A 144,179-nucleotide genomic window follows, 5' to 3' on the forward strand; every position below is an offset into this window, starting at 1 on the left:
AGACCCCACTAGGATTCACAAAACACCCACAGACTTGCCCCTGAACCCTGTAGGTGCCTGAACTCACTCAGTGCCTACATTTTTTCAGTAAACGTTCCCTAAGCATGTTTCTGCTTCTACACATGTGCACTGCAGTCCCACACGAGGCCTCCAGGCACCCCCCAGAGCAATACACAAACTGTGGGAAGATAGGCATTCTTCCACCAACTCACCTGCAGAATCGGATCCAGTAGGCTTTATCAGATCTTGCCTACATCCGGCCCCTATAGCAAAGCTTACACAAAACTTAAGAGGTGGGAAAGGACCTGCCTCATAACTTTTAGCCCAGTGGTTATGGTACTCATATGGGATGCAGGAGGCCCCTAGTTCAGGTCTGCCCCTCCACCTGACGGGCAGAAAGAATTTAAACTGGGCACTGTTATTTCTCAGATGAATGCTCTAACAAAATAATTTAAAAAGGCATTGGAGTAGGGGAATTGGATCCCAGATCTCCCTTCCCTCCAGAAGACTGTTCTAACCACCAAGCTACAGAGAATCATTCTCATGCCTGGGTGCTCTCTTTCTGTATCATCCAATTATTTATCCACAAAGGAACATCTTTATCAGACGAGATTGAGGGCGTCACTACATCAGACTATCCTATAGCCCAGTGACTAGGGCACTTATCTGACAGGTTGCAGAGCCCAGTTCAAATCCCTTCTTCCCCCTCAGATGGGGGTGGCAGTCTCCCATGGCCCAGGTGAGTACTTTCCCCATGGGGCTGACAGTTATGGGATTGCTTCTCCCTGCCTTGGCTTCTTGCTAAAACAGCACAGGTGCCTAACACCAGGAAAGGGTTTGCAGCTATGGCTATATCTACTTGGAGCTAGGGGTGTGATTCCCAGTTCAGGTAGACAAACTCATACTAACTCTCATCAAACTAGTGAGCTAAGAATAGTCATGATGCTGCTTACTCATAGATTTTAAGGCCAGAAGGGACCATCATTATCATCCCAGTTGGACCCTGAGCATTACATCAAGAGCCAGCAGCCAGACAGCTGGGAAAGAATTCTCTGTAGTAACTCAGAGCCATCCTCATTTAGTGAATAAATCTGTCAGCTATCGCATCCAGGAAAATCTAGGCCCTACCATTATTAGTAGTACTTGTCCTCCAATCTATACCTGGGAAATTAAAGTCTCCCATAATCACACAATTCCCAGAAGTATTTTTTTCATTAAAAACATGAAAGAGGTCTCTACCCATATCCAAATTGGATCCTGGGGGTCTGTAGCATACCCCAAGCACTGTCTGAGGGGAGACTCTGGTAGCTTTCTTCCCCAAAGTGATATTGACCCAAACAGATTCTGTTTTATCCTTTCCATCACTTCTAATTTCTTTACAGTGTACCTTGTCATCAATATGTAAAGTTACTCCTCCATCTTTTGCTTTTATTTCTATCTTTCCTGAACAGCACATACCCTTCAATACCTGTACTCCAGTGATGACTACTATTCCATCAGGTTTCTGTTATTCCTAAAATACCTGGTTTCACTTCCTGCACCAGTAGTTCTATTTCCTCCATTTTGTTACTCAGACTCCTTGCATTGGTATACAAACATCCTAGTTGTTTCTGCTTGTCTTTGCTCAGATTCCCCACCCAACTGGGTGCAGTCATTCCACTGTCAATATTGCCTACCTGACCGTTAGCTTAACTGGTTTTGGTACTATCTTTCCTCTTAATGTCCATTTTCCTACCCACTGCTGTTCTTTTCTCCATTGCTGTATTCTCTGTTAGTTGATTTTCCTTCTGATCAGTATTAGAATCAGACGTGGAGATTATATGAGCATCTCCCAGCCATCTCCTCCAAATGCCTAGTTTAAAGCTCTTTTAATCAGTTGTGCAAACCTCCACCCCAGAAGTCTATTTCCCTTCCTACTCAGGTGGAGTCCATCCCAGGAGAACAGTCGTCTGCCCATGAATGCCTTCCAATGATCGAACATCCCCAAAGCACCACTGCCCATGTCATCCGTTGATCATCATAATCTTGTCTTGTCTTTGTTCTCCTCCTCTAAGGACAGGTAGAATCCCACTGAAAATCACCTGAGTTCCCATTTCTTTAAGCATCTTTTCCAGCCTGGCATTGTCTCCCTTGATGCATTCCAGTGACAATCTAGCAGTATACTTTATTCCCCTGTGAAGGTCAATCAGTGGATTCTTTCCTGCTCCCATTAGGATCCTCTTCAGCCTCAGTTCCACATCCCATATCTTAGCTCCCAGCAGACACCACATCCTTGTGTTTTCTGTATCAGCTGTGGTGACAGGCCTGTCCATTCTTCTTAGTTGCAAGTCACCAATCACGTAGACCTGCCTCTTCCTGATGCTGATGTGATTCTCTGGCCTTCTTGCTGTTGTTTCTGGCTTCAAGTCCTCTCATCTTTCTTGTCTTTGGTAATCTTCTGTGAGTCATCCTGTATCCTCCTGGGGTCTCCAAACTCTGGGTATCTCCATTGACTATCGATTCTTCGTCTTCCCTTCTTCTTGCAGGACGAGCTGCTCTTCTCTTCTTCCTTGCCCTCCACCTTCTGTTACTGCCTTCTGTGCCTCTTCTTCATTTTCCAATTCAACAAACCTGTTGTTGAGCTCTGTTTCTCCTTCACTAGTTGGTCTTTTCCTCTGCCTGGTTCTGGTAGTCTCATGCTTCCACTGGCCTCTCTACTCACCCAGGAGTCTATCCTCACAGTTCGGAAATCCAGCCTGACTCTGCACTTCTTGAGTTTCCCCTTCAGGCTCCTCTCACCTTCCCTCCCTTTTAGCACACTAGCTTAATGTGATGCTACTGCAAATTGGGAATCACAGCCCTAGCTCCAATTGTAGACGTAGTCTGAGAATCCTAAACAGAGGGAGGCGCCTGCCCGCAGCCTAGACTTAAGCCCCTATCTCCAAGAGAGGGAGTGGGGCTTAACACAAACCCCTCACCTTGGCATTTCCCATCAGCTAACTTGGGTGAGAAGTCATCTAGCATGCTGGATTTTGTGAATCACATTGTAAGGCACCTATCTCTCCTATACATTTTGTAGGGAGCCTATGCCCTGGTCTACACTAGGACTTTAGGTTGAATTTAGCAGTGTTAAATCGATGTAAACTTGCACCCGTCCACATGATGAAGCCCTTTTTTTCTACTTAAAGGGCTCTTAAAATCAATTTCCTTACTCCACCCCTGACAAGTGGATTAGCGCTTAAATCAGCCTTGCCAGGTCAAATTTGGGGTACTGTGGACACAATTTGACAGTATTGGCCTTCGGGAGCTATCCCAGAGTGCTCCATTGTGACCGCTCTGGACAGCACTCTCAACTCAGATGCACTGGCCAGGTAGACAGGAAAAGAACCGCGAACTTTTGAATCTCATTTCCTGTTTGGCCAGCGTGGCAAGCTGCAGGTGACCATGCAGAGCTCATCAGCAGAGGTGACCATGCAGAGCTCATCAGCAGAGGTGACCATGATGGAGTCCCAGAATCGCAAAAGAGCTCCAGCATGGACTGAACGGGAGGTACAGGATCTGATCGCTGTATGGGGAGAGGAATCCGTGCTACCAGAACTCCATTCTAGTTTTCGAAATGCCAAAACCTTTGTGAAAATCTCCCAGGGCATGAAGGACAGAGGCCATAACAGGGACCCGAAGCAGTGCCGCGTGAAACTTAAGGAGCTGAGGCAAGCCTACCAGAAAACCAGAGAGGCAAACAGCCGCTCCGGGTCAGAGCCCCAAACATGCTGCTTCTATGATTAGCTGCATGCCATTTGAGGGGGTTCAGCCACCACTACCCCAGCCGTGTTATTTGACTCCTTCAATGGAGATGGAGGCAACACAGAAGCAGGTTTTGGGGACAAAGAAGATGATGATGATGATGAGGTTGTAGATAGCTCACAGCAAGCAAGCGGAGAAACCAGTTTTCCCGACAGCCAGGAACTGTTTCTCACCCTGGACCTGGAGCCAGTACCCCCCGAACCCACCCAAGGCTGCCTCCTGGACCCGGCAGGCGGAGAAGGGACCTCCGGTGAGTGTACCTTTTAAAATACTATACATGGTTTAAAAGCAAGCATGTGAAAGGATTAATTTGCCCTGGCATTCACGGCTCTCCTGGATGTACTCCCAAAGCGTTTGCAAAAGGTTTCTGGGGAGGGCAGCCTTATTGCATCCTCCATGGTAAGACACTTTACCACTCCAGGCCAGTAGCACGTACTTGGGAATCATTGTACAACAAAGCATTGCAGTGTATGTTTGCTGGCGTTCAAACAACATCCATTCTTTATCTCTCTGTGTTATCCTCAGGAGAGTGAGATGTCATTCATGGTCACCTGGTTGAAATAGGGTGCTTTTCTTCAGGGGACACTCAGAGGTGCCGGTTCCTGCTGGGCTGTTTGCCTGTGGCTCAACAGAAATGTTCCCCGCTGTTAGCCATGGGGAGGAGGGAGGGTTGAGGGGGTAGCCACGCGGTGGGGGGAGGCAAAATGCGACCTTGTAATGAAAGCACATGTGCTATGTATGTAATGTTAACAGCAAGGTTTACCCTGAAAGAGTGTAGCCATTGTTTTATAAAATGTGTCTTTTTAAATACCGCTGTCCCTTTTTTTTCTCCACCAGCTGCATGTGTTTCAATGATCACAGGATCTTCTCCTTCCCAGAGGCTAGTGAAGATTAGAAAGAAAAAAAAATGCTCTCGTGATGAAATGTTCTCCGAGCTCATGCTGTCCTCCCGCACTGACAGAGCACAGACAAATGCATGGAGGCAAATAATGTCAGAGTGCAGGAAAGCACAAAATGACCAGGAGGAGAGGTGGTGGGCTGAAGAGAGTAAGTGGCGGGCTGAAGACAGGGCTGAAACTCAAATGTGGCGACAGCGTGATGAGAGGAGGCAGGATTCAATGCTGAGGCTGCTGCAGGACCAAACCAATATGCTCCAGTGTATGGCTGAGCTGCAGCAAAGGCAGCTGGAGCACAGACTGCCGCTACAGCCCCTGTGTAACCAACCGCCCTCCTCCCCAAGTTCCATAGCCTCCTCACCCAGACTCCCAAGAACGCGGTGGGGGGGCCTCCGGCCAACCAGCCACTCCACCACAGAGGATTGCCCAAAAAACAGAAGGCTGGCATTCAATAAATTTTAAAGTTGTAAACTTTTAAAGTGCTGTGTGGCATTTTCCTTCCCTCCTCCACCACCCCTCCTGGGCTATCTTGGCAGTTATCCCCCTATTTGTGTGATGAATGAATAAAGAATGCATGAATGTGAAGCAACAATGACTTTATTACCTCTGCAAGCGGTGATTGAAGGGAGGAGGGGAGGGTGGTTAGCTTACAGGGAAGTAGAGTGAACCAAGGGGCGGGGGGTTTCATCAAGGAGAAACAAACAGAACTTTCACACCGTAGCCTGGCCAGTCATGAAACTGGTTTTCAAAGCTTCTCTGATGCGTACCGTGCTCTCCTGTGCTCTTCTAACCGCCCTGGTGTCTGGCTGCGCGTAACCAGCAGCCAGGCGATTTGCCTCAACCTCCCACCCCACCATAAACGTCTCCCCCTTACTCTCACAGATATTGTGGAGCACACAGCAATCAGTAATAACAGTGGGAATATTGGTTTCGCTGAGGTCTAAGCAAGTCAGTAAACTAGGCCAGCGCGCTTTTAAACGTCCAAATGCACATTCTACCACCATTCTGCACTTGCTCAGCCTGTAGTTGAACAGCTCCTGACTACTGTCCAGGCTGTCTGTGTATGGCTTCATGAACCATGGCATTAAGGGGTAGGCTGGGTCCCCATGTAGGCATTTCAACATCCCCAACAGTTATTTTCTGGTCTGGGAATAAAGTCCCTTCCTGCAGCTTTTGAAACAGACCAGAGTTCCTGAAGATGCGAGTGTCATGTACCTTTCCCGGCCATCGAAACGTCCCATGTGATCCACCAGAGCTTGCAGCACTATTGAAAAGTACCCCTTGCGGTTCATGTACTCGCCGGCTTGGTGCTCCAGTGCCAAGATAGGGATATGGGTTCCGTCTATGGCCCCACCACAGTTAGGGAATCCCATTGCAGCAAATGACCTGCACATTTCCCAGGGTCACTACCCTTGATATCAGCAGATCTTTGTTTGCGTGGGCTACTTGCATCGCAGCAGTCCCCTCTGTAGATTTGCCCACTCCAAATTGATTCCCGACTGACCGGTAGCTGTCTGGCATTGCAAGCTTCCACTGGGCTATCGCCACTCGCTTCTCAACTGTGAGGGCTGCTCTCATCTTGGTATTCATGCGCTTCAGGGCAGGGGAAAGCAAGTCACAAAGTTCCATGAAAGTGCCCTTACGCATGCGAAAGTTTCGCAGCCACTGGGAATCATCCCAGCCAGACCTGCAACACTATGCGGTCCCACTAGTCTGTGCTTGTTTTCCGAGCCCAGAATCAGCGTTCCACCGCATGAACCTGCCCCATTAGCACCATGCTGCATGCATTGGCAGGGCCCATGCTTTCAGAGAAATCTGTGTCCATGTCCTGATCACTCACGTGACCACGCTGACGTCACCTCCTCGCCCGGTATCGCTCTGCCAGGTTCTGGTGCTGCATATACGGCTGGATAACGCATGTGGTGTTTAATGTGCTCCTAATTGCCAAAGTGAGCTGAGCAGCCTCCATGCTTGCCTTGGTATGGCGTCCGCACAGAAAAAAGGCGCAGAACGATTGTCTGCTGTTGCTCTGACGGAGGGAGGGGCGACTGACTACATGGCTTACAGGGCTGGCTTACAGGGAATTAAAATCAACAAAGGGGGTGGCTTTACATCAAGGAGTATTTCAGGCAGGACTTCATGGAGGGTTCCAATAAGAAATGGTGCACCTAAGTAATTGTTCTTATTGGAACAAGCAGGTTGGTCTGGCCTCTGATTGATACATGGCTAGATTTACCTCGCTGCACCTTCTCTGTGAGTGACTGCAGTGTGACCTAGAGGAATGAGTCCCCTAGACCGGGGAGGGGGGGAAGCAAATGAGTACAAAACAAATCTGGTCTATTTCTTGTTTTGATCCACTCCATCTATCTTTTACATCTTTGGCTGGCAGCAGACGATGCAGAAGGACTGCAAGCCATCCACATCTCATGGCTGCTCGGCAGAAGATGGTACAATAGGACTGCTAGCCATCCTCATCTCTTGCCTGCCCTGTAGAAGATGGTACAATAGGACTGCTAGCAATCAGTATCACCTGCCTGCTTACCATAAGACGGTTCAATAGGACTGACTGCAGGACTAAAGAGAATGACCTGGTCAAGTCACTTCTAATGTAGTCCCTGCACCCAGGTCTGCCCAGGCGCTCCTGGCCAACGTGGCCAGGAGCACCTCGGACATGACAATGACGGCTACCAGTCCTATTGTACTGTCTGCTGCCACAAGGCAATGGGTTGCTGCTGCTGTGTAGCAATGCAGTACCACGTCTGCCAGCACCCAGGAGACAGACGGTGACGGTTACCTGAGTGGGCTCCATGCTTGCCGTGGTATGGCGTCTGCACAGGTAACTCAAGGAAAAAGGCGCAAAACAATTGTCTGCTGCTGCTTTCACGGAGGGAGGGAGGGAACGGGGGCCTGACGATATGTACCCAGAACCACCCGCAACAATGTTTTAGCCCCATCAGGCATTGGGATCTCAACCCAGAATTCCAATGGGCAGCAGAGACCGCGGGAACTGTGGGATAGCTATCCACAGTGCAACGCTCCGGAAGTCGACTCTAGCCTCGGTACTGTGGAAGCACTCCGCTGAGTTAATGCACTTAATGCACTTAGAGCATTTTCTGTGGGGACACACACACTCGAATATATAAAACCGATATCTAAAAAAACGACTTCTATAAATTCGACCTAATTTCGTAGTGTAGACATACCCTGTGTGTCCAATTCAGGCTTCTTGAATCATTATCTAGTCATCTAAAAGTTAGGCGTGGTGACTCTCAGCCACGACTACATTTTTTTGTAAATCTAGCCCTCTGTATTTTTTTAATTGAAAAACAAGGTTGTTAGCCATTTTTAAACGTGACAAGTTATATGTAAAAATGCTACTGATGTTGGCAACTTCTAGACTGAGTTTTGAACACATGTAATGAGTTACTGTGTTCTTTTTACATACAGTCAGAAGAAACTACAGGATAGTTTGACACCAATATATATCTGGAAATATCCTTTTTTTGTCCAGAGATCACATGGCATAAATTATATGGATCCTTATTTCTGGGGTACACTCATGTTTGCTTACTCTGCACTCCTATCACAATATACTATGGATCTTCTTAACCTATCAGAGCTCACTACCTACAAAAATTTTTGCTGTGCATTTAAGAAAGCAGAATCAAAATGGTAGTAGAAAATTAAATTAAATCATGATTATTTAAAAAAAAAACACTGTATCAACCTTTTGTAATACTTATCTTAAAGGAAAGTAAGTAGTATTAATGACCAAACAAAATGCTTGATTTTTAAGTGTTCTGAACCAGAAGAAAAGATATATCTGATGTGACAGTTACCCTGGAAACTACTCAGTTTTCAGTGCATACCAGAGTGAATAGTTGTGTAAAAGCTGTTGATGCATGAGACCTTACTCTGACAGCCTTACACTGCACATTCATATATAGTTGTTTTATTTCTTTTTTAAATGCAAAGAAATTCCAAGACAGCGCTGATTCAGAACACTTAGTTTTCATGTAACTCCATCATCTTTTCTGAGTGGTGGTAGAATTTTCAATAGCACTGTAAAAAGAACAGCCCCACAGAAAACCAGCAAGAAAGTCAAACATTCACTTCACTATATTTTTAGAGCTCATACCAAGAGTTCCTCGAGATTTTTGTCTGTCCAGGAAAACCTGAGCTGTGAAATGGATGATTCACTCCTGGCTCACTGCTGCTTGCAGACTTGCATGTTACTCAGGCACACTTTTGATCTGTATTTTCCACTTTGAGTGTACATAATAGTCTACCAGTTCCTGAAAACTATGGGTGCAAAGATTACTGCAGATAACTGGAAAAATACCAGTAGTCTGCCCAAATTTTCATTTAGCATACAGACCCTAGGATGCCGCAGCTAGTCAGTGTAAAGTGTTTCCTCTAGAGTGTTTTGTGCTAGCTGACAAGTAATTTGACTGAGTAACAAATCTTTGACCCTAGACACTACAGGCACCATGTCTTTAAAACTATTCAAAGCCAATACCTTCAGCACCAAATTAAAGCCCCTACCACATGATCTAAACTAGCTACTCCACTAGCTGTGAATAAATAAGAGGCTCATCCTCTAAATGAAAGAAGCAACATCAGGACTAGTGCCAGGTGATTGTGAAAACCAGAAGGAAGCACGGGAGTCTCAAAAGATACCAAGGAAGCTGCAGAAATTCAGCCTGCAGGAAGGTAAGACATGAATTAGCTCTGTACACATTAATCTTTTGTTTTGGAAGGGACACCAGCCTCCAAAGATACAGTAGGTGGGACTAAGGGAGAAGTTTCAAAATAGGTGGTGAAATCCTGTTTTTATTGACATAGATGACAAAACTCTCATTGACTTCAATGAGGTCAGGATTTGGCTCAGGAACTATATCACTCACCATCCTGATAATTAAAGCTGAGAAGGCCAAACCAAAAAAAGGTCATTTGGGGTTGATTAAAAGTTTTTATTTTTAAAATTTCATTATGGGTCATTTTCAAATGTTTTTCACCCTTTTCATTTGTTTTGCTTTTTCTTTATTATTTAAAAGTTCAATTTCTAAATTAAATGCCATTTTGAAACAAAAACTTGAAGTGTTTCATTTCAAAACATTGCAAGTTTCTCTAAAAAAAAATCCATTTTTCTTCCAGACAAAACTATTAGCTGAATTCAACTTGAATTTGCTAATAGTCTTGGTGAGCCAAAAAACATATTTTCCAGCAAGTTTACAGTCAGCTGAATGTTTCTGATTCTTACCAGTATCATAGAATCATAGAATGGAATCATAGAATATTAGGGTTGGAAGAGACCTCAGGAGGTCATCTAGTCCAACCCCCTGCTCAAAGCAGGACCAACCCCAACTAAATCATCCCAGCCAGGGCTTTGTCAAGACGGGCCTTAAAAACCTCTAAGGATAGAGATTCCACCACCTCCCTAGGTAACCCATTCCAGTGCTTCACCACCCTCCTAGTGAAATAATGTTTCCTAATATCCAACCTAGACCTCCCCCACTGCAACTTGAGACCATTGCTTCTTGTTCTGTCATCTGCCACCACTGAGAACAGCCTAGCTCCATCCTCTTTGGAACCCCCCTTCAGGTAGTTGAAAGCTGCTGTCAAATCCCCCCTCACTCTTCTCTTCTGCAGACTAAATAACTCCAGTTCCCTCAGCCTCTCCTCATAAGTCATGTGCCCCAGCCCCCTAATCATTTTCATCTCTTTCCTTGGGGAGAGACACTTTTGTTAATCAAGTGGGTAATTTTGAATTAATAAAACTTTAGATAACACTTCCACTATACAAAATATAGTTATATCTGTATATTCCCACTGAAATCACGGGGCTGAATTCATTCCTGCTGTAACTCTTTTCAGCTTAAGTGAAGTCAAAGAGATTATATGGGTGGAAGTGGAGGCAGCGTTTCACACTGGTTTGGACCAATATCCAGTTTTAGACTTGGACTAGTACCATGTAATCCCCCTTCTGGAACGCCCGATCCTCAAGGGAGGTGCAGCACCTTATTCCTTTATTAATGATCTGGGTGATGGGATTAATTTCACCCTCAGCAACTTCGCAGATGACACTAAGCTGGGGGGAGAGGTAGATACAATGGAGGGTAGGGATAGGGTCCAGAGTGACCTAGACAAATTGGAGGATTGGGCCAAAAGAAATCTGATGAGGTTCAACAAGAACAGTGCAGAGTTCTGCACTTAGAAAGGAAGAATCCCATGCACTGCAACAGGCTGGGGACCAACTGGCTAAGCAGCAGTTCTGCAGAAAAGGACCTGGGGAATTACAGTGGAAGAGAAGCTGGATAAAAGTCAGCAGTGTGCCCTTGTTGCTAATAAGGCCAGTGGTATATTGGGCTGTATTAGTAGGAGAATTACCAGCAGATCAAAGGAAGTGATTATTCCCCTCTATCCGGCACTGGTGAGGCCACACCTGGTGTATTGCATCCAGTTTTGGTCCCCGCCACGACAGAAGGGATGTGGACAAATTGGAGAGAGTCTAGCAGAGGGTGACAAAAATGATTAGGGGGCTGGGGCACATGACTTATGAGGAGAGGCTGAGGGAACTGGGCTTATTTAGTCTGCAGAAGAGAAGAGTGAGGGGGATTTGATAGCAGCCTTCAACTACCTGAAGGGGGGTTCCAGAGAGGATGGAGCTAGGATGGAGCTAGGCTTCTCAGTGGTGGCAGATGACAGAACAAGAAGCAATGGTCTCAAGTTGCAGTGGGGGAGGTCTAGGTTGGATATTAGGAAACATTATTTCACTAGGAGGGTGGTGAAGCACTGGAATGGATTACCTAGGGAGGTGGTGGGATCTCTATCCTTAGAGGTTTTTAAGGCCCGTCTTGACAAAGCCTTGGCTGGGATGATTCAGTTGGTGTTGGTCCTGCTTTGAGCAGGGGATTGGACTAGGTGACCTCCTGAGGTCTCTTCCAACCCTAATATTCTATGATTCTATGACTCCTCTCTCTCTCCTCAGGGATGTTCCCCCCCCACACTTTGACTCAATGGGTCTTGGGTACTTAGTGCTCGGTGTCATCACCTAGTGGCTGGGTATATAAAGCAGCATAACCCTTGTGGAGCTTAGTGTAGTTCTTGTGTGTCTGTGCTAGGACCTCAGGGAGAGGCACACTGAGCCTGAAAAAAGGGCGGCCAAGGGCAGACTCAGTCCTAGTTGCTAGGAAACCAAGAGGGAGAGAGGAGAGACACTATTTTGAGCATCAGGGGTCCCGTTGCCTCATGGGTATATAACAGGGTGCCTGGACAGCCACCAGCATGAAGGATCAGTGGAGGAGCAGTGTCTGTGAGAAGAGCGGTTACAGGAAAAAGCCCAGGAAAGCAGAGCTAGCCTACCAATAGGATGGTCCTCAGTTAGATACCTGCCCCAGGCACACTGTGCGTGGAGGAAAGCCATTTTGGAGGGCTCTGAAAGGGACTGATGATGTGGGTGAGCTCATGAGTCCCAGCCTTATAGGCAGGGTCCCCCTGAGAACAGGCTTCTACCTGGTAGTCTCTGCATAACTGTAAACAATGTCCCTAAGCTTGCTCCTTTTTCTCTTCAAAGGAACACCCAGTTTATAAGATTGATTTGGGAAAACTGCCCATCCAGTCAGGCTGAGTTAGTTCTTCAGCCCCCTAGATAAACCATTTACCATGTGGCAAGTACTGCTCTGCCTGCTAGTTCAGGATTGCCTATCTGCTGAGCTCTCATCAGGAGACTAATGGCTTGTCTACACTATCACTTTAGTCAATGTAAGTTACATTGCTCAGGAATCTGAAAAAGCCACCCCCACCCCCCCGAGCAACATAAGTTACATCAATTTAAAGCGGTGTCCACACTGCACTACGTCGGTGGGAGATGCTCTTCCGCCAACGTAGCTTCTGCCTCCCTTTGAGGTAGGGTAATTATAGCAACAGGAGCTGCATGGATGTAGTGCAGTAGTGTAGATTAGACCTAACAGTCAGGATTTTTAGTTATTATAGTTATTATAATCAGCACCTGAGCCCTGTATCCCTTCATGGTGAGGGGAAATCTTGGGACCCAGAAGCAGCTTGATTCCTCTCTGAAGAGTGATTGTCAGCCCGTCTGCAGTTGCTGAGGAGACTGGATTCTGCTTTGAACCTGAGGATCATTCACATAATTGTGAGTGAACCATTTTTTAGTTGGGGAAATTGTTTGGGAGACCCCCTAGTCTCTGACCTGTGTCCTCAACCCATGGGGTAAGACTTGGGGATTTTACTACCTACTGTCTATTAAACCTGTTGGAGGGACTTACCATCTTATCCTACGTGTGAGTCTTTGGGGCTGTCCTGAACTAAGTCAATCAGATTGCTTAATGCTGTTACAGAAGGTAAAATTTTCATGGGTCATCAAGGGTCCCTACTGACCATGCCTATCAACAGGCCATTCAATTTTATTACTGCTATATCATGTCACATGACTGGGAGTTTGGGGAAATCTCATTGGTATTATTACTGTGTGGAGGGCACCAATGTCCCTGGGAGATTGATTTACTCTATGTCATGTCATATTAACTTCCTGTTTACTACCATTTCTCTTAATATATTGTGTGTGTTTGTGTTATGACTTGGGAATCTCCAATGATCTGACAAGTAATTCAGGGTTACCCTGTGACTGGAATTTTCCTTCCATGCTGCCCTGGTGATCTTGCCAAGAAGGAGAAGCGGGGATGGGGTAGAGGCATTGCTGTTGACTGGATTTTTAACTTGACCAGAGGACCAGTCTCAGGTATGTCTTCTCTGTCCCGCATCTATCAACAGGGCCTTTCTTCCCCAAGGAAAACTAACAGAAGGATAAGGTGCAAAGCAAGAACAGGTTTATTCTCAGACAACATTTAACAAGGTAAAGGTGAACTCAGGTAAGTATAACAAAGTAAAGTATTAAACAAAACACAAGGATTCCCAAAATACAACCAAACAGGGGACCAAATACAAAAGGGGCACGGGCTATAACCCAAGGCTACCCCCAGATTAGACTAGGTAGAAGAGCGGGTGTTGGTTCTATAACCATATACCATATCCTGCAGCTTCGTCCAATGGCACCGTCAAGACAGGACTAGCTCCGGTTCCAGGTCCTGATGACTCAGTAGGCAGGAAAACAGGACCCTCCAGGCACAGGCTGATGGATGCTCAGTTCTTGTTTGAATATTTGCTCTTCTTCCTTGCGTCATCATGAGTGGATGTGTGAGAAGGATCAGAGAGACAGATGACAGCTCGCTCTTGTATGCAGGTATGTACTCTCCTGACAACCCTTGAGTGTGGTCCTATGCATACCCTCCAAGGTGAGCAGCAGCACTCAGCAGCACTTGCTACCTCCCAGATAAATGCTACCTCCCAGATAAACTGCTCTCCAGTTGTCTGACTAGAAAGCAGGTCTTACATACAGTCCCAGTTGCTGGGCAGACTCCCAATTAGGTGACCTGCCGGTTTCCCACCTTTGGACAAAAAGGGCGCCAAAGATAACAGGGGATGGGAAAGAAGGGTGCCAAACATGGATTCCTGGTTGTTGTTAAGGGAATCTAAGATGGTGTAAGAGGAGATAGAGGTAAAAATAAAATTTCCCCCACATTGCTGGATAAATTCATGTAGGTGACTGGGTACCTACAGTTAAACATCTAAGTTTCTGCTTGGGGGACTTTTAGGGTGGAAGTGTACATGTAAAGGAATTTTGGGCACCTCCAGGGTCAGGCATCTGTTTAGCAGTAGTTTTGACGATCTCGGTGTGCCTTACTTTTGAATTTAGGTGGCTAAAGTGGGAACTAAAAACCTCAGTCCTCCTGTTGGTCTGGGCCTTGGATTTTTGTTTTTGTGCCTTGCTCTGCAGCATGGGACTGGTTCACTTACTAAGATGGGGGAGGGATAGCTCAGTGGTTTGAGCATTGGCCTGCTAAACCCAGGGTTGTGAAGTCAATCCTTGAGGGGGCTCTTTAGGGATCTGGGGCAAAAATTGGGGATTGGCCCTGCTTTGAGCAGGGGGTTGGACTAGATGACCTCCTGAGGTCCCTTTCAACCCTGATATTCTATGATTCTATGATCATCTAGCCATATCTCACCTAATATGTTCCATGCCATGGCTGGGGCCTCAGGCATTGGTGGCTGTGACAATCAAGGTCCAGGCACCCCAATGAGGTAACAGGATTTTTAAACCCTAAAAATCAGCTGTTAAACCAACTGATTGTATAATATATTGTACTATAAAAGAATATTGAGCAATGTTTTATGAAAGTTTGTAATGTTCTGAACTTCATTGCCCACAAAATTAATAGTTTCAAGTACCTTTTAATGAATAACAATTCAAATAGAAGTCATTACAGTATAACAGATACAATGCCCCCTACTAGGCTAACATAACTAGCTAGAGATTTGTTATTTTCCTTTAAAATGAAAAATGTACCACAGGACCCAAACCCTTATATATAATACTTTACAAAATAAATACAGTGTTTGGGAGATTTTCTGCTTTCATCCTGACTTACCCTTGGTATGATATTGACAATTAAATAAAACATTTAGTTCTACCACATACCTATGTTTTTTGTTTTTTGTTTTGTTTTTTTCCCCAAATTCACACTACTGAGCACATATACAACTTCCAGTGAGGGGAAAAAACTGACAATTACTATAGCTACTTGGATCAATGATGTTAGGAACATGGCCTCCAGTCTGTAATTCCTCCTGTATGGAATTTTTCCAGTTTCAATCCCACTGACTTCTGTAAATTTATAGGAAACTGCATTGAGATCCAATCCACAGATTTAGTTTGGGTTAACCTGACAGCTCTGTCTTGCCGTTGAAGGGTTGGGCTGGATCTGACTGGCGCTCAACATGACTGCCAGTTTTGTACCCCTGACAGAACTCACTACTGATTGTGCAGGAGCTTCCAGAGTCTAAGTAAGGGTGCGTGTGCACATGCAGGAAAGTCCACCCTCAATGAAGCCTTCCACACCTGCTTCAAAACAGCTACTGAGTATGGTTAACAACTTCTTGCACTGCCCCCTGGTGTTTGGAAATAGCAGCTATTTCTTTGCAGTAACTCACGGCTCTATACAGCCATCTTGTCTGAGAATGTTTCCATATCAACTCAGAGCAAGTAGAAACAACAGCGATAATTAGAGCAATAAATGTTTTGGAGAGGTTTTTTTTGGCGGAGGGGGTGGGCTGAATACCATGCAATAAAAAAGTAAAGGGGGTTACATTATCCATAATCATTGCTGTAAAAACAACTGTCTGTTGCAAAATTTTGATCCAGATATAACAGATCTAAGGAGTTTTCAGTGTTTCTCCATGTGCATACATTGACTTTACATCTAATTAGATAGTAGACTTTTTTTCAGTAAATGAACTTCCATGGAAATGGTTGAAAAAGAAACAGATATAATGAATGGATTCCAATCTGGTAAAATTCTGGATTGTTTAGAAGAATTTCCTGGAAATAAGAGGTGCCTTAGATGAGAAAACTTTAAAGAGAAATTTTAGCAGTCCATTCTCTTTGCGTATTCCATAAAGACAAACTTGAATATGTCTTAAGGCTGGTAAAGTGTGAGCTCTTCCAATCAACCTTAAAGAGACAAAAAAAGTGCTAAGCTATGCTTCTTAATTGTACCCTACTGCCCACACAATATTTCCACTGCCAGCAACAGGAGCTGCCTTGTCACAAAGAACTTCTGTTTGCCTCCTACTGATTAACAAACACACAACATATTAGTCTCCCTCACAGTATATAACACAAACTTCAATTAAATCTAAGCAATATTAGCAACTATTCAGGGTTGATATATTTGCACAAATTAATTGTGTGGTGTGGTGTGTTTGTGGGGGGGAGGCATGAGGTCATAATTAAGGCTTATCTTATTACAGAGCAAGACCTCACCCCCAGAGCAAGTACCATCCACACCATTTTGAAAATAAGTTTAATTTTATAGTTAAATTAGATCAAAGCTAGGACCTACGTCTCCAATATGGTAGATTAACCTATCATTTAGCTTGTCAGACAAAATCTGTCAAATCAACATGCTTGGCTTTGCTGGGGTGAGAGCCCATGAGGCCTGATTCCCAGTCCTCTTTCTCTTACAACTACACCACTCTCCTCTAAGAATCATGAAATAGAAACTAGGGTTCCTGACTCCTAATTGACCCACTAGACCACATTCCTTCTCACAGCTGGCAGTAGAACCCAGGAGTCCATTCTGTTGCTATCTACCTATAGTTGTGTAACCCAACAAAATGTGGATCACATATCATTCTACTTGCTGGCAACCAGGAAGCCAAACCAGTAGCTCAAGTGGTAGCATTCTAGACTATATCTTAGAAAGTTCACATTCTAGAATTCCGGTTTTCTTTTTAAACAAATCATTTTATGTTATTCACATAATGAGAAAATATCCTTTGAAGATAAAGTTTTGTAGTGAAAAAATCTGTTAATTATTGCCTGCTATACAAGAAAATATAGATGTTCCACATTTTGATCTCTTGTGCCATATGTTGACAGGTTTGAAGGGTCAGAGGTCTGATAGAAAATTTTACAATAATGGCAGCCATCTTCCCTTGGGGGAGCCTGTAGCTTTAGCGCTGTTGGAAAAAAATGGGTAATAATGGTCATCTTTACTACTGTGCCTCTAAATTCCTCATTCCCCCCCCCCGGCTTTTTTCATCTTTTTTCACTTCTTCGTGAATTTATAGAAAAACCAAAAAACCAACATGTAAAGTTGTATACCTGTTCTGGTGAGCTTTCACAATCATCATGTGGGTGTAAGATGTATGGCATCCAAGTTATTTTGACTTTTTGATGTTTTTTCAGTAGTAACGTACTGTATGCTTTCTCTTTTGTGTTTTGCACAGCAATGTGTGTGTATTTGAAAATCTTCATTACACGGATTATGATGGTACCGTTGTATTTGGCTTTTTGTCGGTTTCAGCAGAGAGGCCAAGGGTTGAACTGCCCTGCCTCTAGCCCTTGCTTCTTCTGGGTCAAGTATAAGACACATTATTAACACACTGGGAAAAAAAGACTCTCCTGTGACTCTACTTTCAGTATTAATTCTGTAACTAAACAGAGCACTTTAGTCTTCAGGATTATCTGTGTAATCCCTTTATTACAACTAAATTCAGTACAAACTAGAACTCTATGTACATATTTCCTACCCAATTCTTATGGGTCATTGTGATACCTTTGCTCATGTTGTGCAGTTCCTTATTAACTGCCTTTATTTCACTGATATTACTTGCAAAAAAGTACTACTTAGTATAAGTAAGGATGGCAGAATCTGGCCCAAAGTTTATAATCCAATATATTTTTATTTGAAGTGAAATTGAAGCATTTTCTTATATTAAAAATTAACTCTTTGAAAGTGTTGTTATTGTGAAAATAAAGTAAAAAAGACAACGTTTCAGTCAGGGTCCTTTTCAGAATTAAATGAATGGGAATTCTGTTTCTGATGGTTTGGAGAGCCTGAGGCTTATCCCAGGTGCTAGCAATATATAGTCACAGCCAAGCTAAGGCAAAGGTTCAAGAAAACACTTCTCTGGCTTTAAAAACCTGACGTGCCATCCATCCAGTTATTGTGTCTAATTAATTATTTACAGCAGTATTTCACAGGAATAGTTATGTCAAGAAGAAAAGGAGTACTTGTGGCACCTTAGAGACTAACCAATTTATTTGAGCATGAGCTTTCGTGAGCTACAGCTCACTTCATCGGATGCATACCGTGAAGTGAGCTGTAGCTCACGAAAGCTCATGCTCAAATAAATTGGTTAGTCTCTAAGGTGCCACAAGTACTCCTTTTCTTTTTGCGAATAAAGACTAACACGGCTGTTACTCTGAAACTTATAAGTCAAGGTTATTCTAATGAATGTTCACTTCTTAATTAACTGATTTTTTTCAGCTATCAGGTAGCTGCATAGTAGTGAAGTAAATCTTTTCCGTACCTTTATCCATACATTGACAATGATGATCAAAAGGATGGAATGCACGCCATATGAGCAAAGGCTGAAGGGACTGGGTATGTTTAGTATGGAAAAGAGGAGATTCAGGAGGGACATATTAGCAGTCTTCTTGAAAGGCTTGAAAAGCTGTCATAAAAAAGATGGAAAAAAGTTGTTCTATTTTGCCACAGAGGGCAAGACAATAGGCAATGGGTTCAAACTATAGAATAACAGTTTTAGATTAAATCTCAGGAAACACTGCTTAATTGTAAGAACAGTAGGACAATGGAACAGACTCCCTCGGGAGGTCATAGAAGCTCCTTCACTTGAGGTCTTCAAAAGAAAGCTGGGTCACCACCTGTCCTGGATGGTTTAGACACAACAAATCCTGTATTTTGACAAGAGTTAGACTAGATGACCCTTGCGGTCCCTTCTAACCCTATGGTTCTATGATTTCCGGAGTATCTTTGCATTATCTCAATCTCCTACTAAAATAGTCACTATACCTAAGTTATTCAGCAAAAGTGTCTATTTAGGGGACCGAAAGTGATATTTATTTATAGATCAGAACTCTTCCATTTTAGTCCAGCAAGAATTCAGGCAATGCTAAAACAGCCAGGCTTTCAACACCTATAGTTTTATTATTGTTGGGGGTCCCATTCTTTTAATGTGTTTGTTGCAGAATCAACTGTTTGCAAGCAGGTCAGTAGATCGACCATTTTAATTTTTCTACTGTATAGGAAAGGAGATTGGTTTTACTGATAGATACTGAGTGTCTGGTTCTTAATTATACCGAGGCCCATTTACACCTGTCTAGCAGTTGTGATAGACCCAGGCCAATTGGGTACAACAGAGTATCTTTTTGAAGCAGATATACTGGCCACTGGATTAACAGTTTTCTGTTACCTGACTGACCAGAGCAGGGGCTGCTCCAGGCTAGTGAGAACACCTGACTCCAATTAACCTGCAAAGAGTCAGGTGAGGCCATTAAGCTAATGTGACCACCTGACTCTAATTAAGGGCCCTCTGATAATATAAAAGGGCTCACTCCAGTCAGGCAGAGAGGAGTTGGGGAGCTAGAGGAGAGGAAGTGTGGCTGAAGGGCTGGTTAATGAAGACACCTTCAAGTCATTGGTAAGAGAGAAGCAGGAGAGCTGTGGGGAAGTAGCCCAGGGACATGTAGCAACTCTGGCTGTAAAAGGTTGACTGCCAACAGCTGCTACCATTAGGGTCCCTGGACCGGAACCCGGAGTAGAGGGCGGGTCTGGGTTCCCTCCAACCCACCACTACAGAAACACCTCCTGGGAGGGGAAAACAGGCCCCTGTCAGGACAGGAGGCTAAACTGTTTTGGCATGAGGCTGTAGGAGCAACAGACTGTGGGAACTCTCTCACCAACCTCCATTGCTGGCTTTGATGAAAAGGGCTCAGTAGACTGTATCCCTGGCCCTAGAGAGAGAAGGGCTACGTGGAGGGTTGTAGTGAGCCTCTGAAGCTAGCATAAACTGCCTGGAAGTGCGGGACCCACGGGGACAAGGTCGGAGCTCTGCCACACAGTGTATGCCCATTGTAAGGCCCCTTTACAGTTTTGTAAAACTGTATTAAAGGACCCTCATAAAACTGAGACTTTAAACCGGACGATGAGATTTTTCATATCTAGTGTATGCCTAAAGGCTGATCTACTCTATTCCAACAACCAAAGGTCATATCAACATTCTAGAGGAGTTGAAAGATCACTCTTATGCTAAACTAAATAAAAAAGTGACACTTCATAAAATTAATTTAGTAAACTGCTGCATGTTCTCTTTAATGTTTAGAGACCATATGTCTAGCAACTTTACTCCCCAGGGCTCCCAAGTTGTTTCACACATATGGTTCCCCCTCCATTAAAATACAGCCAGTAACACTACATTAGCAATTCTATGTAGTGCTTTAAGGGGATAGTAAAGAATAACTTAAAATACCTCCAGTGGGTTCAGGTAAACAACATTTAATTTTTAAAATTTATATAATGTAACTTGGATTTTGGTAACAGTATTGAGATTATCACCTCAACTCCTGAGACAGGAATATGGGATTTTCAAATGCCAAAAGTCATTAAGGAGGACTTTGAAGGGGATCAACTCACCTCTGGCACCTCTTTGTGGCCAGGCCTGGCATAGTAGCTCTCTCACCGTGGCTCTCTCTTGCCAATGGCTGTTTCACCTCTCAGTAGCTCTCTCTTGCCAATGGCTGATTCACCTCTGCAGTGGCCCACCTTTTCCTGTGACTTGATCCTCTAGCCAGCTCACTTTAAAATCTCTCCCCTTCCAGGGTAGTCCATGAACAAAACACAAGGCAAATCATTGCAAATGAACTGACTTAGTCAGAGATAGAGGAGAATGATTCCCTTTCAGGTGCATCAGGATCTGGCCCTCCTTTCCCTCAGGGTGGGTCCTTTAGACAATGATTGTCTGGGAAGCTCCTGCCTTCATTCAACCCTTTCTTCAGGGTCTGAAGGTCTTTCCTCATCCCTAGTCTGCCAACAAGTGATTTGGTCTGCTTTGCCTTTTGAACTCCTCCTCCAGCCTGTGCATACCTTGCAGTTGTGGCGGGGCAGAGTTGTCTGAGCCCAAAGCAGCACCTTAATTAACCCCTTGTCATCCAGCATGGTGTTTGTATACCCCATCACAAGATGCTATTTCACATTTCATCTAAAAGACAACATAATGGTCATTAGTACAAATAGCTCTTCAGCATCTTAGTTAGTCAATATTAATTCTGGGAGAGGCATTAACTATTGAATCACCAACATTAATTTTGGAAGTACTTCTGTTGTTATCCTTCCAAGTCTGAGTAAGAGACATTCTTGGTGACAGTTATGCAGGGTGACTACAATGGCTGTTTAAAAAAAAAAAGAGTATACTAACAAAACACATCTGTGATGGAATTTGGAATTTTAGCCATGCGCTCATGAACAAGCAGCTATATTGCACCAGCTTCTAAAAACCAGGCATGCAAATTCCAAATAATTTCTTTATGATCTTGTTTAACTCAGGATTCAGCTGGAAGTTGATATGTAATGGTGGGTTTTCTTTTGGAAGAACTTGAACTGGCTCCTAAGCCTCTAGGAAAGGAGATGTGCAATCCTGGGACCCTGAGCAGAGACCCAGTTTTCATTCATAGAATAGAAGTATCATAAAATCTCAGGGTTGGAAGGGACCTCAGGAGGTCATCTAGTCCAACTCCCTGCTCAAAGCAGGACCAATCCCCAATTTTTGCCCCAGATCCCTAAAGGGCCCCCTCAAGGATTGAACTTACAACTCTGGCTTTAGCAGGCCAATGCTCAAACCACTGAGCTATCTCTTCCTCCCTCCCCCCGCATAAGCTATGTGTCTTTAAGGGAATAACAATTCATTGTGGGTTGACTCAGCCATCAGCAGCAGGATCTGGAAGGGTATGTGTACACTGCAGTTAGCAAGGGTAATTGGCATCCAAGTTTGAGCTTAGCCCAGGGATGAGCATTCCCACAACAAAGCACTACCAATGTTACTGTGTCTTCACTGGTGCTAAACTTGCAAATGTTTATCTGAGGAGATATGCCATGGTTCTTTGTGCTGAATTCTTTCCCACTCAACTGTGTCAATTGTAGGAGAATTTGTCTGTTTTTCCCCTCAGTTCCTTTGGGCAGGATCGTGGGAAGGCATTTGAAGAGTGTTAGCACTTGAGTGACTTTGTTTGTGTCCTCACTGCAAAGTAGGTGGGTTCTAGCCCAAATGGAAGTAGGACTTGGACTCTAACATATATCCCCAGCTGAGTAAACTAGTCTGGGCTTAAAGCACTTCCAAATGCAGGTTGGAGGATTTTCTGTGTGGATGATAAGAGGGTTTGGGCACACCAGCTAGTCAAAACAGTAGTACACAAAGCAGGGAATGCTGCACTGGGGGGACCCAGCCAGAGTAACTCCTCTCTGCAGCACCCCCTGGACCCAGATCAGGGAAGAGAAGACCCCTCCACACATACTAAGAACTCTGGGACAAAGGACATGCCTGTCACCCCCGCAACATCATCATGTGATCCAGGGGCCTCTGGACATAAAGAGTATGTCTACATTGGAATAAAAGACATGAAGCATGGCCTCAGATGGCCTGTGTCAGCTGACTTGGTCTCTTGAGGCTCAGGCTACATGGCTCAAAATTGTTGGGTAGCTGTTGGGGATTGAGCTGGAGTCTGGGACCCTGTGAGTGGGGAGGATACCAGAGCCAGGGCTCCAGAACCTCTACACAGCAATTTTACAGCCCTGCAGCCCAAGCCTCACAAGTCTGAGTCTGCTGACCTAGGCTTGCCACAAGTCTTTAATTTCTATGAGAACTTCCTACACTTTTAATTGGAGTTTCTCTGCCCTATGCTGATTGACAGTTTACTCCACTCTCACTCTCCTGAGTCTCTTCCCCTCAGCTTCACACCACAGCTTCCCCTTTTATCCCCTTCTTTCTTTTCCTGTCCTCTTTCAATCTGAGTAACATATGCTGGAGGTCTCATACTGTTAGTAACAAAACATCCTTGGAATGGCTAAACATTAAAGATGATGATTTCCTAACTCAAAAAATGTTGCAGGCAACACAGCAGCAAGGCTCTGTGGTGTCAGAGCTGGGAAAGGGGACACTGAGAGAGAAAATTGGAATCATGCTTGCTGGAAGTTTACCCCAATAAACATTGAATTGTTTGCACCTTCAGACTTTGGGTATTGTTGCTCTTTGTTCATGCGAGAAGGACCAGGGAAGTGAGTGGGTGAAGGAATAAGCCCCCTAACATCTTGGTGCCATGACTCGGATGCATTGCATTGGATAGGTGAGTGGCAGCCTGTAAGTCCCCTTCCCCAACAGTCCGCGCAGCTGCTTGGAGGGGGTATCGCAAACTCTCATGATGGCAGTTGTGGGTTCTGGCAAGCCAGGGTAAAGGATTTTTTGGATAAATGGATAAGGAAGAACCAGGACCCACACCAGGTGCAGGGGTCAACCTGGGATGAGATTAAAAAGGAAATGGAGGTAGTGTTAGGGGACCCAGAAGGATGGGGGGTGGCTGAGGAGCCCACCCACCTTTGGTATATGGGTAGCGGAAGAGGGTCCCTGCCCATTGGGACTGAATGCCTTCCAGGGAAAGGAGGCACTTCAGGCCACTTGTGAGAGGTTTGAAGTAAGGGCAGCATTATGGGAAGCTGCCAGTAATCTTTCAAGTTTGGTGCTGCTTCAGCAAGGGCTGCTGAAGGATTGTAAATTAGTTAGGGATGATTTGGCACAACAGGGTTTAGAGTCAAAAGCAGAGTTAACAGATTACCTTTAGAGACAGGAGCTGGGACTTGGTCCTGGGGGAGTGGGGGAAAAAAATGGTTTCAAAGTGAAAAATGGCAGGGTTTTCAGGAGCAGGTAACAACCCCCACTCTTCTCCCAGAGCCAAGATGAGAACCTGGGGATGAGGGTTCCCAACTGTTGCAACCCAGGGAGCCTACTCTTGGCTCAGAGCTAACTATATCCTTTTCTTCTTTTCCTTCTTCTTTTTCTCAGTTTACTTAATTTGCTGCTGGTAGCCTGTACTTTAAACTGACCTGACAGGCTTAATTGGTTTCTTTCCACCTCTTCCCTTTTGCAAAAATTGATAATACAGGGTTTGAAGGAAAGTAAACGTTTGGGAGTTGTGGAAATGGTAAAAAGTAACAGTTGTGGTGTTAAAAGAAGGAAGTTTTTGGTTTAATAATAAAACCCAGTTATATAAATGTAACTGTATGTGCAACTCTGTGCAGTCACATTGGATGGAAGCTTGGTAATTAAATTATACAACGGGGTCAGGTAGAGTGACTACTAGTACCACTATGCTTCTGTCCCCAAAAGCCTTTACAGCTATTCTGAGGGAAAATGGGCCCTTTTCCTACAGAAATGGTCTATAAGGGACTTCTGCAGGCAGCAGGCGGAGAGATAATCTGATTAAAATTATTTAATTATTGGGTAATGTAATCACTAAAGGGGTTTCTATTGGAACTTAACTTGGCTGCCCCTGGATGTCTCTAGTTGTACAAGATGGGAGTGTAATCGGGGTACAGTTGTGTAAAAACAAGTAATTGCAGTGCAAGGGATGTTAGGTAAAAGAGAATTTTGTGTGTGCGCACAGGAAAAAGAAAAGGAAAAGGGGAACAATGATGAGAACACTGAGCCTTAGGGTGGCTCTGCAGGATCAGACTGTCGCTTTGGTGGGGGTGCATGAAAACTCTGTGGGCACAGAGGAGGCAGTTACACCTTGTGTAAAATTAATATGGCTAATATAATGTTGTAGAGGTTAAACTATGGAAGGAATGTGCATTTTCCCAGGACGTGTGCAGTGTATATTGGAGAAGGGGTAAAAGAAAAGCAGACAAAACATGCTACTTAATTAAAATCCTATTAGACTCCAAAAGGAGCCAAAAGAGGTTGTGCTTTCTTTTTCAGATCTGTGTTTTAGAGCAGGAGATGGAAAGTAATCAGAACTCTGGTGGAAGTGAAATGCGTCCCTTTTAAGACAGTCTGAGCTGCTAATAGCTTTAAATCCAAAAGCAAGCCAGAAAGCCTCTGTGTGGATGCAAAATACCTAGCTAATGGGGGAAGAAGAGAACTGCCCATAAGTGCCAGCACAAAGGAGCTGCAAATAATGAATACATTTGGTCAGCAAACAAGCTACTAGAAGACTCAGATTATGGCCCTCCAGGAAAGGGAGGTGAAAAAACAAGTCAAGCCTAAAAATAAGGGGAAAAGGTTAACCCTAAGGTGTGTGTGTGTGTGTGTACAGTGCAGAAACCTGAAGCTGTCTCTCAGCTATTACCTAAGAATAAACATAAAGCTTTGTACAGCAGAGAAACTACTGCAAACCTGGTCTGTTGTACAAGAGGGGAAACTGAAGTACACCACCTCATGAATTTCATAAATGACCAGTAAGTGGGGTAATTCACTAGCCTGACTATAGAACAAAATAAAAACAGCCTGGAGGTAATTCTTCTATTTTTCCTGCAATTAACAAGGAGATTTGTAAAATTAAGTGGTATTATTATTAAGTAATAATCTGTCCCCATCAGGGGAGTGGAAATTGTTTCGTTTGTTTTTCAGACAGTCTACAAGCAAGCTGGCGCCAGCAGAAGAATAACCCAAAATACCCAAAATTTATGTTTTGTGTTGTTTGACTGTGGTGTTTGTCTTTTTGCTAGCATTGTTGTGTTTCAATCAACAAAAAACCTCATGACGTACGTGGGCGATGGCTTCAAAAGGCTAACCTGGGGGGGAACACGGCTATGGGAATGCAAATGCTCAACTAGAAGGCCAGCACCTGTGTAATAGCTACCATGGTATCTGAAAATGGAATGGCAACTAAGGTGGCCTCCACAAGCCCTATGGAAATAATGAGAAGGGGAGGAGCTCACTGGGAATCAATGGAGGGGTGTGTGAAATGGTGTAAATCCAGAGAAGATATTTAGATGTGCCCCTCCCTGATGGCCATGGAGGAGCACACCCAATGGCCTATGGCAAGGGGTGGACAATTGGGTGTACTGAGTATGAGGTATTTTTCTGGGAATGTACATATTACTAGGGATACAATTACACCATCCCATCACCAAACTACACACATCTACATGCTGCTATCTGGACTCTGTTGCACAAATGGATCTGTGAATTTTACTGTTGTAAATAATCAAACCAGGGCATACTGCCTGATTCCATACCAAGTGTTTAAGTTGGTTTAAACAATAACCCCTTTCTCTGTAAACATTCAATGGACTTACAATAAACAAAAGCATGCAAAACCTGCAGGGGCAGCTTGTTACAACTGCCAGCAACTGGACACGTTAAAATCTTTACCCTGTTGAAGGAGGAGAGGCAGTGTTTTGCTGGTGACCAGGATGTTGGACCATATTGCAGTGGTCAGGACTCTTGGTGTTGCTGTGATTTGTCATAGTAGCTGGTGTATTGTTAACTGTACTTGTGTTACGTTGCATATGGAAACAATCAGGGGGGGGGGCACAACCTCCTAAAGAACAGCCACTAATTATATCCTATAAGTAAAGTAGAAAGCCCTCCTCACACCGCAGAGTACTAGACAACCTGGATCCAACCTTCTTGGGCCCACTCTAATGGGAAGTCTGGAACACTAATTGGAATAGGTGTGGTATGCCCATATGAGAGAAGGTGCAGGGCACGGTACTATACAAGGGGCAGTGGAACAAATGGAATATCAACACCTTCCACCTTGATGCCTGGCCCTATCAGGAAATGTGTCACCATATGTCCTATGCTTTTCCAAGGATACCTGGGAAGGAAGATCCCAAAAGAAAAGAAAGGGGGTGGGGGTGAGTGTTAGGATTTAGATATTCAGGCCTGTCTGTAAAGGCCTATACTTTAAGAATTTAGATATATGTTTATCATTTAGCTAGTTACAGAGGTATAAAAGAAAGAATCAAAATCACAGTCTGCCTGTTTATAGGCCTTCTCTCACTGTGATCATCTTAAGGCCATGTTCTTAGGCTAAGATCTTTGGTTAAGCAGCAGAGGCAGCCATAAGCCGGGAAGCGAAGGGTCACATCCTCACCAGTCACACTTAAATAAGGAAATCTAGGGCTGTTAGAAGGTGATCTGATCTATCACTTACAGAGAAAAGGAAAAGCCTAAAAGATTTAAAGAAAACTTAGTTTGATAGCATCCTGTCTGGCAAGAACTCATAATAGCTGGGGTGTAAAATCCTCATTTCTGTGTTCTCCTCTTCCCTATTGTTTGTCTGTATAATCTCTGTCTGGTTCTGTGATTGTTTCTGGCTGCTGTATAATTAATTTTGTTTGGGGTAAACCAATTACGGTGGTGGGATATAACCAGTTAAATAATCATGGTACAATATGTTAGGACTGGTTAGTTAAATTTCAGTAAAATGATTGGTTAAGGTATAGCTAAGCAGAACTCAAGTTTTACTATTTCGTCTGCAGTCAGTCAGGAAGTAAGGGGGGGAATGGGAACAGGGAGTGGGAACAGGGACACAGGCAAGGCTCTGTGGCGTCAGAGCTGGGAAGGGGGACACTGAGGAAGGAAATTGGAATCATTGCTTGCTGGAAGTTCACCCCAATAAACATCGAATTGTTTGCACCTTTGGACTTTGGGTATTGTTGCTCTCTGTTCATGCGAGAAGGACCAGGGAAGTGAGCGGGTGAAGGAATAAGCCCCCTAACAGACCTTGTCCTAACAGATAAAGAGAAACTGATGGCAGAACTAAAAAATAATGGCTGTTTAGATACATGACTCGATTGCATGTATCATGTGCAAGCAGAATAAAGTCCAGACCAGTAAATATATATTTAGTGTTTTAATAGGGCCAGTTTCACAAAGCTGAAAACAATTAGGAGCCAAATCATCTGGGAGGAAAAAATTAATCAGAAAATGTGAATGATAATTTGGAATCATTTAAAAAACACTTTACTAGATGCTTAACAAAAAACAACCCACAATTGAAGAAGGCAGCCATACTGGTTAAAAAGCAACCTGTTTAAATTCAGGCAACTGTAAAAATATAATACATATAAAACAAATGAAAGAAATGGAAAGTTGATAATAATGAATATAAATCAGAAATTATGAATTGTAGAAAATTGATATGGAAGGATACAAGGAGAACTCTATGGCCAGCAGAGTTAAGGACAATAAGAAGGAGCTTTTAAAATATATTAGAAACCAAAAGAATCCTGACAGTAGTTTTGGTCCATTACTGGATGAAAATGGTAGAATTATCAATAATAGTGCTGACAAGACAAAATAATTCAATAAATATTTCTGTTCTGTATTTGGGGAAAAACAGATGAGATAATTCACTAGTATCTCTAGGCGATGTTAAAGAGAAGCTACTAAAGTTAGACATTTTTAAATCAGCAGGTCCAGATAACTCCCGTTCAAAAGTTTTAAAAGAGCTGGCTGAGGAGCTCACTGGACCATTAATGTTGATTTTCCATACATTTTGGAGCACTGGGGATGTTTCAGAAGACTGGAAGAAAGCTAATGTTGTAACAATTTTTTAAAGGGATAAATGGGATGACTCAGGTTATTACAGGCTGTCAGCCTGACATTGATCCTAGGCAAAATAATGGAGAGGCTGATAGGAGACTCAATTAATAAAATAATTGAAGGAAGATCATGTAATTTATGCTTAGGAAAAATAGATCCTGTCAAACTAATACAGTTTTACTGCAATTACAAGTTTAGTTGACATAATATACTTAGACTTCTGTGGAGCGTTTGACTCAGTACTGCACATTTTGAATAAAAAGCTAGAATGATGTAAAATTAACACAGCACTCATTAAATGGATTCAAAACTGGCTAGCTGATAGGTATCAAAATAGAACTATAAATGGAGAATCATCAGTGAGCTGGTGTGGTTCTAGTGGAGTTCCACAGGAATCAGTTCTTGGCCCTTTGTTATTGAACATTTTTATCAATGACCTGGAAGAAAATATAAAATCATCACTGATAAAATTTGCAGATGACACAAAAACTGGGGGGAGTGGTAAATAATGAAGAGGACAAATCACTGACTCAGAGTGAACTGGATTACTTGGTAAACTGGATACTGTCAGGAATCAAGGCCTGCAGCAGAGCTAATGTCCAGGTGGCAGCCTCATCAGTTCAGCTGGTCTGCAGCAGTCTGCCTGATTGGCCATGCCACCTGATTGGCTGCAGGGAGCAGTGGGCTGGCTCTTAAGCCAGCAGCAGCTTGCTGGCTTCTTAATGATCACGACTACCACTGTGCCTCCTCCTGTGTTACCTTGTTCCTGCTGTTTCTGTCTTGCACCCAGCATTGCTTCTGTCCTGTCCCTGCCTTGAATCCCTCCTTCTATTGTGCTTGCTCCAGTTCCTGCTCTCCAGTTTGATCTGTGGCTTTGGGTCCTAACTACTGACTCTATGTCTGACCCTAGTCGTTGGGTCCTCATGTCCACTCCAACTACTAGGCTACACTGCCCTCATTCTGGTCAGTGGACAGACACAAACATTATGCATTTTAGTAAAATTAAATGTATACATCTGGGAACAAAGAACGTAGATCGTACTCACAGAAATGGGTCTCTATTGTGGGAAGCAGCAATCCTGGAAAAGATTTGGGGGTCATGGTGGATAATTAGCTGAACTTAAGCTTCCAGTGAATGCTGTGGCCAAAAGAGCAAATGTGATCCTAGGAAGCATAAACAGCAAGATCTCAAGTAGGAGTAGGGGAGATTATTTTATTTCTGTATTTGGCACTGGTGCAATGATTGCTGGTGCCCACAATTCGAGAAGGATATTGATAAATTGGAGAGGGTTTGTAGAACACACACAAGAATGATTAAAGGATTAGAAAACATGCCTTATAGTGATAGACTCAATCTGTTTATCTTAACAAAGAGAAGACTTACTTACAGTCTATAAGTACCTACTGGGGAACAAATATGTAATAATGGGCTCGTCAATCTAGCATAAGAAGATATAGCATGATCCAATGGCTGGAAGTTGAAACTAGACAAATTCAGACTAGAAATAAGCTCTAAATTTTTAATGGTGAGAGTAATTAACTATTCAAACAATTTACCAAGAGTTGTGGTGGATTCTCCATCTCTGACCATTTTAAAATCAATATTGGATGTTTTTCTAAGAGCTATGCTCTCGGAATTATTTAGGAAAGTTCTGTGGCCTGTGTTATACAGGAGGTCAGACTAGACTATCAAAATGATACCTTCTAGCCTTGGAATCTATGAATCTCCTTCCCATTTTTCCACACTTAGGTGATCCCTCCTAAGCAAACATATCCAAAGCAAACAAAAAAATTGTGGTATTAACATGCTGTTTGCTGCCATCATATAGTTTACCCCTCTTGTGTGTTGTATCCCTTCCACCATCTTGAGTCTTTCTTGTCTATTTAGACTGTAAACTCTTTGAGGCAAGGACTATCTGCTACTTTCTATCTGTACAGTACCTCACACAATGGGACCCTATTCCTGGTTGGCCCTTAGGCACTACCACAATAAAAAATTGTAAGCAGGGTCTCAATGAGCTCTCCGTTGACATCTAGTGATGCACTGGGAGGGGAATTCTTCAGGAGCACGCTGTGTTTGCATAGACATGCCGACTCAGCCTATATGTGCAGTATAATGGAGCTGCTTTGTCAAAATGATCAATTTTGGCTGGTTTGGGTTCTAAATCATGCGAGTATTTGAATGCAGGGATAATTAAATGTTTTATCCTTTTAGTATTAGTAAAGGGCAGCAGAACTGTGCCAAGCCTGCCCTGATTGAGGGAGTCAACCCTAAATGAACCTCATTTCCTAAGCAGGGGATAGGAATGTGGACTGTGCTTAAAGAGTCCTAAATACTGTTTGACCTGCCCCCTTCCAGAGTTTAATGACAGAGCTGATTAACCTCAATGAAGAGTCCTTGTTTCCAGTTGGTGATTCCTAGAACTGTCCTCACTGCTGAGCAAGTCTCGGGGCTTAGCCTGAGACTTTGTGTGCGAACAGTGAAAGGCAACACAGAGATTGAACTAGCAGTGAAGTTCCCTACTACCTGCTGAAATCACGGAGAGATGGGTTAAGGGGCAGAACCTCAGAATGTGATATTGTGGCAGCGGCCAGTGACAGCAACAGAGAGATGTAAGCAATAGCCGAAAGACAACAGCAGCTATGAACCACTTGCAGAGGCAGCAGAAGCTGAGGTATTGCCTCAGTGCCCCACCAAGGGTTGGGAAGTGATCCCCCACCATCATGAATGCACCTCTGAATTCTGGGTCTTCACTAACCCAGGACTGCCAGCTGTGAGTGGAGTGCTGTGGAGGGGAAGCTGAGTGATGTGTTAAGGGACATTTGTTTGTGGCACTTTCACACTGCAAGGTGAGAAACTGAGGCACATAACACTACTCAATGCATTTCCCACTGTGTTTTCCCAGTGATCACATGCTTTTGAATTATGGTTGTGGTGTTTTCCTAAATTAATGTTGGATCCCCTTTCCCTTTTAATTCAAATTTTACTGTGTTGTTTGCAGACTCAGAGCTTGCGAGAGGGGAAGGAACCCAGGTGTGGTTTCTAAAATGTAGACCAAAATCAGAAAATAGAAATGGTTTTGTTTACAAATATTGTTTCCTACATTGTTATATTTCTTTGGAAAACAAAAGTTCTACATCTCAGTTAATTGGGAATGAGAGGAGAGGCACAATGGTAAAATATTGCTCATGAGACTAAATCAAATTGCTGCTTAATGTTGGTGTGTAATTACACTAATATGCCTTAAAACCATGTTGTTGGGGTTTTGGTTTTGTTTTTTCCTCAGTTCTTAAGTTTTGCAAAGACCATTTCACTAGAAGAAACTACATACCTTGAAATACTTTCCAAAAGGGCTTGAGTATACTAAGACAAAAAACTTCTTAAGAAATTTTGCTACAGGGCTAATGCATTTTCCAATAGGTGCTTGTCTTGAGACTTCATGAAAACAGTCATTTAACTAAAGAAAGCAACTTCCTTTAAAATTGCACATTTATCCATAGGCAAAATAAATGATTTCAACAAAGAACTGTTCCTGAAATCTTGGAGTCATTCCCATTTTAGGTGACAAGTCTTTTGCTCTTCGATGCTAGGGATATTTCTCTAGGTCTGGATAAAGTACTGAAATTACACATTAAGGCACACAAAGGTAAACATTTAACTCAGAGCTGCTGATATTGAATGACCTTTATCCTACAGAAGTTTGAGAGAAGATATTTCTTAGTGAAAATGAGAATCAAGTCCTGATTGTTGCCAAGGCCCCTTTACACCACTCCAGCAGTGGAAAGAAGCATTAAAATGGGTAAGGCCCCTTAGTCTATGAGAATCATGCCCACAAACTCCAAAATGGGAAATATTTTAATAACTTACAGCACAATAAAAAATATATACTTCCAGTTCTAACCATGAAAAAAGTTACTATAAATATAATTATTACGGCTGTCAAGAGACTAAAAAAATTAATTGTGATTAATAGCATGATTTAAACATTTTATCACGATTAATCACACTGTTAAACAATAATAGAATACCATTTATTTAAATTTTTGGATGTTTCCTACATTTTCAAATATACTGATTTCAATTACAACACAGAATATAAAGTGTACATTGCTCACTTTATATTTTATTTCTGATGACAAGAATTTGCACTGTAAAAAACAAAAGAAATAGTATTTTTCAATTCACTTTATACAAGTACTGTAGTGCAATTTCTTTATCATGAAAGTTGAACTTACAAATGTAGAATTATGTACAAAAATAACTGCATTCAAAATCAAAACAATGTAAAATTGTAGGGCCTACAAGTCCGATCAGTCCTACTTCTTGTTCAGTCAGTCGCTCAGACAAACAAGTTTGTTTACATTTGCAGGAGATAATTCTGTCTGCTTCTTGTTTACACTGTCACCTGAAAGTGAGAACAGGCATTCTCATGGCACTGTTGTAACTGGCATGCCAGATGCGCTAAAGATTCATATATCCCTTCATACTTCAACCACCATTCCAGGGGACATGCATCCATGCTGATGACAAGTTCTTCTGGATAACAATCCAAAGCAGTGCAGACCGACGTATGTTCATTATCTGAGTCAGATACCACAAGCAGAAGGTTGATTTTAATTTTTGGTGGTTCAGGTTCTGTAGTTTCCGCATCGGAGTGTTGCTTTTTAAAGATTTCTGAAAGCATGCTCCACACCTCATCCAGCTCAGATTTTGGAAGTCACTTCATATTCTTAAAGCTTGGGTCGAGTGCTGTAGCTATCTTAAGAAATCTCACATTGGTACCTTCTTTGTGTTTCGTCAAACCTGCAGTGAAAGTGTTCTTAAAATGAACAACATGTGCTGGGTCATCACCTGAGACTGCTATAACATGAAATATATGGCATAATGCAGGTAAAACAGAGCAGGGGTCATACAATTCTCCCTCAAGGAGTTCAGTCACAAAGTTAATTAACGCATTATATTTTTAACGAGCGTCATCAGCATGGAAGCAAGTCCTCCGGAATGGTGGCTAAAGCATGAAGGGGCATACAAATGTTTAGAATATCTGGCACATAAATACCTTGCAGTGCTGGCTTCAGAAGTGCCATGTGAATGCCTGTTCTCACTTTGTGGTGACATTGTAAATAAGAAGCAGGCAGCATTATTTCCAGTAAATGTAAACAACCTTGTTTGTCTTAGCTGAATAAGAAATAGGACTCAGTGGACTTGTAGGCTCTAAAGTTTTACATTGTTTTGTTTTTGAGTAAAATTATGTAACAAAAAAAATCTACATTTGTAAATTGCACTTTCACGACAAAGGGATTGCACTACAGAACTTGTATGAGGTGAATTGAAAATATATCATTTCTTTTCTTTATCATTTTTACAGTGCAAATATTTGTAAACAAAAACAAACAATAAAATTTGTATACACTTTGATTTCAATTACAACACAGAATACAGTATATATGAAAATGTAGAAAAACATCCAAAATATTTAATAAATTTCAATTGGTATTCTATTGTTTAACAGTGCGATTAAAACTGTGATTAAGCACTATTAATTTTTTGAGTTATTCACATGATTTAACTGTGATTAATCGACAGTCCTAATCATTATGTGAAATTAACTGTACAGTGTTTGCTTTGCCTGAGAGTAACATAAACTCCGTTTTTTTCCTGAACAGACTAAATAAAACCTTAGGTTAAACAAAAGTGCTCCTTTATTCTCTAACCAGATACATTTTCCCCAGCAGATCATCGTCTAAACAACTACATGAGTAATGAATTGAACCTAATAAATTAATCCTGGGTGCAACCTTTCCTCCCTCATGTTCTCTTTAATGAAAATTTGTAGATGACATGCCTGAGTGAGCACAGAGATGCAGTAAACTAAATTCTTGCCATTGGGTTTCTATTTTAGTGCAATGAATCTCACGAAACAGTGATCTAGTGCTGAAAATTCCCCCAGTAAGCGATCCTTGTGAATATAATCCCTAATGGTTCACTGGAGCCATTTTTTCTTGATTTTCCTGTAGCTCCAATCCACAATCAGTGAACTATCTTCCCAAACATGTACCAAGCAAAAGATATCCATTCATGCTGAGTAGCTGGATTATACTATTAGAACCTGATTAATGTTCTGATGCTTGGGGTTCAGTTTTATCCCCTTGTGAACTGAATTTAGGGCTAACAACCACTATTTGTTTATTCTATAAAAACTTAAAATAAAGAGCTATAAACTAGGGCTGTCGATTAATCAGTTAACTCACATGATTTTAAAAAATTAATCGCTATAAATCGCAGCTTTAATCACACTGTTAAACAATAGAATACTAATTGAAATTCATTAAATATTTTGAATGATTTTCTACATTTTCAAATATATTGATTTCAGTTACAACATAGATCAAAGTGTACAGTGATCACTTTATGTTATTATTATTATTACAAATTTTTGCCCTGTAAAAATGATAAAATAGTATTTTCCAATTCACCTCATACAAGTACTGTAGTGCATTCTCTTTATCATTAAAGTGTAACTTACAAATGTATATTTCTTGTTACATAACTGCATTCAAAACCAAAACAATGTAAAACTTTCATTTTACACTTTCATTTCAGATTTGACAAAACACAATGAAGTTACTAATGTGAAATGTCTAAAGATAGCTACGTCACTCAACCCAAGGTTTTCATTATCTGACTCAGACAATGAAAATGAACATGTATCGGTCCACACTTCTTTGTATTGTTATTGTACAGAATCCGTCATCAGTATGGACACATCCTCTAGAATGGTGTTTGAAGCATGAAGGGACATATGAATCTATAAACTTTATCCTATCCCTCCATGCCTCTAAATTCCCTCCCCTCAGAGGGAGACAAAGACAATATTTTAACAACATTTATTTGTAAAGATATGAAATGTGTGCATGAAAGTAATAAGTATATGTTTTTTTTTCCTTACAGGGGATATGCATTTCTATATGAACTTGACAACAAATATAAATATATCCACCATTATGGAATGTGAAAAAGCTGCAAAAGATATTTTCTCTCATGGAGTCAAACAGAACAAAACTATTGTGAACGTTCTTGATAAAGGTATTTTTGAAATACAGTGAGTCAAAAAAGGCTAGAAAGATGTTCAAAAAATTAATCCACTCATGTTTGTGCTCAGATAGCTGAGAAATATCTTTTCTGGTGAACCTAACATTTTATCAAAAATTATATATCAGAGCAAGATGGGACATGAGTGATTTCAAGAGTTTCAATTTTCACTAAATTGAGTATTTGGGTTTTATAATGAGAAACTTATTTCTCTATTTACCTATTAAAATGAATAAATGTACTACTTACCTCTTTTCTGATAAAGTTCAGAGCAGGTTTTTTTTCTTTTGCTTCCTCGATAAGTTCTCTCTATTTTTCACTTTGGTGAGTGTAGAAAAGGGACTTGCCAACTGTTTGAAATTTTGGGCCTTCATCCTGCAAATCCTTATGCTTGTGAGCAACTTTATGAACCTCAGTTGTCCCAATAGCTAGGAGGAGTGATTCCCAGATTGTATAGACATATGCTAGTTCTGCTCGTGCTAGTTTACTAAATATAGCAGCGTGGTTGCAGCAACGCAGATGGCAGATCAAATTAGTTGCCTGAATACAAACCTTCCTGGCCCCCTGGGTATGTTCTCAAGGAACTAGCCCATTCTGCCACAACCACACCGCTATTTTTAGGCACTAACTCGAGCAGATCTTACATGTGTATGTCTATGTCTACCCAAGCTGAGAATTACAACCTCCCAGCTGCTGTGTACTGTATGTGTACTGTTTTGTACTCCCAGTATGTACTCCCAGTATGTGTACTGTTTTGTTTTTTTTTAATCTGTAGCAGGAAGCCAGGCAGGTGTGGGGTCTGGGGAAGATTCTAGGCAGATGCTCTGCAGTAAGGCAGAGAGTGAGAGAGAATCTTTCGGGATAATTGTTTTCCTTATAGTTTTGCAAGTGCCAAGCATTCAGAAATCATGAGTCAGGTCTGAAAAATTGTGAGATTGGCTTAAAAATACACATACACAACACTTAAAAATCAATTATTTTTATTTGTCTTCTAGTTCTGAGATTTTAGAGTGCACTTGGGTCACAATTTCAAAATTTTCTCCGATAGGATCACAGCATCTTCCCCCTGACACTCCCCTACTTTTTTTCTGAATAAACAATCTTTAACAAGAACTAATATTCAGCTACAAACTACAGATCCAGCGGAGTCACTGGCTAGCTCATTTGTCTAGTCTTCTGACCTGAGGAAAGTTTTATCCAGATGATTCACTTGTATTATAAATCCAGTGGTGTAGACTACTGCTCAGTAGGTATTCTTAACAGAACTATTTCCCATCTACAAATTTGTGGTATGAGATCCATTACTGCTAGGGACACATGGCAATACATCCTGGTTTGAAACCGGGTGAAAATGCTGCCTACTTCTGCACTGAGTACTTTAGTCAGTTTCAGTGATATTGGATCCCAGGGAGCAGCTCCACTGTAACAAGTACAGGTGTTCACCTCTTTTTTTTTTCCTCATCCAGTTTTATCAAGTTTTGGTAAAGCTGAATTTCAGTAGTTCAAGAAGAAAGCCATAGCATTAGCCTTACATCCTTCACACAGGCCACTTTTGTTATAGAAATATCTTAGTAATCTATATTACTTTGTCTGTCAGTCAATTCCCTTGTGCACAATGGAGGCAGAGAGTAAAAAGTCTGAAATCATATTGTATCCAAAAAACTTGGAATTCAGATCTGGCAAGTGGAGTCTCTTGTCAGCCACTACTGATGTGGGAATGCCAAAAGGAGAAAAGATGCCTTTTAACTTTTCTATGATCTATTGACTTGCACAGACAGAAAGAGGCTACATTTCAGTGTGAACAATATCTATTTTTACTGACCAGAAGTCATTTTTCGTAACCACATACCACCATATCATTGATATAATTCTGGTGATTTCCAGGCTCTGAACTGGAAAGTGGGAATCATTTTCTTTCTATGTTAAGTTCTTGTTTCACAATGATGGTTTCATTATTTTTAATACCATATTTGTGAAAGATTCCAGAATGGTAGCATTGAAAAACACAGTATTTATCCAAAGAATGGGAACTGCAGAGGAATAGCAATGCTTATTTCCCCATAGCACCTCAACCATTTCTGGAAGGATCACTCTACGGAGACAAAGTAGTATAATAGTATCTGTCATATGCATACTTCTCCACTAAGAAATGGATTAAAACTAGCTTATCTCATATAGTCCACTGAGCAGTTCTAGAGTAGCAGCCGTGTTAATCTGTATTCACAAAAAGAAAAGGAGGACTTGTGGCACCTTAGAGACTTACCAATTTATTTGAGCATAAGCGTTCGTGAGCTACAGCTCACTTCATCGGATGCATTCAGTGGAAAATACAGTGGCGAGATTTATATACAGAGAACATGAAACAATGGGTGTTACCATACACACTGTAAAAATCAATTATTTTTATTTGTCTTCTAGTTCTGATATTTTAGAGTGCACTTGGGTCACAATTTCAAAATTTTCTCCGATAGGATCACAGCATCTTCCCCCTGACACTCCCCTACTTTTTGTATGTATGTAAATCTCTCCACTGTATTTTCCACTGAATGCATCCGATAAAGTGAGCTGTAGCTCATGAAAGCTCATGCTCAAATAAATTGGTTAGTCTCTAAGGTGCCACAAGTCCTCCTTTTCTTTGAGCAGTTCTAATAACTCAGGAAATGATGGTTTGGATGGAATCAGAAATAGTGACCTAGAAGGGAAAGACTCTCTGTCCTATTACCTATCCCCTGAGCTATCCGGTGCCCAGATAATGGCATGTGAACAAAATTGATGGCCTTCAAGTTGGTGAACACAAAGTTCTGCCTTGTAGTGGGGCACCCAAGTCTCCATGCAAGGCAGGAAGGAGTTAATGGGCTATTGACTCCCCAATTTTAGCCCAAATTAAGACCCCTGGAGCAGAAAGGAGGCCTCCAGGGAGGTAAAAAAAGAAAAGCCCTGAGTAGTTGGAGAGGGCAGACAAAGAGAAAGAGCAGGTGTGAGCTCTCACTGTGGGAGAGAAGGCTGGCAAGGGCCAGGGGGAAACTGGTGACTAGCCGGTCTCTTGGAAAAATGGGAAGAGATTATATTGGTTTATACTGGTTTTGGACTTTGAATGCAGAGAAGGAGTAGAACTGTAAGAGACCTAGCTGGAGGACTTAGTCTTCGCAGCCAAGAAGGTGTTGGAGGCTGGGCAGAATAGTAGAAAGCCACCTGGGAAACTGAGCAAGAGTGGCTGCTGCACTGCACAATGCCACAAGGGAGTGCTCTGGTAAGGATATGCAGTAACATGCCCCTTCTTCCAATTCAGTGTTACCACTCTGCCAAGGAATAGCAGGTGTCTGGGGCCTTTGGGGTCAGCTTCCATGTGGAGAAGTCAGTGATACAGTGGCTGAGTATCCTTTATGTGTAATGTAACTATTGGGATTATTCTGTATCCCAAACCCCTAGTGTGCCAGTAGTGTGTACTGGAGTATTGGAGGCAAGCACTGCACATGCTTCACTAGCTAGAACTTTTAGGCACTAGCCCTGGTGGATCCCAATAACCTCTCAGACACACCATTAAGGAAAAAGGCTTTACTATAGCTGCCAGGTTAGCAAATACCCTAGGTACAGGTGCTTATACAGTTCCAGTTCCAAGTGAGCAATAGCATTTCCTGTCCATAGGATATCAGGGTTGGAAGGGACTTCAGGAGTCTCTGTGGCGCAATCAGTTAGCGCATCTGGCTGTTAATCGAAAGGGTTGGTGGTTTGAGCCCACCCAGGGACACAGTTGCTTCTTGGGGGGAGGGACAGCTCAGTGGTTTGAACATCAGCCTGCTAAACCCAGGGTTGTGAGTTCAATCCTTGAGGGGGCCATTTGGGATCAGGGCAAACATTGGGAATTGGTCCTGCTCTGAGCAGGGGGTTGGACTAGATGACCTCCTGAGATCCCTTCCCAGGCCCAAAGAAGCACCAATCCCCACTTTTTGCCACAGATTCCTAAATGATTGAACTCACAAGCCTGGTTTAGCAGGCCAATGCTCAAACCACTGAGCTATCCCTCCCCCAGAGACAAGCCAATGAAAAGTCAGGGATCTTCAGACTGAGGTGCCCTTTCCACTCCAGTCTCTATTTAAGTCAACATGCATTTGTAGGTTTCCAAGCCAGGCTCAGTTAGTATCTGGAGGCCCCTCTGCCTGGGGTCCTTACCCAGCCACTGTTGCTTCTTCATATGCCTCATAAAACTCTGCACCAACAGTGATATCCAGCAGTCACAGTCAGTTCCATATGTGGCTTTGCACGTGGTTCCTGGGGCTTATCTCCAGCTCCCTGCTACCACGCAGCTGCCTCTCCCAAACTGAACACTTCTCCCAAATCAGACCACTTGTTTTTCTTTTTTGTGGGGTGGAGTTTTAGAGAGGTAACAAGTAGTATACAGGACAATGGCCAGAAATACATTGGTGAAGAGATGGCTAAACAGTTTTGCAAGCTGCATGCTACCATATGCCTTAGTAAATCTTGTTTCTGATCAAATTAAAAATATGAATTTTATTAATATATTATGGAGGCAGCATGGACTAATGGTTAGAAAAAATAATGTCTTGAAAAGATCTAAATTCTAATCACACTGCAGACACTGATTAACTATGTGACAACCCCCCACCCCAGTCAAGATATTCAGGCCTGCATTTTCAAATTTGGCTGCCTACATTCTGTCACATTAATCTATATTTAGGAATGTAAATAAGTGACCTGATTATCAGAGGTGCTGAGTACCTGCTTTTCCCATTGACTTCACTATGGATTTACCACTTACTTTTGAAAATGTTGACCTCAGTGTTCCCATCACTAAAACAGCAATAATGATAGATTTGTCCAGCTTTGGCAGCACTTTGAGATCTATCTAGATGCTTAATTATCTCCATCACAGTAGTATCTAAGAAGAGGTACAAAAAAAGTGCAAAATGGGTGCAAAATATTGTTTCTCCAGTTGAGAAAGTACCGAGAAGAAACAAGAAGCCAAATCCTGTCTTTATACAATCCTATCTCAGTATTGAATTTGCACTCTGCCGGCTCTCCCAGGGTCCTCTGTGTATTGAGCCATTGAGGAAAATTCTGGAATGTGGTATAAGGTTCAGAGATGGTGTTAGTCCATACATTTTAGTGTGTACTATCTTGAACTATATGTGGCTCCTCTATTCACATTACTTGTGCTATTAGTATGAGTATTCTGCATAGCAGCAAACATATCAGGACTAGACATGCACCCTCAGGCCAGCTAGAATATGACCGCAAATTGATACTGCTTTAAAAGTATTAATGTGTACCCATTACGGTGAGGGGAGCAAATAAGAAGACAGCCAGAATTTGCCCCAATAACCATCCACAAATGTGTTCTGCTCCACTGTAAATCTCAAGAGTTGGGATAGAGACAGTATATGATTGATAATTAAATCTGTTCTTTTCCCCCATCCGCCTGTTCAGCAGAAAGTTACTTGGCTGTGTTTGAAGAGAGAGAGCTTACTTTTACATGCAGCCACACGTGTTTTCAAAGGTATCATTTCTCCTACTGGAAGGGTATAACTTTCTGATGAAGTCATTGAAATACAGCTTGAAATATGATACCGTATAGAACCTGTACTTTATATTTCACACACTTGTCACGAGAATGACTTGTGACTTTTTATTAACTTGTATTTTCAGACATGTCAGGGTTAAAATAAAATACCCTTTCTTCTTTACAGATCAATGGGAACACCACTCCTAGCTGATTTAAATGCCTTAATCCTGCCTAGTCTGACATACCCATTAGAAATATAAAATGAAAGATGACAATGCTTGGACAATTATGTTCAGGTCTTTTTGCTGTTAGTAAAGATCATTGACCTGCTACTGCAGACTGATGGGTGTTTATCCCATGTACATAAAAGATTCCCTTTCAAATCATATTGAACAATCAGGGCCGGCTCTAGGATTTTTGCCAGCCCAAGCAAAAAAAAATTTTGGCCGCCCCCGCTTTTTTTTGTGCCCCCCGGCCCCTGGCTCCACCCCAACTCCGCCCCTTCCCAACCCCTTCCCCAGATCCTCCCCCCCCATTGCTTCCTGCAGCTCCCCCCCCCCCAACTACCCACCCTAGCTCACCTCCGCTCCGCCGGCTCCCCTGAACAAGCCGCTGCTCCGCTTCTCCCCCCTCCCTCTCAGGCGAGGGAGAGGCAGCGCATTCAGGGGAGCAGGCAGAGTGGAGGTGAGCAAGGGTGGGGGGGAGCGCAGGAAGTAACGGGGGGGTGTAGAGGAACTGCTCCCCGCCCCAGCTCACCTCCGCTCCACCCCGCCGCCTCCCCGGCCCACGCTGCCGCTTGGCTTCTCCTCCCTCCCTCTCAGGCTTGCCGTGTGAAACACCTGTTTCAGGCACGGCAAGCCTGGGAGGGAGGGGGGAGAAGCAGAGCGGTGGCAACGCACTCAGGGAAGCAGGCGGAGGCGGAGCAGAGGCGAGCTGGGGCGGCAGGGACACATTTCTAAGGGCTGCATGGCCGGCACCGGAATGCCACCCCTAGAAATGTGCAGCCCCAAGCACCTGCTTGTTTTGCTGGTGCCTAGAGCTGGCCCTCTGAACAATGTAACAACCCATGTAGTTCATCATGTAGACAAATAAGGATTAAGAATTATCAAATTCAACGAAGCAAAATTACTTTTGACATGGGCCTTCTTTCTATCCTTTTATAAATTAAAAGAGGAAGGCCTTCTCTTTTTCAATAATGTATATTTTAGCATTGTAAACAATAGTATGAAGTAGCCATTAACACTTTATACAAACTTCTGCAACAGGTGTGTGGCAATGAAAACAGATAGGGTGGAATCCACAAAAATACTTAGGTGCCTAACCCCCATATTTCGATGCAGTGCACAAAACTTCTGCTTGCCTGCTGCCTAAACCTGTAGGTATCTAAAATTGCTTGGTGCCTACATTTTTTCAACAAAAGTTCCCTAGGAATGACACTTTTTAATATGGATTAAAAACTGGCTAACTGATAGGTCTGAAAATGTAATTATAAATGGGGAATCATTATTAAGCTGGTGTGTCTTCAGTGTGGTCCCACAGGGATTGTTTTTTGGTCCTACATTATGTAACATTTTTGTCAGTGACTAAAAAAAAACATAAAATCATCACTGATAGTTTGCAGATGACTCAAAAATTGGATGAATGGTAAATAATAAAGGGGGCTGGTCACTGATTCAGAGCAACTTAGATCAATTGGTAAATTGGTGCAAGCAAACAATATGCATTTTAATATGGCTAAATGTAAATGCATACATCTGGGAACAAAGAATGTAGACCATACTTACAGAATGGGGGACTGTATCCTGAGAAGCAGGGACTCTGAAAAAGATGTGTGGGTCATGATGGCTAATCAGCTGAACATGAGCTCCCAGTGTGACACTGGGAACAAAAGAGTGAGTGCAATTCTGGGATGCATAAACAAGACAATCCTGAGTAGGAGTAGAGAGGTTATTTTAGCTCTGTATTTGGCACTGGTGCACTGGCACTTGTGTTGGAATACTGTGTCCAGTTCTGGTGCCCAAAATTCAAGAAGGATGTTGATAAATTGGAGAGGGTTCAGAGAAGAGCCATGGAAATGATTAAAGGATTAGAAACCAAGCCTTATAGCGATAAACTCAACCTATTTAGCTTAACAAAGAGAATGTTAAGGGATGACTTGATTATAAATCTATAATATTATAAATCAATAAGTAACTACATGGGGAACAAAATTATTAATGAGCTTTTTAATCTAGCAAAAGAAGGTAAAACATGATCCAATGGTTGGAAGTTGAAGCTAGATAAATTCAGACTAGAAATAAGAAATACATTTTTCATGGTGAGAGGGTTGTGGTGGATTCTCCATCATAGAGAATTTTTAAATTAAGACTGAATATTTTTCTAAGAGTTATGCTCTAGGAATTATTTTATGGAAGTTCTATGGCCTGTGTTATACAGGAGGCCAGACTAGTTGAGTACAGTAGTCCCTTCTGGCTTTGGAATCTATGAATCTACATTTCTCCCTCTGAGCATGCACACTGCTCCCTCAGTCTCGGCTCCTAGCTGCCTATCTTCTGTGTAAGCCCCAGAGTGATCCACAAATCAAGAGAAAGATAAATGTTCTGCCACCTAAATTGAATGCGGGGCCTAATCCAGTATGTGTTCAGTAGCCACCTAACTCCACAAAACAGCTGGCGGAAGAAGAGGACTTTCCTCACAACCTTTAGCCCAGTGTAGGAAAATCCCCCCATTCAAATCCTCCTTTTGCCTGAAGAGAAGAAATTTTAACAGGGATCTGCCACCTCTCAGGTGACTGTCCCAACCACTGGCATATGGATATTCTCACTTTGGTCTTCCTCATTATCGCCTAACATAGTTGTACTATATTAAATAACTGAATAATTAAATATTAATTGGATCAGATAATGAGTTAGAATGACTCTATAGTTTAGAGGGGAGGGCACTCACATGAGAGGTGGCAGATCCATATTCAAATCCCTTCTCCTCATCAGGCAGACTTGAACTACAGGGTCTCCCACATCCTGTGTGAGTACCCTAAACACTGGGCTAAAGTTTGTAAGGAAGGTCATCTGTCCACTTCCACTCTCCAACTGTTTTGTGTGGAATTAGGCAGCCTCTGAGAATGCCTATCAGACTGGGCCCTGCATGAACTTAGGCACTGAAAAGCTATCTTTTCCTAGAGTGTTAATCACTCACAGAGATGGACATCTCCTGGTAGCCTGGTCTTAGTCTCTGAATTGCAAGACAGGGACGGGGCATCATTTAGGTTGCCAATTTTGGTTGGAGATATTCCTGGAGGTTTCATCACATGACAATCTTTAATTATAGATTAATCTTTAATTCCTGGAGACTCCAGGGGAATCCTGGAAGGCTGGCAACCCTGGTCTTAGTATATACCCCTCTCATTGACAGCTTCTATTGACTAATTTAGGTGGCTCCCTGGCCAATGTGCTGGCTTTGAGGATCACATTTGGAAGCACCTATGTCTCCCCTTTCATTGTATAGGGAACTTGGGCTCCTAACTCAAGTTTTGTGGATCGCAGTAGTGTTCCTGTGATTTTCTAGGCACCTAACAGGTAGGCACCACAATGTTCAACATTCCAATGCCTAGGTCCCTTTTGTGGATCCAGGCCCTAGTGTCTACAACCTCACATAACTGATATCATTTTTAAATCTCTGTCTCATGCTTCAGGATATAGGCTGAATGGATACAGGGGTCAGGAAGAAATATTTCCCCCTTTTCCCATTTATAGCACTGGAGCCCTTATTCACACAAGTAGGCCCATTGCCTTCAGTAGTAGAATCTGTGGGAGTAAGTGCTCATTTATCTGAGTAAGGATAGCACATTGTATTTCTAAGTGACTTGTTCAAGGTAACACAGGAAGACTGAACCAGAGCTAGGAATTGAATACATAATTTCCGAGACTCAGCCCAGTGCTTTACCAGACGTAGAATTTATTAAAAAGACAAAGGTTCATTCATATTCCTGTATCTTTGCAGAACAGAAATATATCAAATTGGCTGGGTGACGTCATTACATACACAAACCTAATTGTGCTCTATATAAATTAGGGTGAAATATAATAATAGAGAAAAAACTAAACAGTCATGAAAATACCAACATTTTCAAACACTTTAACAGTGGGTTTTAAATTTTTTAGCATGTTTCCATGTGAAATTAATGCTTGAAAAAGATGCCGACAGCTCTGGAGACTGAAGTTCTCTACTTGTCCAAGTACATCATGCTTTCTCATACTGTTCCACCAACATACACTGGCCTCCAGGGACCTCTTCTGGAGAGAAAGTGAATACTAAAGTCTCGATGGCCCATTCTGTCCTTGGCCTCTCTGATGAGCATGGCAGTTGTGGTAGTTTTTGGCATGAGAATGCCTGGCTACTGGGAACTGGACAGATACCACCAAACAATAAGCAATTAGCATGTTCTTTTCTCCCAACTTTCTCTGTCCTTGCACTGTAGATTTACTACTGGTTGGCTGCAAAGTTTGTTTTTTCTGAAGCTCCAGCTCTTGAATAATGATGTAAGAGTATGTGACTGGAAAGAATGAAGTAATGACGACATTCTCCAAGCCAAAACAAATATAAACACATGAAAGAGTTTCCATTTGAAATGCTCTGTGTTGCATGACGCAGCACTGTGAGTAAATTCTGCTTTTCATTTTAGCAAATTCCAAAGTCAATGGATTCCTCAGCTGATTCAACAAAAGAGAATTAAGGAAAGCCAGGAGAAATATGAGCTAAATGCTGTGAATCATATCTAATATTTCATTTCATGCATAGGCATTCAAAATCTATTGCAAGTGTAAAAACTGCAATTTAAGATTTTTACATCTTTAAAATGTCAAGGCCACAACTGTGCTCAAAAGTAAGTTACCTTTGCTTGATTATTTATTTATTTTAGTTTCTTAAAAGTCCCTGTCTTCACACTACAGGCCAGTCAGCCTCGCCTCAGTCCCTGGAAAAATCATAGAGCAGGTCCTCAAGGAATCAATTCTGAAGCACTTAGAGGAGTGGAAAGTGTTCAGGAACAGTCAACATGGATTCACCAAGGGCAAGTCATGCCTGACTAATCTAATTGCCTTGAGATAACTGGCTCTGTGGATAAGGGGAAAGCAGTGGATGTGTTATTCCTTGACTTTAGCAAAGCTTTTGACACGGTCTCCCACAGTATCCTTGAAAGAAAGTTAAAGAAGTATGGGCTGGATGAATGGACTATAGGGTGGATAGAAAGCTGGTTAGATCGTCGGGCTCAACGGGTAGTGATCAATGGCTCCATGCCTAGTTGGCAGCTGGTATCAAGTGGAGTGCCCCAAGAGTCAGTCCTGGGGCCGGTTTTGTTTAATATCTTCATTAATGATCTGGAGGATGGCGTGGACTGCACCCTCAGCAAGTTTGCAGATGACACTAAACTGGGAGGAGAGGTAGATATGCTGGAGGGTAGGGATAGGATACAGAGGGATCTAGACAAATGAGAGGATTGGGCCAAAAGAAATCTGATGAGGTTCAACAAAGACAAGTCAATGGAAATGCTCCCATAGCCCTGGTCTACACTACAAGTTTAGGTCGAATTTAGCAGCATTAGATCAATTTAATCCTGCACCCATCCACACAACAAAGCCATTTTTGTTGACTTAAAGGGCTCTTAAAATCGATTTCTGTACTCCTCCCCCCAGTGCAGGGATTAGTGCTGAAATCAACATTGCCAGGTCAAATTTGCGGTAGTGTGGACACAATTTGATGGTACTGGCCTCCAGGAGCTATCCCAGAGTGCTCAATTTTGACCATTCTGTACAGCACTTTCAACTCAGATGCACTAGCCAGGTACACAGGAAAAGCCCCGGGAATTTTTGAATTTCATTTCCTGTTTGGCCAACATGGCGAGCTCATCAGCACAGATGACCATGCAGTCCCAGAATCGCAAAAGAGCTTCAGCATGGACTAAATGGGAGGTACTGGATCTGATCACTGTATGGGGAGACGAATCCGTGTTATCAGAACTCTGTTCCAAAAGACAAAATGCCAAAATATTTGCCAAAATCTCCAAGAACATGATGGACAGAGGCTACAACAGGGACCTGCAGCAGTGCCATGTGAAAATTAAGGTGCTCAGGCAAGCTTACCGAAAAACCAAAGAGGCAAACGGCCGCTCCGGGTCAGAGCCCCAGACATGCCACTTCTATGATGAGCTGCACACAATTCAGACAGCCATCCCACCTTGATGTTGGTGAAACATCCCTTGTGATCCACCAGTGCTTGCAGCAATATTGAAAAGTACCCCTTGCGGTTTATGTACTGGCTGCCAAGGTGGTCCAGTCCCAGGACAGGGATATGCGTTCCATCTATCACCCCACCAAAGTTAGGGAATCCCATTGCAGCAACGCCATCCACTATTACCTGCACATTTCCCAGAGTCATTACCCTTGATAGCAGCAGCTCAGTGGTTGCGTTGGCTACTTGGATCACAGCAGCCCCCACAGTAGGTTTGCCCACTCCAAACTGATTCCCAACTGACCGGTAGCTTTCTGGCGTTGCAAGCTTTCAGAGGGTTATCGTCACTTGCTTCTGAACTGTGAGGGCTGCTCTGTTTCCCGGGCCCAGAATCAGCATTCCACAGCATGAGCCTGCCCCATTGCCACCAGGATGTCCAAATTGCCGGGGCCTGTGCTTTGAGAGAAGTCTTTGTCCATGTCCTCATCACCCTCGTCACCACGCTGCCGTCACCTCCTCGCCTGCTTTTGCAGGTTATGGTTCTGCACATACTGCAGGATAATACGTGAGGTGTTTACAATGCTCATAACTGCCACGGTGATCTGAGCGGACTCCATGCTTGCTGTGTTATGGTGTCTGTAGGAGAGCAGGAGAGCAGAGTTGCAGCGGAAGCGGTGGCTAAAGATGGATGCCACGATGTCATAAATATAAAGGGAAGGGTAAACACCTTTAAATCCCTCCTGGCCAGAGGAAAAACCCTTTCACCTATAAAGGGTTAAGAAGCTAAGATAACCTCACTGGCATCTGACCAAAATGACCAATGAGGAGACAAGATACTTTCAAAGCTGGAGGGGCGGAAACAAAGGGTCCTCTCTGTCTGTGTGATGCTTTTGCCGGGACCAGAGCAGGAATGCAGGTCAGAACTCCTGTAAAGAGTTAGAGTCTGAATGCATCCAATGAAGTGAACTGTAGCTCACGAAAGCTTAAGCTCAAATAAATTTGTTAGTCTCTAAGGTGCCACAAGTACTCCTTTTCTTTTTGTGAATACAGATTAACACGGCTGCTACTCTGAAACCTGTACAGAGTTAGTAAGCAATCTAGTTAGATATGCATTAGATTCTGTTTTGTTTAAATGGCTGATAAAATAAGTTGTGCTGAATGGGATGTATATTCCTGTTTTGTATCTTTTTGTAACTTAAGGTTTTGCCTAGAGGGTTTCTCTATGTTTTGAATCTGATTACCCTGTAAGGTATTTACCATCCTGATTTTACAGAGGTGATTCTTTTACTTTTTCTTTAATTAAAATTATTCTTTTAAGAACCTGATTGATTTTTCATTGGTCTTAAGATCCAAGGGTTTGGGTCTGTGTTCACCTATGCAAATTGGTGAGGATTTTTATCAAGCCTTCCCCAGGAAAGGGGGTATAGGGCTTGGGGGGAATATTTTGGGGAAGAGACGTTTCCAGGTGGGTACTTCCCCTGTTATTTTTGTTGGACACTTTGGTGGTGGCAGCATAAATGTTCAAGGACAACCTGGATTTGTGCTGGAAATGGCCCACCTGATGATCACTTTAGATAAGCTATTACCAGCAGGACAGTGGGGTGGGAGGAGGTATATTTTCATATTCTCTGTGTATAAATAAAGTCTGCTGCAGTTTCCACGGCATGCATCCGATGAAGTGAGCTGTAGCTCACGAAAGCTCATGCTCAAATAAATTGGTTAGTCTCTAAGGTGCCACAAGTACTCCTTTTCTTTTTGCGAATACAGACTAACACGGCTGTTACTCTGAAACAAGGACAAAAGGTAAAACAGTTTGTACCTTGGGGAAGCTTTCAACCTAAGCTGGTAAGAATAAGCTTAGGGGGTCTTTCATGCAGGTCCCCACATCTGACCCTAGAGTTCAGAGTGGGGAAGGAACCTTGACACACGAGAATAGATATTTATAGAGAACGATGAGAGGACCTGCGAGGTGGATTCATGACAGCCGGAGAGCAGAGTTGCAGCGGAAGCGGTGGAGGACGACAGTTAGCACTGTGCACATTTCCTGAGGAAGAACACATGTACCTGGGAGCCCATGACAAACAACATGGAGACAATAGCAGCAGAGCAGAGTTGCAGCGGAAGCGGTGTATGATGACAGTTAGCAGTCCTACTGCACTGACTGCTGCCAGCAGCACCCAGGACACAACAGCAGCGGTGTCGGTGAGCTGAGCTGAGTGCATGCTTGCCGTGGTATGGCATCTGTGCAGAAAAAAGACGCAAAATGATTGTCTGCCGTTGCTTTCACGGAGGGAGGGGCGACTGATGACATGTACCCAAAACCACCCACGACAATGTTTTTGCTCCATCAGGCTTAACCCAGGACGCACGCCACCGACTTAATGCACTTAGTGGGGACATACGCAATGGACTGTATAAAATCGATTTCTAAAAATCGACTTCTATAATATCGACCTAATTTCATAGTGTACACATACCTGTAGACTTTACTGGTTTTGGATCAGGCTCAGCTAATTCCCATTAAAGTCAATGGAACAACTCATGCTGTTTCTAGTGGGAGTTGGATCAGGCCATAAAAGAACTAATAATTATTTAACTAGACAAAATAACTAATAGAAATTAGTCTCCATTATTACAAATTATTTGCTTAATGGTCAAGGTTATGCTATTAATAATTTCCAGTGATAGAAGTAAGTAATTTTTCTTTGTGTGTATTTCTAATTATGACTTTGAGACGCAATTCTGGCTCTCCTGCTTTCACTGAGTAGTAGCATTCTCTGCTAATAGTCACACTGAAATTGATATGACTACTCATGGTACTACTCAGCATGAGTAAGGGATGGGGCAGAATCAAATCCCTAGTGATTATTCTTTACTAATCAAAGACTACATGTCCTTGTACTAGTGATGGCTCCAAAGCAAACTCTCCTATTTGAATAGTCCCAGCGTGGAGGTTTAAAACCCACGTCTGAATGTCACTCCCCTAATTTTTTGGGGTGGTTGGCTCTGGTATTCATATTTGGCCCATGTTAGAGAGTGGTTCAGGTTGTGAACTTCTGGGTTTGTAGTTTTGGTTCAAGCCCATCTCTCCCAGTTATCAATATTTGGACATGTATTCTATTTCAGAATGTATACTTTTCACAGAATACTTTAACGACTTGCACAGAATGTCAAGGAAATACATAACCAAGAGTGAATCATACAATCTGAGCTACCAAAAACTGGTTGTCACTCTCCTCCCACAAAGAAGAGGGAGAGTATGAGCCTTCTACAGCAGCTAATTAGAAAATTAGAACACCACAAATAGATTGTATTTTACTGGCAGCAGAGCTTCTTCCCCCAGTGTTTTAAAGTATTTTTTGAATTGTTTGCTGTCAGCAAAACAAGCACGCTACCTGCAATCCTACAGACAACAAAGCCCAGCAGCAGGATTTCAGTCAGGTGATGTCACCCAGGTAACATTGTACTGACAAGCTTTTAATTAAAGTTTTCCCACACATCTTTCTGCTGGTCCCCAGGAGCTATTATTCATTATGTGCCGACTGTCAGCCAATTGTGAGTCGGGATGGAAGTGTTTTATTTTCAAAGCCCTTGCTGACAGCTAGAGAACACTTTGTTATACAATCTGTTTACTTTTTTCACACACACAGTCTTGCTAAAGGGGAAATGGCTATGCAGTAGTGTTTACAGTTTATGGCAATAATTAAATGCATCTGGTAGTGCAGTAACTGAAGGAAAGGTGAGTGTGGGTGTGGGGGGAACCATAAAATTATTTCTATAAACAGTTACTCTCACCTTCCAGAGCCCCTAGCTTTTCAAGATGAAGCTTCTCTGGGAAAGGGCAGGTCCTAACAGGTGCACAGAGAGTGAAATCAGAGCATTTGGATCTAATTGTGCCATAACTTGAAGTATAGAAATACTGGCCAAAAATAACAATAATACTCCATTTTGATATGGGAATAGAACACTGTAAAGTGATTTAAAAAAAAGTCACTCCATACTGTTACATTTCAGAGTACATGCCTCCAGAGGAAGAAATATAAAATGTAAGCACACACATTTCCATACTGGATCAGACCTCTTATTTGGTATCCTATCTCTGGCACTATCTACAGGAGCAATATTTAATGCTTAACGCTCACAGGGAACAAAATTTTCCTTTAATAGGCCTGGTCTACATGGGGGAGAGGGGGAGGATCAATCTAAGTTATGCAACTTCAGCTACGTGAATAACATAGCTGAAGTCGACGTACTTAGATCTACTTTCCCTGTTGTCTTCACTATGGTAGGTCGACTGCTGACACTCCCCCGTCGACTCCGCCTATGCTTCTTGCTCTGGTGGAGTACCGGAGTCGATGAGAGAGCACTAGGCGGTCAATTTATTGCATTTTCACTAAGCGCGATAAATCAACCCCCGCTGGACTGATCGCTCCGGAGGTAAGTGTAGACATGCCCTTAATTAGTTAACACAAATTAAGTAATTTCTTCTCTTTCCTAGTGATTGCCAAACTCTATCTACTGAGAATTATCACATTGTTGTAGAAAGCTATGGATAAATAATTATTTATGTCTGTTTACTAAGAATAACATAAAATCAATAAATATTTCTCAGGAAGTATTAAATAACTTAAAACTTATTCAAATACTTATACATAAAGAGGAGTCATTTTAGCCCAGATCAGGGGTCTCTGCCCTCACAGCTGAATTAATCTTCCAACTTGGAACCTTGTAAAGGCCCATCCAAGACTGAACCAGAGGAATCAGGCTCCACAGGATATTGGGGGTGGGGTGGGGAGTAGGAAGAAGTGAAGAGAGATACCAGCTGAATTGTCCCAGGCTGATCCTGTAGAATTGTCCAGGCTGATCCTATAGCTAGCACAACAGAAGTAATTGCTGTTTCAAACAGCACTATCTTATAAGGAGTCTCTGCAGTGGCTGCTACTCCATAGGACACTGCTAATGGCAGCACAGATCCAGGAGAGAGGATAGCACTAGGGCAATATGGGAGACCGTCCTCTATGTGGCTGCCTCCTTGACTCCATCAATACTGGACTGTCCTTTCCTTTAGAAGGGTTTGTCCTGTGAGGCTGGGAGGCCAAACCCTGGCTACATAAACTCCTTCCACATCTGGAGAATTCAATAAGGTTCTTTTTTATGAATATGCCCAGCAACTATATCCCCTCCTTTTAATTTTTTTTTTTAATTCCAGGGTGTTTAATTCCATATTATTTTAAATTACAGATAAACCTCATAGATCAAATGCTGGCTGATAGTTGAGCCCCCACCAATAAAAAATGAAAACAAAAAACAAAGCTCTAAGAAGCATCACAGGTTGGAAAATTTCCTCCCCAACTCTATCTCTCCTCTAAACCCATGGACAGCCCACTTTATAGTCTTTGGAGTTGTGGAGACCCTGGAATGCTGACTCTGGAGTCCTGGGAGGGCACTCAGTCAGTGGCAAGGGACAATATGTATAAATATTGGAACTTGTGTTTCAATACTCTGGCCCCATGAGACAGAAATGCACGTTATGTACATGGGCAGACACTTAGCCTATTGGGCCATACACAATCAGAATACAGACATGCATTAATGCTGCTATTTCAAAGGTAACATGCACCCATATGGGCAGCCAGCACTTTGTATTCCATTTCTAAGTAAAACAATGCTAAGTTACTCTATCACTCAGTATTTAATTACTAAATATTACTGCAAGAATCACAGAATGGATAAATATTTTTACTTCTAATAAATTAAATGAGTGATTTTAAGTAATTGTAAGTGACTGAGATTCTAGGAAAATATTGCCTTAGGTGGAAGGAATGAAGGAACATGATGTTTGACTTTTCAACGAGACAGTTCCTGAGGCTCTTTAAAACTATTATAGAATAGACCTGAATGCCTGAGGATAAATAAGATATATGCTGTACTGGTGACTACTGCATTCTCTAGAGGCAGTTAATTATACAAATATTTTTAGGGTTCCCCTCTTCAGATGACATAAATCTTCAGCCAGTCAACATATGAACTCACCAATTGGTGACGCTGCTGGTATTGAAACATTAACAATTTCTCTGTGCAAACTTCATTTGGGAAAATGAATGCTGGGAATTACCTTGTACATCATTATAGATTAGAAATTTTTTCACTACTACATATGCTTTTATCTCTTCTCAACCACAAGATTCATGGTCCTCTTGTAGATATTAGTTTGGCTGGGCTAGATGAGTTAGGGTAATATGTTAATAAGAACACAGTTTATATGTCTTAGAGGTTAAGAGTGAATGGATTCTGAGACTAGACAGTCAATATTCAGATAAATTATTCTATGATCATAAGGTTTTGGTATTCCCAAATTTTACTCAGACAAAATACCATGAACCAATGTAAGCATTTTATTGTGTTAATTCTCAAATGAAGCATAAAAAGTCTGAATTTTTATTTTATTATCAATATTGTTAATACTAAATTACAGCAAGATCTACCAGAGAACTGAGCTGAGATTTGAGAAACCAAAGTACAGAGATTTGGTGAGTTATCTAATATCTCAGAGTGAGTCAGTGGCACAGCTAGGAATACTGCCTAGATATCCTGCATCCCAGTTCTGTGCTTTCACCAACTCTGTAAGTGTCTAGCTTTATTTATTGCATTAATATAATAATTTTTAATTTTTCTGATAAACTGTTGAAAATGTATTGCTATATTCTGTATATCTTATTCTAGTTTCTCTTTTTCTTTCTTCTTAAAATATTAAATCTGAACCCATATAGCAAGAGATAGATACTGCATGTATATACGAGATTATATGAAAAATATAGTTTTCTGACATTATCTACAATATCCAGTTGTTTTTGCTGTGAACACAGTGGAAGAAAGACATACATTGAGAAATTGGCTAGGGCTCCTACATCTTTATTAGGGCTCTCAAGAGATTAAAAAAATTAATCACGATTAATCGCACGATTAAAAAAATTGTGATTAATCATACTGTTAATAATAGAGTACCATTTATTTAAACATTTTGGGATGTTTTCTAGATTTTCAAATATATTGATTTCAATTACAACACAGAATACAAAGTGTACAGTGCTCACTATATTTATTTTTTATTACAAATATTTGCACTGTAAAAAAACAAAAGAAACAGTATGTTTCAATTCACCTAATACAAATACTATCATGCAATCTCTTTATAATGAAAGTCAAACTTACAAATGTGGAATTATGTACAAAAAATAACTGCATTCAAAAATAAAACAATGTAAAACTTTAGAATCTACAAGTCCACTCAGTCCTACTTCAGCCAATGGCTCACACAAAAAAGTTTGGTTACAATTTGCAGGAGATAATGGTGTCCACGTCTTGTTTACAATGTCATCTGAAAGTGAGAACAGGCATTCACATGGCACTGTTGTAGCTGGCATCGCAAGATATTTACATGCCACACGTGCTAAAGATTCATATGTCCCTTCATACTTCAACTGCCATTCCAGAAGAAATGCATCCATGCTGATGATGGGTTCTGCTCGATAACGATCCAAAGCAGAGCAAACTGAAGCATGTTCATTTTCATCATCTGAGTCAGATGCAATCAGTAGAGGTTAATTTTATTTTTTGGTGGTTCAGGTTCTGGAGTTTCAGCATCTGAGTGTTTGTGATGTTCCCCTGGTGCTATCTGGACCAGTGGTCTCCTAGGTCACTCTAATCCTCGACTCTGGAAGCCAGCCTTACCCTGCCCTCCTGTGAGAATCCCCACTCCCAGGCTGTTCACGCACAGCCTCTGGCATGTAAGCTGCTCCCAGCTATGTCAGTGAGCATTTTTGGCCAGCCGCTGCTTGGATTGTGCAACCGAATGACACTAGCCAATATCTCTGGTTCCAGACACAACCCTAGGAACCTCCATCTTGCAGTGTCCAGTTATGCCCACTGGACGCTGCAAGCTTCTATGAGTTCATCAATTTAACAAAGAAATTGATATGTACCAGGCTTGTTATCCCAAGGCGAGTCTCTGACACATTTCAAACCAAACACACAGCTTCAGGTAGAATAAACAAACACACTTATTAACTACAAAAGATAGATTATAAATGATTATAAGTCAAAGCACAACAAGTCAGATTTGGTCAAATGAAATAAAAGCAAAACGCATTCTAAGCTGATCTTAACACTTTCAGAGCCCTTACAAATTTATATGCTTCTCACCACAGGTTGGCTGGTTGCCCTTCAGCCAGACTCTCCCCTTTAATCAGCGCTTCAGTCACTTGGTGGTGGTGTCCATAGATGGAGGTGGAAAAGAGAGACCATGGCAAACATCTCTCCCTTTTATCATGTTCTTTCTTCCCACTTGGCTTCCCCCAGCCCCCCTTCAGAGTCAGGTGAGCATCACCTCATCATAGTCCCAAACCGACCAAGGGAAGGGGAGTGACTGCCTAGGCCAGTGTCCTTTGTTCTTGTGAGGCTGGGCTGGGTTTGTCCCATACGTGCCATGATGAGGTGTGAACTGCCCCTCTGCTCCTGGAGAGTTTTGCCTGGGCTTGTTTTAAGCCACAAGGACACATTTTCAGACTCATAATTATATACATGAAATTACAACCCATAACATTACTATAACAGCAATGCTCAGTGCATCATTAGTCTTCCAAAGACACCCAACATGACAAACTTTGCATTGGATACCACACAATCATATTATAAGGATGAACATAGGGGCGCAGGGTGTTCCCCCAAGGTACAGAGTGTCACAGTATTGCTCTTTCAAAGCATCTGAAAGCATGCTGCACACCTCATGCCTCTCAGATTTCGGAAGGCACTTCAGATTCTTAAACCTTGGGTCAAGTTCTTTATCTATCCTTAGAAATCTCACATTGGTACCTTCTTTGCATTTTGTCAAAACTGCTGGGAAAGTGTCCTTAAAATGAACAAGTGCTGGGTTATCATCTGAGATTGCTATAACATGAAATATATGGCAGAATGTGGGTAAAACGGAACAGGAGACATACAATTCTCCCCCAAAAAGTTCAGTCACAAATTTAATTAATGCATTATTTTTTAATGACCATCATCAGCATGGAAGCATGTCCTCTGGAATGGTGGCCGAAGCATGAAGGGGCGTTTGAATGTTTAGCATATCTGTCACATAAATACCTTGCAATTCTGGCTACAGAAGTGCCATGTGAATGCCTGTTCTCACTTTGTGGTGACATTGTAAATAAGAAGTGGACACCATTATTTCCAGTGAATGTAAACAAGCTTGTTTGTCTTAGCTGAATAAGAATAGGACTGAATGGACTTGTAGGCTCTGAAGTTTTACATTGTTTTGTTTTTGAGTGCAGTTATGTAACAAAAAAAAATCTACATTTGTAAGTTACACTTTCACGGTAAAGATATTGCACTACAGTACTTGTATGAGGTGAATTTTGTTGATCATTTTTGCAAATATTTGTAATAAAAAATAATAATATAAAGTGAGCACTGTACACTTTGTATTCTGTATTGTAACAGAAATCAATATATTTGAAAATGTAGAAAAACATCCAAAAATATTTAATAAATTTCAATTGACATTCTATTGTTTAACAGTTTGATTAATCACAATTAATTTTTTTAATCACAGTTAAATTTTTGAGTTAATCTCATGAGTTAACTGCGATTAATCAACAGCCATAATCTTTATTAATAGCTAATAGCTTTGCAAGCTAAATATTATGGCAATTCTAATCCCATCCCACCCTCCAGTCTCCAAATTATAAAAGAGGAAACCCACAGCCAAATTTGATAACAAACAATTGGTATATTGGAAACTACTTAAAAATTACTTGCTATCACTTTAAATGTGATCAATTTCCTGGTCTTGCTTGCAGGATAGGGGCCTCTGAGGGAAACGATTTCATCTGGGTCATCTGATTCAGTCAGCCGACAACCAGTCTGGAAAGAGCCATCTTAAAGTAATATGGGATGAGTTGTGTGTCACTACCTTAGTGAATAGCCTGTTTGGTTTTCTCTCTCTCTCTCTCTCTCTCTCTCTCTCTCTCTCTGATTTTCTTGTGTGTTATTGTTCTGAATTCTAAGAAATAAAAGTAGTTATTTTACAATCTTCCCACAAGAATATTAATGTTTTTATCTAACTTCTGTGTGCGTGCTGTGAACATAATACTTGATATTGTTTTTTTATGAGATTACAATTTTGGTTAAAGGTAACTGGGTTGACATAATAGGGCAGTTCCTCAGCTACTGTAAAGTGTTGTAATTTCATTACTACCAGTGGAGTTATGATCATTTACACCAGCTGAGGATCTGCTGCACTGTACTTTGGCTTCTATAAGGCACTTGACATAGGCTCATACAACATTCTGATTAAAATACTAGCACTAAACAAAATCAATGCAGTACATAAGTAAATGAATTAAAAATTGGCTAACTGACAGATCACAATAAGTAATTGTAAATGGGGAATCATCACCCAAGAGAGTTGTTTCTAATGAGGTTCCTCTAGAATCATAGAATATCAGGGTTGGAAGGGACCGCAGGAGGTCATCTAGTCCAACCCCTTGCTCAAAGCAGGACCAATCCCCAACTAAATCATCCCAGCCAGGGCTTTGTCAAGCCTGACCTTAAAAACCTCAAAGGAAGGACATTCCGTCACCTCCCTAGGTAACGCATTCCAGTGCTTCACCACCCTCCTAGTGAAAAAGTTTTTCCTAATATCCAATCTAAACCTCCCCCACTGCAACTTGAGACCATTACTCCTTGTTCTGTCATCTGCTACCACTGAGAACAGTCTAGATCCATCCTCTTTGGAACTCCCTTTCAGGTAGTTGAAAGCATCTATCAAATCCCTCCTTACTCTTCTCTTCTGTAGACTAAACAATCCCATTTCCCTCAGCCTCTCCTTATAAGTCATGTGTTCCAGTCCCCTCATAATTTTTGTTGCCCTCCTCTGGACGCTTTCCAGTTTTTCCACATCCTTCTTGTAGTGTGGGGCCCAAAACTGGACACAATACTCCAGATGAGGCCTCACCAATGTCAAATAGAGGGGAACGATCACGTCCCTCGATCCGCTGGCAATGCCCCTACTTATACAGCCCCAAATGCCGTTAGCCTTCTTGGCAACAAGGGCACACTGTTGACTCGTATCCACCTTCTCGTCCACCATAATCCCTAGTTTCTTTTCTGCAAACTGATGCCTAGCCATTCAGTCCCTAGTCTGTAGCAATGCATGTGATTCTTCCGTCTTAAGTGCAGGACTCTGCACTTGTCCTTGTTGAACCTCATCAGATTTCTTTTGGCCCAATCCTCTAATTTGTCTAGGTCTCTCTGTATTCTATCCCTACCCTCCAGCGTATCTACCACTCCTCCCAGTTTAGTGTCATCTGCAAACTTGCTGAGGGTGCAGTCCACGCCATCCTCCAGATCATTAATGAAGATATTGAACAAAATCGGCCCCAGGACCGACCCTTGGGGCACTCTGTTTGATACCAGCTGCCAACTAGACATGGAGCCATTGATCACTATCCGTTGAGCCCGACGATCTAACCAGCTTTCTATCCATCTTATATCCATTCATCCAGCCCATACTTCTTTAACTTGCTGGCAAGTGAGGGCTCTGTTCTTGGCCAAATGCTTTTCAATATCTTTTTCAAAGGTTGAGCCTATTTTTTATTTTTTTTGAAGAAAATATAACATTATTGCTGGTAAGCTTGCAAATGACATGAAAATTGGTGGAGTGGTAAATAATAATAGTAGGTCAATTCTGCAGAGCCATTTGGATTGCTTGGTATGATGGGCTCACTTAAACAACATGCATTTTAATACAGTAACTCCCTGCTTAACGTTGTAGTTATGTTCCTGAAAAATGCGAATTTAAGTGAAACGATGTTAAGCATATCCAATTTCCCCATAAGAATTAATGTAAATAGCGGGGAGTTAGGTTCCAGGGAAATTTTTTTCACCAGACAAAAAACTATATTTTTATATATATTATATATACACATGCACACAGTATAAGTTTTAAACAAAGTTTTAAACAATTTAATACTGTACACAGCAATGATGATTGTGAAGCTTGGTTGAGGTGGTGAAGTTAGAGGATGGAAGAGGGTGGGATATTTCCCAGGGAATGCCTTACTGCTAAATGATCCACTAGCATTCGGCTGAGTCCTCAAGGGTTAACACTTTGTTGTTAATGTAGCCTCACACTCTACAAGGCAGCACGAATGGAGGGAGGGGAGACAGCATGGCAGACAGAGACAGAGACACACACCCTGTGTGTGGGAGAGAGAGAGAGAGATGTGCATTGCCCCTTTAAGTATGCTGACCCAATTCTAAGTACATTGCCTTTAAAAAAATCAGGAAGTTGAGACAGCAGCTGCAGCCAGCAAGCTCTCTGTCCTGAGCCCTGTCCTGTCCTCACCCTGCTCCATATAGAGAAGGGGTAAGCGGTGGGCAGGAGTAGGGGGGAGGAGGACACCCTGACATTAGCATCCCTCTTCCCCCCTCCCCTGCACAGCAAGCAGGAGGCTCCCAGGAGCAGCTCCAAGGCAGAAGGTAGGAGCAGCACATGGCAGTGCGGGGAGGGACAGCTGAATGGGCTGCTGGGCGGCTCTTGCACAGGGAACTTAGGGGAGCGGGGAGCTGATAGCGGGGCTTCCAGTCCACCCTAGTTCCAAGCCCCCACCAGCTAGCTGCAACGGGCTGCTCTTTCTGCAAGCAGTGGACAAAGCAGGCGGCTGCCAAACGACGTTAGAAGGGAGCATTGTGCAACTTTAAACGAGCATGTTCCCTAATTGATCAACAATGTAACACTGTTAACCGGGACAACTTTAAGTGAGGAGTTACTGTACTGCCAATGCAAAGTAATACATCTAGGAACAAATAATATATGTCACATAGGATGGGGCACTGTATTTTGAAAAGTTGTGACTCAGAAAGGGAGGGAGAATCAGCTGAACAAGAGCCCCCCTTGAGATGTGGTGGCTAAAAGAGTAAATGCCATCCTTGGATTAATAGGCAGGGGAATACTGAATAAAAGAAGAGAAGGGGCTATTGTCACTGTGATGACACCAGTACTGGAATATTGTGTCCAGTCTGGTTTCTGCACTTTTAAAAGGATATTAATGTACTGGCAAGTGTAAAGAAGCTCAGTGTATTTGGTTTATCCAAGAGAAAGTTAGAGGTGACTTAATCAGAGTTTATAAGTACTTACATGGGAAGAAGATTTTTGATAATGAAGGGCTCTAATCTAGCAGACAAAAGCATAATAAGATCCAATGCCTGGAAGCTGAAGCTAGACAAGTTCATACGAGATGTAAGATTCAAATATTTTAACAGTGAGTGTAATTAGCCATTAGAACAACTTACCTAGTGATGTGATAGATTCTCTGTCATTTTAAATAAGATTGGATATCTTTTTAAAAGCTATGTCCTAGCTCATCCAAAAGTTATGGGCTTCATGCAAGTGTTACTGGATGAAACTCTATGGGCTATGTTATGAAGGAGGTCTGATACATGATCATAATGGTCCCTTCTGGCCTCAAAATTATGAATCTGTTATTCTGAAGACCTGATTCAGAGCCCATTGAAGTCAATTGAAAGATTCCCATTGACTTCAGTGGGTTTTGGATCAGGCCTTAAATGTGTAAAGCAGGGGTGGGCAAACTTTTTGGCCTGAGGGCCACATCGGGGTGCAAAACTGTATGGAGGGCCGGGTAGGGAAGGCTGTGCCTCCCCAAACAGCCTGGCCTCCACCCCCTATCCACCCCCTCCCACTTCCCGTCCCCTGACTGCACCTCTCAGAAACCCTGACCCATCGAACCCCCCCCCGTTCCTTGTCCCCTGATCGCCCCCTCCCAGGACTTCCAGATGTGGCCCGCGGGCTGTAGTTTGCCCACCTCTGGTGTAAAGGAACAAGTGGGGAATGAAGAATAGGAAGTAGATGGAACCTCACAACCACCACCATTCCCCCTGTCCCCTGACCCCCCCCACCCCCACACATAACATCTTCTGTAGCCCAGATAAGAACTCCAGATCCACCCTGCTATATCCCATCAGTCAACTCCCCTCATCAGTTCCAACTAAGAATAACCTGGGAATTCAGATAGACCTTGGAGTCTCTCCTGAAGGTCACCAAATCTATTGAAGCAAATTCCAAAAACAAGGATCTTTCACCAAAAATGCTTTGTCATTAGCTTCCTCTCATTTGTAGCAGAGAGCGAGAGGGGTGTGATAGCTTAAGCACTTCTGATGATCTCATGGTGACATACAAGGGGATAAGGTGATATCTCAGATATCTCAGATAGCAGTCAAACCATTTATTGCATGTCAAACCAATGTCAAACCAATACCTTACATCCCACTCAAAAATCAACTGGTGGCCAGTGTAGGTCATGCCTCTTGGACCAACTTCTGCAATGGTGGGCCTCTGCACCATCTCTAGATCTTTATGTATCATTTATAGATGTTTTGCAATTGGGTATTAATATTGTATGATCATTTATGCACGTTTCTATACTATGTTTTAACCTTTATAAATATTTTTTAAGAGTCTGATCCTGCAAACACTTACTGTCAGGCACAGTGCTGTCAGAAGTCCACTGACTCAGCCAAGAAAAGAAACCTGTGGGTCCAGCAAAGCCCATAAAAAGTGATTGGGGTGTGGTGCGTCTGTAGTACACCTGGAAAGTGATTCCACCCTAAAGGCCAGATGATTGTTGAATGAGGTGCACTAAGCCTTGCTCTCCCAGTTACTCACCAAACCCTTCCCATAAATACAAATTCTTTGTATGGTACAACAGGAAAAAAAGAGTTCAGACCCATAAGACAAAGTAATTTAAAGTAGGGAAACAGGTGCTATAGGATGTAATCTATTAGGTATTAAAAGATAGCAGCACACTTAATACCAATCAAGATTTCAAGTTTGGTTGCTAAAGGTAACTGTGTTGCTTTAATATAGTTAGATTTCTGTAAGGGACTTGACTTAGTCCTGCAGGATATCCTGATTAAAATCTTAGCATTATATAAAATCAATGTAGTACATGCGGAATGGATTAAAAACTGCTTAACTGATAGATAGGGAGCAAGTCTACTGCCTTCATGTGATGCTCCTCCCCTAGACAGTAGCAAAAAGCGAAGTTAAAGTAGCCAAAATGCACAATCAGACCTCCAGTTCACACTGAAAAAAGTGAAAGACAAATACAGTCTGAAGGTGTCCTTTAGTGGGGTCCCTCTCAGGGCCAACATCACAAACCCTAATGATGGGGTCAGTTCTCAAGGTGTTGCTGTGGGGAGGGAATTTCAGCGGCCAAGAGGGATATCCTCCTTCAGCTGTTTATAGAACACGAAGGACACATCATCTTGCTTCAGAAAACACACTCTGACATTTGACTATCAATTCTGGTTTTGCTGTTGTATCTCATCTCTATCATAGGCAACACGGGATAACATCCTACATCAGGGAAGGTATTCCAGCAACTCCAGTCTCATCATACAGTTCAAATGATGTCATCAAATGCCAGGCTACAAAAGCAAAGGACCTAACTCTAATTAATGTCTATAAACGTCCATTTGCCAAACAGTCAAATCCTGTCTTATCTACTTTTTCAGGACTTTCAAAATATTGTAGCCATTTTAATTCACACCATGCCCACTGAGGCAATAGTCTGGATGGAGTAATGGTAGAGGAGTGGGTATTGATAGTTGACCTGCCTTCTCTATGATCCTAAGCAGCCACTCACTTTCCATTGCAAAAAAAAAAAATGGATCTGGATTCTTCTGCTGACCTTGCCTTTTTTAAACTGGACAATATTCTCTGGTGGTCATAGAATGTAAAGTGCTTGGTACATTTCCTTGGCCATGCCTGATTACAATGGGGACACAAATTCTAATAAGAAACTCAGTGGAAATTCTAGAAAGCAAGATGGGATCTGTCCCAATCAGAGTTATAGTCTCTTGTGGATAAATTAGATTGTTGGAACAACATCAGTGCCGTCTACCAAGCTATCTGTGATAAAATTCTGGCTCCTACAAAGAAATATGTACCTCTGGGAATTCATCAACAATTCATTACTAAAAGATCTCTGATGCAACTATATCGGGAATTTAAACCGCCAAGAATGGAAAGGTGTTTTTTGAAAAAAATAGAGATCTTTTTCACCTTCTAGATCAACGAAGGCAAGAGTGATTAAAAGAAACCTTTTCCAAATTGAATTGCATGCATTTTACTCACAAAGCTTGGCAGACCATTAAGAGAGACTTAGCTGAGAGTCCAGTCACAGCAAATGCCATTGCACCCCAGCTTGTGGCCAATGCCATAACTCCTAATTGAGAAAAACCTTTCAGCTGTACTGTTTTAATGGTGGCTGCTGAGAAATGGCAGAATCTTATCATAGAATATCATGGTTGGAAGGGACCTGAGGAGGTCATCTAGTCCAACCCCCTGCTCAAAGCAGGACCAAGCCTCAATTTTTCCCCCAGATCCCTAAATGGCCCCCTCAAGGATTGAACTCACAACTCTGGGTTTAGCAAGCCAATGCTCAAACCACTGAGCTCTCCTTTCCCCTCAATCTTACTGTGGACATGAACCTGATGGCTCCTTTTTACTGATCAAGAGTTTGACCTAGCTATACCTCAATTGCAGCCTAACAAGGCTCCTAGGCTAGATAACATCCACAATGAGTTTGCCTCTCACTTTGGACCAAATCACCAAAAGCTGGCTGCTTCAGTTTTTGAATTGTTGTACCCAGGATTGCAGCATCCCAAAAGTCTGGCATAGAGCAAAGGTGATAGCTGTTCCCAAACCAGAGAAATCATTGACACACCCTAACATCTACTGATCAATTTCTCTGTTGTGTGATCTGTATAAACTGATAGAGAGACTAATCCTGATGCAGATTAAAGACTGGATTCAGGAGGGGACAATGCACCAAAGATCAGGTACTCTGTTTTACTGAAAACAGAAAACACGTTTGAGTCAGGACAGAAAGTTGGTGCATCCTTATTGATCTGATTGCAGCCTATGACACCAGGTTTCACACTGGGCTGACTGTCAAGCTGCTGTAAATTATTCCTTGTGGGCCAATGATTCGGTTCATTCAAGAAATGATTAGCAAGTGAAGCCTCATCCTGCAAGTTGGGGAGAAAATCAGTTGCCTTAAATGTCTCCGCAATGGCCTTCTGCAAAGGTCAGTCTTGGTTCTCCTTTTATTCAATATATATACAAACAACCTTCCTGAAATGAAAACCAAGAAGTATGTGTACGCTGATTACATCTGTTTTGCTGACACAAGAAATAACGTCCATAGAAATGAAGGAAATCTCAGCAAAGACATGGATACTTTGACCTCTTACTTCCTGCAATTGAGACTATTTCTGAATGAAACAAAGGCAGTGGCAACTATTTTCCATCTAAACAATCATTTTGCCAATCATCCCATCTCTATCTGTGTCCAAGGACCGCTACTGCTATTCCACACAGTTGTCACATAATTGGGAATAAAACTGTACTGCGGCCTGACTGACCAGCCTCACTTAGAACACCTGAAAATTAAAATTTCTTCCAATACAGCCCTAATATTAAAACTACCAGGAACCTCCTGGGGAGCAGACTCTTCGGTCCTTCATACATCTATATTGGCCCTGGAGTTTGCTCCCGCTGAACGCTGCTCAACAGTTTGGGATGCAGCCGCTACACTCAGTTTGTCAACATGGAAGTGAATCAGCCACTTGTATTTATTAGTGGCTGCTTGAATTATACACCTATCTCCAGGCTATATATGCTAGTGCACACAGCTCCAACAGACCCTCAGTGAGATGACTGTGAAATCTGCCTGGAGTGCCGTGACAGATGAAACCAACCGAGTTGAGTGATGCTCCATTCTCAAACAGAAAACAACAGGCCGTGCCAACTCAAAGGTTTGCTTATATTCAGGGAAGAAATCCTACTCCTGAGGACCAGAGTGCGACGCCATGGCTGATCTCTCAATATCCTTTGGACAAGAGTGCTACTGGCCCTTTCCAATGTATATGCAATCAGCACCATCTGGGAGCTGAAAAGCCCAACAGAGTTGAAGCCTCAGTGGAAAAGAGACTCTAATACACTGAATAAATTCAGGAGTCCTTCAATGCACCTGTCTCCTTGTCTGCTTGATCATAGTTCCTGGACCATACTCCACAGGCTATTTTTGGCCTATCTAGAGTTGCTGCAACTATGCATTGGCTTGGCTTGGTTTCCTCCCCACACTGTGACTGCAGGAGTGTGTTGCAGCCAGTTGTGAACCAAGTGAGCGGCAGAGGAGAGGCAAACAGAGGATGTTTTCCTGGGAACCATCCAAGAGCTCTGTATTTGTGGGGCTGTGTTGTGCGCTGGTGGGGTGAATATCCAAGTGTCTGTCTGCTGTGACCATTTGTTTGACTGGTGCTAGTTGCAGGGACTGTTTTACCATGTGTTTCTTTGTTTGAAAAGTGTCACTGTTTGACTGTGTGATTGTTTGAAAAGTGTGAATTGGGAGTGCTTTGTTCCAAGTGGGCCTTGAGTGGTTGATTGGAGGGAAGGCTTTGAGCTGGAGCAACTGCTTCGAGCCAGCAGTCTTATAAAAAAGCAGCCAGTTGCAAAACGAGTGGCGAACAGAGGGAGATTGCCAGGGAGTTCACCCTGGGGGAGTTCCCACAGAGTTTTTTGCCTTTCAGGCTTCAGTGAATACAACATCTGAAGATGCTCTTAGAAGGAAGACAATATGGATGTGATCAGCTGTTGTGACCTGCACAAGATGTGCCATGTATGTCTTTCTCCCAGAGGATAGAAGTGACTTTGTCTGTATGAAGTGCAAGCTGGTCTCCATATTGGAAGAGAAGGTTAAAGGACCAGAGACCCAAGTATCAACCCTGCGCTGCATCATAGAAAATGAAGACTTTCTGGATAGAAGTCAGCATTTGGTACTGCAGGCACAACATGCTGAAGAATCAGAGAGGGCAGTGCAGAATGGGAAGAAAATTGGCAGCATGTGACCTCCAGAAAAAGAAAGAGGAGAACTCATGTACGTCCAATACAGATAGAGGTAAGAAACAGTTTTCATGCTCTCTGCATAGGTACTATGGCAGAGAATGGTTTGGAAGGGTCATCTGAAGGAAGGAATCAGAAGGAGACCCCATAGACCAGCAGGCACGGGATACATTGTACTAGGGATGGGGGTTCCACAACTACCGCTCCTAAGAGAAGAAGAAGATGGGTGATGGTGGTTGGGGACTCCCTCCTAAGGGGGCAGAGTCATCCATCTGCCATCCAGACCAGGAAACTCGAGAAGTGTGCTCCTTGCCTAGAATTCAGCTATGTGACGGAGCTAGAATTCAGGATGTGACAGAGTGTCTGTCGAGACTGATCAAGCCCTCGGGCCACTATCCCTTCCTACCTCTCCGCGTGGGCACCAACGATACTGCCAAGAATGACCTTGAACAGATCATTGCAGACTACGTGGTTCTGCGAAGAAGGATAAAGGAGTTTGAAGTGCAAGTAATGTTCTTGTCCATCCTCCCTGTTGAAGGAAAAGGCCCAGATAGGGACCATTGAATTGTAGAAGTAAATGCGTGGTTGCACAGGTGGTGTCAGAGAGAGGGCTTTGAATTCTTCTACTATGGGATGTTGTTCCAGGAGGAAGGATTGCTAAGAAGAGATAGGATCCACCTAATGAAGAGATGAAGAGCATCTTCACAGACAGGCTTGCTAACCCAGTGAGGAGGGCTTTAAACTAGGTTCACTGGGGGATGGAGATCTAAGCCCTGAGGTAAGTGGTGAAGTGTGATACCGGGAGGAAACACAAGGAGGAGGGTGCAACAGGGGAGGCCTCCTGATTCATACTGAGAAAATAGGACAATCAGCTAGTTATCTTAGGTGCTTGTACAGGAACAAAAGAAGCCTCGGACACAAGCAGGAAGAATTGGTAGTCCTGGCACAGTCAAGGAACTATGATGTGATTGGAATATCAGAGACTTGGTGAGGTAACTCACATAACTGAAGCACTGTCATGGATGGACATAAACTGTTCAGGAAGGACAGGCGGGGGAGAAAAGGTGGAGGAGTTGCACTGTATGTAAGAGAGCAGTATGATTGCTCAGAGCTCCAGTATGAAACTGGAGAAAAGCCTGTCCTTGGGTTAAGTTCAGAGGTGAGAGCAATAAGTATGATGTTGTGGTGGGCGTCTCCTATAGACCACCAGACCAGAAGGATGAGGTAGACGAGGCTTTCTTCAGACAACTAACAGAAGTTTCCAGATCACAGGCTCTGGTTCTCATGGGGGACTTCAATCATCCTGACATCTGCTGGGAGAGCAATATAGCAGTGCACAGACAATCCAGGACATTTTTGGAGAGTGTTGGGGACAGCTTCCTGGTGCAAGTGCTTGAGGAACCAACTAGGGGCCGTGCTTCTCTTGACATGCTGCTCACAAATGGGGAAGAATTGGTAGGGGAAGTAGAAGTGGGTGGCAACCTGGCAGCAGTGACCATGAGATGATTGAGTTCAGGATCCTGATAAAAGGAAGAAAGGAGAGCAGCAGAATACAGACACTAGACTTCAGAAAAGCAGACTTTGAGTCCCTCAGGGAACAGATGGGCAGGATCCCCTGGGAAGCTAATATGAGGGGGAAAGGAGTCCAGGAGAGCTGGCTGTATTTTAAAGAAGCCTTATTGAGGGCGCAGAAACAAACCATCCCGATGTTCAGAAAGAATAGCCAATATGTCATCTTGGCTTAACAGAGAAATCTTTGGTGAGCTTAAACACAAAAAAGAAGCTTACAAGAAGTGGAAACTTGGACAGATGACTAGGGAGGAGTATAAAAATATTGCTCGAGCATTCAGTGGTGTAATCAGGAAGGCCAAAGCACAACTGGAGTTGCAGCTAATAAGGGATGTGAAGGGTAACAAGAAGCGTTTCTACAGGTATGTTAGCAACAAGAAGAAGGTCAGGGACCCTTACTAAATGAGGGAGGCAACCTAGTGACAGATGATGTGGACAAAGCTGAAGTACTCAATGCTTTTTTTGCCTCGGTCTTCACAGACTGCTGCACTGGGCAGTACAGTATTTGGAGAAGGTGAGCAGCCCTCAATGGTGAAAGAACAGGTTAAGGACTATTTAAAAAAGCTGGACATGCACAAGTCCCGGGGGCTGGATGCAATGCATCTGAGGGTGCTGAGAGAGTTGGCTGATGTGATTGCAGATCCATTGGCCATTATCTTTGAAAACTCATGGTGATCGGGGGAGGTCCCGGATGACTGGAAAAAGGCAAATATATTGCCCATCTTTTAAAAAGGGAAGAAGGAGAATCTGGGGAATTACAGCCTCACCTCAGACCCTGGAAAAATCATGGAGCAGGTCCTCAAGGAATCCATTTTGAAGCACTTGGAGGAGACGAAGGGGATCAGGAACAGTAAACATGCCTTCACCAAGGGCAAGTTATGCCTGACCAACCTGACTGCCTTCTATGATGAGATAAATGGCTCTGTGGATACAGGGAAAGCAGTGGAAATGACATACCTTGACTTTAGCAAAGCTTTTGATATGGTCTCACAAGTATACTTGCCAGTAAGTTAAAGAAGTACGAATTGGATGAATAGACTATAAGGTGGATAGAAAGTTGGCTAGATTGTTGGGCTCAATGAGTAGTGATCAATGGCTCGATATCTAGTTGGCATCTGGTAACGAGTGGAGTTCCCCAGGCATCGGTCCTGGGACCGGTTTTGTTCAATATCTTCATTAATGATCTGGAGAATGGAATGAATTGCACCCTCAGCAAGTTCACAGATGACACTCAGCTGGGCGGGGGGAGAGGCAGATATGCTGGAGGGTAGGGATAGGGTCCAGAGTGACCTAAATAAATTGGAGGATTGGGCCAAAAGAAATCCGATGAGGTTCAACAAGGACAAGTGCAAGTCCTGCACTGAGGATGGAAAAATCCCATGCACTACTACAGGCTGGGGACCGACTGGCTAAGCATCAGTTCTGCAGAAAACGGCCTTGGGATTATAATAGACAAGAAGCTGGATATGAGTCAACAGTGTGCCCTTGTTACCAAGAAGGCTAATGACATATTGGGCTCCATTAGTAGGAGTATTGCCACTAATGGAGCCCAATTAGTGATTGGGGGAAGTGATTATTCTCCTCTATTCAGCACTGGTGAGACCACATCTAGAGTACTGTGTCCAGTTTTGCGCCCCCCACTACAGAAAGGATGTGGACAAATTGGAGAGAGTCCAGTGGAGGTCATCAAAAATGATTAGGGGGCTGCAGCACATGACTTATGAGGAGAGGCTGAGGGAACTGGGCTTATTTAGTCTACAGAAGAGAAGAGTGAGGGGGGATTTGATAGCAGCCTTCAACTACCTGAACCAGGGTTTCCAAAGAGGATGGAGCTAGGCTCTAATCAGTGGCAGCAGATGACAGAATAAGGAGCAATGGTCTCAAGTTGCAGTGGGGGAGGTTTCAGTTGGATATTAGGAAATAACTATTTCACTAGGAGGGTGGTGAAGCACTGGAATGGGTTACCTAGGGAGGTGGTGGTGCAATCTCCTTCCTTCAAGGTTTTTAAGGTCAGGCTTGACAAAGCCCTGTCTGGGATGATTTAGTTGGGGATAAGTCCTGCTTTGAGCAGGGGATTAGACTAGATGACCTCCTGAGTTCTCTTCCAACCCTAATCTTCTATGATTCATCTGGAAGAGTGCCCAGCCTGACAACGGGAATGCAGTTTACAGTGCCTGGTGTTCCTTGGTACAGAGGTTGTTCTCTGGTTATTGAACCTGGACATCTAGCTTTGATGTCTTCATACATGAGAAGAAGACTGATAGATCACAAAAATGAATTGTACAGTGAGAATCATCATACACCTGAGATGTTTTGTAAGGGGGCTCCCTTAGGGAAGTGTTCTTTATCCAATCTTATTCAATATCAGCGTTCTGTAAGAAATAATGAAATAATTGTTCGTAAATTGGAAGATAGCACAAAAATTGGTGGTGTGGCAAATAATGATAGTGAAAGGTCAGTTATACAAGTTGATCCATCTAGGATCAAAGAAGCAAGCTCACGTATGGGGAGCTGTATCCTGGATAAGCAGCTGAGTATTTTCTCCCAGTGCAATACACTGGCTAAGAGAGTCCTTGGATGTATAACCTGGAGAATTTCAGGGAAGTAATATTATCCCTGTACAGCAGGGGTGATACCACTACTGTGTCCAGTTCTAGTGTCCACAAATTGATGCCGTTATGGAACCTCAGGGCCCCACAGTCATTCCCTCCCGCACCAGCTCAGCTTATATGCAGCCCCTGGCCCATCCTCACAGCCCAGCTGAGACAGCCATGTCTCACATTGCCCAAGACATCATGCACACTGTATGTGGTAGCTTTATGGTCCCAGTCAAAGAAGGTCCCCACACTGTCATACGTGTTCCCTACCCCCCATAAATCCCCAGGATTATATAAAGGATTCTCTCAGCTCCCCAGCCAACCAGCCAGCCCTTTGCCATCTCCTCCTTCAAAGATATAGAATCACAGAATATCAGGGACCTCAGATCCTCTCTTAGGTCACATCTCTAGGCAGAGTTCCTCTGGGCCACGTCCACTGTCTCTCTGGATGCCTTTGAGGAGCAGTGGGCACTGTCTGGGGTTCTCTGTGCAGTGTCCCCATCTGGATTCCTGCTTTTGATCCTATGACTCTCACGCCCATCCCTATTTTCTCATTTGTTTTCCCCCATACATGCTTGGGATCTGGCTCTGGTGGCTCCTCCCCTTAGGCTGGAGGGAGGGGGCCTTTAGATGTGAGTGGGCTTGCGCACACCCATCTCCAGATTCTCTATATGTGCTAGGACTCACCCCTCCTGCAGTGATTCCTCACTCAGGCACACTTCAGCAGTCTAGCCCTGAATTGGCCCTGGGTCACATGACCCCAGGCACAGGTATTTCACTTACCCCACCACAGTGCAAGTTAGCCTGTGCAACCTCCTGCTGCCTTGTAGTGTCAGAGACTCCCTAGACTTCCAGACTGCCCTTGATCTGGTTTCTATTCCTGCCCCAGCCTTGCCTGAGCCTTGTTCCAGCCTGCTCTAACCTCGTCCATGCCCTACCCAGACACTACTTCAGCCCTGTTCCTACTCTAGCTTTGCATGTGCCTCCTGCCCCCCAGACCTTGGACTGACTCCCATCAGGCTTCAACCTTTGTCCTCCCTCCTAACTCTGACTACAACCCTGATTTGACTAGTCCATAAACTGTGACCCCAGTTCTGACCTACAGCCGATCCTCAGACCCTGGTTTCAGTCCTGTCCTTGGCCCAGTCTCGACCCTATACCCAGCTTTGACCATCACTCCAGCCACCATGCCTGATTGTCTAGAACCCAGAGACTGATACTTTCACCCCCTTGTCTCCCCACTTTCCCACCAGACTGCAACACATCTGTTATTTCCTTAGCCTGCTGCTTATTCCTGCACTGCTTCCTAAATTGTGATATGCTTTAAGAAGAAAAAATAAAGCACTTTTTGCTTTTCAAACCTTTATACTGTGTCTTTTAAAAATATTATAGGCACTTACAAATGGCTACCACCCCAGATCCCCACCTGGGGCGGTCCATCTAAGATTTGAGGCAGATAATTTTCTGAAAAATTATGCACGGATTCTTTTTTTGCCTTCCCTGCCCATTCCAACCTTCCACCTTGTCTTCCATATTCAGGTACAGCTATGAATGGCTTCCAGGGAAATCTATCATGTTCTGTTGTCCAATGAGGCACTCACTATGGCTAAATGCCATATCTGTTGGCAAATAAGGTCGAGATCTATTTGTGTGCTCCCTCCTGGCTTGGATCTGTCCAAGTGAAGTGTTTTGGAATGTGACACTGTCCATGAATAACAGTATCTGTGAGCAGAGTGGCTTTTACCAAAGTTGGCAGCTGGATTGATTGCTGGCATTCCAGATGAAGGGGCCTCTTAGCAGATCACTGATGTCATGGCATTCTGTAGCATGACTGTGGACTTGATTTTGAATGTCTGTCCTCCCATGGATCCATGCCTATGTTTACTGCCTGAGAAATTTATTTATAGTTCACTGGATTTTAGGGCTGCTGGAACAATTTATATAGTGAAGGTGCTAAGAGCCATTGAACCAAACTATAAACCCTGTATATGATGGAAACCATTTCAAGCTAGGTAGTGCGGCAGCACCTCTAATTCCAGCACCTGGATTTTGCTGGATTTTGGTCTTCCTTAGGAATGAAGTACTCCTGAAACCACGTCTTAATCAGTTCCTTCAAGTTGTCCATAAGGGGTAGAAACATCTTTTTCTCTCATAGCTGCAATGCCTTCTGTATGGTGATATAACTGTAGTCAGTAATTGCACAGAATATTTGGCTGTGCAGTGATTGGATTTATCAAAAAGGTAATTTCTAAACTCTGGAGTGAGATTCAGAAATGGCCCTCTTGGAATTTGACAATCGCTAGCATGGTTCTTGACCCAGACAGCCTAGAAAACACATGAAAAAATCTATGTGCTGCTGCTTGGGCAACCTTTCCTCTACCACCCGGATGGTACACATCTGTACCACATCTGGATGGTTTCCCATAGTAAGTCCCGTGAACACATTACTTTCCAAAGTGTTCTGATGAAATGGGCCAAAGATTAAGAAGACTTTAATCTCCTCCCTGAAACAGTCTTGCAATGGCTAATTATCGGTTTTGTGGGAATTTTATACCTTAATAATGTCTCCATTTCATCCATGAAAATGCCATCTTCAAGACTTATCTGCATTTTCTAATTAGAGTTCTGCTATTTGGAGAAAAAACACATACAATATTGTCCTAGCCAGACTCCCGTACCTGTCTCCCCTTCTTCAGCATACAGTGTATGGGTATATGTCTATAGGACCATATGCAAGGAAGAATAATCTCATACCACTCATCTGTGTAGTCACTCACAAAACTAATGTGTTCCTAAACATTCTGGACACTTTTCACACTGGTGGACTCCCATGAACCACCTGCACAGTAGCTTCTACTCGATTGTAATTGTAGCCTCTCCAAAGACAATATCTCCTTCATTATTCTACATCACTATTTAACTGCAAGTGCCTCATATCCCATTATTTGCTAGGGGACATCAAAATGCAGACAACATACTATCAACATAGGAACAACATAGGGAAAGATCCACACAGCATGTGGCATAGCAAAGACAGTGTGGCTCAATGACAAAGATTCCGTCTTTCTCTTTGCACCCACTCCACCACCATTGTCCCATCGTGAATAAAACAGGATGCAGAGGTAGGAGGCAAAGTGCATGGGGAAGCCTACACAGGTAGCACAGAATCCATGATGTAGATGGATCATGTGCAATTCAACTAAGAGCCTATTCAGTCTTTGCACATGTGTGCTTGAGCTATGGACCTGCACATAGTTTGTGCTTGAGCAATAAAATCAGAACTTGGGTCAGACATAGTCCTATGAACTTCCCTTCCATGGCTCATTGATGTATGTCTGTGACCAGCAATGAGTCTTCCTGTTCTCAGCTCCCTCATACACCAGACAGTGCTTTGGAGCCTGGGGCTAGAGACTCCTCATACATTCTTCCTTTCTCTTCTCCTCTTCTCCCAGCCCACCTTGCAGCCTTACGAACCACCACATTTCCAACCACTGTCCACAGATTTCCAAGAAATGTACAGTATGCTCTTCAGGTGCCCAAAAGGACAACACATACTAAAGATGAGGAAATGTAAGGCCCAGCCTAGGCAACTTGCTGAGTTGACATGGGGAGGCTGCATAACAATTCAGGTCTCAGTCCATTCCTTTTAGCATAGAATCATTCTTTCTGTATCTGCAGCCCTGGCCTTAGTCACTACACAACAGTTGTGACTTGGCAATTCCATCCAGTGTGAGCTGCATTTAGTCACATGCATTTCAACAGGCAGTGTGGCTATGGGTGGATCAGATTTTGGTCTACTACATTCGAGAGCTATGTCCCATTTCCGACCTGCTGGAAGTTACATTGTGTAAACCCTGATTGTGTGAATCCAAGAGATGAGAAATGCACAAACATCTTAAAAGGAGTGACCTGAAAAACAGATCTTTGGTTTCTTGCTCCTTTATGTAGTCTGTGGCCAAACACAGTGCTGGTGATTCACAGTTTGCTTTCAGCAGCACAGTACACTATCCCACAGAGACAAAATTAAAATCCAGTAACTTCTAAAATATTTGGCTTCAGAGATGGATCTTGATGGCACTAGATTAGATCAGTAGAAGTCCAATGATATCAGTGGTCTTGGAAGGATTAGATTTGTTGGTAAATGTTGGTGAAACATACATAAAATTTCAATCTATAATAATTGCAGTTTACCGATAGGCAAAGTAAGAAAAATGCTGCTTGAAAACTAATTAGTTTGATTTAAGGATATTTACTTTATATATTTTTGACATGTAATGTTGACAATTTGTGTTTTGATGGTTATAAAGCTTTAACTTTTTGAATATCAAATGTCTGCTATAATTAAATAATTATCATCTGCCCTCCTCATAATTTCCCACAAGCACGAAAATTTAAATTTATGAAAATAAAAAGAGCATAAACCCCATAATTTTGTGCAACTGTGAAAATATAAATTGATAAAAATGGAAAAAATACTTTAAAATAAACATTGATATTATACATCAACATTAAAAAAATAAAAATTGAATTCTGCCAAACCTCAATATAAATGTTATGTTAATATTAGCCATATTTTTTCTCTAGTTCTGTGCAAAATATGCTTGATAAGAAAATAAATAATTGACAAGCAGATTATTGGGGACAGGGTGACTACCTTGGGAACTCCTTGGACAAAAGCTTTATACTAGTGTTGCAATTTTTCAGACCAAATCTGACTATGCATGTGGATTTTAGAACACTTTGAAAAACTGGGCTTTCAACAGAAACTGAAAGACACCCTTAATTACGGTGCTGTCCCCTGACTATGTACCAACAAACACATGGGTACAGAATCCACTAGCACAACTGATTCTGAGAGGGAATATCAGCCTTTTAAACTCTAAACTAAATTAAAGATGGTTAGAGGTTTCACTATTTATTTCTTACTGCTGAATCTTAACAGCAGAACCTTGAATTATGTTTAGCACTTCAACACTGTTTGCCTTCCAAAACTCAGAATTAAACACATATTAACTTCATATTTTCAATGAAATTGTTTCTTCCAACCAACACTAAGATTTCCTGTATATAATTAATGTTAAATCCACGTACGTCCAAAGGAGCACAGTGAACAATTACATGGCCTTTAAATCTGTAAAACTCAGTTTGGTTACCTGCTTCTTCCCTACATAGAACATATAAGATAATATATTGAAGTAGCAATTGTAATGGTCAGTGAAATGCTTTACAGAGAATCCAAATATAAGTACTTTGTTTCATTGGAGAACTGCCATAACTGTATGACAGTTATGCTATAAGTTATGGCTAAGGAGACAGGACAGTGCATAAGATTAATACTTTGTCTTTTTAATCTATTAATCTACCACCTTTGGGACATGATTTTAAATCCACTCCAGACCAAAGTGACTGAAAATCATTCCATTCTGACAGCTTTAAAAGATCACAAGTGAAATGTGTTAAGAAGGTCTCAACCCAGCTGATCGTGAACAGGAACAATCATATCAAGAGGTACCCAGCAATGGGGCTGTCCTAGCATTCTCACCACTGAAAAGACCAAAAATGGACAGTTTCATTCCAGCAAGGGATATTTCTGCCTAGACTGGGGTTAAAAGGATTGAGATACATTTTAAAACAGTTCTGGGCAGTACTCTGTATATTCATTACTGATAGACTGAATATTAATGAGTTGTATATTAGAGTTAGGAAAATATTTTTCTCTTGATACTGGTGATGAAGAGGTATTTGGATACAATGTACTTACAATGTGTTTGGCTGTTATATTTTCACTATCTGAAAGGGATCAGAAGAAAGGCAAAACATTTAAAAGTACTCTATCCTGCAATATTAATTCATTATTTTAAATGTTAACAAAAACCTCTTCTAATTATATTACATTTTATTTTAAAAGAGTTGTTTAAACTTGCAAAAAAACAGTGTCTTTTCCTAACAAATAGATGTGTGGGTAAAGACAAATAGTATTCTTGCTGCTGGCATATTCCTAATTAAGTAGCTTTCTTTATTAGTGGCAATCTTGCCTTCATTTAAGGAGGTTTTCCAGATGTTTTATATGAGGACAAAAGCACAAAAGGAAAGCAGCTGGACATTAAAGTGCAACAAAATTAGTTATGGCCAACATGGAAAACAAGACTGTATTCTCATGTTACCATTATGGTAGTAACAGATACAATATTTTCTCTGGAACCTGTCAACTAGTGGTGACTTACACCAGGCAGAAAATCCTATTACTATACTTTAATTACTCTCTGCATTATTTTGTTGTGCTTGCCACATTCCTTCTTGTTAGCATTAGCCTCTCTTCCCAACGCTGACTTACAGCTGTCGCTAACATTTAAAAGGTCTGACTTGCATTTTTCTGCCCTATAGATAACCTTTGCTGTTACCATGATTAAGTTTCTTCTCCTGCAAATTGTTCACTGTACACACTACAGTTAAACTATCTGTAGTATACATATTTCTCTTCTCTTTTCAGGATAGATAGATTAGATAATTACATGAAATATTTCTTGAAATACTTCTATTTTTGTTCAATGGCAATGACAATTTAGAAAAACATTCTGGTATTTCCTAAGGGATATGAAAGAAGTTACTATTATTATATTCAAGTATAAAATGGTCTAAATTTAATCCAGCACTCTCCACAGCTGAATGAAAAGAAGCATTTGAACAGCAATATATGTTTTTTCACTAAACACCAGAAAAATTATTGTGAAAATAACAAGATGACACAAAATTGCATGTGCTATTGCCCTCAAACACAGACACAACTGGGAAATGCCCCAAGTTGATGATTTCTGACATGGGTGACAGGACACAATTCATGATGGAAAACAAACACAAAAATCAGTGAGTGAAGTTCTGGACCCATTGAAAATTCACCCAATGTCTCCTTCAACTGTGGAGCAGAGCACCCGAGGAAGTCCTTGCAACTCTCCAGCATGGGGAACAAAGTTATCCCTGCAAGCATCTACTGCTGAGTTGCTCCCTCCTCCACCACTACATATATGTAAAGTGTGTTTGTCATGTGGGAAGAGGAAAGAGCTGGAAAACCTCAATTTTTCTCCAATGAAAAATTTTGAATGAAGCCCCCCATTTTTTGTTCTCTATTTTTTCCTTTTTCCACTTCATAATTTTTCAAAAATTCTTCAACTTTGTTAAAGTTACAGACCAGCAAGTTTACACAGTTCCATTTTTCCTTTGCTACTCTGTAATTTTTCTAAAGTTGGAGAAGTTCTGAAAACTTAGAATGAAGAGAAGAAATTGATTTATTGATTTAAGTGGCAAAAAGGAGGGGGGGAAGGAGGAGAAAAGAGGATACAATAAAAATTAAAAATTAAAAGTTATTTAAAAAATAAAACATTTAAAAAAAAGAAATGTTTCATTTCAATTCAATGCAAATTTCCCATCAAAAATTGTAAAATGTCATCAAAATGATATTTTCCTATGAAAAGTTATTTTAAATTAAATCTAATTTTAGTGGAAAATTTTTTGTTCAAAAAGGTTGACAACTCTATAAAGATCCCAGTAATCTCCTAATAAGACTGAATATTTTATTGTACTCATCTTCAAGGTCAATCTATATGGCCTATTTGTTTAGGCTTTTAGATTGTCAGAATTTCTGTAAGTCACAAAGATTACTTGAATGGACACCCACTGTGAAAGAATGAACTTTCTGTATTGGTTAATAAGTAAACAAACACAACCAAAAAGCAAGTCTCTGTGTCTCTCATTCTCTCTCCTTCCCTCCCTAGTGCACCATACCATAGTTAGTTACGTACCAATACAAGAATGTAAAAAAAAACTATAATAATCATTCATTCCTATGGGATTTCTCACGCACTTGGTGAGGTTTTTCAGGGGCAGATTCAGTGGTTTGCGCATTGGCCTGTTAAACTGAGGGTTGTGAGCTCAATCCTTGAGGTGGCCATTTGGGGATCTGGGGCAAAAATTGGGGCTTCGTCCTGCTTTGAGCAGGTGGTTGGACTAGATGACCCCCTGAGGTTCCTTCCAACACTGATATTCTATGAAACTTGATGGCTAATATATAGATTCCTGTGCTGAGGGAAAACCTTTATAAAAATGTATGTTCTAAAAAGGCAAGATATAACTCACCCAGATCCTCCTGCAGTAGGAAGTTCAGAAAGTGGTCATATTGTTAAAGTGCTGCTCCATCCCCATGTACATCAACTCTGCCTTACTTCAGCTAAGATAGAACCAGCTGTTTTTCATCCAGGTATTTATTTCTTCCAGGGAAGCTGGATGATAATGTTTTCTGCTCCAGATGAGAATACATATAGTTGTATGCCTTCAAGATAATGTTGACATATGAAACCAGAGTGTCCCCAGTGCCCCCTATTGGTTTAATGTAAACGCTGAGAAAGACTGAATAAAAAGTTCAGCTTCTTGGGACTCCACAAAGGAAGCGTGGCTACCTATTGCAATCCTAAAAGGAATAAGCAAAGGCATCACAGAGTATTTTAGTCAAACCTGCTAGCTTACGTACAGGGATTTAACAGTTCCTTATGCTCTAGTGTACAGCTGGTTGAACTATTCATTGCAAATAATGTATTCAATGAAGTTAGCCCTTTTTTCTCTTTATGAATTGGCCATGAAGAGATCATGATTACTAATTGACTTGTCATTCAGAGTTCTTCAACGAATAGTTTTTATTGACATATTTGAGCTATGAGTTGTTCACAGACTGTTTGCAGTGACTACTCAGTCGATTGTTCATTATTCAGGGTTTGCTATTCAAGTTTTGTGACTGGCCACCTAAACCAGTCTTGATCTTCTTTCTGCTTCCTGTTTGGATGACCTAACCTTGATAAACTAATTCTGTTTCCATCAGAATTAAATTACTGTCACCACAAAACAATTTTTGTTTCCTGATTAAATGAATCTTGGATACACATCTGAAATTTACTTTCAGTTAACATTTGTAAGAACAAAATTTTGCTTGTATGAATGTTCATACAAAGTGAATAAGATAGGGTATGAATATGCCAAATTTAAAATGCAATTCAGAATTCTCCAAAATATTTGAGAGTACTTTTTCCCACTGGTCACCTAGCTGTATTCATGTGTGTCAAATGGAACTGATAAATCTAGCTGATTCCACTAAATCTGTCCAGCCATAAAGACATAATCCATTAGTATGATCAGCACTGTCTCTGTGTCCAAATGCAGTCTTAAACCTAATTGAGGGAGGGAGGGAGTCCAGAATACCAACAGAAGTTTGACATTATCTGAGTTGGTTTGTCACTATTTACCTGATAACTTTGCCCAGGAAGGGAAGATTTGAAAAAGGGCAGTAGCAGACCAGATTGCTGGGGACCATCAATAGTTTTCTGAAGAAACATGCTCCAGACCCATTAGTAAATTACCCTCAATCATATATCAATCAAAGATATCAGTAAGTAGTAAGCCTAAGTATTCCTCGCTTGTTTTCATGAGCTATAAGGGGCAGGAATGTTTCTCAAGTAGGGTATGAACATCTCTTAGTGTTTTACCTGTTTGTGCATGAATAGGCTAAAGCACAGATTGGCAACGTTTGGCACACGGCCCATCAGGGAAATCTGCTGGCAGGCTGGGATGGTTTGTTTACTTGAAGCGTCCACAAGTTCGGCCGATCGCAGCTCCTACTGGCCACGGTTCACTGTTCCAGGTCAATGGGGGCTGCAGGAAGCGACGCGGGCCGAGGGATGGTAAAGTTTGTCAAAGAAGGTGCTGGGGTGCAACATTCATTTTTGGTATTGTGTATTCCACTCTGATGAAACCATCCTAGATATTTTGGATCTTTCAGGAAAAGCATGATAACAAATCTTTGTAGACGATGACGGATCTGAGTTTGGACAAAGGCAGTCTGAATTTGTTAAATATTTCACTATCTGGAGCTGTTATTCTGTTTGTGATTTTCCTGTTCTGGTAGATTTTCTTTTGTTTTCTGTATGAAATATGGAATACAATGTTATCAACTCCATATGTCATAGGCAGTCTAGTTCCAAACAAGTCTGTTGCCACTTTTGCTCTAGATACCTGCCCTTGCACTTCAACTAATCCAGGTGATAAGTGAATTATGGATCTCTATGAATAAGGAGGGGGGCAGGGGATACTTTCGGATTAGTGTGCTGATGATGGTGCTTTAAATGACCAGGAAACGTGTTCCAGACAATGTGTTCCAATGAAGTGCTTATAGCCTCCCTAGATACATGACTCTTCAGGAGCTGACCATGCCATTAGTTGTATTTCCAGCCCTCGGGGTGGGCTGGCCTTGAAGGTGATGTTTGAACCAAGAAGGATATTGTTTATCACATTCACATTGTCAGGTCTGTGGACAAAGAAAACCATTGATGGACCCCAGCAATCTGGCCTGCTATTGCCTTTTTCAAATCTTCCCTTCCTGGGCAAAGTTACAGTTTGTGATTTTCTGTATAAGCACGTCTGGAGACTATGTAGGAGAAACGCATTATTGTCACAATGTTTGTTAGGTCCTGGTCCAACATCTCAGGAACATCATCTACATATGGGTTGAAATCTCTCAAAACCAGTATGCCAACCAGAAAAAAAATCAGTTATACTCTTTGTTATGTTAATGAACTTTAAGAAATATAAATAATGGAATGAAGCTACACTGTCTTCTACTACAGTTGAATCTTGCTTCCCCTGTTAAATCCAAATTTGATATCACCTCTCAACTTTGCCAAAACTTATTCACCTAAAATGTAACATGCCAGTTCATAGCTAAAATATAGTGCTTAGATACTATTGTGATTAACCGAAATAAATATCTGAAAGAGACAGAGAGAGAGAGAGAGAGGAAGGCAGGTAGGAAGGCCCCTCTGAAATAGCAGAAGATTGGGAGTAGAATAGAGTACCAGGATTTTCCCCTTAACTTGTAAAACTATGTTTTAGTTTAATCGATGTTTATAGAGCATTAACATCAGACCAGTCAAATATATGAAATTAAATATGAAATACCAATATAAACTTTCAATACTGTTTTAGAATGTAAGAGAAACATTTTAAATCAAAATATTATAGTTGGCTAAATATCTATATATACAGGCTGTCTGCATGAAGGCTACTCAAAATCAAAATTGCTGTATTTAGCATATAATAAAAGAAATTAAATTAATAAAACCAGAGGTGATGATAATCTAGAATTATTCAGTACATAAAGTATAGATGCCCTTAAATTTGTATTAAATTCAATTTAAATGCCATCAAACCAGGGTTGACGAAGTACCGTGTGATGAATATTTTGGTTTAAATCAATAGCGGTAAACTTTATTTTCTTATCTTGAGGCAAGGAGCAAGGTGATAGTTTATATATGTATATATAATTATTATATATATATTAAAAATATGTTGCACTAATGTTTCTAATTATAGCCTATAAAATTTCCATGAAATAAAAATTTTGCTTTTAAGTTCTATATTAAAGCCTCTTACATTTTAAAAGAGTCTTTAAAGAACTCTGAAATTAGTATCTTCAGGGCCCTTTACTTCTAGATTGTTCATATTCTGGAATTCAATTACATGTTCATTTCGTCTCCATGGAAGGTTTTGTTATTTAACATATAGCAAGTGATCAATAGAAAACTAAAGCGTTTGGATCATTTACCAGTGTATTCACCAAATGTTGTAGGTCAGATCTTCTGAATTACATCCCAAAGGATCAGATTCTGAGCTGACTTACATTCTATGAAGCCCATTGACTTCCTTAGGGTTTGCACAAAATGAAAGACATTGAAGAATTTGGCCTACGTCTTTGTACCTAATTTATTTGTACATTATTATTATTTTATTTGATATTTTGGCAGTCTGAGAATATATTGAAGTGGCTGTTACTCTCTTCTGTAGTTTTTATATATATACATGCACACATATTCAACAACTTTTTGTTACACAATAGCCAATGTTTGTAAACGTGGGTGCCTAAAGTTTGGCTCCTAAATCCACATTTAGGCACATAATTATTAATGGCCTGATATTTAGAAGACCAAACCATCCACAAATCCTACTGAGGTTAATAAGAGCTGCAGATAATCCACTGAAAATTAGGCCTCTTTTATTACTGTGCCTAAATACGGATGGGGGGGTGTGTGTGTGTGCTAGCTTTAGGAATCCAGCTTTGGCCAAAGCTCTTGACTATGTTCTCCCTAATCAAATAAATATGACTCTTGCAATATGGAACTTCAACAGACTCTAATATTCCTCCTTTCAATTCATATCAGAGATTAAATTATTTGGGCTCGTTTCAAACTTTTCATTGAGCATCTAAACCTCTTCAAGGAATGTCTCAGAACTGTAGAAGTGATAGGAAAAGATGGCTTCTCTACTTCCCCTTCCTTAAGTCAGTGAGGGAGAAGACTATGTTTTAGAACTATACAACCTCTGACTCATTCATTTTCTCTGACTGGGTAGTTATTATAAAGTACTGCAGGCTACAAATTTTTAATGACATGCTGTTAAAGTCTGCAGAGTCTATGCAAAGATTTCACCGATGAGGAAATTCTGATGGCACTATTTTATATCTTTTCAGTGGCCAAGCTGGCATACTTTTAATGGAAAGAAACAGGAGAAATGTCTCCTGTTTTCTGGAATTACCTTTTCTAATTTGAAGTTTCTTTTCTTCATGATGCCAACAGTGCTAAGAATTCTGTCAAGTGTCTTGGTATCCAAGAACCTTAGTCCTTCAAGAAAACCCTGGGACTCCTACTGGGAGACTGTATTTACTTATGCCAAACCTTCAGTTAGAAGTTTGTTCATAACATGGTGTATCTTGTCAATCATCTAAAACAAATGAGGCCAAGCCAACTCTTTTCTATTCCTTTGTCATTACAAGCTTTCTGACTATTTTGCTGATAAGGCAATGCATGTGAAGGGTTATATCAGCTATTCCTTGACACACATTATCTCAAGCCCTTTCCACAGAATTGAGAAGACTATGAACTACTAAGCCTGAATACTTTACAAACTTGTATTAATATGAAAGAGCAAATAAGATTTAAACCTACAGGCCCTGATCCACCAATCCATTACTTCACACTAGTGTAACTCCATTAGTTACACCATTGTGAAAATGGATAAATGTGGTGATCAATCAGGCCCTCAGAGAATACATCTTGAAAAAATAGCTTTAATTTTTCCTGAGGTCCTAGGGACAAAGTTCACTTTTATTTATTGATTGATTCATTATTATTTAACTTAATGGGGTTGCACAGGTGTAACAGAATGCAGAATTTAGTTCCTAATTTGAGAAATTCATTCAGACAGTAATCATGCACTTATTGTCTAACTGACATGTCATTCCATTTTCTAATTGTCCTTTCTGTCAAAAAAAATGAATGTACAATTTCAATATTTCCTTTAATGGGGATACAATAAGTAAGACTGGGAGAATACATGTTTTTAATTTATTCTTAGGCATTGCTATTTTTTGTTTCAAGCCATTTTTCAGCGATTGTGTCCTGGACCACTGGAAATAAGTTTTCCCCATCTTTAATTGTTAGTTTTCAAATACTAGTAGATATTCATCACATTCCCTTATTGTCTATGCTTCTCCAGAATGTCAGCTCCTTAAATTCCACTTAGAAGAGGGCTGAATATTGCTGATCTACCATTTTGTTTTTTGTGGCATATTCCCACCCTTTCATTTGACAGTTGGACACTGATGATGTAATTACGCTGCTTTCTAAAGTTTGCAGTCAGGACATCCTCTCCTTTGTGCTGACTATTTGCTGCAACCCCCTCCCACCTCCTCCCTCACAGTCTCTTCATCTCAGTCTCACTCCACCTGCCCCCCACGCTCCTCTCCTTCTTACCTTCCCTTTTTCTTCAATGTCCCCTCTCCTTCCCAATATTTCCTGATCCCCTCCATGCTAAACCCCACCCAAAATATTTACAAAACAAAAAGTATTAAATAACTAACTAACTAAATAAATAAACAGAGCCCCCAAAATTGTGGTATTAATGTGATCTTTGCAAACTATCACTCTGCTCACTCTGTTAATATGCTATATCCCTTTTCTCTACTTTTGTCTTTCTTGTCCGTTTAGATTGTAAGCTCTTCAGGGCAGGGACTGTCTCTTATTCTATGTTTGTACATTGCCTTGCCAATGGAGTTCTGGTCTCAGTTGCTCCCTAGACATTACTGTAATAAAAATAATAAATAATAACAAATAATAATTAGATTGTCTGGAACATGTCAAAAATATTTGGGGAAGTTTTTCACTTTAAAACAAGATTCCTTTTTCTTGCTGTTGACAAATTCAGGTAAACTGTCAGGTTGGATAAAAAGCAGGACTATTTGGCTCAAGGAGGACTGATCATGCAGTGTGAAGCATTTCACCTATAGGTTCTGGGTTCTTTTCTTCATGCTGAGACTTCTGTTTGACTTCCGCCATCCCACTGTCTTTCTTGACATCAAATCAGATCCAAAACCACTACCATGATGGATGTAAAATGGCCTATGTAAAATGAGTCGATTCTTATGGAATGATGACCACATCTCAAAAAGCACTACAACAATTGTTCCAGGTAGCAATTTTAGCAAAGATCAAGGATTGAATAAGAATGGAGGTCATACTACCTCTCACTAGTGAAGATCCCTTTAGTTCAGGATTGAGGCACATTGGTGGAAGCTTGCACTAACTTGCCTGTGATATAGCAGTTCTGTGGATAAGATTAAGACTGTCAGTCTGTCTCGTTTCATGATCACTAAAATTCACTTTGGGCCAAAGCCTCCCCTTTGCACAATGAAAGGCTCAGAAGAAAAGGTTGCACCTATAACTCCTGGCCTTCTGCCACTCTGTTGCATTTTCCTTTCTGGGAAGTGGACCCATTTGATTGTCAGAGGAATCCTTAGCAAATGAAGCTGGGAAGGAGTTGGCTATGCAGTGGTGAAATGCCATGATATGGTTGCATTTCCCTTCTATGTTGCTCTCCATTCCAAATTTCCATACATTTACTACGATACAGCTCCCCTTTGCACCACCTAGGAAAGGAGAGTGTGTAGCCTTTCACATTTTAATATCAATTAATTATTTTTAATTGTATGAGAAAATCAAATCAGCCCTCATATTTTGTACAGGAAAAAGAAAAAGAAAGAGAGAAATCAGGTCTCTCACTCAGTTGTAGTCCATAACAGCTCCCAATTCAGGAAAGCCTCTCTATTCAAGAAGAGCACTTAAGTATGTGCTTAATTGGTAAGCATATATTTAAGTTCTACTGAAATTAATGGGACTCAAACACATACTTATAATTTAAATACTTACTCAAGTGTTTTCCTGAATAAAGAGAGACTTAAGCAAAAGCTACTCTTGTGCTTTTGTAGCATGTAGTGGCCAGGTACTTAGCTGGTGTAAATCAGCACAGCTCATCTGAAGTCAGGGGAGCTACACTGATTTACACCATCTGAGGATCTGGCTTCTGAATAGGCATTTGTGATTTGATATTTTATCAGTTAATTTCACAGGCTGTAGGCTTCCAGTTCTTGCAATCAAAAAATAATTTTAATCCATTCTGTGGTTATAATCAGAAAATTTTAATTTTTAGTGCAATGAGATTGCTAGCACCATCGAAGAAAGTAGAACAACACACCATGGAAACCTTAATCTTTGACAAAGAGCTCTTAATTTTCAAAAAATATTGCATTTGAACAGAATTGCAAACAGTTTCCCAGGTATGAAGCATATATCTAATCCACCAATTGTATATTTAATTAGCATTTTAATTATGCCTCCTCTTCAATCCATTTGACTGCTACAGTTTAAAATGTTTTTTAAGAAAAAGACCCACACAAGAAGGCACAGTTGACAAAACAAAGAATTAGTTTGAAACGATTACTGAAATCTCTGGAAATTTCAGCGTGTATAATATGAATTAAAACATGTCAAAATTTAAGCCCATAAATCACAGAACCTATCTTGGATTCAGATTCCAGTTTAGGAATAAAATGATGAAAGTATAATTATGTGGCAGAATTATGTTGAACACAAGTGAGAGTTACTGAGGATTGAATTGCTTGTCTTTCTCCACTTTGTCCTCAGCCAAGTGGCAGGAAACAGCTGGCCAGAATTTTTGAGTGCCTTTAATGAAGTGAATACTTAGTTGTTAGGATGTGGTGATTAAATGAAATAAGACGAATATTCCTGTGTGGATTTGCTGAAAGATGATTGCGCTGAAAGGAAGGCAACGCTAAGTGAGTCACATGACCTACTTTGGAAAAAAACATATTCAATTTATGGAGAATATTCTTTAGGGATTCATTTTTTTTTATTGTTGTTGTTATATTCTTTAAAGACATCAAATTCAGGGACACAAGCTAGTTCATTTATTTTGGCTTTTGTGCCTCATCAGAATCCATACAAATAAATTGCAGGCTAAATGAATTCATTCTGCTGTCACAATCTTCCTAGAGTTCTAACATAATGAACAGAGTCCAGAGTCACTCCAGTGCAGCACCAGGTTAAAGGAAAAATTCAAAACAGTATACAGTAATGGGTAAGGTTGCCACAAAGCCATATTCAGTTCAATGTGTGTAAAGACCTATTTTGGTGTTGACAACTTCCTTGTAACAACATGACATCACAAAATGATCAGCAACATGACACTGGACATTTTGTATCTGTTTGTGCCTTACAAGAAGGAAAAAAACTTTGCTTCAATCTCATTTTCACCATGTTTGATGGTACTATTTGACTTATTTCCCAGACATTCTTAATGAGAAATGTCAACTTTTTGAAAATTCTTATTTCCAATTAGAGATAATCCTAATTCATTCAGATCATATTTATATTGTAGATGGTTGTACTCCATGAAGTTAATATTTCTGACCAAATGAGAAAACTGCATGGGTCTTTTTCTGCAGAAGGAAGGAAAAAACAGATTGACCGGAGTCAGTTAATTGTGAGGGACTACTTTCTATGAATGTCCTGTATTACAGAGATGATATTTGTGAGGGAATGTTATCTATTAGTTAAAGCAGGGAATTGAGAAACAGGACTCCTGAATTCTATCCTCAGCTCTGTCTTAACTGCCCCCTCCCCGAGCTCCACACCACCCAGGGCTGGGGATGACTCCCTCCCCCAACCCCATGCCAACTAGCCCTGGGCTGATCACCTGTGCCCCGTGCAGCCCTTGGCTGGGGCTGACCCCCTATAGCTTGGTGCCCCATGCCACCCGCAGCTGGGGCTGGGCTGATCCCTCCTGAGCTCTATGCCTCCTGTGGCTGGGGCTGAGCCCTGTGCTGTCTGGGGTTGGGTCTGATCCTTGAGCTCCACTGCCCTGCACCTCGCATTCCCACACCTCAACAACGTTCTTCCGCGTCCCCCTAACCCAACTTTTTTGGTAAGCTGTGCACTTGTTTGTTTGCTCTTGCCAACTGATCAGTTTGGAAGAGAAAACAGGACAAATGCCTTTTTTTTGTCAAAAAAGTCGGAACTGCCAGGACAGAGCTTAAAAAACGGGACTGTTCAGCCAAAATGGGACGTATGGACACCCTACTTATATTGTGACTTTAGGCAAGTTATTTAATGGCTCTGTACTTGAATTTACTTATCTGCAAGCTAGTTATTACAAAACTTACCTCACACTGTGCTGTAAAAGCCTAATTACTTAAAGTGTAAGTGTTTTGAGAGCCTAGGATTAAAGCCACAGTAAAAATGTATACTATTATTCTTCACTAAGCCAAGGCACATCACTTCCTTTTTCTGAGCAGTGAAATGTTTTGTGAGGATGTGGGATGAGGTACTTTGGACAGAAATATTTTACATGTTAAGTCATCCAGCAGAAACACTGCCATGTGACTTAGATGATCAGTCAAATGGCTCATAAAACAAATTCATAGTATCAAATAATCTATTATTGAAAGCTCACTTCAAATGGTTTACATACAATCTATAGATGAAATGGGATCAAAAGCTATTCACCAAATAATTTCAAATAATTAACAAAATCATAAAAATCGTTATCTGTTGTTGGACAATTTATGAAAAGACGAAAGAGCTAAACAGGTTGAATAAATTGTTCATAATGAATAGGTAAAAGAGTTGTAGGTAGTAAAGCATTAGCTGACTGGCCTTCTATGAAAATCAACAGTATACAGACCTCATTTCAAATATTTCTAAGTAGAGGCCAAATTCTGCTTTCACTTAGGACTTGATCCAAAAGTCTACTGAAGTCAAATGGAAGCTTTCCATTTACTACAATGGACTTTTGATGAGTCCCTTAAATCTGGGCAACCCAATTGACTTTAATCAGAATACAGAAGTCTAAGTGAGGATAGAATATGAGCCTATATAATAAATAATTTCTCAAAGCTGAAATTTCACATTATGCTCTTAGCCTTGGTGTGGCTTTGCTTGATTGGTTTATTGGTTTGAGGTGGAAAGAAAGCATCCAATTCTGCCATTAAATGGACAGATATAAATAACTGTCATCAACATATTGGCACAAAGCACTTAATTTAATTCAACTTCTTATTTTTCCTATTAGTTGGGTTCTGGTTCATGACCAGGACTCCTAATCATCAAAAACAAATAATAATAATAATATTTAAAAGGTGAGTGTTTACTCTAATTTTTTACATTGAAACATCCACAAATACCATGGTTCCAGAGTTGGCTATAGTGCATCCAAAGAATTTGGGGGGAGATTTAAAATGACACAAAAAAGTGAGTCATTCCCCCAGCTCCCATTCTCTTTCGTTTCTGACTTTGAAAATCTCTCCTTTGTATTTTGTAAAGATGCATTTCTATGGATCCACAATATTCAATTCTAACAGTTAAGCCATTGTAGTGCATGCTGTTAATTCACATTAAAAAGCCTGTGTAAAATCTAAACAATAGATTATAATGACTCCAAATGATCACACATTAGATATATCACTTCAATAATTTACTCTTTTAGAATTCTTAATAACACTTACAAGGGTTCTGAAGAAATCAGTATAGTCTCTAGTGTGAATTTCCATCCTTAGTTTTCTTTTTTGTTGTTTTTTAATGAAATAAAATAAAAACACTATTAGCATGGCTTACATGCAGGTGCTATGTAAGTCCAGGATCCAGCCACAGCTGCCCAGTCTAACATGCCTCTTCACCTGCAGCTGCTGCAGCTTCAATCCTGAGGAGGGAAGAAACCCCCAAAGGTCTGTGGCCATAGAGCTGCACCATAGCTAGCCAGCTTCACCCTCTTGTCTAGAAGCAAAATCCCAGACTCTTGCCTCTTACTGTCCCTGCCCCCTGTGCTTCTGTTCACTTATGTGGTGTTGGGCAGCCAAGAAGTAACATAAGGCCCATGCCAGCTGATTTGGATTCATGGGGCTCAGGCTAAGGGCTCCTAGAGCCCAGGCTGCAGCCCAAGCCTGAACATTTACACCATAATTAAACACCCCTTAGCATGAGCTCCATGAGCCTGAGTCAACTGGCATGGGCCAGCCATGTTTTTTTAATTGCAGGGTAGACATACCCACAGTGTTCCTACATCTGGGTCAGAGTGTTTCCATTTGAGTGAAAGCCATAGCCACAGTGAACGGCTGTGTACACCACCCCTCCCTGCAACGTAGCCAGCAGACAGCCAGATCAGAACTGTCAGTCAGGTAGGGCAGAAGGACTAGTAAAGCCCCTAAACGACCCTCATTGCCTTTGTCAACTATTAAAGTGCAGTCTCTCTGAGCCCACAATACTTGGCCTTCTCGGGATCAATCAGGCCAGCACAGGGCACTTCCAAGGAGCAAGAGCCCTACAAGGAACTCTTGATTTGGCCCATAATGTTATAGGAAAAGTTAAGTTTTTAAGTCCTAAATTTGACTTACCCTATTTTCTCATTTGTTTCCTATTTCCATATAAACACATTAATATTTTTAAAAACCATTTTAAAGCTTAGTCTAATAAACTAAAAAGTCCAAGGCACATGGCACATGACAAGTGGAAGAGATACCCATTTTAAAACAAGGAAAATGTGATTGTAAAGCCACAAAAGTTGGCAGGGTCAGGTGCATACCTCAAACAACTTTTAACCCATTTTATGAAAATGACTAAATGTCTAGTTGATGGTGTCCTTTTGGTATAAATAAAAGTACAGGCTTTAGTTCTGTGCCTGAACTGTGCAAGTTTCACAGTTGTTATACCGCACACTGCAAATTGTTGGGCAGTGTTGACTGACAATTGCAAAACATTTCTGCAATAGATGTTTAACATGATATGCATCACTTGCAGGCCATTAATCCTTTTGGAATAAAGTGTGTGAGGCTAATTGTTCCTGCAGGAGTGTGTGAGCAATTCCCATTTACTTCAGTGGGAAGGGTGTGGTGGTGTGTATATCTGCAGGGACAACTGAGCTCTATTTGTATAGATAGACCAGCAATTTTATGTTATGTTTATCAAAATGCACAGCTCTAAAGTGAAAAACCCTTAAAATTTCCTAAATAAGATTTGTTACAAATAGTTTTTGTTACATTCCATTCATTTCTGGATGGAATCATATGCCAATATTTGTTACTTTATATATGTTGTATCATCTCTCATCTCTCCTGTAAAGAGAATTCTACCCGGACTTAGACCTGTGTAATAATGGAAAGGTAATATATGAAACAGGAAGATATTTAATGTATTGTTTACCTTCCTATTTTTAATTTTTGTGAAACAACCATTGATTGACTGACCAACTGGCTCAGGGAAAAGGCATTACAGATGCCTTTGGCAGGTTTACTATATCATGCAGTTTCACCCTAATTTGCTCATGCTCATGTATAACAATACGTTCTATTTTCCACTTAGGAAGGTGTGATGGGGCAGTGGCCCCTCACTGGCTGGCAAAGGGTTAATAGCAGCCCTTGGAGTGGCTGCGGAGAACCCAGCCAATCAGAAGAAGGCTTAGAAGCAGCCAATCAGGGCCAGACTGGGCCCTATAAGAAGGGCTGAAAGGCAGCAAAGAGCTCAGGCTCTCTCTGGAGCTTGAGGGAGAAGGACTGGCTGCCTGTAGAGAGAAGTATCTGGGACAGAGCAATACTTGCTCAGAGGAGCAAGTGGAGATCAAGCCTGGTTGGCTCCCAGACTGAGGCCTTGATACAGGGGCTGTGTAGCCTATGGGGAAGTGGCCCAGGGAAAGCAGGTAGTGGCAGAGGGGAAGGAAAGGCAGTGAGTGGCTGCCAGCTATAGGGTCCCTGGGTTGGGGCCCAGAGTAGTGGGTGGGCCTGGCCCCCGACCTTTGCCCCACTAGCCACTGAGGGAAGTGGCCAGCCAAAGGACTGCAGTTTGCCCCTGAGTGATGTGCTGGACTAGGGGCTGCAGTTGGCCACTGCTGCAAAAGGCAAGGTGAAGGACTGCTGGTTCCCCCCAGAAGGGAGGAGAAAATGGAGTTTGGGGCACAGCCAGAGGGCCATGCCCTGAAGAGGACACAGTGGCCTGGGAGTGATGAGGGTTCCCACAGACAACAGAGATGGTGGAGAAGCAGTGATGGAGACACCACCAGAGGGATGGGTGCCCTGCTGATGGACGGAGTTAATTTCCGGAGCAACCAGCATGATGGTGAGCACCACCCATTACAAAAGGTAACAAAGTTACAATCCTACCAATGCTTACACAAGTAAGTAGCTTATAAGTTGTTCAACTGACTTCATTTGGACTATTCATCTGTATAAATTTAAATACAGGCACAGGAGTTCTCTGTGTGGTCTTGCATAGAATTATAGAAGTGTAGGACTGGAAGCAACCTTGAGAGGTCATCTAGACCAGTACCCTGTACTCAAGGCAGGACTATATAATAATTAGAACATTCCTGTAAGGTATTTGTATCTGTATTACAGTGGCACCTAGTGCATACATGGAGCCCAAATGAAGTCAATTAGTTATATTGCAACAGCACCAACACTATTCTAGACACTGTTCAAACACCCAGAAAGTGTGCCCAAGTGTCCCAAAGTGGTTACAACATAAGGACCTAATCGTCCAAACAGTTATGCATGAGATTAACTTTACCAACCCAAGCAATCACATTGACTTCAACGGGTAATACTCATATGTGAAGACCTATGTTTGTAATTGTTCATAGGATTGCCCCCCCAAAAGATAATGAACTACACTATAAAAACAAAGTCAGGAGGTTGGCTGGCGAACACTTTGTTAGTTCTTTGTTCTTTCATTTCTTTGTCTGTGCGTGTGTGTGTATTGTATGTTAAAAGAACATTAAAGTTGCAAAATCAAGCACTCAAAAGTTAGGAAATGCCATATTTATAGTTGCCTGTGCAAATATTGAACAGCTATATCATTCTCTGACCAACGACCATCCTGTACACTGCATGAGGTACAAGTCCTGTGGCAAAATTAGTATGTGATTTTAGTTAATTATAAGGAATTAATGCACAAGGGAAACAAATTAGGGTTGCACTAGCAACCTAAATACTGGCATCTCCTTAAATTTATGAGTCCTTGACTTTACACCCATACCATTCTTTTAGTGTATGTTTTTTGTATATAATTTCCTAAAGTGGTTTTGGGTTTTTTTTTGTTTTGTTTAAAGCAGGGGTTCTCAAGCTTCATTGCACTGACAACCCCCTTCTGACAACAAAAATCACTATGTGACCCCAGGAGGGGTGACCAAAACCTGAGTCCCACAACACTAGGCGGGAGAGCCAAAACCAAAGCCCGAGCCCCACAGACCCGGGCAGGGGGACCAAAGCCGAAGCCTGTAACATGAGCCCCGCCACCCACAGCTTAAGCCCTCAGGCTTTGGTTTTAGCTCCGGATGGTGGGGCTTTGGCTTCATCCCCAGGACACAGCAAGTCTAATTAAAATGGGGTCACAACCCATTTTCAGGTCCTGACCCACAGTTTGAGAACTGTTGGTTTAAAACAAACTTTAAAAAAAAAAATTCTATCATGAGGAACCATACTGATTCCCACATGGGTCATCTGTAAGGATAGAACCTTTATATCTACAGTATAAACATCCTGCCCTGGGCTAATGGAGTAATTGGCTGCAGTAATAGGCTGTTATCCTCCATGTAGCCAAGCCACTAGAGGGGAATGAAACCCCCGCTTTGCCAGTGGGTTTCATAGCAATTTACTAGATAGCAGAGGAATGTTTGGAATCAGAAATCCTGAGTTTTGTTCAAGGGTCTGGAAGGGAGTGTTCTAGCATTAGCCTTATTTTAATTGTATAATTCATAAACATTTATCCTTTAATTTTTTGTTAGTTTATATTTTTGTCCATTTCTTTTACAAAATTCAGTTTAATTATTTCCCCCCTCCCTGTTACTTGCTTCATGGATCTTTCTACATATATATATTATTTTACCTATTTACAGGTTTAAAAAAGCTGTTTTGTCCCATTTCAAAGATTTACTAGCCTCTATTTTTAACTCCACCTGTATGTAAATCACAGTAGATAATATAATATATGTATCAGAGGAACAGCCGTGTTAGTCTGTATTCGCAAAAAGAAAAGGAGTACTTGTGGCACCTTAGAGACTAATAGAGACCCTGTGCAAATGCCAGTAAGCTCAATGGGCAAAATTAACATTTGTGAACCCCCAGACTTCTTTTGAGTTACACCAGTGATTAATTTGATACCATATGAGTTGTGTGTGTGTATATATATATATATATATATATAACTGAGTGTGGAATTGGCCCATGGATATCAAACATATCTTTGATACTTATTTTGAAATTTAAATTTGCTTATATTCCTGAGGTAAAAAGTGAATTGAACAGAATCTGCAGTTCTCTCTGTTCCTTCACAGGGTCATCACCTTGGATTTTAAAAGGTCATTTTCATTGCTTCTGTTGAAGTCCCAGTATATGTAGTTATTCCCCACAGCAGAGTTTGACTTAATGATAATTTAAGCGAGAGAACTGATTTAAGAAGGTCTTTTGCTTAAATTATCAGGAAACCCACCCCTTCCCCTAATACATGGTAATAAATTCGGAATATTTGGATGCAGAATATACTCTATTGTGTTAACTTTTTAACATATTGGAGTTTGGTCTCCCATCAAGGGATTAAGTTTGGGCAACTCCTACTAATTATAATGAAAGCTACATCCATAATCTTCTGCACATTGATGGAAAACTAGTCCAGTCCCTATCCCACCCCCATTTTTAATCTATTCTATCTTTAAGATTTATCTGCATAGTTAAATAGATGAAGTAATTTATCTTTGATCATTGATCTGCATGTGTATGATGTGTGAATAATATATAAATATTAGAAATATTAATCCCTTATACTAAAAAGCTGTATTTTATTCTTTGGTTATGTCTATTCTTTGCACCTCTTGCGGTGGCACATTGGTATGTGTAGCTACACGGCCCAGTGAAAAGCAAGGTATGCCCACACTCTGGTGAGTAGTTACATGTGTCAGTGAAAGGCTCTGGCAAAGGGAAGGCAATAAGGAAATGCTCAGCAGTGGGGACCCGCCATAGCCTTGCCCACTCCCTCCCCCCTGCCACAACCTTTCCCCTGCTGGAGCCTTTCCCTGTGGCAGGGAAAGTCTCTCTGGCAGGTCCCTGTGGTGGGGAAAGGCCCCAGAAGTGGGGATCTGCCAGAGTCTTTCCTCACTGCCTCCCTGTTGCTGGAGTCCTTCCCTGCCACTGAAGCCTTTCCCTGTGGTAGGGAAAGATTCATGTGGGGAGGCAGCTGGAGGACACTACACTGCTAAAAGCAGCAGTGTAGATGGAGGATGCATTGTTTAGGTGACTATAGAACTATGTAGAGCACAGACATGGGTACATACCCACAGGGTTCAAACATGCCTTTATTCTACTTGCCTAAGCAATGCCTCATTGTTCATACTGCTATTTATACTTGTGGTAGAGGTGAAGTAGTGTATGTACTCCATATGCTGCCGAAAGGAGTGAATAGTGTAGATGTACCCGTAATATGATGTCACATCTTTGAGTTACAACTTTTTAACTGTACAAATTTTCAGTTCTCCCTGAATTTAGGCATTGTCAGCATTATAGCATTTTGAAGCACTTCTCTCATCCCTTTTCTGCTTTTTACTTTCATTTTAGTTCACTCCTCCTTCCCCTCCTTTATTGTCTTCTCTAACTCGATTTGGTCACTATATGTTTGTTACACATGTACATTTAAAGCCTGATTCTGGAAAGAAGTTATGCATATATTACTTCTGAGTGTAGTCTCACAAACTCAGAGAAAAGATAGATAAGGTTGTCATATTGTCTGATACAGCATCATCCACCTCCATTTCATTAAAGACTTGCCTGGTTTTTCCAGCCAGCCAATTTGCTTAAGAGGATAGGCATCCATTTATCCTCTGGAATCTTATGGATATCATACAGTCTCTCAAAGATGGACAGGAATTCCTCAATGCAGTCAGACTCATGATAAATCAGACAGGCTTTCTCCCATTCCCTGCTGTTGAGAAGGGATGTACTCACGGGCTGAGGCTGCTCCTTTGGCTTCTGTAGGATTTCCAGATGCAGTGCGTGAGCTTCTTTCTCAGCTTCCAAATGCTGCATGCATCTCCAGTAGGCTCCTTCCTCGACTTTCTTGATTTCTTTCTTGTCCTTGATCCAGAGTTCCACCATCTTTTTTTTTTTTCATGCTCACATGTTTTCTCATCTTCCAGGTGTCTCAGCCACACCATTTCTGCTGCAGTAGCATCTGGGGCATTGAGGGGACCAGGTGGGAGGGGCGGGGCGAGAAGGGGACTGAGACCCTGTTTTTGGTCAAAATCTATGAGCAAAGCTCTCAGTTCCTGATCTGAGTTTTTCTTCTTAAAGGATAACCCCCTTTGTGAGCACGAATGCTCAAGGTCTTTTCTGACAAGACCCTCATGATTGTGATTCACCCATTGTGTCTAATCTTTAACCCTTAAAACTCTCAATATCAAATTTAATCTTTAAATAGCATTGTTCTGATCTTTAAGCTCAATTGACCTGTGGCAGGTGAATCCTGCACTGACTATGTCAATAATCATGCTGTATGGAGAGACTCAGAACTGTGAGTGCCAATCTCAGGTCAGACTGTCAGAAAATAGGGTAGACACCACAAACTGGTGGTATATTTCTATAATTAGATTTCACCAAGCTACCCACACAAACTGAACTTAGTGATAAAAGGTGATTAAAACCAAAAATCACACCACTTCAGGTTATTCTCAACTCCAAAGGGTCAGACACTTACCCTAGGTCATACATTCATAGACTTTTAGGTCAGAAGGGACCATTGTGATCATCTAGTCTGACCTCCTGTACATTGCAGGCAACAGAACCTCATCCACCCACTCCTGCAACAGAACCATAACGTCTGGCTGAGGTACCGAAGTCCTCAAATCGTGATTTAAAGACTTCAAGTTACAGAGAATCCACCATTTACACTAGTTTAAACCTGCAAGTGACTCATGCTCCATGCTGCAGAGGAAAGTGAAAATCCCCCAGGATCTCTGCCAATCTGACCCAGGGAGAAGTTCCTTCCCGATCCCAAATATGGCGATCAGATAGACCCTGAGCATGTGGGCAGGACCTACCAGCCAAACACCTGGGAAAGAATTCTCCGTAGTAACTCAAAGCCCTCCTCATCTAGTGTCCCATCACCAGCTGTTGGAGATACTTGCTGCTAGCAGTCACAGATCAGCTGTGTGCCATTATAGGCAGTCATAGAATCACAGCATATCAGGGTTGGAAGGGACCTCAGGAGCTCATCTAGTCCAACCCCCTGCTCAAAACAGGACCGATCCCCAATTAAATCATCCCAGCCAGGGCTTTGTCAAGCCTGACCTTAAAAGCTTCTCAGGAAGGAGATTCTACCACCTCCCTAGGTAACGCATTCCAGTGTTTCACCACCCTCCTAGTGAAAAAGTTTTTCCTAATATCCAACCTAAATCTCCCCCACTGCAACTTGAGACCATTACTCCTTGTCCTGTCATCCGCAACCACTGAACAGTCTAGATCCATCCTCTTTGGAACCACCTTTCAGGTAGTTGAAAGCAGCTATCAAAACCCCCCTCATTCTTCTCTTCTGTAGACTAAACAATCCCAGTTCCCTCAGCCTCTATCCATAAGTCATGTGTTCCAGTCCCCTAATAACTTTGGTTGCCCTCTGCTGGACATTTTCCAGTTTTTCCACATCCTTCTTGTCGTATGGGGCACAAAATTGGACACAGTACTCCAGATGAGGCCTCACCAATGTCCAATAGAGGGGAACGATCATGTCCCTCAATCTGCTGGCTATGCCCCTACTTATACATCCCAAAATGCCATTGGCCTTCCTGGCAACAAGGGCACACTGACTCATATCCAGCTTCTCGTCCATTGTAACCCCTAGGTCCTTTTCTGCAGAACTGCTGCTGAGCCATTCGGTCCCTAGTCTGTAGCGGTGCATTGGATTCTTCCGTCCTAAGTCCAGGACTCTACACTTGTCCTTGTTGAATCTCATCAGATTTCTTTTGGCCCAATCCTCCAATTTGTCTAGGTCCCTCTGTATCCTATCCCTACCCTCCAGTGTATCTACCTCTCCTCCCAGTTTAGTGTCGTCTTCAAACTTGCTGAGGGTGCAATCCACACCATCCTCCAGATCATTTGTGAAGATATTGAACAAAACCGGCCGAGGACCGACCCTTGGGGCACTCCTCTTAATACTGGCTGCCAACTAGACATGGAGCCATTGATCACTACCCGTTGAGCCCGACAATATAGCCAACTTTCTACCCATCTTATAGTGCATTCATCCAGCCCATACTTCTTTAACTTGCTGACAAGAATACTGTGGGAGACCGTGTCAAAAGCTTTGCTAAAGTCAAGGAACAACACGTCCACTGCTTTCCCTTCATCCACAGAACCAGTTAGCTCGTTATAGAAGGCAATTAGATTAGTCAGCCTGACCTTCCCTTGGTGAATCCATGCTGACTGTTCCTGATCACTTTCCTCTCCTCTAAGTGCTTCAGAATTGATTCCTTGAGGACCTGCTCCATGATTTTTCTGGGGACTGAGGTGAGGCTGACTGGCCTGTAGTTCCCAGGATCCTCCTTCTTCCCTTTTTTAAAGATTGGCACAACATTAGCCTTTTTCCAGTCGTCCGGGACTTCCCCGGATCGCCATGAGTTTTCAAAGATAATGGACAATGGCTCCGCAATCACATCCGCCAACTCCTTTAGCACGCTCGGATGCAACGCATCTGGCCCCATGGACTTGTGCACGTCCAGCTTTTCTAAATAGTCCCGAACCACTTCTTTCTCCACAGAGGGCTGGTCACCTCCTCCCCATGTTGTGCTGCCTAGTGCAGTAGTCTGGGAGCTGACCTTGTTTGTGAAGACAGGCAAAAAAACTATTGAGTACATTAGCTTTTTCCACATCCTCTGTCACTAGGTTGCCTCCCTCATTCAGTAAGGGGCCCACACTTTCTTTGACTTTCTTCTTGTTGCCAACATACCTGAAGAAACCCTTCTTGTTACTCTTAACATCTCTTGCTAGCTGCAACTCCAGATGTGATTTGGCCTTCCTGATTTCACTCCTGCATGGCCGAGCAATATTTTTATACTCATCCCTGGTCATTTGTCCAATCTTCCACTTCTTGTAAGCTTCTTTTTTGTGTTTAAGATCAGCAAGGATGTCAAGGTTCCTTCCCCACTCTGAACTCTAGGGTACAGATGCGGGGACCTGCATGAAAAACCTCCTAAGCTTATCTTTACCAGCTTAGGTCAAAACTTCCCCAAGGTACAAAATATTCCACCCTTTGTCCTTGGATTGGCCGCTACCACCACCAAACAAATACTGGTTACTGGGGAAGAGCTGTTTGGAAATGTCTTTCCCCCCAAAATACTTCCCAAAACCTTGCACCCCACTTCCTGGACAAGGTTTGGTAAAAAGCCTCACCAATTTGCCTAGGTGACTACAGACCCTTGGATCTGAGAACAATGAAAAAACATTCAGTTTTCTTACAAGAAGACTTTTAATAGAAATAGAAGTAAAGAAATCACATCTGTAAAATCAGGATGGTAGATACCTTACAGGGTAATTAGATTCAAAACATAGAGAAACCCTCTAGGCAAAACCTTAAATTACAAAATTACAAAAAAGATACACAGACAGAAATAGTTATTCTATTCAGCACAATTCTTTTCTCAGCCATTTAAAGAAATCATAATCTAACACGTACCTAGCTAGATTACTTACTAAAAGTTCTAAGACTCCATTCCTGGTCTATCCCCGGCAAAGACAGCATATAGACAGACACAGACCCTTTGTTTCTCTCCCTCCTCCCAGCTTTTGAAAGTATCTTGTCTCCTCATTGGTCATTTTGGTCAGGTGCCAGCGAGGTTACCTTTAGCTTCTTAACCCTTTACAGGCGAGAGGAGCTTTCCCCTGGCCAGGAGGGATTTCAAAGGGGTTTACCCTTCCCTTTATATTTATGACAAAGGATTTCACTGTTAAGCCAAGCTGGTCGCCTGCCATATTTACTATTCTTTCTACACATCGGGACGGTTTGTCCCTGTAACCTCAATAAGGATTCTTTAAAATAAAGCCAGCTCTCCTGGACTCCTTTACCCCTCATGTTATTCTCTCAGGGGATCCTGCCCATCAATTCCCTGAGGGAGTCAGTCCCATTATACCAGCCCCTCCATAAACTTATCAAGCTCAGTCTTGAAACCAGTTAAGTTTTTTTGCCCCCACTGTTCCTCTTGGAAGGCTGTTCTAGAAAGTCAATGGATACTCTTGATCTCACACCAAAGACAATATAGGCAGCCAATTTTTCTAGTAAACTCATTAAAGGTCTATTACCTAAGAAAAAGAAATTGGTGGTGTTGAGAAGTTAAAGCAGGTAAAATACATTACAAAGTGAGTCAAAGTTTGTGAGTTCAAAATGATATGGAAAACTAGCAGATTATTATATTTACACTAAGTCTGTCAGGGTTACCCGAAGTAACTTTGGGGATCTGTCTTGCATCTCTGTGGGTGTCCAAAAAGTTTGGAGATACAGGATCGAACCCTGGATCCATTCTTATAGCATGTTCCCATGTCAGCATCACAAAGGTCACATAGGAAGGCAATTTAAGTGAAAAAGAAGCTCAGGGGAGCTGGCAGTTTCTCAAGGAGACAATATTAAACACATACCTGTCAGCTATCCTGATATGAAGGAAAGACAGGAAGACCACTAAGAGGTCAATATGGCTCCATCACGAATTTTTTCTTGGCCTCAAAATCTAAAATGAATCCTACTGAAAGTAGAAATATGGACAAATTGCTAAGGGGGAGTACAAAAGAGTAGCACAAGCATGCAGGAACAAAATCAGAAAGCTTAAGGCACAAAATGAGTTATACCATCAAGGGACATAAACGGCAATAAGAAGAGGTTCTTTAATACATTAGGATCAAGCGAAAGATGAAGGAAAGTGTAGGTCCTCTACTTATTGGGAAAGGAGAGCTACTAACTAACCAAAAAGCTGAGGGATTTAATTCTTATTTTGATTCAGTCTTCACTAAAAAGGTTAATGGTGACCAGATACTCAACACAATTAATGTTAACTACCATGGGGAAGGAATGCAAGTTGAAATAGGGAAATAACAGGTTAAACAATATTTAGAAAACTTAGATGTATTCAAGTTATCAGGGCCTGATTAAATTAATCCTAGGGTACTTAAGAAACTAACTGAAGCAATCTCAGAACTGTTATCAATTATCTTTGAGAACTCCTGAGTACAGGTGAGGTCCAAGAAGACTGGAGCAGGGCAAACATAGAATCTAACTTTAAAAAGAACAAAGAGGACTTGGGAATTATATACCAATCAGCCTAACTTCAATACCTGAAAAGATACTGGAACAAATGATTAAACAATCAATTTGTAAGCACACAGAGAATAATAGTTATAACGAATAGACAGCATGAATTTGTCAAAAACAAATCATCCCAAACAACCTAATTTCCTTCTTAGACAGAGTGACTGGTCTACTGAATAGCAGGGAAGCAGTAGATGTGATATATCTTTATTTTATTAAGGCCTTTGACACAATCCCATATGACATTCTCGTAAGCTAAGGAAATGCAGTCTAGATGAAATTACTATGAGATGAGTGCACAACTCGTTGAGAAACCATACTCAAAGAATAGTTATCAATGATTCACAGTCAAACTGGGAGGGCATATCTAGTAGGATCCCACAAGGGTCAGTCCTGGGTCTGGTATTATCAATATTTTCATTAATGACTTGGATAATGGAGTAGAGAGAATGCTCATAAAATATGTGGAGGGCACCAAACTGAGAGGGGTTGCACTTGGGAGGAAAGGATTAGAATTCAAAATAACCTTAACGAATTGGAGAATGGGTCTGAATTAAACAAGAAAGGCAAGTGCAAAGTACTTCACTTAGGATGGAAAAATCAAATACATAAGTAAATATTAAGAATAACTGGGTAGATGGTGAAAAGGATCTGGGGGTTACAGTAGCTCACAGATTGAATATGAGTCAAAAATGTGTTGCAGCTGCAAAAAAGGTTCGCTGCTCCAGGCCAATGGGACCCGCTGGAAGCGACAGCCAGTACGTCCCTCGGCCCGCGCTGCTTCCAGCTGTGCCCATTGGCCTGGAGCAGTGAACTGTGGCAATGGGAGCTGCGATTGGCCGAACCTGCGGACGTGGCAGGTAAACAAACCAGCCCGGCCCGCCAAGGGCTTTCCCCGCACAAGCGGCAGAACAAGTTTGGGAACTACTGACCTAGAGAATCAATCACAGAATCATTGAAATATAGGGCTGGAAAGGATTTTGAGACGTCATCAAGTACAGCCCCCTGTGCTGTGGCAGAAAAAAGTGAACCTAACAGATGTTTGTCCAACCTTCTTTTTAAAAACCTCCAGTGATACAGATTCTTCAACCCCCCTTGGAAGCCTTTTCCAGATCTTACCTACCCTTCTAATTAGAAAGTTTTTTTTCCTAATTCTAATATAAATCTCCCTTGCTACACATTAAACCCATTAGTTCTTGTCCTATGTTTAGTAGATATGAGGAATAATCAGTGTCCTCCTGATAATAGGCCTTAACATATTTGAAGACTGTTCTCAGGTCCCCCCATCAGTCTTTTCTAAAGACAAAAGATGCCATTGTTTTAAACCTTTACTCACATGTCTGGTTCTCTTAACCTTTTATCATTTCTGTTGCTCTCCTCTGGACTCTCCCCAATTTGTCCACATCTTTCCTAAAGTGTGGCACCTAGAATTGGACACAATACTCCAGCTGAGGCCTCAGCAGTGCTGAGTAGAGTGGGATAAGTGAGCGAATATAACTCGGAAGCACATCTCTGAGGGCTTATCTACATTACCCACAGGACTGACGGGCAGAGATCGATCCAGCAGGGGTCGATTTATCGCGTCTAGTCTAGACATGATAAATCAACCGCCGAGCACTCTCCCGTTGACTCCGGTACTCCACCGAGGTGAGAGGCGCAGGCGGAGTCAGTGGGGGAGCGTCAGCTGTCGACTCACCGCAGTGAAAACACCACAGTGAGTAGATCTAAGTATGTTGACTTCAGCTACGTTATTCACATAGCTGAAGTTGAGTAACTTAGATTGATTCCCCACCACCACCACCCCAGTGTAGACCAGGCCTTAGGTGTATCTGTGGAGAAAATGAGACACTAATAGTCACTTTTCTTACTATAACAGCATTTTAAGGTCAAGTACCTTTCACCATGTTGCCAGGTCTCACAATTTTATTGAAAGTCTCTTAATACTTGGTATTTTTCTTAAACCCCAGTTCCTGGAGTCAAGTGATTATGCAAGAATCTCAGCTCTTTTTTTAAAGTAAATTTCTAGTCCTCATATTTATGGAGAAATGCTTGAAATTGTGATCTGAGTGCACCTTATGAAAACCCAATATTTTTTGGATTTTTTTAAAAATTATTATTTCTAAATTAATTTTGTGATTTTGGGGGGCCCTGAGTCATAATATTTGAATGTTTGGAGTTGGCAATACTACTTTCAATTGTGTTTTAAACAAGCAGTGTATTTTCTCTATAAGACTCTTCCTAGCAAAGAGACCTTCCCCTCTCATGGAATAGCACACAGGAAGGAACAAAGGAGGAATAAAATTCAATGAGGATCCCCTTATACTTTGTTTCCCACAGATCATTCAGGGAGAATGGGCCACAGATTTACCCCAAGACCTGTGGATTCCCAGTATCTGCAGGAGGTAAGAGCCATCCACAAAGAATGTCCTTGGGTGGGATCCATAAAGGGACTTAGGTGTTGCAACACTGAGCACCACTGTGCCTAACTTTTAGGTACCTAGAAAAGCACAAGAACAACACTGTGATCCACAAATCTTAAATTAGGCACCTACACTCCAATGTTCCCTCTAATTTTTTCCATCCATGTGTGGAATAAATTTTGTTATGTGCACCAGTAGAAACAAAAAACCTAGATATAATATATATTTTTTAAAAGTTACCATAGCAATAATTACAGGACAGGTTAGGCATTTTAGAACTCACCACAAACTGTGCTGGCTGCTGGGGAAATCTCAGAGACTGTGCACTGGGAAGAGAACACTCCTTCAGACTGCAGCAGCTCTCTTCTGCTCCGAGTCCTGAGCCAGGCTGTCCCCTCTCCCTTGCTCTGTGGAGATGGGGTGCAGGGGCAGGGGAAGGGAGACACCCTGACATCAGCACCCTCCTCTTCCTCATCCCCGCTCTGCACAGCCAGCAGGAGGGTCCTGGGAGCAGCTGCAGAAGCAACGTGGCTGCAAAGCACTGTGGGGTTGGGCACCTGAACACACACTGCTGGATGTGCAATGCACTTGAATCACTCCTGGGTGGTTGCCCAAGCGCTCAGTTTAGAGCAAACACAGCTACACTCTCTATATAATGAATGGGGAGAGAGAGGATCTACATGTGAATGGGATCTACAAAAGCCACCATGCTAGGCAGGGGGGCACCTAAGCTACCCAATGGAGATGCCAACAAGAAAGGTGTAGTCTAAGACTCACCCCTCACACGGAGACAGGCACCTATCTAAATCTGGGCTGCAGGTAGGCAGCTTAGTGAGCCACAAACAGGAGCCCATCGCCTTCAGTCAGGTATTTTAGATGTGTAAGGTCTTTCTTGAGGCAATAGTACCTGCCTCACTTGACAAGCAGAGTGTTTTCAAGGTTGTAGCATCATGTCTGGTCACGGAAAAAGGTGGTAAGAGTTTGGGAAAGGGGGGTGCTAAGTGCCATCGCAAGGTACTCCGTAATAACATTCAAGGTATCATGAAGCCAGCTATTCGTTGTTTGGCACGCCATGGTGGCGTAAAGCGTATTTCCGGATTGATCTATGAAGAAACCCGAGGAGTGCTGAAAGTATTTTTAGAGAACGTCATCCGTGATGCTGTTACTTACACTGAACATGCCAAGCGAAAGACTGTGATTGCCATGGACTTGGCCTATGCTCTAAAATGCCAGGGAAACTCTCTGCAGATTCGGGGACTAAGTTTCCATCCCGCTTTAAAGTTGACATTAAAGAGCTGGGGAGGAGGAGTGGTGGTGCCCACCTTATAACGTTTAGCCCAGTGGTTAGAATATTTGGCTGGCATGTGGGAGACCCAGATTCAATTCCCCCTTCTCTACTAGATGTGGGATTTGAACAGGGTACCTCTCACCTCACAGGAGGGTGCTCTAACCACTGGATAACAGAGGCATTCTCATAAACAGTAATTGGGCCAGAAAGAAAGAGAGAATGACTCTATAGGAGGTGGAAGACCCTGAGTCTAGTCTGGCTGCTCTAATCAATCTATCACTATTTATCCACAAGTGGAACAGCTTCAGCAGGAGAGATTGAGAAGCTGCATATCAAAATATCCCAGTTCTTTGGTCAGCGCATCCTCCTGACAGATGGAAGAGGTTCAAATGCTTTCTTTGTTCTGGCACAGAGATGGGAATTGGATCTGGATCTCCTGCATCCTAGGTGAGTGCTCTCACCACTGGGCTAAACGTTATAATGTGGAGAACACCTTGTACTCCAGCTGGATTTTGACTGGGGCCCAATCTGGCAGGCCTGCTCAGAGGCTGCCTACCAGATCAGGCCCTGCATGTGACTTAAGCAGATGAATGCCAATCTTCCCCTAGTTTGTGAATAGCTCTAGAGTTTAGTCAGGAGATAACAATATAGATGGAGACAGCAATGCACATGCCCAGAGGCAGAATTTAGGAGACTAGGAAACTTTTACCCTGAAAATTTAGGTGCAGAATGAGTTTAGGCACCTACCAGGTTGGTGGGGGCTTTATTGATCACAGCGAACACAAAACTGGCATGCAGGCATTTAAGTGCCTTTGTGGATCTGGACTCTTGCCTCTCTGGGCTGGATTTGGGGCCTGCCACCTCCCTAGCAGAATGGCTTTTCATCTCCAAGTGCTGATGGAAGGACGATATGCCCAGGCCTCATGCCAGCCAGCTTGTCAAATGCCAGGCCCCAGCGTCCCATGCAGTTCCTGAGTACATGGAAAGCCCTCTGCAAGGTCTCAGGACCTCAGGAGGAAGGGATGATGTGGTAGAAGCAGCTCAGTGCTTACCCAGCTCCATGCACAGATAAGGGGGGAACAATTTGAGCCCAAAATACCATAATTTTGTCCCAGCTCTGCTGAGGTGAGCTCTCATTCTTAAAGGAATACATCTCATTACAGCCAGCAGCAAATATTTAGCTTGCGAGAACAGCCCTATGGGAGGATACTGTAATTTGAAATATCCGTTTCTACCTTAACAGGTCTGAAAATCCCCCTCTCCAGTAATCAAAATGCCTGGGATAGAAATGATACAACATTTTGTTTCCTCTTTGCTGACACAATTAAACTCAACTTACATTTTCCTACATCAGTTTGGAAGCAGAACTCCTCATTGAAATCAGTGGGGAGTCTGGTTTCAGAATCCATGGTAGGAGAGGGCCTACGTTCAGCCCCAGTCCCAGCCCCATGTGAGTCACCTATTACTTTAGGCTGAAAATGCTAGAGACCTGTGGAAAGTTGAATCCCATCCATAGATAGCTAATGCATTCCTTTTCCCAACTCAGATATCTCACTGATAAAGGCTCCCAGCTGCTCTTAACTACCTCCCTTACAAAAGCGGCAAAGATCCAGACTAACACTGCTACCCCTCTGATCCCTTACAAAAGTAACACCGCTCAGTACACCTACCTCTTTAATAGTTTTTAGACACTCTTCAGCCGCACAAGAAAATCCATTCATCAATTATAGATCAATTAAGGAAGAGAAATCTGCAGCTCATTCGATTGCCCTGTTGTCCCTGCAACTCACAGACGCAGCAGCCGCAAAACTTTGCAGACTGTCAGGCCTGTTATTTATTTTATTAGCCAGCGCGGCTCATTCCTTCCTTTCAGGAAAGGCACTCTGCAGCATTAGCTAGTCCGCAAAGCGGGGGGTGGGTTGCACTCAAAACAAGCACCAGGGCCGAGCCAGTAAGATGCTGCAGTTTCGTAAAACCAGACAAAGCGAAAACAAACACAAAAAGAAAAACATGGCGGGTCACATGCAACTCCAGTCTCAAGCAACCTACTGCCCTGACTGACGAGTGTCTTTTAACAGGTGATATTCCCCAAGCACCAACTCTGCCGTATTGTTTATATTGTGAATCTGCGGCTCTCTCATCACGCACAGATTTTCATTTTAACAGGTTGTTTTAACAGGTAAAATGGTGGGAAACGTTTACTTTGGAAAGATGGAATTGTCTGGATAAGAAGGGTCAAAACGGGGATAGAAATGTAGAAGCACTGGTAAGGACTTCTAGAAGTATATTTTTATTGTCTCTCCGGGTTATAGACCTTGCATTATGCTAATTACTCTTACAAATACCAATACCTAGTACACAGCAACGAGGATTTAGTGAATAATGCACACTGCCTCTTCTAAGACAAACCTGGAAAACTTGGCGATATCTCTCTCCTTCTATATTAGGTTAATCGCCGAGATATATTACACAGTACATAGGATTTCTGTAGCTTAATGAGTAGCAGGACAACTGGATTTATTTATTTATTTTATTTGGTGTTGAGTGTTCCGAGGTGACTAAATTTGCCTTGTTGAGCCTTGTAAAATCCTGACTTAATCATGTAAACTTCTGTGTAAGCAAAATAGACGAAACTTCAAAGGGTCAAAAAGCCTTTAGGGATTTGTGCTGAGACGCCAGCAATAGATCCTAATCTGCCTTCAGAATTCTGGCTATATTTGTCCAAGGAGCTGGTACCAGCAAACTTTCTAAGGTAGAGATCGTGGGTTGATTCAGCCTTTATCCCCTTAGAGAGTATTGGCTTTGTGAGGCTCTACGCAGCGCTTCAACGCCAAGGGATCTATGCTTGCCCAAAACCCTCTAAAAATGAAGTACAGGAGTAATTTGAGATAATGACTTTGTAACAGGCTTGGGCAGACCTTGGACAGAAGAAGTGAGAGATGTTATCACCCCAGCATTCCTCTTAAAATGCAGGTTTTTTTCCCCCCTGCTTATTCCCAGTTAGTCAAAGCTGCATTAACATTCCATCCAGGGCTGCTAAACAGAATCTTAATTAGTTCTGATACTCTTGTGCAAGGGGTTTATTCATTGCACTCTTAACTAATGGTTGCTGTCAGGGTAGGTTTTTTTTCCCCTCTTTGGGGATATCGTGTTCTGCTGCAAAGCATGACAGAAATGTAATGTGCATGCAAAAAAAGCTTGCAGATCTCAAATCTTAGGGCTGAGGCTGACTCCAGCCCTGTCTAATGGTGAGACAATGTTAGGACTAATGAGAATAACTTCCACAACAGATATTGCCCTGCCTGTTGTTTATCTTAAAATTTAATGGTGCGCTTTCTTTTTTCCTTGTCAGAAAACACTGCGAACTTGCTAGTGTTTTAAAACGGTTCACACAACTTTCACTAAATTTGCATCTCTGTATTTTTATTGGTCGCCCATAACGTGGTATGAAGAGAGATCCATACGTGATGAAACATTAGCAAGTTACTCAACAGCGATTTGCTCTTGCAGGACCTTTCTCTTTTCATTATATGTCACTTACACCCACATTTTACAGATCTTTTCCCCCAGAGTATCCTTTATATTTATACTACGATTCTATACCCATAACGGCGAACATTTGGACTGCTTATGATATTAACAGTGAAATTTACGTGATCTGAGCAGATAAGTATTATATGTAGTCACACACACAATTTGATGTAAACATCCCTCAAAGTTATTTGTAGTTCGCGCCTGAGTCGTGACAATAAACATCTTAGGCACTCGGCACTAAAAAGAGAGAAATATAATAGGGACGACTCGCATTTGACGTTAAAGTAAAGTGACCGTTTCATTTATCAGCAACGGCCAATAATAGTTATTTGCCTATAAATCTACGTTTTGCTACACTTATTTCGGAAACAGATTTATAAGACTATAAATTACTGTTTATTTCATTCTGGAAAAAACAGATTTGCTTTCTGGAAATATGAGGCCCATGTCACTTAGCATGTTCACGTCTTGCTCTCCAATGGTAACGGCTCAGTGCAGTGAACTTGCGTAACATTGATTACTCACAAAGAGTTCAGGATAACTATCGTGTAGCTAAACTAATTGAGACAATCATGCTAAGTTATAGTCAGTCTAAAAGGTACCATTGATGTGGTAATGCCTATTGAAAATCAGACATGCGACTCACTACCATTTAATTGCTCTTTAAACCTGTTATTACAATGTTAACTGGCTTACGTATATATTGCTGCCTTTATTGCCTTGATGTGACAAATTAAAACATACACTCTGGAAACTGCATTCATTTGTGGACAGTTACAGAAAGGGGAGCTGGGTGATATCAAAGCTGTCAAGCTGAATTAATTTGAAAACTTTCATTTTGACTGCAATCCCCATTGCATTTTTGTTGCAGTGTGGAAACACTCTAGCGGCATACCGTTTTCCATTGTACTATTTGTAATGCATTAATCTTCAACGTTAAACTAACAATGTATTACATAAAATTTAGTTCAAGGAGGGGATCTGGGCAAAATAGATTTTTAGATTTTCAAACGTTGAACAAAAGGGTTCAAAGGTTAAATGTTAAACTTGTATTATTATTATTATTATTTATTATTATTTCAAGTATCAGGCCTGATAGATTTAACCAGACCCCCTGAAATCGTTGGGAGATGGCAAATCAGTGATTATGCCTGTCTTTGTCCATATTGTGCCTCCCAGCTGATTAGCAGCCTTAAAGGCTCTTCCACATTAAGATATATTACTAGAAGCAGTTTTCTGAGGAAAGTCTTAATTATCACAAAGCATTGCATGCTTCTCCGTGCTAGATTTTTTTTTTTAAATTCGTCCCCCTCTCTTCCACGTTTTACTCAAACTTGTGCCTTTAAGACAGTTAACGTTATTGTATAACTTCCAGATGTGATTCACTTTTCAGATGCCCCACGAGACAACCGTTGCAATGTACTTTTTTTCTCCTGCAACCTACCAAGTTCCAGAGCAGATTGCTTCCCATCTTAATCTACTAACGCTAAATTATCTTGCAGATTTTAACGGTGGCCGAAAATCAAGCCCATTTATTTTTTCTCCCGCGAGAAGATGGCAGGGGTTAAAATGTCCTGTTTGCCCTTTCTCTTAATCAAGCAGAGAAAAGCAAGAACTGCTGGCACCTTATGGGACTCAGACCTACTGCTGCTTTGAGCAGCCCGCACCCAACCAACTTTGATTAGCCTTTTTCCAGTTGCTGTTTATTTGGTTGTCATTTCTCCCTTTTCCTCCAGAATTGTTATTTATGCCCTGAAACGTGAACGTTGCGAGTTTTGCTATTAAATGGCGTCTTCTACATCGGGGTGCTTCTCTCCCCCGAGAGCTGGGCAGAAGGGGCTGCCAAAAGAGCAGGGGGAAACTGTCTAAATCATAATCAAATCAGCTTCGAATTCATTACACCAGAGCATTAACTAATTACCAGATCAGAGAGAAGAAAAATAAATATTCCTTTAAATAACTGAAGGTAATTATAACCCTGTTGTTGACATTAACGATTAATAATTGATCAGAAGTTAGACACAATAAATTGTCAATTTATCTCCCTATAAAAATGCACATACTTATTTTTCTGTACATTTAATACAGAGCCCAATTACCGTATTCGCATAGCTGCTGCACAGGGAGCGAGACATACCATTCGCATTTAGCCATTTCTTTATTATTTTTTTTTAAGCACACACAATTAATTTACCCAAGCACTTTATTTAGCAAAGTGATTTGACAATGCCGCCTATTGTAGTACGGTTGTGAGGAACTAAGGTTCAGGTGAGCTTCTCTCTACTATTAAGGCTACTTATATTTCCCAGATTACAGCCATTAAAAGTAAACTCCCGTTTCGGAAGCAAATGTCTTTTGCTTAAATCGGGACAGTCAAGTCCCTACATTTCATGGCTTTTATTTTTCTCGGGAAAATAGAGTAGACCTTGCCCTGACTGGTACAAAACAGTGAAATTCGCCTCTGATTTATTCGGTGGGGAGTCGGAATTGTTCCAGATTGCAGGAGTCCAGCTGTCACCTCCGCCAGACTGTTTACAGGTAAAACGCTCCCTTAAAAGGATACATCCTGTCATAAGAACGGTCGCTGTAATAATTGTTTATGGCCAAAATATAAACGCGCTGTTAGAAATTCACCGTTTTGTTGCCGTGTTTATTTAGAGTAGGCGTCAAAGGGGCAAAACAATATTCACAATTCAGAATAATTAAGTTGTCTTATTTATCTAGTATTCCCAGATCGGAATGCATAAATGCATCTGAAAATACATCCGGGACTCCTTTTTTCCCCCTTTACTTTTTGCTTTGTTTTTTATCTTCTTTATAACCCAGTAACGTACCTGAATTTCCATCTGCCGGGTTAAAGAGAGAGGCATGAATTTTACAGCACTTCATTTTTTTTATCCTACAAGAAAAAGGATGTTTTTCGTTAACTCAATAAGCAGAAGATTGTGCTTGAATTAGGGAAATATTTTAATGCATAACATTATCAAACGATATATCTGTAAGTTAATCTTTTTTTGCAAACGTTAATACGCGATAAAAATCTTCGACTTAATCGAATTTCTGCTGCGGTTTATTAACGGGGCTAGGTGGAGGTTTAACTAATTTTAAAGTGCGATGTAAACAGTGACGGGAGAAGAAATTTCCAAAGCGGGATGGTTTGGGTTTTTTCGTTCTAGCTGGCTAGGAATGCCTGTAATTAACGGCTGTCTCCTCTGCCGGGTCTGGGGCCCGGTTTCTCATTCCTTATGTACCCTAAACTCTCGAGCCCGTCACTGGCAGTCTGGGAAGTGGGACGCGCAGGAAGTTCAAGATGCGCCCCTCTAAGGACAGAGGCAGGGACAGGCTTTACTGTGTGATGGCTTGTTGGATGCCCCTGATGGGCTCGGTTGTGTCTGGTAGCAGGGAGTTACAGAGCACACCCTGCTCTGTTTCTTTGCCTAAGATTTTTAATCGCGATCTCCTCAAAGAGTGTGTGTGTGTGTATAAGCCCCCGATCCCCTTATTTTTTCCTCTACCAGAGCTCTTCTCTTATTAGGTCTGCATGGTTTACATGCAGAGTCAATGGAAACCGAAACGCTGGTGTCTATAACAATGTATGTTAACTCTTTCTTTAAACTCCTTATCTCCCTCAAACCGTGAACTTGTATTCAGGAGCAGCTCACATCCTTTCCTTTCTGTTTATGGCCTGTGCCGTGTCTCTCCGTCTCCCTCCCCCTCCCCCAGCCTCGATCAAACAAAGGTGGGTGAAGTTCTTTTCAACTTTCAAAGGCAGTTGGTGAGCAGCTTTGCTGAAACAATAACTCTTTTACTGAGAACAAATGGTGACATTTGAAGGGAGCAAGGAAAGGCAGTCCAAAGTGGAAAGCGCCTCTGTTCCTATTTGACAACAGCACCAGTCCCTCGGGGATCCCACCTGAGATTAAAGCTTGAATTTCGGTAAATCAACTCTAATGAAACCTCTAGCCCTGGAGAAGGGAGGGTTTGTTCTAGCAGTTCCGAAACAAGCACTTACAAAGATGGGGGGGGGGGGGAGGGGAATTTGGAGTAAATAAAGGGATGGGCGTGAGATATTAATCCCAACGGGCTGATTAGCGTCAATATGAAACAAACTGTACACAAAGTACTCTTTTATTGTCCAAGTGTCTTTCTTTCCTTCCTGAAGTAATCACACTGTTTGTGCCAAAAGCCTAACAGAGACACGCTTTCGTCCCGCTTTTAATTTTAATTATTAAACACTAACTGAGATTGGCAATGGAATTCTTGTCCATTCATTTTCTATTAAAAATACATTTGTTTGCCAGATCTTTTGGGTGGTGTCTATCTTGATCCGTGAGCACTCATGAATTTCTCAAAGAGGATGATAGAAACCCATTGGGTTTTACATACATAGTGAATATTTAAAAGCGAGTTCCCCAAGTCTTTCTACTTTCCTTTCCAGAAAGAAATCCAGGTCTAAATACTAGCAAGGGTGGGTAAATTATGGAAATCTTTTATAATTCTTTGGGCGTATAAACATCAAAGGAATGTCGTTAGCCTTTTCTAATCTCTGCCACAGCGTTTGGTTTTTACCAATTGCAATGTATACGTTGTGTCCCCTGGAGGACCTGGGACATAAAAAGTGAGTGGTGGGGGGGGGGGGTGAGGTGGAAAGGAAAGAGTATTAACTTAGAGATGGGGAAAAGAGGCTTTAGTGCAAATGCCTCAACGGAAAATAAAAAAGTTCATCTTCATAACGTTTCCATTTTGCACAATAAAAACAGGTTTGAGATGGATGCAAACATTTGAACACAATCAATATTCCACATTTGTCTAAAGGCAAAGCATTCTCTGAAGGATTTGTCGACTTTTTGTCAATTGTACTAGGTATTATATGCAGACCCAGAGTTGCGTTTTACTTATAGGCTAAAACGTTGCTTCATGTCCCCCTGCAATATCTGAAGTAGGCCTGCACCGCAAAGATCTTTAGTGTACCTATCTATGGACAGCCTACAGTTTCCCAGAACTGTAATACTAATTTCTGCCTTCTCTGACATATTTTTCTTAATCAGCTTGACATCTTTGTAAGTTACCAATACAAGGTGTTTTTTTTTGTTTGTTTTTTGTTTGTTTTTTTAAAGTCCCTTTCCCTACTTAGTACCATCAGGATGTATTTTCTGACTCCAGTCTAGAATAGCTCTTTATCCAGTTAACATTCCCTGGGCTGCTGACTGAAGTATCTAAGATCACTTTCAAATGCCCTTTCTAACAAGACCTGAGCAAGAGGCCACTAATTTTCACTGAACAAAAAGCCACTGGAGAGAGCTCCGTTTGTCAATATCAACTGGTCCAGCAATTTTCCATCCTCAGACACATCGGCCTATCTGAGCTGGCAGATGTTTAGACAAGATTTTATAAATTGTTCAATATCAGACCATAATGAACCCCAACTGACCATTCCAAAGCAGCTAAAAGCATCCAGGATCTCCCCTGCTGGGATCTAATAATGCTCTCATGCTGGAACATTATTAATCATGGAATAAAATAGATGAGCCTCTTGAAAAATAAGTGTATGATTGATTAAAGGGCAATCTAAGAAGCTATTATTCTTGTTTTATAACCGTAAATTATATTCACTCAATTTATCTTTTGGGGGAAATAAATGATTGTTCGTTTCTTTTCTGAAATTATATTATTTGGGGATTCTCATTATTTTACTGAAAATTAAAATGATGGGGTATCTGTTCTTCTGAGTCTAATCAAGGTGGATCTCTAACAGGACTACCAAATTATAGATATAATTCATGCAATTTAGAAGAGGAAAAAACATAAAAAATAGCGTCTGGAGTATTTTGTTTTCTTGTATTTTCAGCACTTCTGGACATAACTTAGAATTAAAATAAATGATTGCTTGAGCTATAGCAAAGTAGGGTGAGTTATGCAGATTTTTTATTTATGGAAAAGGAAAATAGCATTGGAAAGTGCTAGTACTAAAAATAACTGCATCTCTGCTAGCTTGTAAAAAATGTACATGTGCATGCAGGTGTACCTTTATATCTATCTATAGCGATATATCTATACAGAACAACGCTGAGCTTTAATTAAACAAAGCATGTATTTGCAGTTTGTTTAATTGGTTTAGGCTTTTTACATTCTAAAAAATTATGAAGTGAAATTACAACTACTATCAATTTTATGATTTTTCTAAATAATTTAGTATTTTAGGGGAAAATGAACCAAAAACACCATATTGTTGCAGACTAGTCTGTTTGTTTTTATTTACAATTAAAGATATAAATTAGTAAAGAAATCTTGTTAAACAACCAAAGATTGTATAACCATTAATGTTTCAAATAAAAACCAGGCAAAATTTATTTACAAAAGTTCCAATTTCATTGCAATACAACTTGCATAAATTACTAGAAGCTTTTATATCATTACAAAAATAAATATCAAATTTGTTTCCACTTTGTAAGTACTCAAGTTCTCCAATCACATCTTTGTTATCTCTACTGTATACATCTTTTACAAATAAATTTTACAATAAAACCTATCACACCTATCGAATATATACCGTGGCAATGAAGTGATCAATTCAAGATATCCTGAGAAAAACAGATCTGTTTTCAAAAGTAACACATACATTGGGGAAACTATACTATACCAGCAAACTCACATATGTCCAACAAAATTCTGGTTTAATAATTAGAGTCTGTAGATTTAATAGTGCTCTGTGGTCTTCCTTTATACAGTGGCACAAGATGTGATCCGGATTTAGAGATTTGTTCTATATATTAGCTCGGGGAGAGATGATGGCTTGCTGACTTTTTTCAAAGCAATTGTGACACCTACCTGTGGACCAAGGAAAAAACCAGATCATCCAAAATCCTTCAGTTACACACTAACACCATTAAACTGGGGGGGGGGGGGAAGGGGAGGGGTCCTAAAATGCTTACTCTTTTATTATCTTCTCATGAAAATATTAGTTTTAAAAGATCTATAGGATTTTGGTTAGTCTTAAACATAAACGGTTGTAAGGATGCCATTGTTACCAGACATCAAACAATTCAGAGATACCATAACCTCCTAGAAATGCATGCTGAAATCTTATAATTGTGCTTTTTAATTTTAAATATTTACAATGTACAATTCTAATAATATCTTAACACAAGCACCTTACCTTATAACAATTATTAGAAAATTAATTTAAAAAGAGATCTCAAGATATCTCTATAAAATGTAAGTATTCCTTTATTTTTGTTTTACATAAGGTAAAAGAAAACCTTAGGTCATATCAAGGAGTTGGGAACCCTCTAAACTGACTTACAAAAGAGTATAAAGCAGAGAAGAAAAGCTGTAATAAGGGATTTTAAAAAGACCAGAAAAGAGCATATTACTTTGTAATCAGACTCTTATGTAACGAAGCAGGAAATTAACGTTAAGCAAGTTTACAGCTGTGCAATATGTCTTGGACCTGATGCCAAATGATCAGTGTAATAGAAAATGTTCTCACTTACTTGCATTGCTGTGTGATTGCACTTCTATAGGTATGGTTGTACTCCTACTGTGCAGACGTCAGTGGGATCTGTCAAAATATAACCGTCAGTTAGTCACAGGACACAGCCAGCTAACTAGATTATACAGTATGTGAATGTCCCAAAATTCACTTGCAGAAAATTCATATCTAAATCATTTAGAACGTCTACATTAATATTTTACAATTGACTACAGTTTGGATAATGGTGGTATCAGGCTTTTATTTTTCTTTTTAAAATCAGACAATTATATTAATTTGTTATACTAATTTTAAAACTGTATGGGAAAAATAGAGGTTTTATGATAGACATAATTTGGTAATTTGGATCATTTTATTTTCTTTATCTTAAATCGAATAAAACTATATTTAACTCCTTAAAATTAAAAAAAAAGTTAGTGTCCTGTTTTACTAAACACAATGCACAAAAGGTAAAGATAGCAGCGTTTTTAAATTATATATATTAAAGGGTTTATTTTAAACCCTTTTAAAGCTACATATTTAGCCCACTAGATTTTTTTAACTCCTCTGTTATTTCTTTTTTCTATTCCTTACATACAAAAAAAGGGGGAATATATTTTTAAATTCCCAAAATATATTGTTGTCTAGCTCCAGCTCCTTTTTCTTAAGTATTGTCGGTTTGTTTGTCTGCTGGCCCTAGTGGTGGTTGTCCAAATAAGCATTCTTTATCTACAGTGTGTATAGAAGTCATGTTGCCTTTGGGAAGAAAAGAAGCAATCAGTCACCTACCTTTCTTAGACTCATAACTAGAGGGCCTGTAATGTTGTTCTAGCTGGTTAGTGATCGTTTTCAAAGAGTCACTGCTCTGTTTGTGAACAGAGCTTGTATTTAGTACAGTCTGACTTAGTCCCTCGTTCGAAGCCATTGCTGCGGAGTTATATCTCAGGATCCCCTGGCTCTGGAGTGCGTTAAAGTTCCCATAGTTTGTATAATTGGTATAAAAAGGAGAAGTGTAATAAATGTGCCTTCCTAAGAGAGAAGAGGGAGAGTAGGCAGAGCTGTGAGAAGTAGAAGAGGGGGTTACTGAAGATAAAGCCGGTGGCTGACAGCTTTGGCCCAGGTTCTGATTTTTAAGGTCCGAGGTGGCTATTTCAGCTAGAGACCAGAGCTTGGGCTTAATGGCCTGTATCTCGGAACTGGGGGAAATCCTGTTGTCCAAAGTAGTCTTATTGGAGTTCCTTGAAGCGTCCTCGTGGGGGTGATTAAGGAGGGGGGCTTCCACTCCGGTGAGGGGGGAGGAAGTGACAGGCTTAGCGGGAAGGTCTCTCTCTGCTTCATCATCTTCATCCTCGTCGTCCTCGATGTCCTCGTATTTGTCCTTGCACTCTGATCCGGACTCGCAGAGCGTGTCCCCTACTCGGCAGGGCAACTTCTCCCCGTCCGACTCCGCGGAGCAGGAGTGATCAGTGAGCGAGTCAACCTGCAAGCTGATCCCTGCAAAGGCAGCAGCCGAACAAACAAGGGTACAGTCAGTTATATAGACTAAAGAGAACAGGAGAGAAGCAACCACAACCACTGATAGGAAAGCGACGCTTGTAATCAAATCCTTTTATGTATAATTATACTTGTAGGAACACTCCCACCGGCTATTACTACGGCTGCATGAAAGCAGCTTCCTGTGTGCGCCCGTACAAAAGCACGACAGGCATTATTAACGCAAATGCTCCGGCTAGCTGTTTTAGGGGAATGGCTCATTGCAGAATTAGGTCAGTGTAAACGGTCTTTGCTATCGTTATTAATCAGTTAAAGGTGAAGATAAGCTATTGAGGGTAAACGCATAGAGGGGATGGGACATGAGTTTTAAATATATCCCGCAGCATCCCGGTTACAATATGGGAAGTAAAAGTGCATTTAAATAAATTCTGGCACTTGCACATGTATCCCTTTGGGACCTTTCTACCTAGTTATAGTACAATCGTGTTGTGCCTAACCTTCGTCCTCTGCTGAAGTTTCATTGCTTTCCTGCACCTTGTCTGAACTTTCCTCCTTACTTCTTGCTCCATCCCCTTCGTCTTCATCTTCATCTTCGCTTTTGTTCCGGGGAGCCCAAGTCATTTTGTTCTCCTTCTTGAGCCTCCTCCTGGCGTTGGCGAACCAGGTGGAGACCTGGGTGAGGGTCATCTTTGTGATGATGGCCAGCATGATCTTCTCGCCCTTGGTGGGGTAGGGGTTCTTCCTGTGCTCATTCAGCCAGGCCTTCAGGGTGGCTGTGGCATCTCGGGTGGCGTTTTTCCTGTAAGCGGGATCATTCAGCTGGTAAGGGTAAGCAGGACTGCCATAGGGATGGTAACTGATGGCCCCGGTCATCCCAGTCGTATGAGCATCGTAAGGAGAGCCCTGGAAAGGGCAAAACAGTGGGTTGGCAATTTGTTATTGCTGCTAGTCATTAGTAAGTTGTCAAGAAAAGATCAGTGATTATATCTGCATTGTCTTGGATTGGTGTCTCACATTCCTATTCTAATAGCAAACAAGGGTACCCAAAGGCCTTTAAGATCTTGTTTACCTCCTCCCCCTCCCAAACCGCACACACTTTAATCGCTGATCTTTTAATCTTCAGTTAATGTTAGTTCCTTGTAATTGAATATTTCCCAAAATTATTTCTGAGTCACGCAGACATTTTAAAAAGGGCCTTACAGGTAGTGCCTTACTATCTACGTTTCTCTCAAAGGTTCAAAAGATGTTTCCTTTTTGCTATAGAAAATACAACAGAGCCACCGCTTAGCAATTCACTGCACTAATGCATTGCAAATTCAACTCGCAAATCAGAAGATATGCACCGTTTCGAATTGTTTAAATGAGATGTAATTAGCATTTTAATTCGCCCTTTAACGTTTGCATTGCGCTTATTTAAGTCTGCGTAATGGAAGAAAAGTTGAAGATATTACTAAGGAAGTTGATAACTTTAAGGACGTTTAAAAATCCCAGAGAAGGGAGAGTTTCGGCCCCAAAATCACCTAATGTTCTTAATACTTGACAAACACACTTTGCAACTTCCAGCCACTTGTCTACTGGCTCCTCGACAGGAAAGTCAGGAGGGGCAGATCTTTCACATTGCATTGAACTGAGACTGCACGACATTTCTGCTGAAGTATTTTACACCCAGAAAACGTTTGGTTTTCCGTCGGTTTATATAACTAACCTTTCTGGCACCCCTTCCTGGAACCGATCGTAACCAATCTGGAGTCTCCGACCTTAAATTCCTGATGTGTGTCTATATAACTGTAACTATCTAACTGTATATATATATATATATATATATACACACACAGAGAGACACACGCAATTTCAAATGTTCCTTTTAAGTAATGACAACAAAGTGAAAGCTGAAGCTGCGGCCACCACAACCATCTTGGGTACGAGCGAAGCTCACAGATCGCAAACAGATGCTTCTTTTCATTCCTAAAATCCAGTTAAACCATTAGCACAAAACGCATTGAAAGTAACTGAAACCGCACCGGGCTCACTTCCCGGAGCTCCACTAATCGTTGGCTTGGAAAAGCAAGAAAAAAGAAATCCTCCCCTCTCCTCCCGCAGCACAAAACGCAGCCACCAAACTGCTTCAGACAATGCGGATTCTTTACTAACGGACACGCGAGCGAGGGCAGGCTCAGTTTTATGTTTGCAAGCCCCGAGAGCCGCCAGGGTCCGGTCCGAGGTAGTGCCAGGGCCCCTGTCCTCTTCTCCCTTTGCCCCGCTTGGACACCTCGGGTCTGCACTCTGAGCGTGGTGTTGGGAAAACATACGCTGGCGGCTGAGTTTGTGCTCAGCGCGTGGCTGTGCAGCCCGGGCTCTGTTACTGATGGTGCGTGTGTAGGAGATAGGGGCAGAGGAGGATGAGGATGAGGATGCTAATGAAGAAGGAGAGGATTTTTCTCGGTAGTTACCATGTAGGAGGGGAATCCCGTGGCGGGGTCTGTGGAGTACTGGAGCGGGCTGGTGAAGCCTGTGGCCGCCGCCTGGGCTGTGAAAGCTGCCGATCCCGGGTAAGGGCTGAACGCCGAGCCTGACGAAGACCTGGCCAGCTCCTCGCTCCTGGGGGCCGCCAGAGCCGACGCCCCGTACGTCGGGCAGGAGTACAGAGCCAGCGAGCCGGGGGGCTGGTAGAGGTAACCCTGAGGATAGGACATGGCTTGCACGGGCGTGCACAGGAGCAGGGAGGGGGCGAGGGTGACCGGCCCTGGCGCTTCTGCTGCTCCTTCTGCGGCTTTCGTGTTCCCGCTCCCTCTCCCCGGCTGGCTCTGGGCAGCTGTGCAGAGAATGAGACGTGTCCTACTGGCCCCCCATGCACCTCGGCCAGCACCACAACGGCGGATCCGCTCAGGAGGAGAAGGGCATGGGGAGAGGGGAGAAGTAGCTGGGTAACGACAAGGGGGAGAGAGGAAGCAAGCCAGGGAGAGAGGGAGGGAGAGAGCCCGGCTCAAGAAAGTGGCTGCTGCATATGGAGTTCTGCCCGCCAGCCCGCTCCCCCAGCGCCGGCCAGCCTGTATTTTGGGGGAAGTATAGAGTCTGGAGTGAAGAGTTGAGGGAAGGAGCACTCGAGTTTCTGAGAGACATTGGAAAGCAGAGCTGTCCGTCACAGAGGCTCATCTGCATATTCCGACGGGCCCGCCCCTTCTCCTTCTCCATCTCCCCCCGCAGACGGAGGGAGGGAAGCAGGCTGTTGTAATGGGTTACAAGCCACCCTCTCTGTCTGACAGCGAGCACACTGCTGAAGCCAAAGGATGATACCGCTGATCAGTTTCTCCCGGCTCAGAGCCACAAACACGCTTGCACACACTCCATTGCAATAGGTACCTATGCACATACTTTCTATCTTCTATATTATCACAGACTTGCGCACAGGGCTTGTTAGTATATCGTGGGAAAGCACAAGTACAAGTATTGCCCTGTGTATGGTGAAAAGGCGGGAAGTACACACATGAATAGACTGAGAACTCTATATGATTGTCAGTGTATGACAACAATAGCTTTCTACTTTGATAACAGTTTTTTTCACAAGCAGCCAAGCTACCTTAAATGTTCACATTAAATCCTCCAAGGAAGAATCTTTCAGCTTCCATTCTACTTGCTCTGGTGTTGGCTGCCTGGGGGAGAGCCCCAGGTGACCCTATGCAGGGGTACAACCCTTCTCTTTGCAGTTCGGAGAGGAAGCCTATCAGAACAAACATTCAGGGTATAATTAACTTAACAAATAATATAATTTCTGCCCACCACAAACACTAGCAGTTCTACAATATACCAGAAAGGAGAGGATGAGGTGAAGGCATTGGTCTATATTTTCTCAGGCTGACTGGTCTTGAGAGACTTTTGAGAAGTCTGTGATTGACTGTACACACAAGCCTTTGGATCTGGAATTGAACTCTATTATTAGTGTACTGTGATTAAGATACAATTCGTTTCTCCTCTCCTCCTTACCTTTCTAAATCCCTGCCTTCCCATAAGAACACACCTCATCTACCAAAGGTGTATTGCACTGTACACAATCCACTTAAATATGGATTTCCCTACCAGTCTGCAGTATATCCGTTTATTACTTGCTATGTCTCTTGCTTGCATGTACTGTAGGCCCCTGTGTGTATGTTCTCAGGTACTCACCCTTATTCAGTCGCAATCCATCAGTGAGAGTTTTACTTAAAGAATACAGGATCAGGCCTTGAGGTATTAATCTAAACTGTGAAATAGTAATTGTTGAAAATAACCACATTTTAATGAAATAATTGCCACAAATAGGCAAAACACTAAAGCCTGAAATAAACTTCTACACTGGATCCTGTACACATTAAGCCATGTATTTTGTCTTCACTAATAAGTGAATGAGCATTTGTCCTTTATTTAACCAAATACAGTAGTTTAAAAAGTGCAGTCAGCTTTAAAGTTAAATTCTTTACTAAAAACCCCATATCATTACAGTAGATGGGGGAAATACATCAAACCAAAGTACGCTGGGGGAATCTATTAGAAACTGACAGGAAGAAAAGATCGCAATAACTGAAGAATTATGGGTCATGGGGGCCGCCTGTCAATTAAACCTGCTGCTAATAAAATAATACACTCTGAGATGCTGTTTTAATAATCTTTCTAATACAGGTTCAGTGTGCTTTCTGGGAAACTTGCAGTATTAAAACTATATAGCTAAGTATATGGATGTGTGCATGTTTTAAGCAACCTATGTTTGTTTTTGTTTTTCTTTCCCTGTGGAACCCCCTCCATCTCCGCGCCAATTTTCCCTTCACCCCTGCATCCAGAAGAGATCTGGCCACTCCACATAGGGAATTAATTCCTGTGGCCTATAGGAGATGCAATTCTTAAAAAGGAAGGTGAGGGGGGAGGAGGTTAACACCAACAGGTATTTCTTATCATTAAATCTAGACTTTCCATTTCGTGTTAAGAAAGTGATAAACAACTGGTAAACTCAATGCAGCAGATTACAGAAATGATGCTTGCTTTCCTACTTGGTGATTAATACACATGTATTAAATAACAATGGAAACTGTAAAAGCAAGTGCTTTAAATAACATGCATTCATATTTCAGTTATGTGGAATAATCGATATCAGGCGATTACGTCTGAATATTAAATCTCTGTGTTCGCAGGGCGACTTTTTAAGTATATGCATTTTTGTGCTTTGCTTTAGCGCTGCAGCAGCTGGAGATTTGAACATGAACATTAATTATAACATTATAAAGTCATACATGAACATCTCGAAGTCAAATTGCATGCATTGCAAAATATAGAATACCTCTGCATTTTTATTTTGTAAAACGAGTCTGTTCTTTCCAACAGGGGCGACGTAAGTAAGTATTTAAACCAGCTGATTGCTTTTAATTCATCCTCTTTAATAATTAGTGGTACAATTCAGATTTGGGAATACAATGGCCGTTGTGTTGACATTATAACAGGGGATTAATGCTATTAACTGGGTGTTACAGTTATGACCTGGAAAGAGTGCTTAAACAAATACTGTGCTCCCAGGAGGAATTATGTAGTTCAGTTCAGAGTATACACATACATAAAAACGCATAGGCGCACACACACGCACATCCTGGATATATAAGTTTGTATTTAGAAAATGTAGATGTTGCCTTTGTCTGCATTTGTATTTCTTGCGTTCCTTGGTGCAAAATCTTTTTTATGATTTCACTAGGAAGACTATAAACCAATAGCACACCCACTAACAAATACAAAGAGCAACAGATTACATTTTCAATATTTACATTGTGCATTGCAAAACATTGTCTTATATATAAAATGAATGATAATTCTGCAATAAAATATTAATGAAATATAGTATAATCATTTCAAAAGACATTCATGCTTTGGTTTGATTTGCATATTTTTGTATAGCTTCAGAAAAGTATGCTTTTACCCACTGCAAGGAGTATGCATTTACTTACAATAAACACTACTCATTTGACTTGGAATGTAGAAATCGAATTGCTATTGAGGTAATTTAAATATAATTTGTGATTAAAATCTGAAGTTTTGTGACAATATTGTTTTTGATCAGTGTACGCGGATTATATCTAATTTCACCCAAATTATGCTTTTTGATCTGAATATTTTTACCATAGATAGCTTTTAATCTATTGTGCTCCTTAACTGAAATCTATTTTTCCTGTTACTAATAAAAACCGTCTAACTTGCACTATTAAACAGTGTAACGATACTACATGCACTTTTTATTGGCAATAACTGTAGCAAATTAAAATGCCTACACAGAGGCTTGAAGACTTACACACTACACATTTCTTTGGATATCTATTCATTATCGCATCGTTCGCACCCCTAGATTTTAAGCAACACTCGCATTTGACTTTTTAAATGTAAAGTTTACTTCGGTTATAGTTAATGAGCAGCTAACAAAGATTAATCCTTTTCAGGTATTTTTTATTAGAGTCCTGGGAGACAGATGTTGTTGTTTGTCATTTTTTAGATGCTTACTACGGCTTCTTACACTAAAGCCACTGGTATGAAGTTTTAAGGCGATCAAAGATGAAAACCAGGACTGTGGGAATGGTGTCCTTCTTAGTATAATGTAAACATGATCTATTTGTTCTGTGTAATAACTGACTGTGAGTGTTTATGCATAGGCTTGTGTGTTTGGTGGGTATTTACGTAGGGCCCAATCCTTTAGTCTTTACTCAGGTGAAACTCCCATCGGCTTGACTAAGGACTGCGCGATCTGGCCAAAATATATTAACACACAAGCCACACAGATAATAGCATATATGTTACTTACTCAACGTCATAATACTGGTCACAGTAACTTTTAAATTGGACTAAATGGAATCTAGTGGGGGTTTGGGATGCGTCATAATGCCTGTCGGAAACGGCTTCCTGTGACATAACAATACAATGGATCGGGAATGGTTCTCCTTTCTTTTATTAAACGGCGGGACGCTATCCTCTCCCTCAGATAAAGTGAAAGAATTGACTATTGTGTGTTTAAAATACCAACGACACACACATAGGATGTTGTTCAGTTTGCTAGTAAAACAAGCAGTGTTTGCGACCCTGTTCTGAATAAGACGCGTTACGAGAACAATGCAGATAATGGAAAGAGATAGGCTGAGGTGAAGGAGCCACTTTGCCGGATCTGCTTTTAGGACTGAAAGGAAGAACTGAGAAAAGAGAGGACGGGAGGAGAGAAAAATAAGGAACTTTTTGCCATCTCCAGGATAAAATCTTTAGTTCAGGCTGAGTATGGGAGGGGGCGCTGTGGCAATGGGTTATCCCCAGTGCTCCGAAACTCTCACAGCATAATTGTTTATGTAAGGTTCTTCTTCCCTTGGGTTTCTTTTAATATTTTAGTCATTACTTTTATTAAAAATATTATCAAACTGTCGCCCCATGCTACAAACATTAAAAGGAGGAGTATTTGAGTGAGTTAGATTCTCGCCACTTCTTGTCAAAGCTTTACTTGTCTTCTTCCTTTCTTTTCAGTTCGGTAAGAATGGATATAATAATTAGAATTTTTCAATATACACTAAAAGAATAACATGTTCTACTTAGTTTTATATCTGGGATAAGTGCTGTGAATTTGACCGACTTTCTGAAAAATATTTTTATTTACAGAAAGGAAAAACAATATATATATATGTATATGTATGTATATAATATACAGTGCTGTATTTCCGTGAGTGGTCTTGTAATTTTAAAAGCCAAATGAAAATTTTTGTTCTTATAAAAACTCGTATTTGTTTATTTAGAATGAGAAAGGATTTTTCTTTTCCATTTTTGGACTTTATTTGTTGTGCGTTGTTCTATAAGTAATGCAGCTCTTTAAAAAGCAGAAGCGATATTTAGAAAATTGAAACAGCTTCACTTAACCTCCCACAATTTTATTAAATGTCTTAGCCATTTTCTGCTTAGTGCAAAATACGCAGTTTTCTGCGTAAGGGGGCGTAAGGTAAAAGAGATGCACTCAAAACGCTTCATTGAGCCTCGTGTTTTCGCCTGGAAGCAAGGCAACATTATTTAGAGAGAGAGAACAAGTGTTCAAGCCACAAGTAGGCTATTTCCTTTTCATTTAAAAAGTAAATCAATTCAATATGTTTTACCAAGTGCTTTTTTGACTCAGTAAATTTCCAAAAAATATCTTCAGTGGAGATGCAGCCAGTGTATCACTAATTTTCGCCATATCCCGAATTTTCTCCTGGTACCATTCATATGTTTATCCACCAGGTACCTCATAAAGAATGACAGCACACTTGCTTTATTGTAAGCAAATATAATACCTGTTTTTCTCCGGCATTTGCAGAAGACTGCCGCGTGTATTCATGTGCTTAAGGTGCATTGCAGTTCTTGAGTTATATAAAAAAAAAACTGCACCAGATGAACTGCCTCCCGTAGTGTCTTGTCTTGGAAATATCTTGGAAGTGTCTGCAATTGATTTATTTGTGGAAAAGTTAAAAAAAAAAACTTCCCTGTAATAACTGCCATATTAAACATGACAGGTAAGGAAGGTGCCGTCTTTCTTTAGGGAAAGTTCGGGTTTGCAGTTGTTGCAGAGGAAGTTAGTCTGTATAAGAGTAAGCCCTTTACCCCCGCGTGTGACCACTACTCTGCAGCTGAAGGAAGAGTCTTTCTCCCATCCCCCCCTCCCCACAGCCTCTGGAGCCAGTCAGTCATCCTTGCCTCTGGAGTTTGTACTCAGCCAACATTTATTGAAAAGATCGGTTCAGAGTTAGTGTGAGATCTAATCCCTTCAGCGCCTGGTAAACTTTTAAAGTGGATGATGGACAGAGTAAAGGAAAAATGGACACTTTAATTGAAATGGACAGAGCTGTTATATGTTAGGACTCATAGCGAATTCTTTTATCACAGGAGTTGACAATGACTACAGTATTAATTACACTTAACTGGTCAGGAGTTTTCGGGAAATATTTCTAGGTAGACCTCTTGGAATGCTTTAGATAATGTGTTTGCATAGAAACACAGTTCCTCTAACATTTCTTTCCTGGAGTTATGCAGGGCATGTGGAAAGAGACGAAATTCGTGTCATATTAAAAGTGTGTAAATCCCCTTCCGCTTTTTCCTGTAATTTCCATCATCTGTTTTATCACGGCTTTTAACACTAGAGAGCACCTGTTCACCTGGGTTGTGCATTTGTCTCTTTAATTCATATATGGAATATATGTCCGTATGCGCATGTATACCCATATATCTAACAACATACATTCCCCGACAAAAAACTATGTTAAATGCAGTTACAGCTTTAGAGTATATATCGGTAATGTATGGGTCAAAATACATAAATAAAATTACAGGGAGGTTGTAATTATTCCAGAAACAAGCATTATAACCCCCCAAAATGTACGTCCCTTAGTGATGCCATGAGGGTAATGGAAAAAATAAACTATCTATAAAAATCAGTTTAATGAAATCTGAGTGCATAAAAACTAAAATGGCTTAATAATGATGGTATGATTATGTAATAATGTGTCACTAAAGGGCAGAGTTAAGGTTGTTTTGGTGGCTTAACAGTTCTTTCCCCATAACTTAATATATTTCAATTTCTTTTAAGTTTAAGTTTAACTTTTAATTTCTTGGGTTTGTAATTCTTGGTATTGGGATAATTACAACAGTTTTGGGTTTTATTTATTTATTTGCTTTCAGGTTACTGATACATACTCTCAGACTTATTTTTTGTTTTGTTTAGTGATTTAATTGTATTTTTTAATTAAAATTTTCATGCATAAACACATGAAAAAAGAAACCCTATGAAAATGTTTCCCTGTGGCAGATCTAATGAGTTGGAGATACGTAGTATCAACTGTAAGTCATTAAAAATAAACAAACAAACAAACAAAAAGAGATTTAACTTTCAAGGCCACGTTTATTGGTGTGCTCTGGCTGCTTCACCTTGTTCTGGAACAAGACAAAATAGCCAGAGCAGACTGGCCAGTGAGGCCAAGTTTACAGCTGCTTTGCATCACTGGAGCAATGCAAAGATGTCAGAGCATATTGGTGAATCTGGCCCTTAATTTGTCAGCATATAGCCACAGAATTGTTAAAACAGTGGCAGTTGGAGCAAATACAGTGGCAGCTGGCAGCCAAATAACCTACCAATGTGAAATCTAGACATATATGCAGTCCCCCTCATGCCAATGATTCATTTCAGCCAACAGAATTGCAGTATGCAAATCAGCTGAAGAGAAGGGGGTTGATTGACTGAGCTCCCTCTGATGTCAAAATGGTTCCACTTAAGAATGAACTGAACTATTGATCTGGTTCTATTTGCCTATACTCATAATCATTAGCTACAGCAATTATTAATAACTTAATTTCCTCAGACATAGTTGAAATCCTATGTATAAACTAAGTTTTAACCATATGGAAAGTTTGGAGAGTCTGTACTGTTTCATTATTAAATTGATTTGGGACAAATAGAAATCTGATAGTTAGTGCTTAATTTCATAAATTATGCATTTTTAATTTAATTTTAGCACATTAATTAATTAACAGATTGTCATAAATTCTCAGAAAATTCATTCTCTAGTCTTATACTCAAAGTGTGAGTTTTGAAAGTTTGGGGAGGATACACTGTATTCTTACCAAAAGAAGTTGAATCCCTGCTTTAAATGCAAAACTTAATTTTGCTTTTACGATAGGGTCACACGTGACCAACAATTCAAAATATGTCTTTATCGGGAAACTGCTGAATCACTGATGTTCCCAGAGTCCTTGGGGTCTTGATTCTTTCTCTCATCCTTTAAAACATCAATATGAAGCCATTGGGGGGATTTTTGAGATGCCATTGTCTCAAACACCAGAAATATGCAAACAATACCAAGTTCTGCTTCTCCTTTACCTCTTACACAGTTAGCACCAATTCCTAACTAACCCAATTTTGTCTGAGATCAGCACTTAAATGAAAGAAAACTGGCTGAAGTGAATTCAGGAAAGATGGAGATGATGTTGGTGAGAAGAGAGAAACACTTTGGAGAGCTATTGACCTCCATCATATCACACTGTGAGAAGTCCACAGTCTTGAACCCTATTTCATTCCTCATTGCTTGTGGATTCTGAAAACAAAAAACAAAACTCCCCCCTCCCTTCGTCCAGCTGAGATTGGTCTGAAGGCTGTGGTTTGATCTGCCAGATTGTGAAATGGTCACATGGCCATCCCAACCCACCCATCATGGTGATGGAAAATGGATGTGTTGCCCTGGCAATGAGTGATGAGGAATCACCCCCAGAGGAAGAGGATAAACCATGTACCCCCAAGGCTGGGAGGATCACAGCCATCATGCTCAGGAGGAAATGTAGGGTAGTGGTGGCTGGTGACTCTCTTCTGAGGGAGACTGAGGCACCCATCTGTTGCCCTGACATGGTATCCCGGGAGGTATGTTGCCTGCCAGGGGCCCGTATCTGAGATGTTATGGAGGGAGTGTCGAGGATCATCTGACCCTATGACTACTACTCCATGCTATTCATCCATGTGGGTACTAATGATACTGTGAGGGCTGACCCTCAGCAAATCAGAAGTGACTACAGGGCTCTGGGAGTAAGGGTGAAGGAGTTGGGAGTGCAGGTGGTGTTCTCTTCGATCCTTCCGGTCAAGGGTAGAGGCCTAGACAGAGACAGATGCATGTTGGAGGGAAATGCCTGACTGCGAAGATGGTGTCAAAAGGAGAGCTTCAGCTTCCTTGACCATGGGATGCTGTTCCAGGAAGAAGGACTGCTAAGCAGAAATGGGGTCCACCTATCGAGGAATGGAAAGAGCATATTTGGATACAGACTGGCTAACCTAGTGAGGAGGGCTTTAAACTAGGTTCGAAGGGGGGCAGGTGACCAAAACCCACAGGTAAGTTAAGAACATGGAGACCTGGGAGAAGGTATGGAATTTGGGGGGAGCATGGGCTGTTATAGCAGGGATAAAGGAGAGACAAGACAGAACTGGGGGGGTGGGGAATCAAATCAGTATCTTAGAAGTCTGTATACTAATGTGAGAAGTATGAAGAATAAGCAGGAAGAACTCGAAATGCTAGTAAATAAACACAACTATAACATCACAGACACCTGGTGGGATAATACGCATGATTGGAATATTGGTATAGAAGGGTACAACTTGCTCAGAAAGGACCGCCAGGGAAAAAAAGGGAGGAGATGTTGCCTTATATATTAAAAATGTATGCACTTGGACTGAGATTGAGATGGAAATAGGAGGCAGACTTGTTGAAAGTCTCTGGGTAAGGATAAAAGGGGTAAAAAATAAGGATGACATCATTGTAGGGGTCTACTATAGACCACCTAACTAGGAAGAAGAGGTGGATGAGGCTTGTTTAAAACAGCTAATAAAATCATCCAAAGCACAGGACTTGGTGGTGATGGGGGACTTCAGCTACCCAGACATCTGTTGGGAAAATAACACAGCAGGGCAAAGATCATCCGACAAGTTCTTGGAATGTATTGGGGAGAATTTTTTATTTCAGAAGGTGGAGAAAAGTACTAGACGGGAGGCTGTTCTAGATTTGATTTTAATAAATAGGGAGGAACTGGTTGAGAATTTGAAAGTGGAAAGTAACTTGCGTGAAAGTGATCATGAAATGGTAGAGTTCATGATTCTAAGGAATGGTAGGAGGGAGAACAGCACAATAAAGACAATGGATTTCAAGAAGGCAGACTTTAGCAAACTCAGGGAGTTTGATAGGTAAAATCCCATGGGTAGCAAGTCTAAGGGGAAAAACTGTTGGCAGTTTTTCAAAGAGACATTATTAAGGGCACAAGAGGAAACTATCCCACTGGGTAAGAAAGATAGGAGGTATGGCAAGAGACCACCCTGGCTTAACCAGGATATCTTCAATGATCTAAAAATCAAAAAAGAGTCCTACAAAAAGTGGAAACTTGGTCAAATTACAAAGGATGAATATAAACAAATAAAACAAGTATGTAGAGACAAAATTAGAAAGGCCACGCCACAAAATGAGATCAAACTAGCCAAAGACATAAACAGTAACAAGAAAAAACATTCTACAAATACATTAGAAGCAAGAGGAATACCATGGACAGGGTAGGCCCGTTACTCAATGATGGGGGGAAAATAATAATAGAAAATGTGGAAATGGCAGAGGTGCTCAATGACTTCTTTGTTTCAGTTTTCACCAAGAAGGTTGGTGGTGATTGGACGTCTAACATAGTGCATGCCAGTGAAAATGAGGTAGGATCACAAGAGGCTAAAATAGGGAAAGAACAAGTTAAAAATTACTTGGACAAATTAGATGTCTTCAAGTCACCAGGACCTGATGAAACACATCCTAGAATACTCAAGGAGCTGACTGATGAGATATCTGAGCCATTAGCGATTATCTTTGAGAAGTCATGGAATTTGGGGGAGATTCAAGAAGACTGGAAAAGGGCAAATATAGTGCCCATCTATAAAAAGGGAAATAAGGACTACCCAGGGAATTACAGACCAGTCAGTTTAACTTCTGTATCCAGAAAGATAATGGAGCAAATAATTAAGCAATTAATTTGCAAATATCTAGAAGATAAGTCACATCAGAAGATATTGGTTGATAAGTAATCGTCAGCATGGATTTGTCAAAAATCTGACAGCTTTCTTTGGCAGAGTAACTAGCCTTGTGGATGGGGGGGAAGCGGTAGATGTGGTATATTTTGACTTTAGCGAAGCTTTTGACACTGTCTTGCATGACCTTCTCATAAACAAACTAGGGAAGTACAACCTAGATGGAGCTGCTATAAGGTGGGTGCATAACTGGTTGGAAAATCATTCCCAGAGAGTAGTTATCAGTGGTTTACACTCACGCTGAAAGGGCATAATGAGTAGGGTCCCTCAGGGATCAGTTCTGGGTCTGGGTCTGCTTAATGTCTTCATCAATGATTTAGATAATGGCATACAGAGTACACTTATAAAGTTTGCGGATGATACCAAGCTGGGAGTTGCAAGTGCTTTGGAGGATAGGATTAAAATTCAAAATGATCTGAACAAACTGGTGAAATGGTCTGAAGTAAACAGGATGCAATTCAATAAGGACAAATGCAAAGTACTCCATTTAGGAAAGAACAATCAGTTGCATACATACAAAATGGGATAGGAGTATTGTGGAAAGGGATTTGGGGATCATAATGGACCACAAGCTAAATATGAGTCAACAGTGTAATGTTGCAAAAAAAGTGAACATCATTCTGGAGTGTATTAACAGGAGTGTTGAAAGCAAAAGATGAGAAATAATTTTTCTGCTCTACTCCACTCTGATTAGGCCACAACTGGAGTATTGTATCCAGTTCTGGAAGCTACATTTCAGCAAGGATGTGGACAAATTGGAGAGAGTCCAGAGAAGAGTAACAAAAATGATTTAAGGTCTAGAAAACATGACCTATGAGGGAAGATTGAAAAACTTGGGTTAGTTTAGTCTGGAAAAGAGAAGACTGAGTGGGGAGTTGATAACAGTTCTCAAGTACGTAAAAGGTTATTACAAGGAGGACGAAGAAAAATTGTTTTTCTTAACCTCCGAGGATAGGACAAGAAACAATGGGCTTAAATTGCAGCAAGGGCGGCTTAGGTTGGACATTAGGAAAAACCTTCCTAATAGGGCTGTCAAGCAATTAAAAAAATTAATTGTGATTGATCGCGCAATGTTAAAAAATAATAGAATACCATTTATTTAAATATTTTTGGATGTTTTCTACATTTTCAAATATATTTATTTCAATTACAACACAGAATACAAAGTGTATAGTGCTCACTTTATATTTATTTTTGATTACAAATATTTGCACTATAAAAAAAAGAAATAGTATATTTCAGTTCACCTAATACAAGTACTGTAGTGCAATCTCTTTATAATGAAAGTTGAACTTACAAATGTAGAATTATGTACAAAAAATAACTGCATTCAAAAATAAAACAATGTAAAACTTTAGAATCTACAAGTCCACTCAGTCCTACTTCAGCCAATGGCTCACACAAAAAAGTTTGGTTACAATTTGCAGGAGATAATGCTGCCCACGTCTTGTTTACAATGTCATCTGAAAGTGAGAACAGGCATTCACATGGCACTGTTGTAGCTGGCATCACAAGATATTTACATGCCACACGTGCTAAAGATTCATATGTCCCTTCATACTTCAACTGCCATTCCAGAAGACATGCATCCATGCTGATGATGGGTTCTGCTCGATAACGATCCAAAGCAGAGCAAACCGACGCAAGTTCATTTTCATCATCTGAGTCAGATGCCACCAGTAGAGGTTGATTTTATTTTTTGGTGGCTTGGGTTCCGTAGTTTCCGCATCAGAGTGTTGCTCTTTTAAGACATCTGAAAGCATGCTCCACACCTCATGCCTCTCAGATTTTGGAAGTCACTTCAGATTCTTAAACCTTGGGTTGAGTTCTTTATCTATCCTCAGAAATCTCACATTGGTACCTTCTTTGCGTTTTGTCAAAACTGCTGGGAAAGTGTTCTTTAAATGAACAGGTGCTGGGTTATCATTTGAGACTGTTATAACATGAAATATATGGCAGAATGTGGGTAAAATGGAAGAGGAGACATACAATTCTCCCCCAAACAGTTCAGTCACAAATTTAATTAATGCATTATTTTTTTAATGACCACCATCAGCATGGAAGCATGTCCTCTGGAATGGTGGCCAAAGCATGAAGGGGCATATGAATGTTTAGCATATCTGGCAGGTAAATACCTTGCAACACTGGCTACAAAAGTGCCAGGCGAATGCCTGTTCTGACTTTCAGGTGACATTGTAAATAAGAAGCAGTCAGCAGTATCTCCTGTAAATGTAAACAAACTTGTTTGTCTTAGCAATTGACTGAACAAGGACTGAGTGGACTTGTAGGCTCTAAAGTTTTACATTGTTTTGTTTTTGAGTGCAGTTATGTAACCAAAAAAATTTACATTTGTAAGTTACACTTTCACAATAAAGACAGGTTTCAGAGTAACAGCCGTGTTAGTCTGTATTCGCAAAAAGAAAAGGAGTACTTGTGGCACCTTAGAGACTAACCAATTTATTTGAGCATGAGCTTTCGTGAGCTACAGCTCACTTCATCGGATGCGTACCGTGGAAACTGCAGCAGACTTTATATACACACAGAGAATATGAAACAATACCTCCTCCCACCCCACTGTCCTGCTGGTAATAGCTTATATAAAGTGATCATCAGGTTGGGCCATTTCCAGCACAAATCCAGGTTTTCTCACCCTCCACCGCCCCCACACAAATTCACTCTCCTGCTGGTGATAGCCCATCCAAAGTGACAACTCTTTACACAATGTGCATGATAATCAAGTTGGGCCATTTCCTGCACAAATCCAGGTTCTCTCACCCCCCTCCCAAAAACCACACACACAAACTCACTATCCTGAGCTATTACCAGCAGGAGAGTGAGTTTGTGTGTGTATGGGGGTGGGGGTGTGTGAGAAAACCTGGATTTGTGCTGGAAATGGCCCACCTTGATTATCATGCACATTGTAGGGAGAGTGGTCACTTTGGATGAGCTATTACCAGCAGGATAGTGAGTTTGTGTGTGTGGTTTTTGGGAGGGGGGTGAGGGGGTGAGAGAACCTGGATTTGTGCAGGAAATGGCCCAACTTGATTATCATGCACATTGTGTAAAGAGTTGTCACTTTGGATGGGCTATCACCAGCAGGAGAGTGAATTTGTGTGGGGGGGTGGAGGGTGAGAAAACCTGGATTTGTGCTGGAAATGGCCCAACCTGATGATCACTTTAGATAAGCTATTACCAGCAGGACAGTGGGGTGGGAGGAGGTATTGTTTCATATTCTCTGTGTGTATATAAAGTCTGCTGCAGTTTCCACGGTACGCATCCGATGAAGTGAGCTGTAGCTCACGAAAGCTCATGCTCAAATAAATTGGTTAGTCTCTAAGGTGCCACAAGTACTCCTTTTCTTTTCACAATAAAGAGATTACACTACGGTGCTTGGATGAGGTGAATTAAAAAATACTATTTATTTTGTTTATCATTTTTACGGTGCAAATATTTGAAATAAAAACAATATATAAAGTGAGCACTGTACATTTTGTATTCTGTGTTGTAATAGAAATCAATATCTTTGAAAATGTAGAAAAACAAAAATATTTAATAAATTTCAATTGACATTCTATTGTTTAACAGTGCTATTAATTGTGATTATTTTTTTTAATTGCAGTTAATTTTTTGAGTTAAACACATGAGTTAACTGCGATTAATCAACAGCCCTACTTCCTGTAAGCACTGGAATAAATTGGAAAGAGAGGTTGTGGAATCTCCATCATTGGAGATTTTTAAGAGCAGGTTAGACAAACATCTGTCAGGAATGGTCTAGATAGTTAGTCCTGCCACGAGTGCAGAGGATGGAACTAGACCTCTTGAGGTCTCTTCCAGATTCTATGATTCTATGATCCATCTTTGTGACCTCCAAGTTGGATTATTACAATTTACCTAAGTATGAGTAAAGAAAATTTTAGGAACTTAATTTAATAGACCATCTCCCTTGACAGCCACATATAGTAAAATAATAAGATACTACATATTATCAGATGTTCCTTCACTGTAATTTTGGTGAGATTATTTTTAAAAAAATATTGTTACTTTTATTTCTTTATGCACACTTTAAAACAAAACAAACAAACAAACAAACAAACAAAACAACCATTAGCAATGCTCTTGCAAATACTGGTATCATATTTTTTATACATACACATACCCAGAGTGATTTAGCCACCTAAGCACTTTTGAAAATTTTAACCACTGAAAAATATGTCCACAAAACCTAAGACCTATTTAAACAGACCCACAAATGATCAAGCTATAGTATTCTACCAGCTAAATTGACAGTCATTCATGGAGGACAAAAGTACTAATTTTATCATGATAAGATCAACAGGTATGGATTATAAATAGAACTCATCTCCTGGTAGCATGTTCTCCTCTGGAAGCAAATGACAGAAACGTTTATTAACTTGGAATTTAATATCCTGTTTTCCTTGTTTTGATTGCTTGGTCTGCTCGGACCTGATTAGTGAAGTTTTACCTGTTCCCACTCTTTTAATTGGGACATATTGATTTTTGTTTATAGAATTTGTCTTCGAGATAGTTAATCTGTTGACACTGAAAATTAATGTGTGGACATGCCTGATACTATCTGTTTTATTCTTTGGTTTTCTTCCTTTCCCACTCAAGCTGTTCATGTACTGTATATAAGATGTGTCTTGTTAAAAAGGCCACCCAGTACTTAGTATTGTCACAACTGCGCACTTAGGCCAAAATCCTTTTCCCAGCTTCCAGCCCAAGTAATTCAGTTGGCCACTAGGGAGCTTCATGAGGGAAAGAGGAAGAGGGATCCTTTCCCCTATTCTCAAGCTCAGAGAGGCTCCAGACAGAGTGAGTGAAGCACTAAGTGAGTGAGCAAAGGGTTGTTTGGACAGTGGAACTTGGAACTGAGGGGGAATAGGCTGTACATTTGTGATTGGTGAACTAAAGTGAATAAAATCTAGGAAACAAGCAATATCAAGAATGTCCTTTTTATTGTAAAAATACAGGTAGAAACTAGTTAATCCTACTGACGACTTACAGAATAAAAAATACAGTTTAACTTTGGAGGTTGGAGGACAGCAACAAAGGAGGCTACTCAGTTTACTGTGCAAGATGTAGCATGTACTTCTGTTCACTTCATGGCCAAATGGCATATAGATACACCTGGTGCAAGCAGCTTGTGGCTTTGAAAGAGCAAGTTTGATATCTTGATACCAGAGTTGCTGAACTGGCTGAGCTCAGAGAGACACTGTATAAAAGACGGTATACAGGGACATTTTAGACAGCATGCAGGCCCACCTCAGAACTGGCTGCCCCAATCTAAAACTGAGGAAGCTGGTCTCATGATGGAAGGGAAACAACATCACATTAAGAGGCCAATTCCTTTAGTCGAGACCTGCTTTCTGACAAAGGTAAAAGGCTTGTCTACGCTAGAGACTTGGACCCAGATTTTTAAAGGTATTATGAATTGCTACACTCAGGGTATGTCTACACTATGAAATTAGATTGATTTTATAGAAGTCGATTTTTAGAAATCGATTTTATACAGTCAATTGCATATGTCCCCACTAAGCACATTAAGTTGGCAGAATGCGTCCTCACTGCCGTGGCTAGCATTGACTCACGGAGCGGTGCACTGTGGGAAGCTATCCCACCGTTCCCGCAGACTCTGCTGCCCATTGGAATTCTGGGTTAAGCTCCCAATGCCTGATGGGGCAAAAACATTGTCGTGGGTGGTTTTGGGTACATGTTGTCAGTCGCCCCTCCCTGCCTTCCTCCTCCCTCCGTGAAAGCAACTGCAGACAAACATTTCACGCCTTTTTTCCTGGGTTACCTGTGCAGATGCCATAGCACGGGAAGCATGGAGCCTGCTCAGCTCACTGCTGCTAAACACCTCGCACATTATACAGCAGTATGTGCAGAACCTGGCTAAGAGACGGCAGCACAAGGACGATTGTGAGGAGGACATGGACACAGACATTCCAGAAAGCACGGGATGTGGCAATTGGGACATCATGGCGGCAGTAGGGCTGGTTGATACAGTGGAACGTCGATTCTGGGCCCAGCAAACAAGCACAGACTGGTGGGACCGCATAGTCTTGCAGGTCTGGGGTGATTCTCAGTGGCTGTAAAACTTTCATATGTGTAAGGCCACTTTCCTGCAACTCTGTGAGTTGCTTTCCCCCCTTCTGAAGAGCAGGAATACCAAGACGAGAGCTGCGCTGACAGTTGAGAAGTGAGTGGCGATAGCCCTGTGGAAGCTTGCAATTCCTGACTGCTACCGGTCAGTTGGGAATAAATTTGGAGTGGGCAAATCTACTGTGGGGACTGCTGTGATGCAAGTAGCCAATGTAATCACTGACATTCTGCTATCAAGGGTAGTGAGTCTGGGAAATGTGCAGATCATAGTCGATGGCTTTGCTGCAATGGGTTTCCCTAACTGTGGTGGGGCGATAGACGGAATGCATATCCCTATCTTGGCACCGGACCACCTTGCCAACCAGTACATAAACCGCAAGGGGTATTTCTCAATGGTGCTGCAAGCACCGGTGGATCACAAGTGACGTTTCACCGACATCAGTGTGGGATGGCTGGGAAAGGTGCATGACGCTCGCATCTTTAGGAACTCCGGGCTGTTTGAGCAGCTGCAAGAAGGGACTTACTGTACTTCCCAAACCAGAAAATTACTGTTGGGAATGTTGAAATGCCAATAGTTATCCTTGGAGACCCAGCCTACCCCTTGCTCCCATGGCTCATGAAGCTGTACGCAGGCAGCCTGGACTGTAGTCAGGAGCAGTTCAACTATAGGTTGAGCAAGTGCAGAATGGTGGTAGAATGTGCCTGTGGACATTTAAAAGTTCGTTGGCACTGTTTGCTGACTAGGTTAGACCTCAGCGCAACCAATATTACCATTGTTATTACTGCTTGCTGTGTGCTCCATCATATCTGTGAGGGTAAGGCGAAGACGATTATGGCAGGGTGGGAGGTTGAGGCAAATTGCCTGGCTGCCAGTTTTGAACAGCCAGACACCAGGGCAATTAGAAGAGCACATCGAGGCGCGCTGTGCATCAGAGAGGCTTTGAAAACCAGTTTCATGACTGACCAGGCTACGGTGTGACAGTTGTGTGTGTTTCTCCTTGTTGCAAACCCGCCCCCTTTGTTGATTTTAATTCTCTGTAAGTGAACCACCCTCCCCCCTTCAATCACAGCTGGCAAAGGAAATAAAGTCACTATTGTTTTGAAACCATGCATTCTTTCTTTATTAATTAAAAAAAAGAGAGATAACTGATAAGGTAGCCCAGGTCGGGTAGGGTGAGGTGGGGGAGGAGGGAAGGACAAGGGCACATTGCTTATTGTAGCCATACTACAAAACTGTTTGAATGACAGCCTTCTGTTGCTTGGGCCATCCTCTGGAGTGGAGTGGCTGGGTGCCCAGAGCCTCCCCACCCTACGTTCTTGGGTGTCTGGTTGAGGAGGATATGGAACTTGGGGAGGAGGACAGGTGGTTGTACAGTGAATGCAGCAGCGGTCTGTGCTCTTGTTGGCTTTACTGCCGCTCCACCAGACCCCTGAGCATGTCCGTTTGCTCCCCCATTAGCCTCAGCATTGCATCCTGCCTCTTCTCATCACACACACTTAATGCTTTCCTGGACTCTGCCACTGAACGCCTCCATGCATTCAGCTGTGCCCTATCAGTGCAGGAGGACTGCATGTCATCACGAGTGCATTTTTTTCACCTCTAATCTGCGATAACCTCAGGGACGGAAATGATAGGGGGAGCATAGAAACATTTGCACCTGCAGGGGGATAAAAAGGGAGAGTAAAATTTAAGATGATACATTTCTGAGAACAAAAGGGAAACTCTTTCACAGTGAATCAAGCAATTCACAGCAGACAGCACATGTGCTTTAGGTACAAGATCGCATTTTGCCTTTTACATTGAGCACCTGCTGGTATGGTGACACATCACACATGGCTGGGCAACAGAATCTGGTTTCCAGGCAGCCATGGTAAGCCAAAGGGTATGTGGGTTTGGCTTCTAACCCTTTCAAAACATGTGGGAATGTTTTCAAACTGCGGTGTCCTCCTTTTCCATAACAAGCAATGCCGGTTGGGTTTGCCATTTAAAAGGAGGGGCTGCGGTTTTCAGGTGGATGTGCAGCACACACCTTCCCTCACCCCTCCACGTGGCTATTTGGGATGATCCCTTCACCCCTCCCCACACTGTGTGGCTATGGGATGATCCCTTTTAGCCAAGCGCAAACAGCTCAGCATGAACAGGGTCCTTTTACTGCTCCCTTACAAAAATTCCCCTATTTCAACCAGGTGACCATGAGTTACTCTCCTGAGGCTAACACAGAAAGATAAAGATCAAATGTTGCTTGAACGCAACAAAAACCCAGGACCATTCACTGCCATGCTTCGTGCTGCAATGATTCCAGACTACTTACTACTGGCTTGGTGTGGTAAAGTGTTCTACCGTGGAGGACAAAATAAGGCAGCCCTCCCCAGAAACCTTCTGCAAAGGCGTTCAGAGTACCTCCAGGAGAGCTTCATGGAGATGTCCCTGGAGGATTCCTGCTCCATCCCCAGATACGTTAACAGATTTTCCAATAGCTGTACTGGCCGTGAATGCATCCCAAGTCTTCAGGGCAAATCAAACATTAAACACTATTGCTTTTAAACCCTGTAGTGTAGTTACAAATGTGCACTCACCAGAGGTGCCTTCTCCGCCTTCAGGGTCGGGGATCCCACCTTGGGAGGGTATTGGCTCCAGGGTGATGAAAAGGTCCTGGTTGCCGGGGAGAATGGATTCACCGCTTGCCTGATGCTCATTCTCCTCCTCTTCCTCTTCCTCATCCACAAAATCCTCCTCCGTGTTGTGTGAGACTCCCCCCTTGCAGGTGTCCACAGACAGTGGTGGTGTAGTGGTAGGGTCCCCTTCTAGAATGCCATGCAGCTGATCATAGAAGTGGCATGTATGGGGCTCTGACCCAGAGCGGACATTTGCCTCCTTTGTCTTTTGGTAGGCTTGCCTGAGCTCCTTGACTTTCATGCTGCACTGCTGTGTGTCCCTGTTGTAGCCTCTGTCCATCATGCCCTGTGCGATTTTGGCATATATTTTAGCATTTCTTCTTTCTGATCGGAGTTCTGCCTGCACAGATTCTTCTCCCCATACAGCAATCAGATCCAGTGTCTCCCGTTCGCTCCATGCTGGAGCTCGTTTGCGATTCTGGGGGGACTGCATGGTCACCTGTGCTGCTGAGCTTGCCACGCTGACCAAACAGGAAATGAAATTCAAAAGTTCCCAGGGCTTTTCCTGTGTACCTGGCTAGGGCATCGGAGTTGAAAGTGCTGCCCAGAGTGGTCACATTAGAGCACGCTGGGATAGTTCCCGGAGGCCAATAACGTTGATTTGCATCCGAACTACCCCAAATTCAACCCAGCAAGGTCGATTTTAGTGCTACTCCCCTGGCCAGGGAGGAGTACAGAAGTCAATTTTTAAATCCATTTAGGTCGACGGAACGGGGTTGCTTGTGTATAAAATCAACCTAACGTGGCTAAATTCGACCTAACCCTGTAGTGTAGACCATGGCTCAGCATTGCAAGGCCTAAGGGACCCAGATGACCAACCAGAGTGGAGCAACACTTAAATACCTTTAAAAATCTGGGTCTTGGATCTTGTCTACAACTGGAAATAACATCATTTTAGCAATTGGAAATCAGCAGTTGGTTTGTCTGAACGTATGCTGACCATGATTTATATGTAAGTGCAGGCTCGGACAAACTATGGCCAGTATTGGTTCAACTAATCATGGTTTACTCCTGCTTTGACTAGGTCTTCATTATTTGTGCATCTGTCTATTTATTGAACTAGCTGAAGCACAAATAATCTTGCCCATATGCTCAGGGGTTAGCTGATCGCCATATTTGGGGTCGGGAAGGAATTTTCATCCAGGGCAGATTGGAAGAGGCCCTGGAGATTTTTCGCCTTCCTCTGTAGCATGGGGCATGGGTCACTTGCTGGAGGATTCTCTGCTCCTTGAAGTCTTTAAACCACAATTTGAGGACTTCAATAGCTCAGACATAGGTGAGAGGTTTTTCACAGGAGTGGGTGGGTGAGATTCTGTGGCCTGTGTTGTGCAGGAGGTTGGACTAGATGATCATAATGGATTCTGACCTTAGTATCTATGAATCTATGAATTCAGTTTGTCCACACGAGGCATGACTGAATCATAAACCAATTGTCTTAAACCAATTTAGCACTGAAGCCTATCCCCACTAGAGGTGATATGAGGAGTGGAGCTAGAATCCCTGTTTCACAGCTGCCTCTGCCTCCCATAGTTTGCTGGCTGACAGTTCCCACTTTGTCTCCCTCTGCCATGCCCTTTCCATATATGCTCCCCCTTGACCATTCTTACCTTGTAAATACCATCTGGGCTTACAATAATGCTTGCTTCCTTTCACATAGTGTAGTGGGGGAAGGTAGAGACTAACTAAAACCCAGTGGAGGTTAAGCTTGGGCATAATACCACAAATTAGCATGGTAACACTAAACTTTAAAAAGGGAGATTTAAAGATATGAAAAAGTTAGTCAAAAAGACTGTAATATTTAAAAAAGTGTATAATTCTGGTCACCCATGTTCAAGAAAGAAGAATTCAAGTGCAGAAAGTAGCTACCAGGATGATCAGGGGAATGGAGGGCCTATCTTAGGATAGGAGACCAAAATAATTTGGCTTTTTTACCCTAGGAAAAAATTGCTGTCTATAAATTCATTAAGGGGCAGTAACCACAAAAAGGAGAAGAGCTATTTAAACTAAAGGTCAAAATGGGTATAAACTGGCCATGGATAAATTTAGGTAACAGATTGGAAGAAGGTTTCTAACCGTCAGAGGAGTGAGGTTCTTGACCAGCCTTCCAGGAGGAGGAGTAAGATCAAAAAATATTTTTAAGATAGAGTTTGATAAGGTTATCAATAAGATTATATGATGTGGTTGCCTGCAATAGCTAGGGACTGGACTCCATGACCCAAGAGGTCCCTCCCAGGCCTATGCTGTATGTTCATATGTAAGGAATTAAAATTAAAATCAGCTCCTATACGAGAAAACAGGTATGTAGTAAATGTTGTAGCTATGTGTAATGATCTTGGGAAATACAAACCTTACTTCAGTACCAGGTAAACTGGTGGAACTGATCTTTAAAAATAGAATTATAAAATACCATTTTGAACATAGTACTATGGAGACAAACCAATATGACTTCTATAAAGGAAAACTGGGCTTCTTTAAGATATTAGAATTCTTAGAATTCTTTGAGTATGATAACAAAAGAATGGGTAAAAGAGAATTGGTTGCCATAATTTATTTGGACCTTTGATAAAGTTGAACACATGAGTCTATTGAAGAAACTAGGTTCATAAAAACTAGGACCACTGCATGTTCTCAGGCAGGATGATCATTGTAGAACAATGGAGCAGGTCCTCAAGGAATCAATCCTGAAGCACTTACACGAGAGGAAAGTGATCAGGAACAGTCAGCATGGATTCACCAAGGGAAGGTCATGCCTGACTAATCTAATCGCCTTCTATGATGAGATTACTGGTTCTGTGGATGAAGGGAAAGTGGACGTATTGTTTCTTGACTTTAGCAAAGCTTTTGACACGGTCTCCCACATTATTCTTGTCAGCAAGTTAAAGAAGTATGGGCTGGATGAATGTACTCTAAGGTGGGTAGAAAGTTGACTAGATTGTTGGGCTCAACGGGTAGTGATCAATGGCTCCATGTCTAGTTGGCAGCCGGTATCAAGTGGAGTGCCCCAAGAGTCGGTCCTGGGGCTGGTTTTGTTCAATATCTTCATAAATGATCTGGAGGATGGTGTGGATCGCACTCTCAGCAAATTTGCGGATGATACTAAACTAGGAGGAGTGGTAGATATGCTGGAGGGCAGGGATAGGATACAGAAGGGGCTAGACAAATTGGAGGATTGGGCCAAAAGAAATCTGATGAGGTTCAACAAGGATAAGTGCAGGGTCCTGCACTTAGGACGGAAGAACCCCATGCACCGCTACAGACTAGGGACCGAATGGCTAGGCAGCAGTTCTGCGGAAAAGGACCTAGGGGTGACAGTGAACAAGAAGCTGGATATGAGTCAACAGTGTGCCCTTGTTGCCAAGAAGGCCAATGGCATTTTGGGATGTATAAGTAGGGGCATAGCCAGCAGATCGAGGGATGTGATTGTTCCCCTCTATTCGACATTGGTGAGGCCTCATCTGGAGTACTGTGTCCAGTTTTGGGCCCCACACTACAAGAAGGATGTGGATAAATTGGAGAGAGTCCAGCGAAGGGCAACAAAAATGATTAGGGGTCTAGAACACATGACTTATGAGGAGAGGCTGAGGGAACTGGGATTGTTTAGTCTGCAGAAGAGAAGAATGAGGGGGGATTTGATAGCTGCTTTCAACTATCTGAGAGGTTGTTCCAGAGAGGATGGTTCTAGACTATTCTCAGTGGTAGAAGAGGACAGGACAAGGAGTAATGGTCTCAAGTTGCAGTGGGAGAGGTTTAGGTTGGATATTAGGAAAAACTTTTTCATTAGGAGGGTGATGAAACACTGGAATGCGTTACCTAGGGAGGTGGTAGAATCTCCTTCCTTACATGTTTTTAAGGTCAGCCTTGACAAAGCCCTGGCTGGGATGATTTAATTGGGGATTGGTCCTGCTTTGAGCAGAGGGTTGGACTAGATGACCTCCTGAGGTCCCTTCCAACCCTGATATTCTATGATTCTATGATTCTATGAACAAAGTATTTTGATTCAAAGTCAGTACTGATTTATATAATAATGTAATAATATTGGTAGTGTCATAGTTATCTAATTGTTTTTGCATCTGAAAATGTGGGTTGCTTTTCTGAACACTGCTGCACACTGAGCAGGTTTTCAAGCACATGTCCACAGTAATGCTCCAGTCA

General features: G+C 41.7%; 1 protein-coding gene and 1 long non-coding RNA gene across 6 annotated transcripts; both read right to left on the minus strand.

The window, feature by feature from the left end:
- Positions 1-13,523: 13,523 nt before the first annotated feature.
- On the minus strand, positions 13,524-107,079 carry LOC125631964 (uncharacterized). Of its 4 annotated transcripts, XR_012667108.1 has the most exons (7): positions 106,803-107,079; positions 104,128-104,251; positions 21,209-21,323; positions 20,759-20,936; positions 18,636-18,779; positions 17,425-17,673; positions 13,524-16,269 (listed from the first exon to the last, which is right to left on the minus strand). It is a non-coding gene; the product is annotated as an uncharacterized LOC125631964 (long non-coding RNA). The 4 variants fall into 4 exon arrangements; XR_012667107.1 differs by having other exon boundaries at positions 20,759-21,323; XR_012667109.1 differs by lacking the exon at positions 13,524-16,269 and adding an exon at positions 17,148-17,279 and having other exon boundaries at positions 20,759-21,323.
- Positions 107,080-114,989: 7,910 nt separating this feature from the next.
- On the minus strand, positions 114,990-120,721 carry IRX2 (iroquois homeobox 2). 2 transcript variants are annotated; one of them, XM_048839480.2, is made up of 5 exons: positions 120,082-120,721; positions 118,129-118,534; positions 116,927-117,631; positions 116,160-116,227; positions 114,990-115,494 (listed from the first exon to the last, which is right to left on the minus strand). In XM_048839480.2, the coding sequence occupies exons 1-4, from the start codon at positions 120,322-120,324 to the stop codon at positions 116,184-116,186; spliced, it is 1,398 nt and encodes a 465-aa protein (XP_048695437.1). In that variant the 5' UTR covers positions 120,325-120,721; the 3' UTR covers positions 114,990-115,494; positions 116,160-116,183. The 2 variants fall into 2 exon arrangements, with proteins under 2 accessions (XP_048695437.1, XP_074981587.1); XM_075125486.1 differs by lacking the exon at positions 120,082-120,721 and adding an exon at positions 119,337-120,037.
- Positions 120,722-144,179: the final 23,458 nt, after the last annotated feature.

The sequence above is a fragment of the Caretta caretta genome, chromosome 2 (genome assembly GCF_965140235.1).
Source record: "Caretta caretta isolate rCarCar2 chromosome 2, rCarCar1.hap1, whole genome shotgun sequence".
Lineage (NCBI taxonomy): Eukaryota > Metazoa > Chordata > Testudines > Cheloniidae > Caretta > Caretta caretta.

Excerpts from the sequence above, each read along its gene's own strand:
- IRX2 (XM_048839480.2), bottom strand. The coding sequence starts at position 120,324 with ATGTCCTATCCTCAGGGTTACCTCTACCAGCCCCCCGGCTCGCTGGCT. Across the intron at positions 117,632-118,128 it reads AACTTCAGCAGAGGACGAAG|GGATCAGCTTGCAGGTTGAC; the intron begins GTTAGGCACAAC and ends CTGCCTTTGCAG. Across the intron at positions 116,228-116,926 it reads TAGTTATGAGTCTAAGAAAG|ATCCCACTGACGTCTGCACA; the intron begins GTAGGTGACTGA and ends ATATTTTGACAG.